Here is a 144,179-nt window from a genome sequence, read left to right on the forward strand (position 1 = left end):
CATTACTTCTTCAACTATAGTCATTTTTCTTTCGATTGCAAACGTAACCAGTTTTTCAATGGTGTAATGGTTTAACATAGAAAACTTACCGTTGGCTCTAGATTCTAATCTATCACTCCGATTTGCAAACGGATTTCACTGAAGCTGTAACTTTCATCCCAGAACATAGTTTAGGGGCCATTACTTCTTCAACTATAGTCATTTTTCTTTCGACTGCAAACGTAACCAGTTTTTCAATGGTGTAATGGTTTAACATAGAAAACTTACCGTTGGCTCTAGATTCTAATCTATCACTCCGATTTGCAAACGGATTTCACTGAAGCTGTAACTTTCATCCCAGAACATAGTTTAGGGGCCATTACTTCTTCAACTATAGTCATTTTTTCTTTCGATTGCAAACGTAACCAGTTTTTCAATGGTGTAATGGTTTAACATAGAAAACTTACCGTTGGCTCTAGATTCTAATCTATCACTCCGATTTGCAAACGGATTTCACTGAAGCTGTAACTTTCATCCCAGAACATAGTTTAGGGGCCATTACTTCTTCAACTATAGTCATTTTTCTTTCGATTGCAAACGTAACCAGTTTTTCAATGGTGTAATGGTTTAACATAGAAAACTTACCGTTGGCTCTAGATTCTAATCTATCACTCCGATTTGCAAACGGATTTCACTGAAGCTGTAACTTTCATCCCAGAACATAGTTTAGGGGCCATTACTTCTTCAACTATAGTCATTTTTCTTTCGATTGCAAACGTAACCAGTTTTTCAATGGTGTAATGGTTTAACATAGAAAACTTTACCGTTGGCTCTAGATTCTAATCTAGCACTCCGATTTGCAAACGGATTTCACTGAAGCTGTAACTTTCATCCCAGAACATAGTTTAGGGGCCATTACTTCTTCAACTATAGTCATTTTTCTTTCGATTGCAAACGTAACCAGTTTTTCAATGGTGTAATGGTTTAACATAGAAAACTTACCGTTGGCTCTAGATTCTAATCTATCACTCCGATTTGCAAACGGATTTCACTGAAGCTGTAACTTTCATCCCAGAACATAGTTTAGGGGGCCATTACTTCTTCAACTATAGTCATTTTTCTTTCGATTGCAAACGTAACCAGTTTTTCAATGGTGTAATGGTTTAACATAGAAAACTTACCGTTGGCTCTAGATTCTAATCTATCACTCCGATTTGCAAACGGATTTCACTGAAGCTGTAACTTTCATCCCAGAACATAGTTTAGGGGCCATTACTTCTTCAACTATAGTCATTTTTCTTTCGATTGCAAACGTAACCAGTTTTTCAATGGTGTAATGGTTTAACATAGAAAACTTACCGTTGGCTCTAGATTCTAATCTATCACTCCGATTTGCAAACGGATTTCACTGAAGCTGTAACTTTCATCCCAGAACATAGTTTAGGGGCCATTACTTCTTCAACTATAGTCATTTTTCTTTCGATTGCAAACGTAACCAGTTTTTCAATGGTGTAATGGTTTAACATAGAAAACTTACCGTTGGCTCTAGATTCTAATCTATCACTCCGATTTGCAAACGGATTTCACTGAAGCTGTAACTTTCATCCCAGAACATAGTTTAGGGGCCATTACTTCTTCAACTATAGTCATTTTTTCTTTCGATTGCAAACGTAACCAGTTTTTCAATGGTGTAATGGTTTAACTTACCGTTGGCTCTAGATTCTAATCTATCACTCCGATTTGCAAACGGATTTCACTGAAGCTGTAACTTTCATCCCAGAACATAGTTTAGGGGCCATTACTTCTTCAACTATAGTCATTTTTCTTTCGATTGCAAACGTAACCAGTTTTTCAATGGTGTAATGGTTTAACATAGAAAACTTACCGTTGGCTCTAGATTCTAATCTATCACTCCGATTTGCAAACGGATTTCACTGAAGCTGTAACTTTCATCCCAGAACATAGTTTAGGGGCCATTACTTCTTCAACTATAGTCATTTTTCTTTCGATTGCAAACGTAACCAGTTTTTCAATGGTGTAATGGTTTAACATAGAAAACTTACCGTTGGCTCTAGATTCTAATCTATCACTCCGATTTGCAAACGGATTTCACTGAAGCTGTAACTTTCATCCCAGAACATAGTTTAGGGGCCATTACTTCTTCAACTATAGTCATTTTTCTTTCGATTGCAAACGTAACCAGTTTTTCAATGGTGTAATGGTTTAACATAGAAAACTTACCGTTGGCTCTAGATTCTAATATATCACTCCAATTTGCAAACGGATTTCACTGAAGCTGTAACTTTCATCCCAGAACATAGTTTAGGGGCCATTACTTCTTCAACTATAGTCATTTTTCTTTCGATTGCAAACGTAACCAGTTTTTCAATGGTGTAATGGTTTAACATAGAAAACTTACCGTTGGCTCTAGATTCTAATATATCACTCCGATTTGCAAACGGATTTCACTGAAGCTGTAACTTTCATCCCAGAACATAGTTTAGGGGCCATTACTTCTTCAACTATAGTCATTTTTCTTTCGATTGCAAACGTAACCAGTTTTTCAATGGTGTAATGGTTTAACATAGAAAACTTACCGTTGGCTCTAGATTCTAATCTATCACTCCGATTTGCAAACGGATTTCACTGAAGCTGTAACTTTCATCCCAGAACATAGTTTAGGGGCCATTACTTCTTCAACTATAGTCATTTTTCTTTCGATTGCAAACGTAACCAGTTTTTCAATGGTGTAATGGTTTAACATAGAAAACTTACCGTTGGCTCTAGATTCTAATCTATCACTCCGATTTGCAAACGGATTTCACTGAAGCTGTAACTTTCATCCCAGAACATAGTTTAGGGGCCATTACTTCTTCAACTATAGTCATTTTTCTTTCGACTGCAAACGTAACCAGTTTTTCAATGGTGTAATGGTTTAACATAGAAAACTTACCGTTGGCTCTAGATTCTAATCTATCACTCCGATTTGCAAACGGATTTCACTGAAGCTGTAACTTTCATCCCAGAACATAGTTTAGGGGCCATTACTTCTTCAACTATAGTCATTTTTCTTTCGATTGCAAACGTAACCAGTTTTTCAATGGTGTAATGGTTTAACATAGAAAACTTACCGTTGGCTCTAGATTCTAATCTATCACTCCGATTTGCAAACGGATTTCACTGAAGCTGTAACTTTCATCCCAGAACATAGTTTAGGGGCCATTACTTCTTCAACTATAGTCATTTTTCTTTCGATTGCAAACGTAACCAGTTTTTCAATGGTGTAATGGTTTAACATAGAAACTTACCGTTGGCTCTAGATTCTAATCTATCACTCCGATTTTCAAACGGATTTCACTGAAGCTGTAACTTTCATCCCAGAACATAGTTTAGGGGCCATTACTTCTTCAACTATAGTCATTTTTCTTTCGATTGCAAACGTAACCAGTTTTTCAATGGTGTAATGGTTTAACATAGAAAACTTACCGTTGGCTCTAGATTCTAATCTATCACTCCGATTTGCAAACGGATTTCACTGAAGCTGTAACTTTCATCCCAGAACATAGTTTAGGGGCCATTACTTCTTTAATTAACTATAGTCATTTTTCTTTCGATTGCAAACGTAACCAGTTTTTCAATGGTGTAATGGTTTAACATAGAAAACTTACCGTTGGCTCTAGATTCTAATCTATCACTCCGATTTGCAAACGGATTTCACTGAAGCTGTAACTTTCATCCCAGAACATAGTTTAGGGGCCATTACTTCTTCAACTATAGTCATTTTTCTTTCGATTGCAAACGTAACCAGTTTTTCAATGGTGTAATGGTTTAACATAGAAAACTTACCGTTGGCTCTAGATTCTAATCTATCACTCCGATTTGCAAACGGATTTCACTGAAGCTGTAACTTTCATCCCAGAACATAGTTTAGGGGCCATTACTTCTTCAACTATAGTCATTTTTCTTTCGATTGCAAACGTAACCAGTTTTTCAATGGTGTAATGGTTTAACATAGAAAACTTACCGTTGGCTCTAGATTCTAATCTATCACTCCGATTTGCAAACGGATTTCACTGAAGCTGTAACTTTCATCCCAGAACATAGTTTAGGGGCCATTACTTCTTCAACTATAGTCATTTTTCTTTCGATTGCAAACGTAACCAGTTTTTCAATGGTGTAATGGTTTAACATAGAAAACTTACCGTTGGCTCTAGATTCTAATCTATCACTCCGATTTGCAAACGGATTTCACTGAAGCTGTAACTTTCATCCCAGAACATAGTTTAGGGGCCATTACTTCTTCAACTATAGTCATTTTTCTTTCGATTGCAAACGTAACCAGTTTTTCAATGGTGTAATGGTTTAACTTACCGTTGGCTCTAGATTCTAATCTATCACTCCGATTTGCAAACGGATTTCACTGAAGCTGTAACTTTCATCCCAGAACATAGTTTAGGGGCCATTACTTCTTCAACTATAGTCATTTTTCTTTCGATTGCAAACGTAACCAGTTTTTCAATGGTGTAATGGTTTAACATAGAAAACTTACCGTTGGCTCTAGATTCTAATCTATCACTCCGATTTGCAAACGGATTTCACTGAAGCTGTAACTTTCATCCCAGAACATAGTTTAGGGGCCATTACTTCTTCAACTATAGTCATTTTTCTTTCAATTGCAAACGTAACCAGTTTTTCAATGGTGTAATGGTTTAACATAGAAAACTTACCGTTGGCTCTAGATTCTAATCTATCACTCCGATTTGCAAACGGATTTCACTGAAGCTGTAACTTTCATCCCAGAACATAGTTTAGGGGCCATTACTTCTTCAACTATAGTCATTTTTCTTTCGATTGCAAACGTAACCAGTTTTTCAATGGTGTAATGGTTTAACATAGAAAACTTACCGTTGGCTCTAGATTCTAATATATCACTCCGATTTGCAAACGGATTTCACTGAAGCTGTAACTTTCATCCCAGAACATAGTTTAGGGGCCATTACTTCTTCAACTATAGTCATTTTTCTTTCGATTGCAAACGTAACCAGTTTTTCAATGGTGTAATGGTTTAACATAGAAAACTTACCGTTGGCTCTAGATTCTAATCTATCACTCCGATTTGCAAACGGATTTCACTGAAGCTGTAACTTTCATCCCAGAACATAGTTTAGGGGCCATTACTTCTACAACTATAGTCATTTTTCTTTCGATTGCAAACGTAACCAGTTTTTCAATGGTGTAATGGTTTAACATAGAAAACTTACCGTTGGCTCTAGATTCTAATCTATCACTCCGATTTGCAAACGGATTTCACTGAAGCTGTAACTTTCATCCCAGAACATAGTTTAGGGGCCATTACTTCTTCAACTATAGTCATTTTTCTTTCGACTGCAAACGTAACCAGTTTTTCAATGGTGTAATGGTTTAACATAGAAAACTTACCGTTGGCTCTAGATTCTAATCTATCACTCCGATTTGCAAACGCATTTCACTGAAGCTGTAACTTTCATCCCAGAACATAGTTTAGGGGCCATTACTTCTTCAACTATAGTCATTTTTCTTTCGATTGCAAACGTAACCAGTTTTTCAATGGTGTAATGGTTTAACATAGAAAACTTACCGTTGGCTCTAGATTCTAATCTATCACTCCGATTTGCAAACGGATTTCACTGAAGCTGTAACTTTCATCCCAGAACATATTTTAGGGGCCATTACTTCTTCAACTATAGTCATTTTTCTTTCGATTGCAAACGTAACCAGTTTTTCAATGGTGTAATGGTTTAACATAGAAAACTTACCGTTGGCTCTAGATTCTAATCTATCACTCCGATTTGCAAACGGATTTCACTGAAGCTGTAACTTTCATCCCAGAACATAGTTTAGGGGCCATTACTTCTTCAACTATAGTCATTTTTCTTTCGATTGCAAACGTAACCAGTTTTTCAATGGTGTAATGGTTTAACATAGAAAACTTACCGTTGGCTCTAGATTCTAATCTAGCACTCCGATTTGCAAACGGATTTCACTGAAGCTGTAACTTTCATCCCAGAACATAGTTTAGGGGCCATTACTTCTTCAACTATAGTCATTTTTCTTTCGATTGCAAACGTAACCAGTTTTTCAATGGTGTAATGGTTTAACATAGAAAACTTACCGTTGGCTCTAGATTCTAATCTATCACTCCGATTTGCAAACGGATTTCACTGAAGCTGTAACTTTCATCCCAGAACATAGTTTAGGGGCCATTACTTCTTCAACTATAGTCATTTTTCTTTCAATTGCAAACGTAACCAGTTTTTCAATGGTGTAATGGTTTAACATAGAAAACTTACCGTTGGCTCTAGATTCTAATCTATCACTCCGATTTGCAAACGGATTTCACTGAAGCTGTAACTTTCATCCCAGAACATAGTTTAGGGGCCATTACTTCTTCAACTATAGTCATTTTTCTTTCGATTGCAAACGTAACCAGTTTTTCAATGGTGTAATGGTTTAACATAGAAAACTTACCGTTGGCTCTAGATTCTAATATATCACTCCGATTTGCAAACGGATTTCACTGAAGCTGTAACTTTCATCCCAGAACATAGTTTAGGGGCCATTACTTCTTCAACTATAGTCATTTTTTCTTTCGATTGCAAACGTAACCAGTTTTTCAATGGTGTAATGGTTTAACATAGAAAACTTACCGTTGGCTCTAGATTCTAATCTATCACTCCGATTTGCAAACGGATTTCACTGAAGCTGTAACTTTCATCCCAGAACATAGTTTAGGGGCCATTACTTCTACAACTATAGTCATTTTTCTTTCGATTGCAAACGTAACCAGTTTTTCAATGGTGTAATGGTTTAACATAGAAAACTTACCGTTGGCTCTAGATTCTAATCTATCACTCCGATTTGCAAACGGATTTCACTGAAGCTGTAACTTTCATCCCAGAACATAGTTTAGGGGCCATTACTTCTTCAACTATAGTCATTTTTCTTTCGACTGCAAACGTAACCAGTTTTTCAATGGTGTAATGGTTTAACATAGAAAACTTACCGTTGGCTCTAGATTCTAATCTATCACTCCGATTTGCAAACGCATTTCACTGAAGCTGTAACTTTCATCTCAGAACATAGTTTAGGGGCCATTACTTCTTCAACTATAGTCATTTTTCTTTCGATTGCAAACGTAACCAGTTTTTCAATGGTGTAATGGTTTAACATAGAAAACTTACCGTTGGCTCTAGATTCTAATCTATCACTCCGATTTGCAAACGGATTTCACTGAAGCTGTAACTTTCATCCCAGAACATATTTTAGGGGCCATTACTTCTTCAACTATAGTCATTTTTCTTTCGATTGCAAACGTAACCAGTTTTTCAATGGTGTAATGGTTTAACATAGAAAACTTACCGTTGGCTCTAGATTCTAATCTATCACTCCGATTTGCAAACGGATTTCACTGAAGCTGTAACTTTCATCCCAGAACATAGTTTAGGGGCCATTACTTCTTCAACTATAGTCATTTTTCTTTCGATTGCAAACGTAACCAGTTTTTCAATGGTGTAATGGTTTAACATAGAAAACTTACCGTTGGCTCTAGATTCTAATCTAGCACTCCGATTTGCAAACGGATTTCACTGAAGCTGTAACTTTCATCCCAGAACATAGTTTAGGGGCCATTACTTCTTCAACTATAGTCATTTTTCTTTCGATTGCAAACGTAACCAGTTTTTCAATGGTGTAATGGTTTAACATAGAAAACTTACCGTTGGCTCTAGATTCTAATCTATCACTCCGATTTGCAAACGGATTTCACTGAAGCTGTAACTTTCATCCCAGAACATAGTTTAGGGGCCATTACTTCTTCAACTATAGTCATTTTTCTTTCGATTGCAAACGTAACCAGTTTTTCAATGGTGTAATGGTTTAACATAGAAAACTTACCGTTGGCTCTAGATTCTAATATATCACTCCGATTTGCAAACGGATTTCACTGAAGCTGTAACTTTCATCCCAGAACATAGTTTAGGGGCCATTACTTCTTCAACTATAGTCATTTTTCTTTCGATTGCAAACGTAACCAGTTTTTCAATGGTGTAATGGTTTAACATAGAAAACTTACCGTTGGCTCTAGATTCTAATCTATCACTCCGATTTGCAAACGGATTTCACTGAAGCTGTAACTTTCATCCCAGAACATAGTTTAGGGGCCATTACTTCTTCAACTATAGTCATTTTTCTTTCGATTGCAAACGTAACCAGTTTTTCAATGGTGTAATGGTTTAACATAGAAAACTTACCGTTGGCTCTAGATTCTAATATATCACTCCGATTTGCAAACGGATTTCACTGAAGCTGTAACTTTCATCCCAGAACATAGTTTAGGGGCCATTACTTCTTCAACTATAGTCATTTTTCTTTCGATTGCAAACGTAACCAGTTTTTCAATGGTGTAATGGTTTAACTTACCGTTGGCTCTAGATTCTAATCTATCACTCCGATTTGCAAACGGATTTCACTGAAGCTGTAACTTTCATCCCAGAACATAGTTTAGGGGCCATTACTTCTTCAACTATAGTCATTTTTCTTTCGATTGCAAACGTAACCAGTTTTTCAATGGTGTAATGGTTTAACATAGAAAACTTACCGTTGGCTCTAGATTCTAATCTATCACTCCGATTTGCAAACGGATTTCACTGAAGCTGTAACTTTCATCCCAGAACATAGTTTAGGGGCCATTACTTCTTCAACTATAGTCATTTTTCTTTCAATTGCAAACGTAACCAGTTTTTCAATGGTGTAATGGTTTAACATAGAAAACTTACCGTTGGCTCTAGATTCTAATCTATCACTCCGATTTGCAAACGGATTTCACTGAAGCTGTAACTTTCATCCCAGAACATAGTTTAGGGGCCATTACTTCTTCAACTATAGTCATTTTTCTTTCGATTGCAAACGTAACCAGTTTTTCAATGGTGTAATGGTTTAACATAGAAAACTTACCGTTGGCTCTAGATTCTAATCTATCACTCCGATTTGCAAACGGATTTCACTGAAGCTGTAACTTTCATCCCAGAACATAGTTTAGGGGCCATTACTTCTTCAACTATAGTCATTTTTCTTTCGATTGCAAACGTAACCAGTTTTTCAATGGTGTAATGGTTTAACATAGAAAACTTACCGTTGGCTCTAGATTCTAATCTATCACTCCGATTTGCAAACGGATTTCACTGAAGCTGTAACTTTCATCCCAGAACATAGTTTAGGGGCCATTACTTCTACAACTATAGTCATTTTTCTTTCGATTGCAAACGTAACCAGTTTTTCAATGGTGTAATGGTTTAACATAGAAAACTTACCGTTGGCTCTAGATTCTAATCTATCACTCCGATTTGCAAACGGATTTCACTGAAGCTGTAACTTTCATCCCAGAACATAGTTTAGGGGCCATTACTTCTTCAACTATAGTCATTTTTCTTTCGATTGCAAACGTAACCAGTTTTTCAATGGTGTAATGGTTTAACATAGAAAACTTACCGTTGGCTCTAGATTCTAATCTATCACTCCGATTTGCAAACGGATTTCACTGAAGCTGTAACTTTCATCCCAGAACATAGTTTAGGGGCCATTACTTCTTCAACTATAGTCATTTTTCTTTCGATTGCAAACGTAACCAGTTTTTCAATAGTGTAATGGTTTAACATAGAAAACTTACCGTTGGCTCTAGATTCTAATATATCACTCCGATTTGCAAACGGATTTCACTGAAGCTGTAACTTTCATCCCAGAACATAGTTTAGGGGCCATTACTTCTTCAACTATAGTCATTTTTCTTTCGATTGCAAACGTAACCAGTTTTTCAATGGTGTAATGGTTTAACATAGAAAACTTACCGTTGGCTCTAGATTCTAATCTATCACTCCGATTTGCAAACGGATTTCACTGAAGCTGTAACTTTCATCCCAGAACATAGTTTAGGGGCCATTACTTCTTCAACTATAGTCATTTTTCTTTCGATTGCAAACGTAACCAGTTTTTCAATGGTGTAATGGTTCAACATAGAAAACTTACCGTTGGCTCTAGATTCTAATCTATCACTCCGATTTGCAAACGGATTTCACTGAAGCTGTAACTTTCATCCCAGAACATAGTTTAGGGGCCATTACTTCTTCAACTATAGTCATTTTTCTTTCAATTGCAAACGTAACCAGTTTTTCAATGGTGTAATGGTTTAACATAGAAAACTTACCGTTGGCTCTAGATTCTAATCTATCACTCCGATTTGCAAACGGATTTCACTGAAGCTGTAACTTTCATCCCAGAACATAGTTTAGGGGCCATTACTTCTTCAACTATAGTCATTTTTCTTTTGATTGCAAACGTAACCAGTTTTTCAATGGTGTAATGGTCTAACATAGAAAACTTACCGTTGGCTCTAGATTCTAATCTATCACTCCGATTTGCAAACGGATTTCACTGAAGCTGTAACTTTCATCCCAGAACATAGTTTAGGGGCCATTACTTCTACAACTATAGTCATTTTTCTTTCGATTGCAAACGTAACCAGTTTTTCAATGGTGTAATGGTTTAACATAGAAAACTTACCGTTGGCTCTAGATTCTAATCTATCACTCCGATTTGCAAACGGATTTCACTGAAGCTGTAACTTTCATCCCAGAACATAGTTTAGGGGCCATTACTTCTTCAACTATAGTCATTTTTCTTTCGATTGCAAACGTAACCAGTTTTTCAATGGTGTAATGGTTTAACATAGAAAACTTACCGTTGGCTCTAGATTCTAATCTATCACTCCGATTTGCAAACGGATTTCACTGAAGCTGTACCTTTCATCCCAGAACATAGTTTAGGGGCCATTACTTCTTCAACTATAGTCATTTTTCTTTCGATTGCAAACGTAACCAGTTTTTCAATGGTGTAATGGTTTAACATAGAAAACTTACCGTTGGCTCTAGATTCTAATCTATCACTCCGATTTGCAAACGGATTTCACTGAAGCTGTAACTTTCATCCCAGAACATAGTTTAGGGGCCATTACTTCTTCAGCTATAGTCATTTTTCTTTCGATTGCAAACGTAACCAGTTTTTCAATGGTGTAATGGTTTAACATAGAAAACTTACCGTTGGCTCTAGATTCTAATCTATCACTCCGATTTGCAAACGGATTTCACTGAAGCTGTAACTTTCATCCCAGAACATAGTTTAGGGGCCATTACTTCTTCAACTATAGTCATTTTTCTTTCGGTTGCAAACGTAACCAGTTTTTCAATGGTGTAATGGTTTAACATAGAAAACTTACCGTTGGCTCTAGATTCTAATCTATCACTCCGATTTGCAAACGGATTTCACTGAAGCTGTAACTTTCATCCCAGAACATAGTTTAGGGGCCATTACTTCTTCAACTATAGTCATTTTTCTTTCGATTGCAAACGTAACCAGTTTTTCAATGGTGTAATGGTTTAACATAGAAAACTTACCGTTGGCTCTAGATTCTAATCTATCACTCCGAATTTGCAAACGGATTTCACTGAAGCTGTAACTTTCATCCCAGAACATAGTTTAGGGGCCATTACCTCTTCAACTATAGTCATTTTTCTTTCGATTGCAAACGTAATCAGTTTTTCAATGGTGTAATGGTTTAACATAGAAAACTTACCGTTGGCTCTAGATTCTAATCTATCACTCCGATTTGCAAACGGATTTCACTGAAGCTGTAACTTTCATCCCAGAACATAGTTTAGGGGCCATTACTTCTTCAATTATAGTCATTTTTCTTTCGATTGCAAACGTAACCAGTTTTTCAATGATGTAATGGTTTAACATAGAAAACTTACCGTTGGCTCTAGATTCTAATCTAGCACTCCGATTTGCAAACGGATTTCACTGAAGCTGTAACTTTCATCCCAGAACATAGTTTAGGGGCCATTACTTCTTCAACTATAGTCATTTTTCTTTCGATTGCAAACGTAACCAGTTTTTCAATGATGTAATGGTTTAACATAGAAAACTTACCGTTGGCTCTAGATTCTAATCTAGCACTCCGATTTGCAAACGGATTTCACTGAAGCTGTAACTTTCATCCCAGAACATAGTTTAGGGGCCATTACTTCTTCAACTATAGTCATTTTTCTTTCGATTGCAAACGTAACCAGTTTTTCAATGGTGTAATGGTTTAACATAGAAAACTTACCGTTGGCTCTAGATTCTAATCTATCACTCCGATTTGCAAACGGATTTCACTGAAGCTGTAACTTTCATCCCAGAACATAGTTTAGGGGCCATTACTTCTTCAACTATAGTCATTTTTCTTTCGATTGCAAACGTAACCAGTTTTTCAATGGTGTAATGGTTTAACATAAAAAACTTACCGTTGGCTCTAGATTCTAATCTATCACTCCGATTTGCAAATGGATTTCACTGAAGCTGTAACTTTCATCCCAGAACATAGTTTAGGGGCCATTACTTCTTCAACTATAGTCATTTTTCTTTCGTTCCAAGGGTGTTTATTAATGAATGAAATCAATTAACAATATAAGTAAATGCAAATGTTCTCCACATGTGGAGAGTATCAATTAGAAAACTAGGATTTAAAACAAAAGATATACGGTCACTATACAAACTTAAACCATAAAGACAATCGAAAGTAACCATACGTGTCTAGTGTTTCATACATTTCTATCTGGGCCAAGGGAGGCCCTTGAGGGAAAAGGGGAATGGGGATAGAGAGGGATAGACTTAGGTGGGAGGTGTAGGTGGGATGAAAGGATTCACCATGGGTGGGGGAACCACATCATGCCTATGGTGAAATCCAGTGGATAAGAGAGGATTGGGTAGGAAAGGGAGAAGGGTAAAGTCAGTGGCCGAGGAAAGGAAAAGCAGGATCAAAAGGAAATTACTACATTTGTTGGATCAAAGCACACACATGCCCAAAGATATGAATAAATCATAAAGAGGAAGGTGCCCCGCGGGACTCAGTAGCAAACGCCGGTGCCTCCAAATCCATAGAGTTACACCCCGTCAGGGAGGATTGTCCCTAAAAGGAGTGCAAAACATAGGAGAGGCCCATATTTCCCTGCCAGTCGATCCACGGATCCCATACCTTAAAGAAATTCTCCAAGTTATCATATATTTTAGCCCTGATATGTTCTGCGGACATGGTGGAGTTAAGGCCCTTAAATACCTCGTCAACTATAAGTGAATCTTTCCTCCATCGAGACGCCAAATATCTCCGAGCCTGTGATGCAATGTATTGGATTAATTTGTGGGTGGCATATTTCAGCGACTGAGGTCGATTGCCCAGCAAAAGGACCGAGGGATCCATATCACTTTGTAGGCTGAGTATCAATTTAATTCTATTCCATACGCCTTTCCAAAAAGTCTGGGCCTTAGGGCACGCCCACCAAGTATGCCACAGATCACCTCGCTGGGCACAGCCCCTAAAGCAGTCAGGTGAATTCGAAGGATTATATAAATGCAGTTTGGCAGGGGTCTGATATGTTCTATGTAAAAGTTTTAGGGACGTCTCGATGGAAGAGAAGAAAAGTGAACCTCTAGTCAGGGAGGTACAGCAGTGAGCCCACTTGCTATCAGAGAGTTCAAAAGCACAGTCTTTTTCCCAGTCTAGCTGAGCCTTGATCTTGCTATCAATAGTGGGGTGAGAGAGAAGGGTATATAAGTCTGAGATGAAGCCACTGTCCATTGAACCGTTTTTGCATCTAATCTCAAAAGGGGAGTAGGTGTGGACATCATTATTAGAGTCTAATGAAGATAAAAATTTAAATATAACGTCCATTCTTCCCCACTCTTCTCTGGGAACATCATGTTTTTTTAAAACAAAAAAGCTTTTTGGATTTTGAAGGCAGATAAAAATTTGCCTAAAGTGGTTAATCCCTTTTGAATCCACCATTTAAATTGGTGTATTTTACACCCCTCTGGAAAATCAGGATTGCGAAAGAGCCTTGTCATACAAGACATGGGAGACTGGAATGCATACATGAACCTTGTCTTAGACCAAAGGCTTAGTGAATGGGCAGAGACCGGGGAAAGTTTTCTAATCTTAGTCACAGGAATGCGTTTAGCCCACACTACTCCATCTAGCGAGAGGGGAGCCATCAATAGCGACTCCGCCTCAACCCAGAGTGGAACCATATTAGAGCCAGCATTCGAGGCGGCTAATTGAGAAATCTGGGCCGCCCTATAATAGTTAAAAAGTATGGGAGCGTTTAGGCCACCAAGGTCCCTAGGTCTGGCGAGTGTTACATATTTAATCCGGGCTTTTCGTTTTCTCCAGATAAATTTCTGGATGAGAGATTGTAGGTGCTGTATCGGGCCTTTCTTTACAACTATTGGTAGAGATCTAAAAAGGTATAACAACCGTGGAAGTAAGGTCATCCTTACTGCAGATATTCTGCCCAGCATGGAGAGAGGGAAGTCATTCCAACTTTCCAGGTCTCGAATAAGCCTAGTATAGAGGGGGGGATAATTGAACTCATACAATTTTGATGGATCGACCGTGAGTTTGACTCCCAGGTATTGTATAAATTTGGTCTGGTGTTGGAGGCCATATGACTCTGCTAGATGGCGGGCTTGAGCCTTAGGCATGTCTGAGACCATCAACTCTGACTTCTCCAAATTAAGCCTGAATCCAGAGAAAGGAGAGAATTTAGTAATTTCATCTAATAATTTGGGAATAGAGGTACGAGGGGAGGTGAGGGTTAGCAAAATATCATCTGCAAAGAGAGATAGTTTATATTCTTTTGAGGCAATTTTCACACCTGTAATCTCTGGTGTATTGCGGATCCGCTCTGCTAGGGGCTCCATAATAAGAGCAAAAATTGCCGGTGACAGAGGGCACCCCTGCCTCGTACCTCTTTGTATTGTAAATGATTTTCTTATGGATGCAGGCATCTTCAGAGAAGCAGATGGATGTGAATATAATGCTGATATGGCTTTAACAAAATTTCCTTTGAATCCATATTTATGCAGAACCGCCTCCATGTATGGCCATTTAATAAGGTCAAAGGCCTTTTCCATGTCAAGTGACAGGATGGCCATACATGTGGCGGCTCGCCTACAATAATGTTGAAGATTCAAAATTTTCTGTACATTATCTGGGGCCTGTCTTTTTGGGACAAAACCCACTTGGTCTCGGTGAATCAAGGCTGGTAAGATCCCGTTCAGTCTGTTCGCCAGTATCGAAGTGAAGAGCTTATAATCGACCCCCAAAAGAGAGATTGGTCAGTAATTTTTTGTAAGCAGGGGGTCTCTTTGGGGCTTGGGGATTACTACTAGTGATGAGGATAAAAACTCCTCCGGGGGTACATTCCCTTTTAGTAAGTGATTGTAAAATTTGATCAGGTGTGAGGTTAAGTGGGATTCGTATTTCTTGTAATAAAGAGCCGTAAAGCCATCCGGTCCTGGGGCCTTGGATCTTTTAAGTCTCTTAATTGCCTCATGTACCTCCTCCTGTGTAACATCAGCATTGAGCGATTTCACCGTGTCCTCTGTCAAGGTCTTTCTCACCGTACCCTCCAAGAAATCCCTTCTCTGAGTGGAATATAGGTTAGGTTCAGGGTCGCTATACAGAGTTTTATAATACTCCGAAAAGATATCATAGATCCTATCGGGGTCTGAGATTACCTTCCCATTTTTGTCCTTGATCCTAAGGACCCTATTAACTGTTTGCTGTGCCCTCAATTTTGCGGCTAACCATCGTTTAGGTTTATTGATTTGATCATATGTTATGGCGGCTGTCCACCTCAGTGCTTTTTCTATTTCAAAATTGAGAATCGTATCTATTTGTATTTGAAGGTCCTGGATCTGTTTAAGGAGAAATCTAGATGGGTATTGTTGGTTGGCAAGGTGGAGTTTTTGCAGCTTATATTCTAGGTCTGTGAGGATTCTGTTTCTATCTCTTTTGTGTTTAGCAGCTAGTTGTATAAATTTTCCTCTGACCACTGTTTTATGTGCCATCCAGAGTACAGCCGGTGAAGTATCTTCAGTATCATTAAGGCTAAAGAATTCCGTCAGTTGGGATTCTATTTTGTTGTATATTTCTGGGTTGTGTAGTAGGGACTCATTTAGCCGCCATGGGGCTCTTTGTGTTTTAGGGATCAGGGAGTTCAAAGAGACAAGGAGAGGGTCGTGGTCCGACCAAGGGCACAGCAAGTTCCTAGCATAAATCAAGGAGGAGGCACAGGACAATGAGATCAAGATGAGATCAATCCTAGAGTAGGAGTTGTGAGGGGCAGACATATAAGTGTATCCCCGTTTATTACCATTATAAACTCTCCATGTATCAACCAGCGAATGTGTCCTGAACAGGTCTTCAAAGAGTTGCCTTGATTTCTTCGCAACCGAGGGTCTTTGAGGGTGCGTCCTATCAACATTGTCGTTGGGTGTTAAATTAAAGTCTCCCGCCCAGATAAGCATGTCGTATGTCAGCGTAAGGAGAACTTCAGATAGTTTAGTAATGACACAAAAGTTCTGGTATGGAGGGGCATACAGATTAACAATGCATATAGTTTTTCCCAAAAAATGACCCAAGAGTATACCTGTAATGATGATCGCTGCTGCAGCAGCTATTGCTGGAAGTAGTAGTGCTGCAGCTCAGGCAGTTCTGATCTATTTCCATGCAAGCTGCATAGCTTTGTCTGTCTTTCCCTGCTGTCAGCTTGTGACTGATTATCATTCACCTGTGTGGGAATCTGCATGTCTGCTCCCATTGGATGACCTCAGTATAAAGATCTGCTTCCTGCAGGGTTTCCTTGGGTTTTCATAGCTTCAGCTTAAGCCTGCCTTGCTGTCGCTTTAGCCCCCGATCGTGTTTCTTGTTATAAAGATACTTTGCTGGTCTTTGCATCATATATTGGTTCATTGCCAATATATATGCATACCAGCACGTTTATTATTTTCCTTGTATTCGTGTTACGTTGATACATCAGTGTCGCTGATATATACGTACACGAACTGTTTATTTCCTGTGTTCAGTTAGTCAGCCTTCCAGCACGTTTTGGTAGTTTGCGCGTACCGTGAGCACCCGTGCTGAGCTAGTTATCCTGTTCCTGGTCCTGTTTGTGGATTGCGTTCATCTCTGCGAAGAGATAACGAATCCTTCTGAATCCTGTTCTGTTACCGGTTGTGGATTGCGTTCATCTCTGCGAAGAGATAGCGAATCCTTCTGAGTCCTGTTCCCTGTATTACTCCAGTCCTAGTCAGCGTTCCTGCTTATGTCATATATCGGTTCATTGCCGATATATACATATGTTAGTCAGACGTTACAAACAGTTTCATTGATAGCTGTAATTGTAATACGCTAGGAAAACATACTTATTGTATATTTATCTGTGTTACGTTCATCTATCTTAATCCTGCTATTTTCTGACTATCCTGTCCTGTCTTTGTGAGGCACGCCATCGCCGCATCGCATTGGCTGCCTCATTCCAGTCTGTCTGGTTTTGGACGCTTGCTGTCGCTAAGTAGCCGCTAGCTAGCAAGCGTTCATTCTGTCTACCTGTCCTGATCTCCTCTGTTCTGGTTTGTGCGCTCAGCGCTACTTTGCGCTGAGACGTTATAACGAAAGCATTGTTTGTGGCTGTCAGATCTGCACCGGCTCTGTGCGCCACAATCTCCTATTGGAGTCAGTCCTCCCCTCCACTATACTAGGGATAGCCTGTTTCCTGGTGCTAGTGTGTGTACCTCCTCCACGCCAGCTCATGCGTTGCATGCTGACTGTGGAGAATACACCACCAAGCCTTACATTATGAAAACCCCATTACCAATCCCCATTGTGGGGGGGATTCCCAGAAAGTATGACACAGTTAATTATGGTTCCTGTTCCTTTAAGAAATTTGAAGAACTTAACCCTGAAACAGAAAATGAGTTTTTCTCTGAATGTGCCAGGTTCCTGGCCAATCCCGATCTCCAAGCGACTCCTGTTTCAACCTGGGCACTCCAGCTAGTTTATATTTTGTTTAAAGGGCAATTGCTTCAGTGGGCATGTGATGTTCTCAATCATTCCGATTTGAATGAGAGACCGCTGGAATTTCTAGCGTTTGTGATCCATAACTGGTTGCGCATAGATCCATTGCCTTTTCCTCTAAATGAACTCCTGGCAGCAGGCCAATCAGCTGCTCCTTCAATTGTTTGCAAAAATGATCAGCAAGCAGAGAGTGTTCCTGATAATTTTCCTGCAGCCTTGAATAAATCACCAAAAACAGCAGGGAAAACAGCAAGGTCAAAGGCAAAACGCAAACGTTCTAAGAAACGTGTCCAATCTGCAGAATCGTTATCCTTAGCGACTGAGACCTATAATGAGATTCTGCCATTAACAGATAATGAAATGCAATTGTCTTTCAGGGGAGTTAAATGGACTTATGAAACTACTAATGAACTTTCCTCCCTGGCTAGGGAAAATAAAGATTTTTGTTTAAAAGAATTATCTGAGTATGATTATGAGGAGATATTACAGAGTATTGAACAAATCAACTTATTTGTGAAGCAAGGAAAGTTTGCATACACTACAGTTCAACACTTGCTACAGGTATTAGAGATTCTTAAGAATAAGGAATCTGCCAATCACCTGCTAATTAACCCAATATATGTCCCTGCCACAATTATATCTGCAAACTGTGATCTGCCTGTTAAGTATGCTTGGAATCCTCCATTTGAGAAAGGAGAGATGGAAGCTCTGGTCAATGAATGGAAGAATGATTCAAGTTCATTTTGTCAATTTTACAGTGCAAAAAGTGAATTAGTATTGAATGCATGCATTAAGTCTGCCTATAACCTAATAAAAACTGGTGTGTGTGGGTATGACTTTGTGGCTCCATTGATCGATGTGTGGAAAATGATTTTGGATGATTTTTATGCGATTCAATCAGTTGATACCAGGGAAGACACACTGTCAATTGGAGACTGTCCCACTTCTCCAGTTACTGAGTCCCTGCCATGTCTTCTGAATGTTCCTGTAACTCCACCCTGTACCATGGATAACTCAGAGTTACTTCCCAGTAAAACAGAAGCCACTGATACTTTCTTAACCTTGCCCTGCACAAATTTCTCAGCAGAGAATCCAGAGGTCCTGCTGACTTCTGAGTCCAGCCTAGCCAGTACTCATGAGTCTTTGTTCAGTGAAACAGACACCAGAAAAATCTTGCCTGTCTCTGCAAACACTTCTGCAGAAATTACCCGTGTTAATAAAGTTCAACTCCTGTCTGATCCAGCAGATGCCAATAGATGCACTACATCAGTTTCCGAGTCCCAGCAATCCTGTCCAGAAACCTCAGAACCCCAGCATCTGAATTTTCCAATTTTACAATTGAATGGTGATTCAGATGCGCAAACATTGTGTCTTGATTTTCCTGTTTCTACACCTCGCTCTAGGTTCGTGAATAGCGCAGAGCATCTGCTCTGTGAACCTGAAATCGCAGAATTATTACCTTGTTCAGAAAATGTTCCAATAAATTTGCCCTGTACCATGAATTGTGCAGTAGATCTCTCCAATGAAACTCAGGTCACAGAATCATTATGCTGTCCAGCAGGTGCTTCCATGGTTTTGCCCTGCAATATGGACTGTTCAGTGATCCTGTCCAGTGAAGCTGTGGTCGCAGAGTCTTATGCTTCACCCAGTACTTTGGATATTTCAAACCCTCTAGCAGAAGGGTCTGAGGCACTGCTTACCTCAGTTGGTGTTGCAGTAATATTCACTTGTCTAGCAGCTGTTTTGGAATTACAGTGTGCTCTAATAAAACTTGGTGAATTTCTGCCCAGCAAAGCAGAAGCCATTGAAATATTGTCCTCGTCAGCAATTGTGTTAGATACCTTGCCCTGTACACAGTCTGATTTAACCAATGTTGAGTCCCTCTCCAGTGTTGTAACAGCCGAGGAACTCCAGCCCTGTCCTCTGAATGTTTCAGAAGTCTTGCCCTGTAACATGGATAATTCTGATTCTCTGGTCAAAATAATAGAAATCTCAGAATTTCAGTCCGGTCTGATGAGTGTTCCTGAAACCCAGCCCTGTATCCTGAAAGATTCTGGTTCTCTGGCCACTGTGGCAGAGGTTCCAGAGTCCCCTTCCTGTCCAGGGAATTCCTCAGTTTTGCCTAGTCCAGTGGGGGCTGCTGCAATACTGACTTGTTCTGCAGCGCCTCATGAGCTCCAATTCAGTGTATTAAATGAGTCTCTGTCCAGTCCAGAGGTAGTTGTGGAGTCCCTATCTGGTTCAGTGCATACATCAGAAGATTTGTCCTGTCTTGTTAGTGCCCCTGAATCTGATTTGTTACTGACTTTGCTGGAATCAGCGACATCTAAGTCTGATCCTGCATTCTCGTGTAAAAATCCAGTAGTTGCGAAGTCTAGTCATGATGATTTTTTTTTGGCCGGTCCTGGTTTTGGTCCCGTCTTGGCTGACCCTGAGGCTCACAGTTCCTTGACGTGCCCAGAGGTTTCTCTTGTGCCAGTGTGCCCAGATGTTCTTTGTGTGCCAGAATGCCCAAGTGTGTCTAAGGTGTTAGCGTGCTCTGATGCCTCCTTAGTGGGAACATGTTCTGATGTTGCCAATCTGCCTGCATGTCCAGAGATGGTTCTGGTCCCTGAAAGCCCTGATATTGATGTTTGTCCTTGTGGCCCTGACTCGGGAATTGCCCTAGGTTCCATAGGGGTTCTTGATAGTTCTCCATGTGAGCCTAAGGGGCATTCTGACCTATGGGGATCTCTTTGGAGCTTCAAGGTGTTCTGGGAGGTCTCTGAGAAAACTTGTCCTGGTGCCTTGGACTGGTTCAACAGTGGGTTTTGTGTTGGTAAAGACAGTACCGGTGGGTATTGCAAAGGCTTTGGCGTTTCTGAACGGTTCCTGGAAGGCGGTGGGTATCGCTCAGGGAATTTCGGAGGGCTTTCTTCTGGAAATCATGGTTCTGATGGGTGTCACACTGGGGCTTGTAGTACTGATGGGCATGGTTCTGTAGGTTCTGGTTCTGATGGGTCCAGTCTTGTGGGGACTGATTCTGGAATTCGGTCTTGCCGGGCTGTCCCGGTCATCATGAATTATCAGTCAGACTGTTTTGTTGGGAATTTCAGTTTTGAAAAGCGTCTGGAATCCGCTTTTAAAGGCGGGGGTACTGTAATGATCGCTGCTGCAGCAGCTATTGCTGGAAGTAGTAGTGCTGCAGCTCAGGCAGTTCTGATCTATTTCCCTGCAAGCTGCATAGCTTTGTCTGTCTTTCCCTGCTGTCAGCTTGTGACTGATTATCATTCACCTGTGTGGGAATCTGCATGTCTGCTCCCATTGGATGACCTCAGTATAAAGATCTGCTTCCTGCAGGGTTTCCTTGGGTTTTCATAGCTTCAGCTTAAGCCTGCCTTGCTGTCGCTTTAGCCCCCGATTGTGTTTCTTGTTATAAAGATACTTTGCTGGTCTTTGCATCATATATTGGTTCATTGCCAATATATATGCATACCAGCACGTTTATTATTTTCCTTGTATTCGTGTTACGTTGATACATCAGCGTCGCTGATATATACGTACACGAACTGTTTATTTCCTGTGTTCAGTTAGTCAGCCTTCCAGCACGTTTTGGTAGTTTGCGCGTACCGTGAGCACCCGTGCTGAGCTAGTTATCCTGTTCCTGGTCCTGTTTGTGGATTGCGTTCATCTCTGCGAAGAGATAACGAATCCTTCTGAATCCTGTTCTGTTACCGGTTGTGGATTGCGTTCATCTCTGCGAAGAGATAGCGAATCCTTCTGAGTCCTGTTCCCTGTATTACTCCAGTCCTAGTCAGCGTTCCTGCTTATGTCATATATCGGTTCATTGCCGATATATACATATGTTAGTCAGACGTTACAAATAGTTTCATTGATAGCTGTAATTGTAATACGCTAGGAAAACATACTTATTGTATATTTATCTGTGTTACGTTCATCTATCTTAATCCTGCTATTTTCTGACTATCCTGTCCTGTCTTTGTGAGGCACGCCATCGCCGCATCGCATTGGCTGTCTCATTCCAGTCTGTCTGGTTTTGGACGCTTGCTGTCGCTAAGTAGCCGCTAGCTAGCAAGCGTTCATTCTGTCTACCTGTCCTGATCTCCTCTGTTCTGGTTTGTGCGCTCAGCGCTACTTTGCGCTGAGACGTTATAACGAAAGCATTGTTTGTGGCTGTCAGATCTGCACCGGCTCTGTGCGCCACAATCTCCTATTGGAGTCAGTCCTCCCCTCCACTATACTAGGGATAGCCTGTTTCCTGGTGCTAGTGTGTGTACCTCCTCCACGCCAGCTCATGCGTTGCATGCTGACTGTGGAGAATACACCACCAAGCCTTACAATACCATATGTCCCATCGTCATCCTTAGTAAAGGAGGTGGGTTCTAGAGGAAAGGAATCTGCAAGGAGAATTGCAACACCTCTCTGTTTTTTGCTATAGTTTGAGCAATAAACCCTCTTATATCTCTGATGGAAAAATTTAGGATGGAACTTGTTGGTAAAGTGCGTTTCTTGAAGACAAATAATGTCGGGGGAAGACCGGATCAGTTCCGTAATAGCCTTCTTCCTCTTCTGGGGGGAATTCAGACCTCTCACATTGTGAGATACGATATTGAAGGGTTTATTACTCATGGTGGGTGGTAGTTAGAGGCAAGCTCGAGAACCTTAGTAATAGAGAGAGCCACGGGGCAGACAAAGCTCAATAAGTACAATGAGGGCAGGAGGTGCCCGACCAACTTGTTGGTAATGTATTCCTCAACTCGGCTATAGGGGGATAGGAAAGAAGAAGCTTTATAAGCTGAAAGGGAGGGGAAAGCACAATAGTGCGTTGATAGCGATTGGAGCAAGGCCACCACTAACAGTGCGGGCCTGGCCCCAAGTACCATCTTGGGTAGGGGGACAGCAATAGTGCACCACACCTGAGCCGCCAGTTAACCTTTAAACATGGGGCTAGATCAAATTTCACTAGACTAGGAGTCCCATTAAGCTGTTTTTCATTATAAACTATGAATAACCATTAATAAACCTCATCACACCAACCTGGGTATGGAAATTAAAGCTAAAACAAAAAAGCTTAACATAGAATAACATCTATAACAGAATACTCAGGAGCAAGGGTTGTCCATGTCATGTTGTTTTCTTGAGCCAGGAGTTGGCCTTCCAAAGAGGCCGGTCCATGCTCTTACTAGCATAATAGCCATGGTGAAGGGAGTTCCAAGTTCTCCAAAGAGTTTTTTCATGAGCGGAGACAGCCAAAACTTCATTGTCCCTACATCATAAAGGGGACAATCAGGCTTTAACAAAAATCTAGATATCGGATGAGGCAGTCTCAATTGTAGCTCTGAAAGAATGGCGGACGTATCCCCCACATCATAAAGGGGGGAGCCATCCACCCATCACCAGACCATGTAAATGCAGAGGGAGATCCTCCAGCAGAGGGCATTTACCCACAAAGGTTTCAAGGGGTGCCCATATCGAGCGCTCGTGGCCCGAAGGAGGATCCTCTTACTGTTGACCAGTTTGTTGCCATTCGACCAGTGCGTTGTTCCTTAGGAGGTTGCTGAGGCACAGTCGGGATGGTAAAAGGGATAGCCGCCTCCCTGAGTGCCCTTGCCGCTTCTTCTGGACGTTTGCAGATATACAGTTTGTTGTTAATTTTAAAGGACAACATGAAGGGGAATCCCCACCTGTATCAAATCGCCTTTTGTTGCAATGCCAGCGTGTAGGGTCTCATTTCCCTCCTCCTGATGATCGTGATGGGTGCTAAGTCAGCAAAAATCTGGACAGACGTGGGGACCCCCGGAAGAGCGGTTAGATCTCGTGCTGCCAGGAGAAGCTTGTCTCTTGCGTCTTCTGATGCTAATTTTGCAATGATATCTCTTGGCAATTCTGGGTTGCGTGGCTTAGCTAAAGAGCGGTGGATACGAACCACCCTAAGCAGGGAGGGATCCACCTGTGAAAGCAATGAACCAAAAAGGTTGTTGGCAACAGACTCCAAATTGGTGAAAGATTCGGGGAGGCCCCTAATGTGCACGTTGGCCCTCCTGCTCCTGTTCTCCAGGTCTTCTAACTTCGCCTCAGCCTGTTCCAGTCTATCGTCGTGTTCATCTAGCTGTGCCCTGTCCTCGTTGATCGCCTCTACGATCTTATCGGACTGCTGCTCCAGGACGTCCACTCTCTGCCCAATGTCCTGCATCTGTTGAGATAGCTCATGAACAGCTTGACGTAATTCCTCTTTAAACACATTGCGCATCATTGCCATTAGTTCAGCTGAAGATAAGGCTTGTGGCAATATTGCCGCTTGGCCGCTTGCTGCATGCGTACTATCATGGTGGTATTGCAGACTTTCATGCCTGGAACGCGTACCATTCATGTGAGCCATGCGTATTTTTGGCTGCATTGTTTCCATTAGCTCCATGCGTACATTCATGTGAGCCATGCATATTTTTGGACGCATTGTTTCCATTAGCTCTATGCATACAATCATGTGTGCCATGCGGATTTTTGAAAGCAATGTTTCCATTAGCTCCATGCGTACATTCATGCTGGCTATGCGTATTTTTGGCCGCATTGTCCGCGGCGGAGGTCTGGCGTGACTTGGGGTCTCCTGGGGTCCCCAACGCTCGTTTCGGGGTCTGAGTGGCTGGCGGGGCCTGGGCACCCTCTTGTGAACGCCCTAGGGCAGTTGGGCTGAGGGATTGGGCAGGGGCACCGCTTACTGAGGAGCATGCTTCTTCCTCAAGCAGGGCCTTGTCGGCCATCTTGGAGAATCTTCTCTTGAACTGAAGAGGAGAAAGAAGGGGTCTGGAGGGAGAACGGCTTTGTATGGGATAGTGTTTGGGGGATCCAAGCATACCTGAGGTATTCAGCCTTCAGATGGTGCAAGTCCAGCCTCGGTATTCGCTCTTGATAGGCGGTAATCAGGTGTGGAAGAAGGAGCTCAGTGGAGATGCATCCTTCTCAGCAGAGCCTCACTAGCGCCCCCGTCATTTTTCTTTCGATTGCAAACGTAACCAGTTTTTCAATGGTGTAATGGTTTAACATAGAAAACTTACCGTTGGCTCTAGATTCTAATCTATCACTCCGATTTGCAAACGGATTTCACTGAAGCTGTAACTTTCATCCCAGAACATAGTTTAGGGGCCATTACTTCTTCAACTATAGTCATTTTTCTTTCGATTGCAAACGTAACCAGTTTTTCAATGGTGTAATGGTTTAACATAGAAAACTTACCGTTGGCTCTAGATTCTAATCTATCACTCCGATTTGCAAACGGATTTCACTGAAGCTGTAACTTTCATCCCAGAACATAGTTTAGGGGCCATTACTTCTTCAACTATAGTCATTTTTCTTTCGATTGCAAACGTAACCAGTTTTTCAATGGTGTAATGGTTTAACATAGAAAACTTACCGTTGGCTCTAGATTCTAATCTATCACTCCGATTTGCAAACGGATTTCACTGAAGCTGTAACTTTCATCCCAGAACATAGTTTAGGGGCCATTACTTCTTCAACTATAGTCATTTTTCTTTTGATTGCAAACGTAACCAGTTTTTCAATGGTGTAATGGTTTAACATAGAAAACTTACCGTTGGCTCTAGATTCTAATCTATCACTCCGATTTGCAAACGGATTTCACTGAAGCTGTAACTTTCATCCCAGAACATAGTTTAGGGGCCATTACTTCTTCAACTATAGTCATTTTTCTTTCGATTGCAAACGTAACCAGTTTTTCAATGGTGTAATGGTTTAACATAGAAAACTTACCGTTGGCTCTAGATTCTAATCTATCACTCCGATTTGCAAACGGATTTCACTGAAGCTGTAACTTTCATCCCAGAACATAGCTTAGGGGCCATTACTTCTTCAACTATAGTCATTTTTCTTTTGATTGCAAACGTAACCAGTTTTTCAATGGTGTAATGGTTTAACATAGAAAACTTACCGTTGGCTCTAGATTCTAATCTATCACTCCGATTTGCAAACGGATTTCACTGAAGCTGTAACTTTCATCCCAGAACATAGTTTAGGGGCCATTACTTCTTCAACTATAGTCATTTTTCTTTCGATTGCAAACGTAACCAGTTTTTCAATGGTGTAATGGTTTAACATAGAAAGGGGGCGTGGCTTGACGCTGGAGCTGGATGGAGGTTTGAACTGAGAGCTCCCAGCTAAAGGCCTTCACTACAGCGACCTAAAGCACCCAAAGAGGAATCTGTTTCGGCGAAAACGTGGGGGAACATCCCTAGAACACAATGGAATACCAGAAAGCAACTTACAGGAAGAAATACCAATCTCCCAAGCCGAGAAAGCTGCTAGATTTCTTCCAGGAAGAGAGCCAAGATGGCCGCCGGGCCCAGCAAGACAACCAGGAAGCAAGCCTGCAGCACACACCGCTCTCACAGAGGAACCGTTTCACTCCTCTCTACACCCCACACCGCAAGGCTGACCCAGCAGATGAGGTCGAGGAAAGCGAGGAAGACTCCCCTGACGATCAGCGCTCACGGAGCCCCCTGAAACCGGTAAAGTGCGCACCGCCGATTACGCATGGCAGCATCCGCGATACGCATCAGCGGGACACGCATGGCCGCGACACGCGTCAAAATTTTACGCATGAAGAGGAATCAACGCGTAAAAATGTACGCAATAAACAGACTACTTTCAGCCCTCAAGTTCCTTTTCCTGCTCCTTTAGAACAGGCTTCATCAGGATCAACAATCCCAGATCCAATACTAGACTTTCCGGTAACTAACGAGCCTATATCACAACAGTTCTTTAAGGACTTCATGTTGTCTTTCAAGGGAGCAATGCAAGAAACCATGCAAGCAAATATGACTGAACTCAAAACTGACATGAGACTCCTTGCTGGTCACGTGTCAATCTTTGCTAAAGAAACCGACCAACGTATCACTAAACTTGAAAATAAAATGGCAGAAATGGTGACAGCTTACAATGAGTTGGTGGTAGCCCACGAAGGAGTAGTGGGGGAGGTCAAATGGACCAAAGAAAAACAGGCGGATGCGGAAGATAGGAACCGCAGAAATAATGTCAAGATCAGGGGAGTTCCTGAATCCATTAATACTGACTCTCTTAAGGACTATGTTAAAGATGTCATAAAGAAGACCTTACCCTCAATACCAGAGAGTGAGCTGATCATAGACCGTGCACACAGACTCCCCAAACCAGCATTCATCCCTGACAGGCTACCCAGAGACGTCATCACCAGAGTTCATTTTTTTCACGTCAAGGAACAGTTTCTGGCCTCAACAAGAAGAGGTAATAAACTTCCGGACCCATATAAAGATCTAACACTCTTCACAGACCTTTCCCAGGCTACTTTATCAGCAAGGAAGAAATTTGCTCAGATAACTGCATCATTAAGAAATAAGAAAATCCCGTACACCTGGGGTTTCCCCACAAAATTGCTCATCATGGACCAGGGAACAACACATGTGATAAAGGATGAGCAGGAAGGCATGGACCTACTTAAAAGGTGGAACATTCCTATCTACATATCTAGAGATGGTAGACCCTTCTCCAGAGAAGCTCCTCAAAAGCAACAACCTATGGACTGCTCTCAACCTCCACCTCAACTTTTACCTGACCCTGGAGTAGAAAAACCTGCAGAGTCCTCTGCAGAGACCTGAAAGTACTAGGGCCTTTACCACATACTTTTACCCCCAAGAGACTTTTCTCCTGTGAGTTACGTAGTTTCTCACACTTCTGAGGAGAACAGTCATGCCTAGTTCCACTTTAGTGGTTTTAGGCCAACTGGCCACACTGAAGATCGCCTTAATGTTACTGCGTATCTTCTTTACTACTGACCAGTATTCTGATATACTACCTAACGTTTTTCCTTACAGACCCAATGTCATACTAACATTATCACAGAGGTCTGTATGGATTGTCTTTTCACTTCTGTTTATGTTTTTGTCTTTGCTTAGGTTAAGATACTCACTGTTGTTAATGTTACTGTTGTCCCAAATGTATCTGTCTAATAGAATTAATATCTTCTCACAATGTACCCAAAGGGTTAAAAGAGGGCCTACTGCCAGGGCTGAGTTAATTGTCGGAATAGAACATATATGGTTACTGATAGATATGTTTAGAATTATAAAATGACCAAGGATTTTAAGCTTCTCTCATTGAATACTAGAGGGTTAAATTCTCACAGGAAAAGGTACCTACTTCATAATTTGGCTAGGAAAGAGAAAGTGGATATAATTTTTCTTCAAGAAACCCACTTGAATGAGTCTGGAGCAAAGAAATTCAAACTCCAAAATTACAGCAATATATACCACTCTAATCTCCTACACAAGAAAAAATCAGGAACAAGCATAGCTATTAAAGACACATTAGGATTCATAGTAGAGGATTCATATAGCAGTACAGATGGAAGAATGGTAATGATCAAGGGTACACTAAACTCACAATATTACACATTCGTGAACATATACGCCCCAAACCTTCATCAAATCAGGTTTCTAAATAAAAAGATGAAGAGGATCTCTGACTTCAAGAAGGGATACCTAATTATCTCAGGAGACTTTAACTCCGTAGTAGACCCCAATATGGACACAACAGCCAAATCTAGAAGATTTCAATCAACACTTCACCCTTTATTATTGAACTCAGAATTATTTGACACGTGGAGGTGTTTTCACCCTAAGGAACGACAATTCACGTACTTCTCCCCGATTCACAAATCGTTCACGAGAATAGACCTATGGTTAACAGACACATTCTCCCTACCGTTAGTTTCAGAAGTAGAAATCGGATCAAGGACATGGTCAGACCATGCCCCAATCACTTTAAAAATAAATACCCAAAACTCATATCAGGGCCCCAGAACATGGAAATTAAATAAGCGTACCTTACATTCAGAACAGGCTTTTCCGGTGATTAAAAGAGATCTTTTGGAATTCTTTAAAATTAATGATAATGGGGAAGTTTCAAGGACAACCCTATGGAATGCTCATAAAGAATACATAAGGGGGGTCTTTATGAAACAGACAGCAATACAGAAGAAAAAAAGCAAAGAAAGGACAGATCAACTACTCAAAGAAATTAGGTCCCTGGAACACGATATATTTTCCAATAATAAAACCAACCTTATCCCAATATTAGAAAAAACAAGACAGAACCTGGCGGACTACTTGTATCAAAGCTATGATAAATGGCTCACGATATTGAAAGAAACCTGGTACCACCAAAGTAATAGAGCAGGGAAAATGATGGCCAACAAAATAAAGGGGAAAAGAATCCACCAACGTATTACCAAAATTAAACACCCCCAACTTAAATCTGAGGTACACCACCCCAAAGACATTCTAGAAGCACTAGCCTCATACTACGAAGGATTATATAACCTAGATAGAGACCCTGAAGTTCATATACCTTCATCAATAGAAATTGACGAATATCTAAAAAACGTAAATCTTCCTTCCCTGGGCGAATTTGAGAAAAAACAACTAAGCGTTCCCTTCCGTCAGCAGGAAATAGAGACGGTTATCAATTCCTTGAAAAGAGATAAAGCACCTGGCTCTGATGGGTTTATAAACGACTACTATAAAAAATTTATTAGCATTTTAGCAAAACCTTTAACGGAAATGTGTAATGAAACTGCAAATTTAGGATCTTTTCCAAGGGAATCATTATTAGCTACTATCATTACTATACCTAAAGAAGGGAAAGACCCATCAGAGCCAGGAAGCTATAGACCTATCTCTCTACTCAACACTGATGTGAAAATTTTTGCCAAGGTTATAGCTAATAGAATAGCACCCCTCATGAATGATCTCATACATCCAGACCAAGTGGGTTTCATCAGAGGTAGAGCAGCTAACGATGGTACACGCAAGGTTCTTGCTCTGCTGCACCAGTTAAGGCTCTGTCGGACGCCTTCACTGCTGATATCTCTTGATGCGGAGAAGGCGTTCGACAGAGTCAATTGGTTGTATTTGTCCAGGGTCTTATCAAAATTTGGCTTTACAGGATTCATACATAGTGCAATAATGGCACTCTATTCTCAACCATCTGCAAGAGTCCAGTCCTCAGGTATGCTTTCCTCAGATTTTAACATAAAAAACGGAACAAGACAAGGCTGCCCATTGTCCCCACTTATCTTTAATCTCTCTATTGAACCTTTGGCCCAAAAAATTAGGGATAACGACTTAATCCATGGTATAAAATTGGAAAAGGGTTCAACCAAACTGGGACTATATGCGGATGATGTCCTATTATATGTACAGAAGCCCTTAATATCACTTCCCAACATAAATTCAGAATTAAACAACTTTTCTAAGGTATCCTTTTACAAATTAAATCAAAATAAATCCGTAATCCTCCCCTGCTATGTCCCTAAAACAGTCATTACTAAACTAAAACAATCAAGCCAATATACTTGGAGTGATAGGAGCATAAAGTACCTGGGTATATCTTTAACAACTACAATAGCCCAACTCTACAGAGAGAACTTCGCACCTTGGTTAAGTAAAATTAAAACACACTTGGATTCACTGGCAAAGCTTGAATTCTCGTGGTTAGGCCGCGCAGCGGCGTTCAAAATGATGGTCCTTCCTCAACTCCTGTACCTTTTTAGATGTTTACCCATAAGGATACCCCAAGTCTTCTTTAATAATATCCAAAAAGACCTTAATAAATTTATATTAATAAATAAAAAATCAAGATTCTCAAAAAAAATATTAACCTCACATACATCAAATTTAGGTCTAGGGGTCCCAAATTTAGAACTCTACTATAAAGCCGCAATACTAGATCAATCAAGAGCCATATGGACCAATGACAGGTCAAAACAGTGGCTGCTAATTGAAGAAACACAGCTCCCCTATCATTCTTATAGAGCCGTCTTAGAATCAAGATTGATTTGGAAGGTGGTCCCGAATATAAAAAACCCAATAACATCCAATACACTCAGAATATGGAGAGAACTGACCAAACTCTGTATCAAAGACCCAATCAATATAAAGCCTCCTTTATCTATAAACAACCTACAAGCTTCCCTGAAATATTTTGATCTAAGTAACTGGATAGATAAGGGAATGGAACTCATAGAAGATTTGTATTCAGGATCAGAGGTGAAAACATGGGAAGAACTTTCTTCACAATACAACATACCTCCAAATGATAAACCCCTGTACAATAAAGTACATACGTTCTTAGTCAGACACCCATTAAACCCCATCTCCTTACTACCAAAGATTAATAACTTACTCAAACCAGAAAACTCACGACTTAAAGGCATAGCAACCTTTTATAAATCGCTCCTAATCCTGAAAGAAGAGCCACCAAAATGGCAAATCAATAAATGGCAGGAACTCTTGCAGATGGATTTTAATATAGAAGACTGGGAACTAGCACTGAGTTCACTGAAAAAGTCTTCTCACTGTGTAACTCATCAGGAAAATTTACTGAAAATTATATGGCAATGGTACTATTCACCACAAAAAATAGCAACTTTCGATAACTCCACATCACCATTATGTTGGAGAGGTTGTAATGAGGTTGGTTCCACCTTACATATTTTCTGGTCCTGTCCCAATATCAGACCTTTATGGGAATCTGTTGAGAGGTTTTTGAAAAATCTACCAATGTTTTTGACCACATTACCCCCAAGTATGGCACTTTTTCATTTAGGTACTAAAGACATTCCCCCACAAGAAAGATTGATTATCAATCATATATTGGTAACCACTCGAATCCTAATAGCAGCCAATTGGAAGACCCCAATTATCCCAAAATTGGAAGAGATACTGAGATCAGTGGAATCTAACCTACTGGCGGAGAAAGCCTGGTCCATCAAGTGTGGAAATGTGAATTCGTTCATGAATAAATCCCAACTATGGCCAAATATCTATAAAGACTCTAAATTATTAGATATCTGATTCTAGTTGACCCCCTTGTTCAATGAATTTATGAGATATCCACATCCATAATATGCCCAGCCCGGCACATGCCCTCTAGTTATAGCTCTCAACTCCAGTCAAGTAAAGACAGATCCTGTCACATCTGGGACGTATAGATTAGTGTAGAGTAGTGCTAGTAGTAGTTTGTTAGGAATTATCAGTAAATACCGATATTCCAATAGTTCATATCTTCCAAGGGAACTTTGTTAACAAAGATATATTCTATAATCAAAACGAGAGTAACCTGAGCTCTCCTCAGTAGTTAGTTGACCATATAGATTGTTATTCATATGGTATCAGTTAAGATACATTCCCACTCCTCGGAATCTCTGTAGGGAGGTTTGGAGCCCCCATTTTCCGGGTAGAGAGGGTATGTATAAGGTGACAGTTATATATAGACCATTTCCGAGTAACATAGTTGAAAGGTTGCCAGGATATGACAGTATACAACGATACTTCAATCGTTTATAATTTTTGGAAAGTAACTTTATTAACAAAGATTTACTCTTTAATCAAAACCTGAGTAATCTGAGCTTTCCCCATCAGTTAGATAAGTACATAGATTGTTATTCATATGGTATCAGTTAAGATATACTCCCACTCCTCGGAATCTCTGTAGGGAGGTTTGAAGCCCCCATTTTCCGGGTAGAGAGGGAATATATAAGGTGACAGGTATATATAGACCATCTATGAGTAACATAGATGAAGGACGACAAGATACTTACTGAATTCATACCCCCATACATATGGAATTAAAGGTTAAATCTAATAGATGTTTAAGCTGAATGCAGTAACATATAATAATCTATATCTGTTCATGTTGTTAATGTCTAATGTACTAAACTACTGTTAAGAATGTGTCAAAGTTTTGTTTGACTATGTTAATTACTTTGAAAAAATTCAATAAAAACTATTGAAACCGGTTTAACATAGAAAACTTACCGTTGGCTCTAGATTCTAATCTATCACTCCGATTTGCAAAAACGGATTTCACTGAAGCTGTAACTTTCATCCCAGAACATAGTTTAGGGGCCATTACTTCTTCAACTATAGTCATTTTTCTTTCGATTGCAAACGTAACCAGTTTTTCAATGGTGTAATGGTTTAACATAGAAAACTTACCGTTGGCTCTAGATTCTAATCTATCACTCCGATTTGCAAACGGATTTCACTGAAGCTGTACCTTTCATCCCAGAACATAGTTTAGGGGCCATTACTTCTTCAACTATAGTCATTTTTCTTTCGATTGCAAACGTAACCAGTTTTTCAATGGTGTAATGGTTTAACATAGAAAACTTACCGTTGGCTCTAGATTCTAATCTATCACTCCGATTTGCAAACGGATTTCACTGAAGCTGTAACTTTCATCCCAGAACATAGTTTAGGGGCCATTACTTCTTCAACTATAGTCATTTTTCTTTCGTTTCAAGGGTGTTTATTATTATATAATAGATAAGTTCACATTGACATCTTATACAAGTCACATATCAAGTCCCCCTTGGGGGAATGTCAAAACTTGAAACAGTAATAATATAGGCATTCCAACCGAGGTTGGCATATCATACAAAAAAGAAAAAAATTTTTAACTCAAAATCTTACCTATTTTACAATAGTAACATTATAGTCAAATATATTTAAACATCCAAATTTTTCTAATGTTTTATTAGGGAAGGGGGGAGGGGGGATGAAGGGGAGAGGGGGGTGGAAAGGGGTAAGTCTATCCCATGAGTGGGGGTGCCACATCATGCCAATGGGACAGAGATAGGGAGAAAAGAGGGGGGGGGAGAAGGGAAACAGAGATGGGGGGGGGGGGGTTGGGACAAGGGAGATGTGTAGAGGGTACAAGGGGAGGGAGAGGGGATGGGTACTGGGGGGGGGGGAAAGGTCTCCCTTGAGGGAGGGAGAGCCCCTAATAGATAATAGCTATTTGAACAAATAAAATCTATAACAAAGATGTCCTTTCTCTCCTCAACCCAACATATCTTTAGCAACTATTATTTAAAGATTTGACGCATCAACACCAGGAAGGGTCTAAGTGGTCAATACACATGAAGAGTATAGTTTAGTCCTTCATTGTCCTGGAACTCAATCCATGGGGCCCAAGTAGCGAAGAAAGAATGAATTCTATCATGAACTTTTGCTAAGATGTGCTCTGAGAGCATGGCCTCATTAAGTTTTGTGAATACCGATTGGGCATTGAGTGTTGGGGACTTCCAGCTATGGGCGATTTGTCTCCTTGCTAGGGCCATTATATGGTGTAGTAATTTATTAGAGGTCTGGGTAATTTTATAAGGTTTATTTCCTAGTAGGGCAACCGTAGGATCAAAAGGGATATTGGCGTTAAGTATAAGAGAAGTCCGTCTCCAGACGGTATTCCAAAACGATCTTACCACTGGGCATTGCCACCACATGTGCCACATGGTACCTTTCTGTCCACATCTCCTGGGGCACATCTCACTCTGATCTGGACAAAATGCATGTACTCTCGCTGGAGTGAAATATGTGCGATGTAACAATTTTAATGACGTTTCCACGGAGGAGTAAAACAAACTATTTTTTAACATGGTGGTGCAACAATGGCCCCACTTGCTTGCCGACATTTCCTTGCCAGTTTCCCGTTCCCAGTCCAACTGGTACTTATATTTCTCCTCGGGATCGTCTCTAGATAGCATAAAGTAAAAGTCAGATATGAGACCCTTGTTCAATGGTCCATTTCTGCATCTTGTCTCAAAGAGTGAATATAGGCATATTTCTTTGGTTGTTTGGAGTTTGTCAATATAATCAAATATTTGATATGCCCTAGGGAGTTCGTGGCGCGGTATTTCTTTTTCACTCAAGAATTGTCTGAGTGAGGTTAGGTGAAAGGCCGAAGTAAATTTACCTAATCTGGTGAGACCCTTTGATGACCACCAGGAGAAAAGTGAAGCGTTCCAACCTGGTGGAAAATCTGGGTTTCCGATAATAGTGGACATAAGAGTGGGCTGGGATTGAAGCTTATAGACAAATCTGAGGTTTAGCCATAGTTTGATGGCCGAACCAAACACTGGAGATAGTTCATAAATCTTTTTCATTGGAATTTTTGTTGCCCACATTACGCCCTGTGTAGTAAGTGGGTGTATAAGCCGGGATTCGATGTCAACCCAGAGGGGTGCCATGCTCCCCGAGTTTACTAAGACTAATTGGGAAAGTCTGGCAGCTTTAAAATATGTCATAAGGACGGGTAGTTTGAGGCCTCCTCTATCCTTTGTCCTTGCTAGTGTGGAGTAGTGTTGGGCGAACATCTAGATGTTCGGGTTCGGGCCGAACAGGCCGAACATGGCCGCGATGTTCGGGTGTTCGACCCGAACTCCGAACATAATGGAAGTCAATGGGGACCCGAACTTTTGTGCTTTGTAAAGCCTCCTTATATGCTACATACCCCAAATTTACAGGGTATGTGCACCTTGGGAGTGGGTACAAGAGGAAAAAAAAATTTAGCAAAAAGAGCTTATAGTTTTTGAGAAAATCGATTTTAAAGTTTCAAAGGGAAAACTGTCTTTTAAATGCGGGAAATGTCTGTTTTCTTTGCACAGGTAACATGCTTTTTGTCGGCATGCAGTCATAAATGTAATACATATAAGAGGTTCCAGGAAAAGGGACCGGTAATGCTAACCCAGCAGCAGCACACGTGATGGAACAGGAGGAGGGTGGCGCAGGAGGAGAAGGCCACGCTTTGAGACACAACAACCCAGGCCTTGCATGAGGACAAGAAGCGTGCGGATAGCATGCTTTGTACCACCATGCAGTCATAAATGTAATAAAGATAAGTGGTTCAATAAACAGGGACCACGCGGCAACGCTAACCCAGCAGCAGCACACGTGATGGAACAGGAGGAGGCGCAGGAGGAGAAGGCCACGCTTTGTGAGACACAACAACCCAGGCCTTGCATGAGGACAAAAAGCGTGCGGATAGCATGCTTTGTACCGCCATGTAGTCATAAATGTAATAAAGATAAGAGGTTCAATAAACAGGGACCACGCGGCAACGCTAACCCAGCAGCAGCAGCAGCAGCAGCACACGTGATGGAACAGGAGGAGGCGCAGGAGGAGAAGGCCACGCTTTGTGAGACACAACAACCCAGGCCTTGCATGAGGACAAAAAGCGTGCGGATATAGCAGCAATGCTTTTTGCCGCCATGCAGTCATAAATGTAATACAGATGAGAGGTTCAATAAACAGGGACCGGAAACGCTAAACCATCCCAGATGTTCATCGGTCATGTTACTTGGTTGGGGTCCAGGAGTGTTGCGTAGTCGTTTCCAATCCAGGATTGATTCATTTTAATTTGAGTCAGACGGTCTGCATTTTCTGTGGAGAGGCGGATACGCCGATCTGTGATGATGCCTCCGGCAGCACTGAAACAGCGTTCCGACATAACGCTGGCTGCCGGGCAAGCCAGCACCTCTATTGCGTACATTGCCAGTTCGTGCCAGGTGTCTAGCTTCATGCCCGGTTTCAGGTCCAGCGGTGCCAGCCACAAATCCGTCTGTTCCTTTATTCCCCTCCAAATTTCCTCCCCTGTGTGCTGCTTATCCCCAAGGCAGATCAGCTTCAGCAACGCTTGCTGACGCATGCCAACAGCTGTGCTGCACTGCTTCCACGATCCTACTGCTGCTGGTGCTGGGTTAGCATTTCCGGATGAGGTACAGCTTTGAGATGCGTTGGAGGAGAAGGAGTCAGAGAGGTAGGTGCTGCTGTTGTTATCCAGCTGTTTGCGGCGTGGGCAACACCCGCGCCGTAGCAGGTGAGGAATCGCTGCCAGGCTCCACAAGGTTCACCCAGTGCGCGGTAAGGGAGATGTATCGACCCTGGCCGAACGCACTCGTCCAGGTGTCAGTGGTGAGGTGAACCTTGCAGGCAACGGCATTCTTCAAGCTTCGGGTTATTTAGCTGACCACGTGCTCATGCAACTCAGGCACTGCAGAGCGCGCAAAGTGGTAGCGGCTGGGAACCACGTAACGTGGGATGGCCACTGACATCATGCCCTTGAAGCTGTTTGTCTCCACCACTCGATATGGCAGCATTTCGCAGGCCAGAAGCTTGGCTATGCTGGCTGGCTGTTACTGCCACGGCCCGGGGGTCATTTGCTGGCAATTTCCTCTTGTGCTCAAACATCTCAGAAACAGACAACTCAACCGTAGCGCTGCACACCGAAGGGCTGTTGGTTGTTGTGTTTGATGAACACTGGGAGACCTCAAGAGCACTAGTCCGGAAAGTGACAGTGTCAGCATCGTCTGATGTTTGTGAATGTTGTGAACCACGCAATGGCTGGGCTACTGCTGCTGCTGAGGCGGGTCTGGTGGTGAGTCTGGTGAACCCAAGGGAGGCAGTGTTGCTGGTGGTACCCTGTCCTGCCGCGTTTGCCCACAGAGTGGGATGTTTGGATAGAATGTGGCGGCTCATGCTGGTGGTGGAGAGGTTGTTAATACTTTTCCCCCTGCTCAGGCGGGTCTTGCACACCTTGCAAATCGCCATGGTAACATCCTCAGTGCAGTCTTCAAAGAAAGCCCAGACTTTAACTGGCTGAGGACTCGGACCTCGTGCGTGATGTGCTGGTGCTGCTTAACCCACTGCTGGACGCTTGAGAGGTCATCCAAGTAATTATCTGGTCCTGTTCTTTTGGATCTGTGAGGGTTGTTGTCCTGGACAACATGGGCAGTATTGAGTGGGTTTTCTTGGGTGCTCCCCTGTGGCCTGTACGTGAACCGTCAGGGGAAACACCTCTTCCCTTGCCCCTCCCTCTTTCACCGGATTTCTTCCTCATTTCACTTATCCTTAAAGTACACGCTGACTGGCAGCAGTACAGTGGCAGTACAGAAATGCTATACAGTGGTGGGTGAGCGGTGTACCACTATTGTCAGCAGTGACACAGAGCACAATGCTATACAGTGGCGGGTGAGCGGTGTACTACTGTTCCCAGCAGACACAGAGTGGAAGTAAACACAATGCTATATAGTGTGGCTGAGCCGTGTACACAGAGTGGCATTAAACACAATGCTATATAGTCTGCTATATAGTCACCCCGAACAGGGTGATGTTCTGCAGAACCCGAACAGTGGCAAACACTGTTCGCCCAACACTACTGGGAGGGAACGCAGATTTTAGTACCTAAACACACGATACAACATGTTTTCCGGGGTCGGACTCTGAGGCACATACAGATGGTCCCGATCATCATCCTCATCATACAACTCTTCTCCTGAGTCTGACCCACCCACCACCTCTGCCACCCCAACATCCCCAGACACAGACCCCTCATCGTCCTCAACATTAACTTGGGATGCTGGCCTGAGCCAGACCTCCTCCTCCACATCAGGCCCCATCATCTCCTCAATGGCAGCCCTCATTAATCGCTCTGGCGACGGACTGATGGACACAACGTTCTCCTCCGGGGAGGGCTGCTGCTGACCACTGGCTGCTGGGGTGGATGTTATAGCTTGCGTGGGGCGTTGGCTGTTGCTGTTGTTGGGAGTGCTGCTCACAGCGGAGGTCTCTGGGGAACTCATGTTGAGCTCATATAGTGGTTGACGGTGAGTGGAGTATTACTGATCCCAGCAATATACACACTGACTGGCAGAGTACGCAATGCTATATAGTGTGGCTGAGCGAGGTACACAGAGTGGCAGTAAACAGAATGCTATATAGTGTGGCTGAGCGAGCGGTGTACCACTATTCCCAGCAGACACAGAACAGTGAACAGAATGCTATATAGTGTGGCTGAGCGAGCGGTGTACCACTATTCCCAGCAGACACAGAACAGTGAACAGAATGCTATATAGTGTGGATGAGCGAGCGGTGTACCACTATTCCCAGCAGACACAGAACAGTAAACAGAATGCTATATAGTGTGGCTGAGCGAGCGGTGTACCACTATTCCCAGCAGACACAGAACAGTGAACAGAATGCTATATAGTGTGGCTGAGCGAGCGGTGTACCACTATTCCCAGCAGACACAGAACAGTGAACAGAATGCTATATAGTGTGGCTGAGCGAGCGGTGTACTACTGTTCCCAGCAGACACAGAACAGTACACAGAATGCTATATAGTGTGGCTGAACGAGCGGTGTACTACTGTTCCCAGCAGACACAGAACAGTACACAGAATGCTATATAGTGTGGCTGAACGAGCGGTGTACCACTATTCCAAGCAGACACAGAACAGTGAACAGAATGCTATATAGTGTGGCTGAGCGAGCGGTGTACCACTATTCCCAGCAGACACAGAGTGGCAGTAAACAGAATGCTATATAGTGTGGCTGAGCGAGGTACACAGAGTGGCAGTAAACAGAATGCTATATAGTGTGGCTGTGCAAGCGGTGTACTACTATTCCCAGCAGACACAGAGTGGCAGTAAACAGAATGCTATATAGTGTGGCTGAGCGAGGTACACAGAGTGGCAGTAAACAGAATGCTGAGCGAGCGGTGTACTACTATTCCCAGCAGCGACACACAATGACTGGGGGGGACCCTGGCTAGCGTGGCTGGAGCGCGAACTACCCTGCCTGCCTACCCAAAGCTAAACCCACAGACAAATGGCGGAGATATGACGTGGTTCGGGTATTTATTTACCCGAACCACGTGACAGTTCGGCCAATCAGAGCGCGTTCGGGTCCGAACCACGTGACCCGTTCGGCCAATCACAGCGCTAGCCGAACGTTCGGGGAACGTTCGGCCATGCGCTCTTAGTTCGGCCATATGGCCGAACGGTTTGGCCGAGCACCGTCAGGTGTTCGGCCGAACTCGAACATCACCCGAACAGGGTGATGTTCTGCAGAACCCGAACAGTGGCGAACACTGTTCGCCCAACACTAGTGTGGAGTAGCTTATCCTAGCTTTTTTGTTGGCCCATATGAACTTATGGATCCTTTTTTGCAAGTCTAGTACATGGGAGCGTTTAATTGTAATAGGAAGAACTCTAAAAAGATATAAAAGTCTCGGGAAGAGGGTCATCTTGACTGAGTGGGCTTTACCAATCAAAGACAAGGGCAGTTTCGACCAGGAATCCAGATCCGCTGAAAGCTTTCTATATAATGGGGGGTAATTAACATCATATAAGTGATTGGGGTTTAGAGATAAGTTTATTCCAAGGTATTTTATATATTTGGATTGATGTTGTAGACCTAAAGAGTCTGCTAGGTTCTTAGCAGTCCTAGTTGACATATTGGAAATCATGATCTCAGACTTGTCCTTATTAAGCTGAAACCCAGAAAAGATAGAAAAGTCCTGGATAACTTTAAACAGATTTGGGATGGGGGTATGTGGTGATGAGAGGGTCAATAATATATCGTCAGCAAATAAATTTAGTTTGCATTGTCGTTTACCTATTTGAATTCCAAGAATCTCAGGTGATGTTCGTATTTTGGTAGCCAATGGCTCAATAACCAATGCGAAAATACCTGGGGATAAAGGGCATCCCTGTCTCGTGCCCCTACAGATGGGGAATCTTGTTTGAGAATGGGATGGTAATTTTAAGTATGCGTAAGGGGAGGAGTATAAAATTTTTATTGCGTTAATGTATTCACCAAAAAACCCGAATCTCTGGAGGACAGACATCATGTATGGCCATTTAATTTTATCGAAGGCTTTTTCCATGTCTAATGATAAAAGTGTTAGGCTTTGGGAAGATTTTAAACAATGATGTTGGATATCCAGGACTTTTCGAATGTTATCCGGGGCCTGCCTTTGAGGTATAAATCCCACCTGGTCTTTGTGTATCAACGCAGGTAGGACTGAATTTAGCCGAACAGCAAGAATAGAGGTGAAAAGTTTGTAATCTATACCGAGGAGAGAAATAGGCCTGTAATTTTTCGGGGATAGGGGGTCTCTGGGTGGTTTATGGATAATACAAATAGCCGAAGCTAAGAATTCTTGCGGGGGGGTCTTACCTTTTAATAGGGAATTAAAGAATTTTAATAAGTGGGGGGAGAGTACATCCTCAAATTTTTTATAATACATAGATGGAAACCCATCTGGGCCGGGGGCCTTAGCCCTCTTGAGCCTTTTTATAGCCTCATGCAGTTCTTCTCCAGTTATTGAAGTGTTGAGGGTTTTTGATGTATCTTGGGTAAGCTTAATGCCTATGTTTTCTTTTAAAAATTTCTCTTTTTGTTCGGAAGCTATGTTTGGGTTGTCGTCCTTATATAGGTTTTGGTAAAAATCTAAAAATGTTTCGTATATCCTATCTGGATTCGAGGTCGTCTTACCCGTCTTATCCCTAATTTTAATAATTTTGTTAGAGACTTGCTTATTCCTTAGCCTCCTAGCCAACCAACGGTTCGGCTTGTTGAGTTGCTCGTAGGCCAAGGCTCCTGTCCATCTTATGGCCTTTTCTATGTCCTGGCCCAGTATAGTGTCTAGTTGGGTTTGAAAATCATATATCTGCCTTTGTAAGTATCTGGAGGGGTTAGTTTGGTTCAAATTGTGTAGGACATTGATCTTCCTTTCCAGCTCTGTAATTCTTGCACCTTTCTCTTTTCTAGATTTAGCTGAAATTCTCATTAATTCACCTCTCACTACTGGTTTGTGTGCCATCCCTAGGGTTCCCTCCCCTATGTCATCCGTGGCATTCTCCTGGAAGTAATTGTTTAGGGTGTTTTCTATATTTGAACAAATGTCAGGATTAGTTAATAGAGATTCATTAAGCCTCCATTGAGTTCTGATTGGCTTGGGGAATGGAGAGTCCATAACCGTTAATACGATCTCGTGGTCTGACCACGGGCACAAAATATGTCTGGAGTATGCCAGGGACGAAGCACAGAGGGATGGAATAAGTATTAAGTCTATCCGGGAGTAGGTGTTGTGAGGGGCAGAGAAGTAAGAGTATCCTCTCTTATTTTGATTGTGTTCTCTCCAGGAATCTATAAGAGAATGGACTTTAAATATGTCATTAAACAGCGCCTGGGTCTTTTTGACTATTGATGGCTTTGAAGGATGAGTCCTGTCAATTTTGTCATTCGGGGCTAGGTTAAAATCCCCTGCCCAGATTAGACTGTCAAATTGGAGAGTGAGAAGGATTTCAGATATCCCAGAGAGAACAGAATGCGCATTTTCTGGGGGAGCATAGACATTAACAATACACAATTGTTTATTTTCATGGGTGCCTAGAAGGATAACATATGTTCCATTATCTGCTTCTAGATGTGTTGTTATATCAAATGGAAAATTATCTGAAATGAGTGTAATAACTCCTCTGCTACGTTTTTTGTATGAGGACAGGAACACCCTAGAATACCTTCTATGGAAATGTTTCGGGGAATTTTTATCAGAGAAGTGAGACTCCTGTACACATATAACATCAGGAGAATGTTTGGTGTACGCTTTGAAGGCCTTACTCCTCTTGGCAGGTGAGTTGAGACCCCTGGCATTGTGCGTCAAGACATTAATAGGAGTGAATGAACAATTGGCTAACACTATGATAACTACAGAGAGGGAGATTGGACATCTGAATCAAAAAAATAATGTATGAGTAGTTGTTGTAAGAGATGGGGCAGGTACTCGCGAACTGTTTGCAATGTGACTCAGTGAACACGGAAAGTGTCACTTTGTCAAGCAAGTGGGTGACAGTCAATATATAGGTGACAAGCCACCGAACTTTGCTCATTGGGGGTGCAGTGTAGTATGCAAGCTGACTGCCGTAAATAAGCTTACTAAATCTATTATAGATAGTACACTATCAAGGCCTATAAATATTATATGGCAAGATCTAAACATATTTAACATCTGACATTTTGTAGGTCATAAAGAAATGGCAGGCATGTAGTCCGTATATGCAAAGGAAAAAGGAAAGGTTAACCAGGCATAAAGCGAAAAGCATTAATTTCGTTACCAATATTTATCAGGCATAATGGAGTAATAGTCCTGACGATCCAGTGTATCTCAAGAAGGGGAAGGATTGGTCTTCCAAGTATGGGTAGATTATAACCATAAAATCCTGAGGTAATCATTCTTGAGCTGATCCTCTTTCAGGGGAGTTCCGGTTCAGTGCAAGGTTCCTGGAGGAGGCCCATGCCCTGTTCTGCCGCAACTCTCTCCTTGGTTTTGGGGATTGATGCTCCTGTTGTGGCTTTGGGTCCAGAATTGTGAATGATATTCCAGCTTCTGTGAGGGCTTCAGCTGCCCCGTCCGGGGTCTTACAGACGAATTGTTTATTGTTCTTGCGAAAAATGAGGGCGAAAGGGAACCCCCACTTATATCTAATGGAAGCTTGTTGAAGGGCTGTGGTATAGGGCTTCATGTTCCTCCTCTTTTGAATCGTTATTGGTGCAAGGTCTGCAAAGAGTTGGACAGACTGAGGAACACCCGGGAGGCTTTGTAGGTCTCTGGCGGCCAAAAGGATATTGTCTCTTATATCTTCGCTAGTAAGTTTCGCGATTATATCTCTTGGTAAGGCAGAGTTCCTTGGGCGTACCAGGGCTCTGTGAATACGAACCGGTTGGAGCCTGATTGGGTCTATTTGTGGAAGTAAGGCATGGAACAAGTTGGCCGCCATGGCTGGTAGGTCCTCTACGGACTCCGGGACCCCTCGAATCCTAACGTTGCCTCTCCTGCTCCTGTTCTCGAGGTCTTCTAATTTATCCTCAACGAAATCAAGCCTTTCGTCGTGCTTTTCGATGGTTGCTGTGTTAGCATTGGTAACTAGTACCAGGTCGTCAGCTTGATTTTCTAGAGCTGTTACTCTTTCTCCAATTTCGTCAATGTGAACTGTTAGCTCAGTGACCGCCAATTTCAGCTCAGCCTTTAGTTCCGCCCGAAAAATGTTAGTGATGGTTGTAAGCATCTGTTCTGCTGTCATTCCACCAATTTGTACTCCAGAGATATCAGCTGGGTTTGAGCGGGGCGTATTGGGGAGTGTGTTTGAATTATATTGGGCCATAGGTGCTGAAGCGTCCAGATATACGCTTGTTCCATAGGCTGAAGTTAGTGCTGTTGCGGCTGAAAATACGCATGGTCCCATTGGTAGTGATGGTGTGGATGCGACCAAACCGTCGCCTGTGGTGTTGATTGAAGTCGCGTTCGACGCATCCAAAAGTACGCATGGTGTATTGGTTTTAGTCTGGGATGCGTCCGTTTGTACGCATGGGCTAGTGTTCCATGCGGCCGTCTGTTCGCGTCCCCCCGTGATGACGTCACACACCTCCGCGGTAGGCACAGCGGTAGCTCGGCCAGGGGAAGGAGCCCGATTTTGAGGGTCAGACGTACCTTGGCCAGGTGGGCAGGAGGCTGTGAGCACTGGGGAAGGTGGCGCTCTCTGTCCAGGTGCCTTAGTTGTGGTGTGTGATGAGCTGAGGCCTGCTGCTGGAGCTGGAGCGGCGGCCATCTTGGAAAATCGTCTGTTGAATCTCAGTGGAGAAAGAGGAGGTAAAGAGCTGGTTCTGCTTCTAATAGGATAAATCCGAGGAGATCGCTGCATTGCCTGGATCATCAGCTTTCAGATGAGATATTAGGTGCCTTGATCGGTGCGTTCTGTCGGCAGTTCTTATGCTTGCATTGCAGAGCTCACAGAACCTGCATCTGGTCTGTGGCACTGCTCAACAGCGCCCCAGTCAGTCATTTTTCTTTCGATTGCAAACGTAACCAGTTTTGGCTCTAGATTCTAATCTATCACTCCGATTTGCAAACGGATTTCACTGAAGCTGTAACTTTCATCCCAGAACATAGTTTAGGGGCCATTACTTCTTCAACTATAGTCATTTTTCTTTCGATTGCAAACGTAACCAGTTTTTCAATGGTGTAATGGTTTAACATAGAAAGGGGCGTGGCTTGATGCTGGAGCTGGATGGTTGCCTGAGCCTGTAGCTCCTGCTGTCTTCACCCTGAAAAGCAACTTCACAGCGCACTAAGAAGCCTCATTCTACACTGAAAGATGGGTGAACATGCAGAGGACCCACAGGAGTGGATTACAGCGAGACCCAAGCGGAATTACAGGTCCCCGCAGCCCCGCAAACTCTCTGACTTTTTCCAGGAAGAAAACCAAGATGGCCCCCGGCATTACAGGCCCAGCTCAAGGCAGGAGGCAGACTACAGGACACCGCCGCCTGTGGCGCAAAGAAATCGTTTTGCAGCTTTCCAGACCCCTTACCAAAGGGGGGACAGAGCGGACTATCTGGGGGACCTCAGTGAAGAAGATGACACCACTAACGCTGCTGCCGATAACAGGGACAGAAGCCCCAGGCAGGCCTCCTTTTCCCGCAGGGGGAACGCGGATCCGAATCTGAATACGGAAATTCGTAGTTCCAATCCGGAATTTCGTAATACCAATCCGGAGTTCCGGAAAATGAATCCGGAATCCAGGAAAGACGATCCAACAAGGTCCCAGGTAGGACAGATCCCCCTATCATCCCCTCACACACCTGCTCAAGCTCCTGATCAGCTCCTTCATCCACCCTTCCACCCATCCCCACAGATGGCATTTACAGACCCCCTGATGTCATTCACCGCTACAGACCAGCCTATGACACAAAGTTTTTTTAAAGATTTCATGATATCATTCAGCAGCATTCTAAGGAAAGACTCTATGGAAATAAGGGCTGATATGCATGCTTTGGTGGGTCACCTGACGGTATACACTAAAGAAACAGACCATAGACTTGCTAGGCTGGAACACAGAATTGTGGAGATGACAGCAGCACACAATTCACTGGTGGATGCTCATAAAGAACTGGTAAATGAGAACAGACTGATGAAGGAGAAAATAGCTGACGGGGAGGATAGGAATAGGAGAAACAACCTGAAGATTAGAGGGATCCCAGAAACAATATCAAATGATGACTTAAAGGATTATGTTATGGACATCATCAAAGTCACCTGTCCCAACATACCCAAAAATGAGCTCGTAGTGGATAGAGCCCATAGGCTACCCAAGCCATCCCACATCGCCAAACATCTACCTAGAGATGTCATCACTAGGATCCACTTTTTCCACGTAAAGGAAATGCTGCTGGGAGCCACTAGGAAAGGACAAAAGCTTCCTGACCCGTACCAGAACTTGGCATTATATCAGGACCTGTCACAGGCTACTCTCTCAACTAGACGTGGATTCTCCCAGATCACTGCCTCCTTGAGAAACAAAAAGATTGATTACTCATGGGGATTCCCCCCAAAGCTGATCATAAGAGACGGAGGGGAAACACACGTGATCAGGAATCCAACAGAAGGGCAGGATCTCTTATCTAGATGGAACATCCCAATATCTGTACCTAGAGACTCAGGTAAAGACAAACCTTATCGCCCACCTCTAATGCCTAAGCCCTCTGCTACAGACACCTCTCTTCCTATCACACCGGACAAGGCAGCAACAAGTGAGGCTTCGACAAAAGAATGAAGCTGGGTGATCAGCCAGAAACTTTGTCCCCCTCACACTTGTTCTTTCCCCAGGGACTGATTTTCTCTCCCTACAGGTGGAAAGACCATTCGAAGTCCACATCGGTGGACCCCGTTGAATTGGTCACCTGAACTGAACTGTGATCTGACCAATCTGTTTTGTTTTGTTCATACTATTAGTGTTCTTACTATTCTTTCACCTACTTTCTCTTTCTCCCTTCTTTCAGTAGTGCCATTGAGAGGTAGAACCGGATGCCTTTCACTGCACTATCACTATTGTTATTACTATTGCTATATAGGTCGATGTCCCGACTAATCTTGTTTCCTTTCACCAGAGCAGAGATAAAAGGTTTCATCAGAGATGCTTCAGAGCCTGCCTGCAGGATTCCCAAACGGTGGTATGATATAATTGTGATGCAATATACATGGTATAATGGCTGAGGAATGTAATCTCCTCTCGGTTAATGTGAGAGGCCTCAATTCTTTTAGGAAGAGATACCTCTTGCAGAAACTGATAAAGGAGCAAAAGGCAGACATAGTATGTGTTCAAGAATCCCACCTGAACAAAAATGCAGCAAAAAAATACAAACTATTTCAGTTTACTAATATATTTCATTCCACACTACAGAGCAATAAGAAAAAAGCTGGGGCTTTCATAGCAGTTAGGGACTCTCTGGGACTGGTGGTAAAAGATACATATGCGAGTGAGGATGGCAGAATGGTAATGATAACTGGACAAATGAACTCCAAGGATTACACTTTTGTGAATCTCTATGCTCCCAACCAACATCAGACTAAATTTATTAACTCAAAACTCAAAAAAAATAACAACTTTTCAGAAAGGATATCTTTTTATTTCTGGAGACCTGAACTCAATAACAGACCCACAGTTAGATTGCACTTCCAAATCAAGAACAAAACACTCTACTCTACAACCAATTTTGACCAAGAACGAGCTGTTTGACACTTGGAGATGCATTCACCCCAAGGAGAAACAGTTTACATTTTACTCAACCATTCATAAATCCTTCACTCGCATTGATTACTGCCTAACAGACCAATTTTCTTTGCCACTAGTCTCAGAGATAGAAATTGGTACTAGAGTGTGGTCAGACCACTCACCTCTGTCAGTAAAATTTCATATTCAAAATTCAGTTAAACAACAGTATGTATGGAGACTCAACAAGTATATCCTACACTCCGAACACACCTTCCCTCTAATCAAAAAAGAACTAACAGAATACTTCAAACTCAATGACACGGGAGATATTCCCAACTCTACTCTTTGGAATGCTCATAAAGCATTTATCAGAGGAACCTTTATTAAGCTGAGTGCCATTCACAACAAAGAAATTAGGGAACAAACCAATACTTTACTAGAAAAAATTAAATCACTAGAGAAAGAAATATATAACAATCACAAGGCAGAACTTATACCCCAACTAGAAGAAACTAGACAGACCCTAGCAGACAAAATGTACTATCAGTACGACAAATGGCAAACCACATTAAAGCAAAATTGGTACTACGATAATAATAGAGCAGGGAAGGCCATGGCCCAAAAAATTAAGGGGAAAAGAATTCATCAGAGAATTATTAAAATCACACACCCCAAAACAAAAGTAGAAGTTCACCACCCCAAAGACATTGTAAACGCCTTAGCAGAGTACTATGAAGCCCTCTATAACCTTGAAAAGGACCCAAATACCCACACCCCATTATTACAGGAAATAGATCTATACCTTAATAAAGTAAATCTCCCCTCTCTTACAGAATTCGAGCAAAAATACCTAGCGACCCCCTTCACAGAACAAGAAACGATAGCAGCAATAGGATCCCTTAAAAAAGATAAGGCCCCAGGACCAGATGGTTTTATTAATGATTATTTTAAAAAATTAATCTCAATATTAGCAACCCCCCTAACAAACATGTTTAACGAAGCAGCTACTAAAGGTAACTTCCCTAGAGAAAATCTCTCTGCCCTAATAACCACAATCCCCAAAGAAGGTAAGGACCCTTCTGACCCCAGTAACTATAGGCCCATCTCCCTACTGAACACTGATATAAAAATATATGCCCGAATAATAGCTAATAGGTTATCTCCCCTTATGCCCCAAATTATCCATCCAGATCAGGTAGGATTTACAAAGAATAGGTCAACTAGTGATGGCACTCGCAAGGTTTTGTCTCTGGTTCATAGGATTGGGCTCTGTCGGACGCCTACTCTCCTTGTCTCTTTGGACGCGGAGAAGGCGTTCGACAGAGTCAATTGTCTGTATCTATCCAAGATGCTCACTAAATTTGGTATCCCTGGCTTTCTGCACAAGGCCATACTAGCCTTATACACTCACCCATCTGCAAGAGTCCTATCCTCGGGCACACTATCTCTCCCCTTCGATATAAAGAATGGTACCCATCAGGGTTGCCCCCTCTCACCCTTAATATTCAACCTGACGATTGAGCCGCTTGCTCAAAGAATCAGAGACAACTCACAAATTTTTGGCATTAAAAACAAACAATCCACACATAAAATGGGTTTATACGCAGATGATGTGATCCTTCTCCTCCAGAAACCACTTGTATCACTGCCAAATGCTCAACTGGAACTAGAAGATTTCTCCAAAATTTCATATTACAAGCTAAACAAGAAAAAGACAGTTATTCTTCCATGTTTTATCTCACAAAAAGATAGGGATATCTTAAAAGATTCTTGTGAATTCTTATGGAATGATACTGCCATAAAATACCTAGGAATATACATAACCCCCACACTAAATAAGATTTATAAAGAAAATTATACCCCATGGTTAAAAAAATTCAAAGAGAAACTGGAAGATCTTGCAAAGGTAGAATACTCTTGGTTGGGAAGGAATGCAGCCTTTAAAATGTTTATTCTTCCCCAACTTTTATATCTATTTAGAAATTTGCCCATAAAAGTCCCCCAAACCTTTTTCAACACCCTACAAAAAGCTCTCAATCAATTTATATTATTAAACAAAAAACCCAGATTCTCCAACAAAATACTAATGATGGATACTGCTAAGTTAGGCCTGGGAGTTCCTAACCTGGAATTTTATTATAAGGCCACAATAATGGACCATTCCAGGGCGGTCTGGCTTGGGGATAACACAAAACAGTGGTTTTCGATAGAAGAAGATCAGCTCAGCTATGGAGATTACAAACTGTTTCTTGGAGCCAGACTGGCCTGGAAGGTTAGACAGACCATCCAGAACCCAGTAACAATTAACACACTCAGAATCTGGAAGGAACTAACTGCCCTATGCAAAAAAGATATTCTGTCCATAGAATCTAACACACCTTTAATCACCCTACAAACCTTAATAAATAATCTAAATCTACAAACTTGGACAGACTCTGGCATTAACTCCGTAGAAGATCTCCTTGACAACTCGGACTTGAGACCGTTCGAATTCCTTACTCAGACCTATGGGCTCCCACCAACAGAACTCCCCACATATAAGAAAATTAGCAAATTCTACAAATATCACCCATACAGCCCGGTATCCCTGACCCCACAAATCAGTAAAATTATCCATCCTCAGGGTTCACATTATAAAGGAACATCTATTTTCTATAAAACACTGTTAAAAATGAAAGACTCCACCCCGCAATGGCAATTGGACAGTTGGCAGGAATATCTTCAAACTGAGATTGACATGGAAGAATGGGAAAAGATCTTGAGATCAGTAAAAAAAGTCTTCACATTGTGTAAGACACCATGAAGGCTTACTGAAGAGCATTTGGCAGTGGTATATGACACCTGAGAGGATTTCTAAATTTGATATGAAGGCATCCCCCTTTGTGTTGGAGGGGTTGCAACCTGACGGGTACCATAGGGCATATCTTATGGGACTGTCCCAAACTGAAGAAACTTAGAACAGATATAGGTGTCTTCTTGGGACAACTACCCATGTCTATACATCCTATTCCCTCTGGTATGGCACTGTTGCAAATAGGAACCATAGATCTGCCACCCCAGGAGAGACTGATCTATAATCACATCTTTATAACCATTAGGAACCAATTAGCTTTCAACTGGAAATCAAAAGTTATTCCAACAGTTGGAGAAATTCTGCGAATTGTTGACTCAAATCTTATTGCAGAGAAATCCTGGGTGATTAGATGTGGAAACCTGGGTGCTTTCCTGGAGGTGGCTGCTCTGTGGCCTGTTGCATACAAGGAATCCAAACTAATGGAATTTTAGATCTGTGGTCTCTTTGGTAGAGGTACTCTCATGTGAAACTCTCATGTATGACTTTAATGTGTTAATGGGATCCTCGCAGGTAAGGCTCTGTTGCTCACTTATCTTAATATAGGTAGATGTCTCTTGCTCTGGAAACACAATCGGGACATTCTAATTGTACATAGTTTGATGTGTAGTTTAGTTTTAGATGTAGTATATACAATAAAAATAACTGATATGACAGCTACTCATCCACAATTGGAGTCATAACAACTATTAGTTAGTTAGGAATCTCCTTTTTTCCCTTTTTCTTACCTGGATGATATACTGCAGCTCTGGTAGACTTATGAGGTTCCTTAGTTGAGGATCCGCTCCCTGGAATCTCAGAAGGGTGGTTAACTCCCCCATTTTCCAGGTCGAGAGGATCCTTGACGGATCTGTTAGACAGCTTTCTTTACTGCTGGAGCTGTGGTTGAACTACAGTATCCTAGGGAATATAGAATTCCAGCCTTAATAACTATGGACGTACTTTAAAGCATCATCTAGACAAAACAGAGATGTGTCATTTAAACGTGGTTACGTCAAAAATTTGAATATTCTTTTTGACAAAATTAGGAATTATTAAACTCTCAGCATAATAGGTTTTGATATCTTAAAGAAACGAATACAGATCCAAGAGATCTTTCTGTTATTCCTATCTGTAGGTTAAACATAGTTTCAATTACTTTAAACAATATATAGGTTATTTGATAAGTTAACCTCACATCAGACTTCTCACCAGCTTTATTTCTCTCTAACCAAACTCGGTTAGAATACATTTACCATCTGGTTAGGTACCCTCAACCTCAGGTACTTTGCTTATTCCCTCACTGGGATGTAACCACACTCAGGTGGGGAACTTGTAAAATCAGACATATTTCTAAAAACGGAAATGCAGTTTCAGAGACTGTATGTGGACTCTTGCGCTGGAAGCGGATTTTCACATATAGTGGCCCACTCAACTTTACACCTTACAATCTGCATCCAAACCTCCTTCTACCACCTCATATCAGCCTCACACCAATAAGCTACACCTGTATAACTCCTATTTACCCTCTAACCAGACTATTCTTCTTATCTTATCTGTTATATAAATCTCTGTAATACAGATATGTTGTTAACTGTTATACTGTATTCATGTATATAGCTATACAAATACGAATACATAAACACTAATACCTGTAATGTAATAATTTGTTATGTAAAACTTCAATAAAAATTAGTGTACTTGGTTTAACATAGAAAACTTACCGTTGGCTCTAGATTCTAATCTATCACTCCGATTTGCAAACGGATTTCACTGAAGCTGTAACTTTCATCCCAGAACATAGTTTAGGGGCCATTACTTCTTCAACTATAGTCATTTTTCTTTCGATTGCAAACGTAACCAGTTTTTCAATGGTGTAATGGTTTAACATAGAAAACTTACCGTTGGCTCTAGATTCTAATCTATCACTCCGATTTGCAAACGGATTTCACTGAAGCTGTAACTTTCATCCCAGAACATAGTTTAGGGGCCATTACTTCTTCAACTATAGTCATTTTTCTTTCGATTGCAAACGTAACCAGTTTTTCAATGGTGTAATGGTTTAACATAGAAAACTTACCGTTGGCTCTAGATTCTAATCTATCACTCCGATTTGCAAACGGATTTCACTGAACTTTCATCCCAAAACATAGTTTAGGGGCCATTACTTCTTCAACTATAGTCATTTTTCTTTCGATCATCCCAAAACATAGTTTAGGGGCCATTACTTCTTCAACTATAGTCATTTTTCTTTCGATTGCAAACGTAACCAGTTTTTCAATGGTGTATTGGTTTAACATAGAAAACTTACCGTTGGCTCTAGATTCTAATCTATCACTCCGATTTGCAAATGGATTTCACTGAAGCTGTAACTTTCATCCCAGAACATAGTTTAGGGGCCATTACTTCTTCAACTATAGTCATTTTTCTTTCGATTGCAAACGTAACCAGTTTTTCAATGGTGTAATGGTTTAACATAGAAAACTTACTGTTGGCTCTAGATTCTAATCTATCACTCCGATTTGCAAACGGATTTCACTGAAGCTGTAACTTTCATCCCAGAACATAGTTTAGGGGCCATTACTTCTTCAACTATAGTCATTTTTCTTTCGATTGCAAACGTAACCAGTTTTTCAATGGTGTAATGGTTTAACATAGAAAACTTACCGTTGGCTCTAGATTCTAATCTATCACTCCGATTTGCAAACGGATTTCACTGAAGCTGTAACTTTCATCCCAGAACATAGTTTAGGGGCCATTACTTCTTCAACTATAGTCATTTTTCTTTCGATTGCAAACGTAACCAGTTTTTCAATGGTGTAATGGTTTAACATAGAAAGGGGCGTGGCTTGACGCTGGAGCTGGATGGTTGCCTGAGCCTGTAGCTCCTGCTGTCTTCACCCTGAAAAGCAACTTCACAGCACACTAAGAAGCCTCATTCTACACTGAAAGATGGGTGAACATGCAGAGGACCCACAGGAGTGGATTACAGCGAGACCCAAGCGGAATTACAGGTCCCCGCAGCCCCGCAAACTCTCTGACTTTTTCCAGGAAGAAAACCAAGATGGCCCCCGGCATTACAGGCCCAGCTCAAGGCAGGAGGCAGACTACAGGACACCGCCGCCTGTGGCGCAAAGAAATCGTTTTGCAGCTTTCCAGACCCCTTACCAAAGGGGGGACAGAGCGGACTATCTGGGGGACCTCAGTGAAGAAGATGACACCACTAACGCTGCTGCCGATAACAGGGACAGAAGCCCCAGGCAGGCCTCCTTTTCCCGCAGGGGGAACGCGGATCCGAATCTGAATACGGAAATTCGTAGTTCCAATCCGGAATTTCGTAATACCAATCCGGAGTTCCGGAAAATGAATCCGGAATCCAGGAAAGACGATCCAACAAGGTCCCAGGTAGGACAGATCCCCCTATCATCCCCTCACACACCTGCTCAAGCTCCTGATCAGCTCCTTCATCCACCCTTCCACCCATCCCCACAGATGGCATTTACAGACCCCCTGATGTCATTCACCGCTACAGACCAGCCTATGACACAAAGTTTTTTTAAAGATTTCATGATATCATTCAGCAGCAGTCTAAGGAAAGACTCTATGGAAATAAGGGCTGATATGCATGCTTTGGTGGGTCACCTGACGGTATACACTAAAGAAACAGACCATAGACTTGCTAGGCTGGAACACAGAATTGTGGAGATGACAGCAGCACACAATTCACTGGTGGATGCTCATAAAGAACTGGTAAATGAGAACAGACTGATGAAGGAGAAAATAGCTGACGGGGAGGATAGGAATAGGAGAAACAACCTGAAGATTAGAGGGATCCCAGAAACAATATCAAATGATGACTTAAAGGATTATGTTATGGACATCATCAAAGTCACCTGTCCCAACAAACCCAAAAATGAGCTCGTAGTGGATAGAGCCCATAGGCTACCCAAGCCATCCCACATCGCCAAACATCTACCTAGAGATGTCATCACTAGTAGGATCCACTTTTTCCACGTAAAGGAAATGCTGCTGGGAGCCACTAGGAAAGGACAAAAGCTTCCTGACCCGTACCAGAACTTGGCATTATATCAGGACCTGTCACAGGCTACTCTCTCAACTAGACGTGGATTCTCCCAGATCACTGCCTCCTTGAGAAACAAAAAGATTGATTACTCATGGGGATTCCCCCCAAAGCTGATCATAAGAGACGGAGGGGAAACACACGTGATCAGGAATCCAACAGAAGGGCAGGATCTCTTATCTAGATGGAACATCCCAATATCTGTACCTAGAGACTCAGGTAAAGACAAACCTTATCGCCCACCTCTAATGCCTAAGCCCTCTGCTACAGACACCTCTCTTCCTATCACACCGGACAAGGCAGCAACAAGTGAGGCTTCGACAAAAGAATGAAGCTGGGTGATCAGCCAGAAACTTTGTCCCCCTCACACTTGTTCTTTCCCCAGGGACTGATTTTCTCTCCCTACAGGTGGAAAGACCATTCGAAGTCCACATCGGTGGACCCCGTTGAATTGGTCACCTGAACTGAACTGTGATCTGACCAATCTGTTTTGTTTTGTTCATACTATTAGTGTTCTTACTATTCTTTCACCTACTTTCTCTTTCTCCCTTCTTTCAGTAGTGCCATTGAGAGGTAGAACCGGATGCCTTTCACTGCACTATCACTATTGTTATCACTATTGTTATATAAACCAGGTCGATGTCCCGACTAATCTTGTTTCCTTTCACCAGAGCAGAGATAAAAGGTTTCATCAGAGATGCTTCAGAGCCTGCCTGCAGGATTCCCAAACGGTGGTATGATATAATTGTGATGCAATATACATGGTATAATGGCTGAGGAATGTAATCTCCTCTCGGTTAATGTGAGAGGCCTCAATTCTTTTAGGAAGAGATACCTCTTGCAGAAACTGATAAAGGAGCAAAAGGCAGACATAGTATGTGTTCAAGAATCCCACCTGAACAAAAATGCAGCAAAAAAATACAAACTATTTCAGTTTACTAATATATTTCATTCCACACTACAGAGCAATAAGAAAAAAGCTGGGGCTTTCATAGCAGTTAGGGACTCTCTGGGACTGGTGGTAAAAGATACATATGCGAGTGAGGATGGCAGAATGGTAATGATAACTGGACAAATGAACTCCAAGGATTACACTTTTGTGAATCTCTATGCTCCCAACCAACATCAGACTAAATTTATTAACTCAAAACTCAAAAAAAATAACAACTTTTCAGAAAGGATATCTTTTTATTTCTGGAGACCTGAACTCAATAACAGACCCACAGTTAGATTGCACTTCCAAATCAAGAACAAAACACTCTACTCTACAACCAATTTTGACCAAGAACGAGCTGTTTGACACTTGGAGATGCATTCACCCCAAGGAGAAACAGTTTACATTTTACTCAACCATTCATAAATCCTTTGATTACTGCCTAACAGACCAATTTTCTTTGCCACTAGTCTCAGAGATAGAAATTGGTACTAGAGTGTGGTCAGACCACTCACCTCTGTCAGTAAAATTTCATATTAAAAATTCAGTTAAACAACAGTATGTATGGAGACTCAACAAGTATATCCTACACTCCGAACACACCTTCCCTCTAATCAAAAAAGAACTAACAGAATACTTCAAACTCAATGACACGGGAGATATTCCCAACTCTACTCTTTGGAATGCTCATAAAGCATTTATCAGAGGAACCTTTATTAAGCTGAGTGCCATTCACAACAAAAAAATTAGGGAACAAACCAATACTTTACTAGAAAAAATTAAATCACTAGAGAAAGAAATATATAACAATCACAAGGCAGAACTTATACCCCAACTAGAAGAAACTAGACAGACCCTAGCAGACAAAATGTACTATCAGTACGACAAATGGCAAACCACATTAAAGCAAAATTGGTACTACGATAATAATAGAGCAGGGAAGGCCATGGCCCAAAAAATTAAGGGGAAAAGAATTCATCAGAGAATTATTAAAATCACACACCCCAAAACAAAAGTAGAAGTTCACCACCCCAAAGACATTGTAAACGCCTTAGCAGAGTACTATGAAGCCCTCTATAACCTTGAAAAGGACCCAAATACCCACACCCCATTATCACAGGAAATAGATCTATACCTTAATAAAGTAAATCTCCCCTCTCTTACAGAATTCGAGCAAAAATACCTAGCGACCCCCTTCACAGAACAAGAAACGATAGCAGCAATAGGATCCCTTAAAAAAGATAAGGCCCCAGGACCAGATGGTTTTATTAATGATTATTTTAAAAAATTAATCTCAATATTAGCAACCCCCCTAACAAACATGTTTAACGAAGCAGCTACTAAAGGTAACTTCCCTAGAGAAAATCTCTCTGCCCTAATAACCACAATCCCCAAAGAAGGTAAGGACCCTTCTGACCCCAGTAACTATAGGCCCATCTCCCTACTGAACACTGATATAAAAATATATGCCCGAATAATAGCTAATAGGTTATCTCCCCTTATGCCCCAAATTATCCATCCAGATCAGGTAGGATTTACAAAGAATAGGTCAACTAGTGATGGCACTCGCAAGGTTTTGTCTCTGGTTCATAGGATTGGGCTCTGTCGGACGCCTACTCTCCTTGTCTCTTTGGACGCGGAGAAGGCGTTCGACAGAGTCAATTGTCTGTACCTATCCAAGATGCTCACTAAATTTGGTATCCCTGGCTTTCTGCACAAGGCCATACTAGCCTTATACACTCACCCATCTGCAAGAGTCCTATCCTCGGGCACACTATCTCTCCCCTTCGATATAAAGAATGGTACCCGTCAGGGTTGCCCCCTCTCACCCTTAATATTCAACCTGACGATTGAGCCGCTTGCTCAAAGAATCAGAGACAACTCACAAATTTTTGGCATTAAAAACAAACAATCCACACATAAAATGGGTTTATACGCAGATGATGTGATCCTTCTCCTCCAGAAACCACTTGTATCACTGCCAAATGCTCAACTGGAACTAGAAGATTTCTCCAAAATTTCATATTACAAGCTAAACAAGAAAAAGACAGTTATTCTTCCATGTTTTATCTCACAAAAAGATAGGGATATCTTAAAAGATTCTTGTGAATTCTTATGGAATGATACTGCCATAAAATACCTAGGAATATACATAACCCCCACACTAAATAAGATTTATAAAGAAAATTATACCCCATGGTTAAAAAAATTCAAAGAGAAACTGGAAGATCTTGCAAAGGTAGAATACTCTTGGTTGGGAAGGAATGCAGCCTTTAAAATGTTTATTCTTCCCCAACTTTTATATCTATTTAGAAATTTGCCCATAAAAGTCCCCCAAACCTTTTTCAACACCCTACAAAAAGCTCTCAATCAATTTATATTATTAAACAAAAAACCCAGATTCTCCAACAAAATACTAATGATGGATACTGCTAAGTTAGGCCTGGGAGTTCCTAACCTGGAATTTTATTATAAGGCCACAATAATGGACCATTCCAGGGCGGTCTGGCTTGGGGATAACACAAAACAGTGGTTTTCGATAGAAGAAGATCAGCTCAGCTATGGAGATTACAAACTGTTTCTTGGAGCCAGACTGGCCTGGAAGGTTAGACAGACCATCCAGAACCCAGTAACAATTAACACACTCAGAATCTGGAAGGAACTAACTGCCCTATGCAAAAAAGATATTCTGTCCATAGAATCTAACACACCTTTAATCACCCTACAAACCTTAATAAATAATCTAAATCTACAAACTTGGACAGACTCTGGCATTAACTCCGTAGAAGATCTCCTTGACAACTCGGACTTGAGACCGTTCGAATTCCTTACTCAGACCTATGGGCTCCCACCAACAGAACTCCCCACATATAAGAAAATTAGCAAATTCTACAAATATCACCCATACAGCCCGGTATCCCTGACCCCACAAATCAGTAAAATTATCCATCCTCAGGGTTCACATTATAAAGGAACATCTATTTTCTATAAAACACTGTTAAAAATGAAAGACTCCACCCCGCAATGGCAATTGGACAGTTGGCAGGAATATCTTCAAACTGAGATTGACATGGAAGAATGGGAAAAGATCTTGAGATCAGTAAAAAAGTCTTCACATTGTGTAAGACACCATGAAGGCTTACTGAAGAGCATTTGGCAGTGGTATATGACACCTGAGAGGATTTCTAAATTTGATATGAAGGCATCCCCCTTTGTGTTGGAGGGGTTGCAACCTGACGGGTACCATAGGGCATATCTTATGGGACTGTCCCAAACTGAAGAAACTTAGAACAGATATAGGTGTCTTCTTGGGACAACTACCCATGTCTATACATCCTATTCCCTCTGGTATGGCACTGTTGCAAATAGGAACCATAGATCTGCCACCCCAGGAGAGACTGATCTATAATCACATCTTTATAACCATTAGGAACCAATTAGCTTTCAACTGGAAATCAAAAGTTATTCCAACAGTTGGAGAAATTCTGCGAATTGTTGACTCAAATCTTATTGCAGAGAAATCCTGGGTGATTAGATGTGGAAACCTGGGTGCTTTCCTGGAGGTGGCTGCTCTGTGGCCTGTTGCATACAAGGAATCCAAACTAATGGAATTTTAGATCTGTGGTCTCTTTGGTAGAGGTACTCTCATGTGAAACTCTCATGTATGACTTTAATGTGTTAATGGGATCCTCGCAGGTAAGGCTCTGTTGCTCACTTATCTTAATATAGGTAGATGTCTCTTGCTCTGGAAACACAATCGGGACATTCTAATTGTACATAGTTTGATGTGTAGTTTAGTTTTAGATGTAGTATATACAATAAAAATAACTGATATGACAGCTACTCATCCACAATTGGAGTCATAACAACTATTAGTTAGTTAGGAATCTCCTTTTTTCCCTTTTTCTTACCTGGATGATATACTGCAGCTCTGGTAGACTTATGAGGTTCCTTAGTTGAGGATCCGCTCCCTGGAATCTCAGAAGGGTGGTTAACTCCCCCATTTTCCAGGTCGAGAGGATCCTTGACGGATCTGTTAGACAGCTTTCTTTACTGCTGGAGCTGTGGTTGAACTACAGTATCCTAGGGAATATAGAATTCCAGCCTTAATAACTATGGACGTACTTTAAAGCATCATCTAGACAAAACAGAGATGTGTCATTTAAACGTGGTTACGTCAAAAATTTGAATATTCTTTTTGACAAAATTAGGAATTATTAAACTCTCAGCATAATAGGTTTTGATATCTTAAAGAAACGAATACAGATCCAAGAGATCTTTCTGTTATTCCTATCTGTAAGTTAAACATAGTTTCAATTACTTTAAACAATATATAGGTTATTTGATAAGTTAACCTCACATCAGACTTCTCACCAGCTTTATTTCTCTCTAACCAAACTCGGTTAGAATACATTTACCATCTGGTTAGGTACCCTCAACCTCAGGTACTTTGCTTATTCCCTCACTGGGATGTAACCACACTCAGGTGGGGAACTTGTAAAATCAGACATATTTCTAAAAACGGAAATGCAGTTTCAGAGACTGTATGTGGACTCTTGCGCTGGAAGCGGATTTTCACATATAGTGGCCCACTCAACTTTACACCTTACAATCTGCATCCAAACCTCCTTCTACCACCTCATATCAGCCTCACACCAATAAGCTACACCTGTATAACTCCTATTTACCCTCTAACCAGACTATTCTTCTTATCTTATCTGATATATAAATCTCTGTAATACAGATATGTTGTTAACTGTTATACTGTATTCATGTATATAGCTATACAAATACGAATACATAAACACTAATACCTGTAATGTAATAATTTGTTATGTAAAACTTCAATAAAAATTAGTGTACTTGGTTTAACATAGAAAACTTACCGTTGGCTCTAGATTCTAATCTATCACTCCGATTTGCAAACGGATTTCACTGAAGCTGTAACTTTCATCCCAGAACATAGTTTAGGGGCCATTACTTCTTCAACTATAGTCATTTTTCTTTCGATTGCAAACGTAACCAGTTTTTCAATGGTGTAATGGTTTAACATAGAAAACTTACCGTTGGCTCTAGATTCTAATCTATCACTCCGATTTGCAAACGGATTTCACTGAAGCTGTAACTTTCATCCCAGAACATAGTTTAGGGGCCATTACTTCTTCAACTATAGTCATTTTTCTTTCGATTGCAAACGTAACCAGTTTTTCAATGGTGTAATGGTTTAACATAGAAAACTTACCGTTGGCTCTAGATTCTAATCTATCACTCCGATTTGCAAACGGATTTCACTGAAGCTGTAACTTTCATCCCAGAACATAGTTTAGGGGCCATTACTTCTTCAACTATAGTCATTTTTCTTTCGATTGCAAACGTAACCAGTTTTTCAATGGTGTAATGGTTTAACATAGAAAACTTACTGTTGGCTCTAGATTCTAATCTATCACTCCGATTTGCAAACGGATTTCACTGAAGCTGTAACTTTCATCCCAGAACATAGTTTAGGGGCCATTACTTCTTCAACTATAGTCATTTTTCTTTCGATTGCAAACGTAACCAGTTTTTCAATGGTGTAATGGTTTAACATAGAAAACTTACCGTTGGCTCTAGATTCTAATCTATCACTCCGATTTGCAAACGGATTTCACTGAAGCTGTAACTTTCATCCCAGAACATAGTTTAGGGGCCATTACTTCTTCAACTATAGTCATTTTTCTTTCGATTGCAAACGTAACCAGTTTTTCAATGGTGTAATGGTTTAACATAGAAAGGGGCGTGGCTTGACGCTGGAGCTGGATGGTTGCCTGAGCCTGTAGCTCCTGCTGTCTTCACCCTGAAAAGCAACTTCACAGCGCACTAAGAAGCCTCATTCTACACTGAAAGATGGGTGAACATGCAGAGGACCCACAGGAGTGGATTACAGCGAGACCCAAGCGGAATTACAGGTCCCCGCAGCCCCGCAAACTCTCTGACTTTTTCCAGGAAGAAAACCAAGATGGCCCCCGGCATTACAGGCCCAGCTCAAGGCAGGAGGCAGACTACAGGACACCGCCGCCTGTGGCGCAAAGAAATCGTTTTGCAGCTTTCCAGACCCCTTACCAAAGGGGGGACAGAGCGGACTATCTGGGGGACCTCAGTGAAGAAGATGACACCACTAACGCTGCTGCCGATAACAGGGACAGAAGCCCCAGGCAGGCCTCCTTTTCCCGCAGGGGGAACGCGGATCCGAATCTGAATACGGAAATTCGTAGTTCCAATCCGGAATTTCGTAATACCAATCCGGAGTTCCGGAAAATGAATCCGGAATCCAGGAAAGACGATCCAACAAGGTCCCAGGTAGGACAGATCCCCCTATCATCCCCTCACACACCTGCTCAAGCTCCTGATCAGCTCCTTCATCCACCCTTCCACCCATCCCCACAGATGGCATTTACAGACCCCCTGATGTCATTCACCGCTACAGACCAGCCTATGACACAAAGTTTTTTTAAAGATTTCATGATATCATTCAGCAGCATTCTAAGGAAAGACTCTATGGAAATAAGGGCTGATATGCATGCTTTGGTGGGTCACCTGACGGTATACACTAAAGAAACAGACCATAGACTTGCTAGGCTGGAACACAGAATTGTGGAGATGACGGCAGCACACAATTCACTGGTGGATGCTCATAAAGAACTGGTAAATGAGAACAGACTGATGAAGGAGAAAATAGCTGACGGGGAGGATAGGAATAGGAGAAACAACCTGAAGATTAGAGGGATCCCAGAAACAATATCAAATGATGACTTAAAGGATTATGTTATGGACATCATCAAAGTCACCTGTCCCAACATACCCAAAAATGAGCTCGTAGTGGATAGAGCCCATAGGCTACCCAAGCCATCCCACATCGCCAAACATCTACCTAGAGATGTCATCACTAGGATCCACTTTTTCCACGTAAAGGAAATGCTGCTGGGAGCCACTAGGAAAGGACAAAAGCTTCCTGACCCGTACCAGAACTTGGCATTATATCAAGACCTGTCACAGGCTACTCTCTCAACTAGACGTGGATTCTCCCAGATCACTGCCTCCTTGAGAAACAAAAAGATTGATTACTCATGGGGATTCCCCCCAAAGCTGATCATAAGAGATGGAGGGGAAACACACGTGATCAGGAATCCAACAGAAGGGCAGGATCTCTTATCTAGATGGAACATCCCAATATCTGTACCTAGAGACTCAGGTAAAGACAAACCTTATCGCCCACCTCTAATGCCTAAGCCCTCTGCTACAGACACCTCTCTTCCTATCACACCGGACAAGGCAGCAACAAGTGAGGCTTCGACAAAAGAATGAAGCTGGGTGATCAGCCAGAAACTTTGTCCCCCTCACACTTGTTCTTTCCCCAGGGACTGATTTTCTCTCCCTACAGGTGGAAAGACCATTCGAAGTCCACATCGGTGGACCCCGTTGAATTGGTCACCTGAACTGAACTGTGATCTGACCAATCTGTTTTGTTTTGTTCATACTATTAGTGTTCTTACTATTCTTTCACCTTCTTTCTCTTTCTCCCTTCTTTCAGTAGTGCCATTGAGAGGTAGAACCGGATGCCTTTCACTGCACTATCACTATTGTTATTACTATTGCTATATAGGTCGATGTCCCGACTAATCTTGTTTCCTTTCACCAGAGCAGAGATAAAAGGTTTCATCAGAGATGCTTCAGAGCCTGCCTGCAGGATTCCCAAATGGTGGTATGATATAATTGTGATGCAATATACATGGTATAATGGCTGAGGAATGTAATCTCCTCTCGGTTAATGTGAGAGGCCTCAATTCTTTTAGGAAGAGATACCTCTTGCAGAAACTGATAAAGGAGCAAAAGGCAGACATAGTATGTGTTCAAGAATCCCACCTGAACAAAAATGCAGCAAAAAAAACTACAAACTATTTCAGTTTACTAATATATTTCATTCCACACTACAGAGCAATAAGAAAAAAGCTGGGGCTTTCATAGCAGTTAGGGACTCTCTGGGACTGGTGGTAAAAGATACATATGCGAGTGAGGATGGCAGAATGGTAATGATAACTGGACAAATGAACTCCAAGGATTACACTTTTGTGAATCTCTATGCTCCCAACCAACATCAGACTAAATTTATTAACTCAAAACTCAAAAAAATAACAACTTTTAAGAAAGGGTATCTTTTTATTTCTGGAGACCTGAACTCAATAACAGACCCACAGTTAGATTGCACTTCCAAATCAAGAACAAAACACTCTACTCTACAACCAATTTTGACCAAGAACGAGCTGTTTGACACTTGGAGATGCATTCACCCCAAGGAGAAACAGTTTACATTTTACTCAACCATTCATAAATCCTTCACTCGCATTGATCACTGCCTAACAGACCAATTTTCTTTGCCACTAGTCTCAGAGATAGAAATTGGTACTAGAGTGTGGTCAGACCACTCACCTCTGTCAGTAAAATTTCATATTCAAAATTCAGTTAAACAACAGTATGTATGGAGACTCAACAAGTATATCCTACACTCCGAACACACCTTCCCTCTAATCAAAAAAGAACTAACAGAATACTTCAAACTCAATGACACGGGAGATATTCCCAACTCTACTCTTTGGAATGCTCATAAAGCATTTATCAGAGGAACCTTTATTAAGCTGAGTGCCATTCACAACAAAAAAATTAGGGAACAAACCAATACTTTACTAGAAAAAATTAAATCACTAGAGAAAGAAATATATAACAATCACAAGGCAGAACTTATACCCCAACTAGAAGAAACTAGACAGACCCTAGCAGACAAAATGTACTATCAGTACGACAAATGGCAAACCACATTAAAGCAAAATTGGTACTACGATAATAATAGAGCAGGGAAGGCCATGGCCCAAACAATTAAGGGGAAAAGAATTCATCAGAGAATTATTAAAATCACACACCCCAAAACAAAAGTAGAAGTTCACCACCCCAAAGACATTGTAAACGCCTTAGCAGAGTACTATGAAGCCCTCTATAACCTTGAAAAGGACCCAAATACCCACACCCCATTATCACAGAAAATAGATCTATACCTTAATAAAGTAAATCTCCCCTCTCTTACAGAATTCGAGCAAAAATACCTAGCGACCCCCTTCACAGAACAAGAAACGATAGCAGCAATAGGATCCCTAAAAAAAGATAAGGCCCCAGGACCAGATGGTTTTATTAATGATTATTTTAAAAAATTCATCTCAATATTAGCAACCCCCCTAACAAACATGTTTAACGAAGCAGCTACTAAAGGTAACTTCCCTAGAGAAAATCTCTCTGCCCTAATAACCACAATCCCCAAAGAAGGTAAGGACCCTTCTGACCCCAGTAACTATAGGCCCATCTCCCTACTGAACACTGATATAAAAATATATGCCCGAATAATAGCTAATAGGTTTTCTCCCCTTATGCCCTAAATTATCCATCCAGATCAGGTAGGATTTACAAAGAATAGGTCAACTAGTGATGGCACTCGCAAGGTTTTGTCTCTGGTTCATAGGATTGGGCTCTGTCGGACGCCTACTCTCCTTGTCTTTTTGGACGCGGAGAAGGCGTTCGACAGAGTCAATTGGCTGTACCTATCCAAGGTGCTCACTAAATTTGGTATCCCTGGCTTTCTGCACAAGGCCATACTAGCCTTATACACTTACCCATCTGCAAGAGTCCTATCCTCGGGCACACTATCTCTCCCCTTCGATATAAAGAATGGTACCCGTCAGGGTTGCCCCCTCTCACCCTTAATATTCAACCTGACGATTGAGCCGCTTGCTCAAAGAATCAGAGACAACTCACAAATTTTTGGCATTAAAAACAAACTATCCACACATAAAATGGGTTTATACGCAGATGATGTGATCCTTCTCCTCCAGAAACCACTTGTATCACTGCCAAATGCTCAACTGGAACTAGAAGATTTCTCCAAAATTTCATATTACAAGCTAAACAAGAAAAATACAGTTATTCTTCCATGTTTTATCTCACAAAAAGATAGGGATATCTTAAAAGATTCTTGTGAATTCTTATGGAATGACACTGCCATAAAATACCTAGGAATATACATAACCCCCACACTAAATAAGATTTATAAAGAAAATTATACCCCATGGTTAAAAAAATTCAAAGAGAAACTGGAAGATCTTGCAAAGGTAGACTACTCTTGGTTGGGAAGGAATGCAGCCTTTAAAATGTTTATTCTTCCCCAACTTTTATATCTATTTAGAAATTTGCCCATAAAAGTCCCCCAAACCTTTTTCAACACCCTACAAAAAGCTCTCAATCAATTTATATTATTAAACAAAAAACCCAGATTCTCCAACAAAATACTAATGATGGATACTGCTAAGTTAGGCCTGGGAGTTCCTAACCTGGAATTTTATTATAAGGCCACAATAATGGACCATTCCAGGGCGGTCTGGCTTGGGGATAACACAAAACAGTGGTTTTCGATAGAAGAAGATCAGCTCAGCTATGGAGATTACAAACTGTTTCTTGGAGCCAGACTGGCCTGGAAGGTTAGACAGACCATCCAGAACCCAGTAACAATTAACACACTCAGAATCTGGAAGGAACTAACTGCCCTATGCAAAAAAGATATTCTGTCCATAGAATCTAACACACCTTTAATCACCCTACAAACCTTAATAAATAATCTAAATATACAAACTTGGACAGACTCTGGCATTAACTCCGTAGAAGATCTCCTTGACAACTCGGACTTGAGACCGTTTGAATTCCTTACTCAGACCTATGGGCTCCCACCAACAGAACTCCCCACATATAAGAAAATTAGCAAATTCTACAAATATCACCCATACAGCCCGGTATCCCTGACCCCACAAATCAGTAAAATTATCCATCCTCAGGGTTCACATTATAAAGGAACATCTATTTTCTATAAAACACTGTTAAAAATGAAAGACTCCACCCCGCAATGGCAATTGGACAGTTGGCAGGAATATCTTCAAACTGAGATTGACATGGAAGAATGGGAAAAGATCTTGAGATCAGTAAAAAAAGTCTTCACATTGTCACCATGAAGGCTTACTGAAGAGCATTTGGCAGTGGTATATGACACCTGAGAGGATTTCTAAATTTGATATGAAGGCATCCCCTTTGTGTTGGAGGGGTTGCAACCTGACGGGTACCATAGGGCATATCTTATGGGACTGTCCCAAACTGAAGAAACTTAGAACAGATATAGGTGTCTTCTTGGGACAACTACCCATGTCTATACATCCTATTCCCTCTGGTATGGCACTGTTGCAAATAGGAACCATAGATCTGCCACCCCAGGAGAGACTGATCTATAATCACATCTTTATAACCATTAGGAACCAATTAGCTTTCAACTGGAAATCAAAAGTTATTCCAACAGTTGGAGAAATTCTGCGAATTGTTGACTCAAATCTTATTGCAGAGAAATCCTGGGTGATTAGATGTGGAAACCTGGGTGCTTTCCTGGAGGTGGCTGCTCTGTGGCCTGTTGCATACAAGGAATCCAAACTAATGGAATTTTAGATCTGTGGTCTCTTTGGTAGAGGTACTCTCATGTGAAACTCTCATGTATGACTTTAATGTGTTAATGGGATCCTCGCAGGTAAGGCTCTGTTGCTCACTTATCTTAATATAGGTAGATGTCTCTTGCTCTGGAAACACAATCGGGACATTCTAATTGTACATAGTTTGATGTGTAGTTTAGTTTTAGATGTAGAGAGCAGAAAACACAGCAAGCGCTCACCAATATGGGCTGCAACTGAATGACTCATCACCTCATATGCACCGCTTAAATAGCTCAAATACACACTCAGCAATCAGACAGATGCAAAACATATGCAAAACTAAACTAAATACTTACCATGCAAAACAGGATAGCACAATGGGTGCTGCTAGCCTGGTAGTTACAGAACTGTGGAAACAAAATATAGGTAGAAGGCTGCGCATCCCTGACCCAATACTGTACAATTGAATGGTTAATCGCTGTGGCGCACACCGCCCCCCCTGGACTAAAATGTACGCCCGCATCCAAACAATGCAATACTGGTTTTTGGAGAAATTTTAGCTTCCATCATAGTTTTGCATGCAAAAATATAATATACTGGACATCTGCACCAACGTTGAGGTAAATCTCCAGAGCAGATGTCCTAACACTAAACTGACCTAAGTTAAAAGCAAATGTCTTTACCCTGGCAGCAGCTATGCTAAAATGTGTAACTTACATTCAATACAGACAGCAGAAAACAAAGCAAGCGCTCACCAATATGGGCTGCAACTGAATGACTCATCACCTCATATGCACCGCTTAAATAGCTCAAATACACACTCAGCAATCAGACAGATGCAAAACATATGCAAAACTAAACTAAATACTTACCATGCAAAACAGGATAGCACAATGGGTGCTGCTAGCCTGGTAGTTACAGAACTGTGGAAACAAAATATAGGTAGAAGGCTGCGCATCCCTGACCCAATACTGTACAATTGAATGGTTAATCGCTGTGGCGCACACCGCCCCCCCCTGGACTAAAATGTACGCCCGCATCCAAACAATGCAATACTGGTTTATGGAGAAATTTTAGCTTCCATCATAGTTTTGCATGCAAAAATATAATATACTGGACATCTGCACCAACGTTGAGGTAAATCTCCAGAGCAGATGTCCTAACACTAAACTGACCTAAGTTAAAAGCAAATGTCTTTACCCTGGCAGCAGCTATGCTAAAATGTGTAACTTACATTCAATACAGACAGCAGAAAACAAAGCAAGCGCTCACCAATATGGGCTGCAACTGAATGACTCATCACCTCATTTACACCGCTTAACTAGCTCAAATACACACTCAGCAATCAGACAGATGCAAAACATATGCAAAACGAAACTAAATACTTACCATGCAAAACAGGATAGCACAATGGGTGCTGCTAGCCTGGTAGTTACAGAACTGTGGAAACAAAATATAGGTAGAAGGCTGCGCATCCCTGACCCAATACTGTACAATTGAATGGTTAATCGCTGTGGCGCACACCGCCCCCCCTGGACTAAAATGTACGCCCGCATCCAAACAATGCAATACTGGTTTATGGAGAAATTTTAGCTTCCATCATAGTTTTGCATGCAAAAATATAATATACTGGACATCTGCACCAACGTTGAGGTAAATCTCCAGAGCAGATGTCCTAACACTAAACTGACCTAAGTTAAAAGCAAATGTCTTTACCCTGGCAGCAGCTATGCTAAAATGTGTAACTTACATTCAATACAGACAGCAGAAAACAAAGCAAGCGCTCACCAATATGGGCTGCAACTGAATGACTCATCACCTCATATGCACCGCTTAAATAGCTCAAATACACACTCAGCAATCAGACAGATGCAAAACATATGCAAAACTAAACTAAATACTTACCATGCAAAACAGGATAGCACAATGGGTGCTGCTAGCCTGGTAGTTACAGAACTGTGGAAACAAAATATAGGTAGAAGGCTGCGCATCCCTGACCCAATACTGTACAATTGAATGGTTAATCGCTGTGGCGCACACCACCCCCCCTGGACTAAAATGTACGCCCGCATCCAAACAATGCAATACTGGTTTATGGAGAAATTTTAGCTTCCATCATAGTTTTGCATGCAAAAATATAATATACTGGACATCTGCACCAACGTTGAGGTAAATCTCCAGAGCAGATGTCCTAACACTAAACTGACCTAAGTTAAAAGCAAATGTCTTTACCCTGGCAGCAGCTATGCTAAAATGTGTAACTTACATTCAATACAGACAGCAGAAAACAAAGCAAGCGCTCACCAATATGGGCTGCAACTGAATGACTCATCACCTCATATGCACCGCTTAAATAGCTCAAATACACACTCAGCAATCAGACAAATGCAAAACATATGCAAAACTAAACTAAATACTTACCATGCAAAACAGGATAGCACAATGGGTGCTGATAGCCTGGTAGTTACAGAACTGTGGAAACAAAATATAGGTAGAAGGCTGCGCATCCCTGACCCAATACTGTACAATTGAATGGTTAATCGCTGTGGCGCACACCGCCCCCCCTGGACTAAAATGTACGCCCGCATCCAAACAATGCAATACTGTTTTATGGAGAAATTTTAGCTTCCATCATAGTTTTGCATGCAAAAATATAATATACTGGACATCTGCACCAACGTTGAGGTAAATCTCCAGAGCAGATGTCCTAACACTAAACTGACCTAAGTTAAAAGCAAATGTCTTTACCCTGGCAGCAGCTATGCTAAAATGTGTAACTTACATTCAATACAGACAGCAGAAAACAAAGCAAGTGCTCACCAATATGGGCTGCAACTGAATGACTCATCACCTCATATGCACCGCTTAAATAGCTCAAATACACACTCAGCAATCAGACAGATGCAAAACATATGCAAAACGAAACTAAATACTTACCATGCAAAACAGGATAGCACAATGGGTGCTGCTAGCCTGGTAGTTACAGAACTGTGGAAACAAAATATAGGTAGAAGGCTGCGCATCCCTGACCCAATACTGTACAATTGAATGGTTAATCGCTGTGGCGCACACCGCCCCCCCTGGACTAAAATGTACGCCCGCATCCAAACAATGCAATACTGGTTTATGGAGAAATTTTAGCTTCCATCATAGTTTTGCATGCAAAAATATAATATACTGGACATCTGCACCAACGTTGAGGTAAATCTCCAGAGCAGATGTCCTAACACTAAACTGACCTAAGTTAAAAGCAAATGTCTTTACCCTGGCAGCAGCTATGCTAAAATGTGTAACTTACATTCAATACAGACAGCAGAAAACAAAGCAAGCGCTCACCAATATGGGCTGCAACTGAATGACTCATCACCTCATATGCACCGCTTAAATAGCTCAAATACACACTCAGCAATCAGACAGATGCAAAACATATGCAAAACTAAACTAAATACTTACCATGCAAAACAGGATAGCACAATGGGTGCTGCTAGCCTGGTAGTTACAGAACTGTGGAAACAAAATATAGGTAGAAGGCTGCGCATCCCTGACCCAATACTGTACAATTGAATGGTTAATCGCTGTGGCGCACACCGCCCCCCCTGGACTAAAATGTACGCCCGCATCCAAACAATGCAATACTGCTTTATGGAGAAATTTTAGCTTCCATCATAGTTTTGCATGCAAAAATATAATATACTGGACATCTGCACCAACGTTGAGGTAAATTTCCAGAGCAGATATCCTAACACTAAACTGACCTAAGTTAAAAGCAAATGTCTTTACCCTGGCAGCAGCTATGCTAAAATGTGTAACTTACATTCAATACAGACAGCAGAAAACAAAGCAAGCGCTCACCAATATGGGCTGCAACTGAATGACTCATCACCTCATATGCACCGCTTAAATAGCTCAAATACACACTCAGCAATCAGACAGATGCAAAACATATGCAAAACTAAACTAAATACTTACCATGCAAAACAGGATAGCACAATGGGTGCTGCTAGCCTGGTAGTTACAGAACTGTGGAAACAAAATATAGGTAGAAGGCTGCGCATCCCTGACCCAATACTGTACAATTGAATGGTTAATCGCTGTGGCGCACACCGCCCCCCCTGGACTAAAATGTACGCCCGCATCCAAACAATGCAATACTGGTTTATGGAGAAATTTTAGCTTCCATCATAGTTTTGCATGCAAAAATATAATATACTGGACATCTGCACCAACGTTGAGGTAAATCTCCAGAGCAGATGTCCTAACACTAAACTGACCTAAGTTAAAAGCAAATGTCTTTACCCTGGCAGCAGCTATGCTAAAATGTGTAACTTACATTCAATACAGACAGCAGAAAACAAAGCAAGCGCTCACCAATATGGGCTGCAACTGAATGACTCATCACCTCATATGCACCGCTTAAATAGCTCAAATACACACTCAGCAATCAGACAGATGCAAAACATATGCAAAACTAAACTAAATACTTACCATGCAAAACAGGATAGCACAATGGGTGCTGCTAGCCTGGTAGTTACAGAACTGTGGAAACAAAATATAGGTAGAAGGCTGTGCATCCCTGACCCAATACTGTACAATTGAATGGTTAATCGCTGTGGCGCACACCGCCCCCCCTGGACTAAAATGTACGCCCGCATCCAAACAATGCAATACTGGTTTATGGAGAAATTTTAGCTTCCATCATAGTTTTGCATGCAAAAATATAATATACTGGACATCTGCACCAACGTTGAGGTAAATCTCCAGAGCAGATGTCCTAACACTAAACTGACCTAAGTTAAAAGCAAATGTCTTTACCCTGGCAGCAGCTATGCTAAAATGTGTAACTTACATTCAATACAGACAGCAGAAAACAAAGCAAGCGCTCACCAATATGGGCTGCAACTGAATGACTCATCACCTCATATGCACCGCTTAAATAGCTCAAATACACACTCAGCAATCAGACAGATGCAAAACATATGCAAAACTAAACTAAATACTTACCATGCAAAACAGGATAGCACAATGGGTGCTGCTAGCCTGGTAGTTACAGAACTGTGGAAACAAAATATAGGTAGAAGGCTGCGCATCCCTGACCCAATACTGTACAATTGAATGGTTAATCGCTGTGGCGCACACCGCCCCCCCTGGACTAAAATGTACGCCCGCATCCAAACAATGCAATACTGGTTTATGGAGAAATTTTAGCTTCCATCATAGTTTTGCATGCAAAAATATAATATACTGGACATCTGCACCAACGTTGAGGTAAATCTCTAGAGCAGATGTCCTAACACTAAACTGACCTAAGTTAAAAGCAAATGTCTTTACCCTGGCAGCAGCTATGCTAAAATGTGTAACTTACATTCAATACAGACAGCAGAAAACAAAGCAAGCGCTCACCAATATGGGCTGCAACTGAATGACTCATCACCTCATATGCACCGCTTAAATAGCTCAAATACACACTCAGCAATCAGACAGATGCAAAACATATGCAAAACTAAACTAAATACTTACCGTGCAAAACAGGATAGCACAATGGGTGCTGCTAGCCTGGTAGTTACAGAACTGTGGAAACAAAATATAGGTAGAAGGCTGTGCATCCCTGACCCAATACTGTACAATTGAATGGTTAATCGCTGTGGCGCACACCGCCCCCCCTGGACTAAAATGTACGCCCGCATCCAAACAATGCAATACTGGTTTATGGAGAAATTTTAGCTTCCATCATAGTTTTGCATGCAAAAATATAATATACTGGACATCTGCACCAACGTTGAGGTAAATCTCCAGAGCAGATGTCCTAACACTAAACTGACCTAAGTTAAAAGCAAATGTCTTTACCCTGGCAGCAGCTATGCTAAAATGTGTAACTTACATTCAATACAGACAGCAGAAAACAAAGCAAGCGCTCACCAATATGGGCTGCAACTGAATGACTCATCACCTCATATGCACCGCTTAAATAGCTCAAATACACACTCAGCAATCAGACAGATGCAAAACATATGCAAAACTAAACTAAATACTTACCATGCAAAACAGGATAGCACAATGGGTGCTGCTAGCCTGGTAGTTACAGAACTGTGGAAACAAAATATAGGTAGAAGGCTGCGCATCCCTGACCCAATACTGTACAATTGAATGGTTAATCGCTGTGGCGCACACCGCCCCCCCTGGACTAAAATGTACGCCCGCATCCAAACAATGCAATACTGGTTTATGGAGAAATTTTAGCTTCCATCATAGTTTTGCATGCAAAAATATAATATACTGGACATCTGCACCAACGTTGAGGTAAATCTCCAGAGCAGATGTCCTAACACTAAACTGACCTAAGTTAAAAGCAAATGTCTTTACCCTGGCAGCAGCTATGCTAAAATGTGTAACTTACATTCAATACAGACAGCAGAAAACAAAGCAAGCGCTCACCAATATGGGCTGCAACTGAATGACTCATCACCTCATATGCACCGCTTAAATAGCTCAAATACACACTCAGCAATCAGACAGATGCAAAACATATGCAAAACTAAACTAAATACTTACCATGCAAAACAGGATAGCACAATGGGTGCTGCTAGCCTGGTAGTTACAGAACTGTGGAAACAAAATATAGGTAGAAGGCTGCGCATCCCTGACCCAATACTGTACAATTGAATGGTTAATCGCTGTGGCGCACACCGCCCCCCTGGACTAAAATGTACGCCCGCATCCAAACAATGCAATACTGGTTTATGGAGAAATTTTAGCTTCCATCATAGTTTTGCATGCAAAAATATAATATACTGGACATCTGCACCAACGTTGAGGTAAATCTCCAGAGCAGATGTCCTAACACTAAACTGACCTAAGTTAAAAGCAAATGTCTTTACCCTGGCAGCAGCTATGCTAAAATGTGTAACTTACATTCAATACAGACAGCAGAAAACAAAGCAAGCGCTCACCAATATGGGCTGCAACTGAATGACTCATCACCTCATATGCACCGCTTAAATAGCTCAAATACACACTCAGCAATCAGACAGATGCAAAACATATGCAAAACTAAACTAAATACTTACCATGCAAAACAAGATAGCACAATGGGTGCTGCTAGCCTGGTAGTTACAGAACTGTGGAAACAAAATATAGGTAGAAGGCTGCGCATCCCTGACCCAATACTTTACAATTGAATGGTTAATCGCTGTGGCGCACACCGCCCCCCTGGACTAAAATGTACGCCCGCATCCAAACAATGCAATACTGGTTTATGGAGAAATTTTAGCTTCCATCATAGTTTTGCATGCAAAAATATAATATACTGGACATCTGCACCAACGTTGAGGTAAATCTCCAGAGCAGATGTCCTAACACTAAACTGACCTAAGTTAAAAGCAAATGTCTTTACCCTGGCAGCAGCTATGCTAAAATGTGTAACTTACATTCAATACAGACAGCAGAAAACAAAGCAAGCGCTCACCAATATGGGCTGCAACTGAATGACTCATCACCTCATATGCACCGCTTAAATAGCTCAAATACACACTCAGCAATCAGACAGATGCAAAACATATGCAAAACTAAACTAAATACTTACCATGCAAAACAGGATAGCACAATGGGTGCTGCTAGCCTGGTAGTTACAGAACTGTGGAAACAAAATATAGGTAGAAGGCTGCGCATCCCTGACCCAATACTGTACAATTGAATGGTTAATCGCTGTGGCGCACACCGCCCCCCCCTGGACTAAAATGTACGCCCGCATCCAAACAATGCAATACTGGTTTATGGAGAAATTTTAGCTTCCATCATAGTTTTGCATGCAAAAATATAATATACTGGACATCTGCACCAACGTTGAGGTAAATCTCCAGAGCAGATGTCCTAACACTAAACTGACCTAAGTTAAAAGCAAATGTCTTTACCCTGGCAGCAGCTATGCTAAAATGTGTAACTTACATTCAATACAGACAGCAGAAAACAAAGCAAGCGCTCACCAATATGGGCTGCAACTGAATGACTCATCACCTCATATGCACCGCTTAAATAGCTCAAATACACACTCAGCAATCAGACAGATGCAAAACATATGCAAAACTAAACTAAATACTTACCATGCAAAACAGGATAGCACAATGGGTGCTGCTAGCCTGGTAGTTACAGAACTGTGGAAACAAAATATAGGTAGAAGGCTGCGCATCCCTGACCCAATACTGTACAATTGAATGGTTAATCGCTGTGGCGCACACCGCCCCCCCTGGACTAAAATGTACGCCCGCATCCAAACAATGCAATACTGGTTTATGGAGAAATTTTAGCTTCCATCATAGTTTTGCATGCAAAAATATAATATACTGGACATCTGCACCAATGTTGAGGTAAATCTCCAGAGCAGATGTCCTAACACTAAACTGACCTAAGTTAAAAGCAAATGTCTTTACCCTGGCAGCAGCTATGCTAAAATGTGTAACTTACATTCAATACAGACAGCAGAAAACAAAACAAGCGCTCACCAATATGGGCTGCAACTGAATGACTCATCACCTCATATGCACCGCTTAAATAGCTCAAATACACACTCAGCAATCAGACAGATGCAAAACATATGCAAAACTAAACTAAATACTTACCATGCAAAACAGGATAGCACAATGGGTGCTGCTAGCCTGGTAGTTACAGAACTGTGGAAACAAAATATAGGTAGAAGGCTGTGCATCCCTGACCCAATACTGTACAATTGAATGGTTAATCGCTGTGGCGCACACCGCCCCCCCTGGACTAAAATGTACGCCCGCATCCAAACAATGCAATACTGGTTTATGGAGAAATTTTAGCTTCCATCATAGTTTTGCATGCAAAAATATAATATACTGGACATCTGCACCAACGTTGAGGTAAATCTCCAGAGCAGATGTCCTAACACTAAACTGACCTAAGTTAAAAGCAAATGTCTTTACCCTGGCAGCAGCTATGCTAAAATGTGTAACTTACATTCAATACAGACAGCAGAAAACAAAGCAAGCGCTCACCAATATGGGCTGCAACTGAATGACTCATCACCTCATATGCACCGCTTAAATAGCTCAAATACACACTCAGCAATCAGACAGATGCAAAACATATGCAAAACTAAACTAAATACTTACCATGCAAAACAGGATAGCACAATGGGTGCTGCTAGCCTGGTAGTTACAGAACTGTGGAAACAAAATATAGGTAGAAGGCTGCGCATCCCTGACCCAATACTGTACAATTGAATGGTTAATCGCTGTGGCGCACACCGCCCCCCCCCCCCCTGGACTAAAATGTACGCCCGCATCCAAACAATGCAATACTGGTTTATGGAGAAATTTTAGCTTCCATCATAGTTTTGCATGCAAAAATATAATATACTGGACATCTGCACCAACGTTGAGGTAAATCTCCAGAGCAGATGTCCTAACACTAAACTGACCTAAGTTAAAAGCAAATGTCTTTACCCTGGCAGCAGCTATGCTAAAATGTGTAACTTACATTAAATACAGACAGCAGAAAACAAAGCAAGCGCTCACCAATATGGGCTGCAACTGAATGACTCATCACCTCATATGCACCGCTTAAATAGCTCAAATACACACTCAGCAATCAGACAGATGCAAAACATATGCAAAACTAAACTAAATACTTACCATGCAAAACAGGATAGCACAATGGGTGCTGCTAGCCTGGTAGTTACAGAACTGTGGAAACAAAATATAGGTAGAAGGCTGCGCATCCCTGACCCAATACTGTACAATTGAATGGTTAATCGCTGTGGCGCACACCGCCCCCCTGGACTAAAATGTACGCCCGCATCCAAACAATGCAATACTGGTTTATGGAGAAATTTTAGCTTCCATCATAGTTTTGCATGCAAAAATATAATATACTGGACATCTGCACCAACGTTGAGGTAAATCTCCAGAGCAGATGTCCTAACACTAAACTGACCTAAGTTAAAAGCAAATGTCTTTACCCTGGCAGCAGCTATGCTAAAATGTGTAACTTACATTCAATACAGACAGCAGAAAACAAAGCAAGCGCTCACCAATATGGGCTGCAACTGAATGACTCATCACCTCATATGCACCGCTTAAATAGCTCAAATACACACTCAGCAATCAGACAGATGCAAAACATATGCAAAACTAAACTAAATACTTACCATGCAAAACAAGATAGCACAATGGGTGCTGCTAGCCTGGTAGTTACAGAACTGTGGAAACAAAATATAGGTAGAAGGCTGCGCATCCCTGACCCAATACTGTACAATTGAATGGTTAATCGCTGTGGCGCACACCGCCCCCCTGGACTAAAATGTACGCCCGCATCCAAACAATGCAATACTGGTTTATGGAGAAATTTTAGCTTCCATCATAGTTTTGCATGCAAAAATATAATATACTGGACATCTGCACCAACGTTGAGGTAAATCTCCAGAGCAGATGTCCTAACACTAAACTGACCTAAGTTAAAAGCAAATGTCTTTACCCTGGCAGCAGCTATGCTAAAATGTGTAACTTACATTCAATACAGACAGCAGAAAACAAAGCAAGCGCTCACCAATATGGGCTGCAACTGAATGACTCATCACCTCATATGCACCGCTTAAATAGCTCAAATACACACTCAGCAATCAGACAGATGCAAAACATATGCAAAACTAAACTAAATACTTACCATGCAAAACAGGATAGCACAATGGGTGCTGCTAGCCTGGTAGTTACAGAACTGTGGAAACAAAATATAGGTAGAAGGCTGCGCATCCCTGACCCAATACTGTACAATTGAATGGTTAATCGCTGTGGCGCACACCGCCCCCCCCTGGACTAAAATGTACGCCCGCATCCAAACAATGCAATACTGGTTTATGGAGAAATTTTAGCTTCCATCATAGTTTTGCATGCAAAAATATAATATACTGGACATCTGCACCAACGTTGAGGTAAATCTCCAGAGCAGATGTCCTAACACTAAACTGACCTAAGTTAAAAGCAAATGTCTTTACCCTGGCAGCAGCTATGCTAAAATGTGTAACTTACATTCAATACAGACAGCAGAAAACAAAGCAAGCGCTCACCAATATGGGCTGCAACTGAATGACTCATCACCTCATATGCACCGCTTAAATAGCTCAAATACACACTCAGCAATCAGACAGATGCAAAACATATGCAAAACTAAACTAAATACTTACCATGCAAAACAGGATAGCACAATGGGTGCTGCTAGCCTGGTAGTTACAGAACTGTGGAAACAAAATATAGGTAGAAGGCTGCGCATCCCTGACCCAATACTGTACAATTGAATGGTTAATCGCTGTGGCGCACACCGCCCCCCCTGGACTAAAATGTACGCCCGCATCCAAACAATTCAATACTGGTTTATGGAGAAATTTTAGCTTCCATCATAGTTTTGCATGCAAAAATATAATATACTGGACATCTGCACCAACGTTGAGGTAAATCTACAGAGCAGATGTCCTAACACTAAACTGACCTAAGTTAAAAGCAAATGTCTTTACCCTGGCAGCAGCTATGCTAAAATGTGTAACTTACATTCAATACAGACAGCAGAAAACAAAGCAAGCGCTCACCAATATGGGCTGCAACTGAATGACTCATCACCTCATATGCACCGCTTAAATAGCTCAAATACACACTCAGCAATCAGACAGATGCAAAACATATGCAAAACTAAACTAAATACTTACCATGCAAAACAGGATAGCACAATGGGTGCTGCTAGCCTGGTAGTTACAGAACTGTGGAAACAAAATATAGGTAGAAGGCTGCGCATCCCTGACCCAATACTGTACAATTGAATGGTTAATCGCTGTGGCGCACACCGCCCCCCCTGGACTAAAATGTACGCCCGCATCCAAACAATGCAATACTGGTTTATGGAGAAATTTTAGCTTCCATCATAGTTTTGCATGCAAAAATATAATATACTGGACATCTGCACCAATGTTGAGGTAAATCTCCAGAGCAGATGTCCTAACACTAAACTGACCTAAGTTAAAAGCAAATGTCTTTACCCTGGCAGCAGCTATGCTAAAATGTGTAACTTACATTCAATACAGACAGCAGAAAACAAAACAAGCGCTCACCAATATGGGCTGCAACTGAATGACTCATCACCTCATATGCACCGCTTAAATAGCTCAAATACACACTCAGCAATCAGACAGATGCAAAACATATGCAAAACTAAACTAAATACTTACCATGCAAAACAGGATAGCACAATGGGTGCTGCTAGCCTGGTAGTTACAGAACTGTGGAAACAAAATATAGGTAGAAGGCTGCGCATCCCTGACCCAATACTGTACAATTGAATGGTTAATCGCTGTGGCGCACACCGCCCCCCCTGGACTAAAATGTACGCCCGCATCCAAACAATGCAATACTGGTTTATGGAGAAATTTTAGCTTCCATCATAGTTTTGCATGCAAAAATATAATATACTGGACATCTGCACCAACGTTGAGGTAAATCTCCAGAGCAGATGTCCTAACACTAAACTGACCTAAGTTAAAAGCAAATGTCTTTACCCTGGCAGCAGCTATGCTAAAATGTGTAACTTACATTCAATACAGACAGCAGAAAACAAAGCAAGCGCTCACCAATATGGGCTGCAACTGAATGACTCATCACCTCATATGCACCGCTTAAATAGCTCAAATACACACTCAGCAATCAGACAGATGCAAAACATATGCAAAACTAAACTAAATACTTACCATGCAAAACAAGATAGCACAATGGGTGCTGCTAGCCTGGTAGTTACAGAACTGTGGAAACAAAATATAGGTAGAAGGCTGCGCATCCCTGACCCAATACTGTACAATTGAATGGTTAATCGCTGTGGCGCACACCGCCCCCCTGGACTAAAATGTACGCCCGCATCCAAACAATGCAATACTGGTTTATGGAGAAATTTTAGCTTCCATCATAGTTTTGCATGCAAAAATATAATATACTGGACATCTGCACCAACGTTGAGGTAAATCTCCAGAGCAGATGTCCTAACACTAAACTGACCTAAGTTAAAAGCAAATGTCTTTACCCTGGCAGCAGCTATGCTAAAATGTGTAACTTACATTCAATACAGACAGCAGAAAACAAAGCAAGCGCTCACCAATATGGGCTGCAACTGAATGACTCATCACCTCATATGCACCGCTTAAATAGCTCAAATACACACTCAGCAATCAGACAGATGCAAAACATATGCAAAACTAAACTAAATACTTACCATGCAAAACAGGATAGCACAATGGGTGCTGCTAGCCTGGTAGTTACAGAACTGTGGAAACAAAATATAGGTAGAAGGCTGCGCATCCCTGACCCAATACTGTACAATTGAATGGTTAATCGCTGTGGCGCACACCGCCCCCCCCTGGACTAAAATGTACGCCCGCATCCAAACAATGCAATACTGGTTTATGGAGAAATTTTAGCTTCCATCATAGTTTTGCATGCAAAAATATAATATACTGGACATCTGCACCAACGTTGAGGTAAATCTCCAGAGCAGATGTCCTAACACTAAACTGACCTAAGTTAAAAGCAAATGTCTTTACCCTGGCAGCAGCTATGCTAAAATGTGTAACTTACATTCAATACAGACAGCAGAAAACAAAGCAAGCGCTCACCAATATGGGCTGCAACTGAATGACTCATCACCTCATATGCACCGCTTAAATAGCTCAAATACACACTCAGCAATCAGACAGATGCAAAACATATGCAAAACTAAACTAAATACTTACCATGCAAAACAGGATAGCACAATGGGTGCTGCTAGCCTGGTAGTTACAGAACTGTGGAAACAAAATATAGGTAGAAGGCTGCGCATCCCTGACCCAATACTGTACAATTGAATGGTTAATCGCTGTGGCGCACACCGCCCCCCCTGGACTAAAATGTACGCCCGCATCCAAACAAATCAATACTGGTTTATGGAGAAATTTTAGCTTCCATCATAGTTTTGCATGCAAAAATATAATATACTGGACATCTGCACCAACGTTGAGGTAAATCTACAGAGCAGATGTCCTAACACTAAACTGACCTAAGTTAAAAGCAAATGTCTTTACCCTGGCAGCAGCTATGCTAAAATGTGTAACTTACATTCAATACAGACAGCAGAAAACAAAGCAAGCGCTCACCAATATGGGCTGCAACTGAATGACTCATCACCTCATATGCACCGCTTAAATAGCTCAAATACACACTCAGCAATCAGACAGATGCAAAACATATGCAAAACTAAACTAAATACTTACCATGCAAAACAGGATAGCACAATGGGTGCTGCTAGCCTGGTAGTTACAGAACTGTGGAAACAAAATATAGGTAGAAGGCTGCGCATCCCTGACCCAATACTGTACAATTGAATGGTTAATCGCTGTGGCGCACACCGCCCCCCCTGGACTAAAATGTACGCCCGCATCCAAACAATGCAATACTGGTTTATGGAGAAATTTTAGCTTCCATCATAGTTTTGCATGCAAAAATATAATATACTGGACATCTGCACCAATGTTGAGGTAAATCTCCAGAGCAGATGTCCTAACACTAAACTGACCTAAGTTAAAAGCAAATGTCTTTACCCTGGCAGCAGCTATGCTAAAATGTGTAACTTACATTCAATACAGACAGCAGAAAACAAAACAAGCGCTCACCAATATGGGCTGCAACTGAATGACTCATCACCTCATATGCACCGCTTAAATAGCTCAAATACACACTCAGCAATCAGACAGATGCAAAACATATGCAAAACTAAACTAAATACTTACCATGCAAAACAGGATAGCACAATGGGTGCTGCTAGCCTGGTAGTTACAGAACTGTGGAAACAAAATATAGGTAGAAGGCTGCGCATCCCTGACCCAATACTGTACAATTGAATGGTTAATCGCTGTGGCGCACACCGCCCCCCCTGGACTAAAATGTACGCCCGCATCCAAACAATGCAATACTGGTTTATGGAGAAATTTTAGCTTCCATCATAGTTTTGCATGCAAAAATATAATATACTGGACATCTGCACCAACGTTGAGGTAAATCTCCAGAGCAGATGTCCTAACACTAAACTGACCTAAGTTAAAAGCAAATGTCTTTACCCTGGCAGCAGCTATGCTAAAATGTGTAACTTACATTCAATACAGACAGCAGAAAACAAAGCAAGCGCTCACCAATATGGGCTGCAACTGAATGACTCATCACCTCATATGCACCGCTTAAATAGCTCAAATACACACTCAGCAATCAGACAGATGCAAAACATATGCAAAACTAAACTAAATACTTACCATGCAAAACAGGATAGCACAATGGGTGCTGCTAGCCTGGTAGTTACAGAACTGTGGAAACAAAATATAGGTAGAAGGCTGCGCATCCCTGACCCAATACTGTACAATTGAATGGTTAATCGCTGTGGCGCACACCGCCCCCCCCCCCTGGACTAAAATGTACGCCCGCATCCAAACAATGCAATACTGGTTTATGGAGAAATTTTAGCTTCCATCATAGTTTTGCATGCAAAAATATAATATACTGGACATCTGCACCAACGTTGAGGTAAATCTCCAGAGCAGATGTCCTAACACTAAACTGACCTAAGTTAAAAGCAAATGTCTTTACCCTGGCAGCAGCTATGCTAAAATGTGTAACTTACATTCAATACAGACAGCAGAAAACAAAGCAAGCGCTCACCAATATGGGCTGCAACTGAATGACTCATCACCTCATATGCACCGCTTAAATAGCTCAAATACACACTCAGCAATCAGACAGATGCAAAACATATGCAAAACTAAACTAAATACTTACCATGCAAAACAGGATAGCACAATGGGTGCTGCTAGCCTGGTAGTTACAGAACTGTGGAAACAAAATATAGGTAGAAGGCTGCGCATCCCTGACCCAATACTGTACAATTGAATGGTTAATCGCTGTGGCGCACACCGCCCCCCCTGGACTAAAATGTACGCCCGCATCCAAACAATGCAATACTGGTTTATGGAGAAATTTTAGCTTCCATCATAGTTTTGCATGCAAAAATATAATATACTGGACATCTGCACCAACGTTGAGGTAAATCTCCAGAGCAGATGTCCTAACACTAAACTGACCTAAGTTAAAAGCAAATGTCTTTACCCTGGCAGCAGCTATGCTAAAATGTGTAACTTACATTCAATACAGACAGCAGAAAACAAAGCAAGCGCTCACCAATATGGGCTGCAACTGAATGACTCATCACCTCATATGCACCGCTTAAATAGCTCAAATACACACTCAGCAATCAGACAGATGCAAAACATATGCAAAACTAAACTAAATACTTACCATGCAAAACAGGATAGCACAATGGGTGCTGCTAGCCTGGTAGTTACAGAACTGTGGAAACAAAATATAGGTAGAAGGCTGCGCATCCCTGACCCAATACTGTACAATTGAATGGTTAATCGCTGTGGCGCACACCGCCCCCCCTGGACTAAAATGTACGCCCGCATCCAAACAATGCAATACTGGTTTATGGAGAAATTTTAGCTTCCATCATAGTTTTGCATGCAAAAATATAATATACTGGACATCTGCACCAACGTTGAGGTAAATCTCCAGAGCAGATGTCCTAACACTAAACTGACCTAAGTTAAAAGCAAATGTCTTTACCCCGGCAGCAGCTATGCTAAAATGTGTAACTTACATTCAATACAGACAGCAGAAAACAAAGCAAGCGCTCACCAATATGGGCTGCAACTGAATGACTCATCACCTCATATGCACCGCTTAAATAGCTCAAATACACACTCAGCAATCAGACAGATGCAAAACATATGCAAAACTAAACTAAATACTTACCATGCAAAACAGGATAGCACAATGGGTGCTGCTAGCCTGGTAGTTACAGAACTGTGGAAACAAAATATAGGTAGAAGGCTGCGCATCCCTGACCCAATACTGTACAATTGAATGGTTAATCGCTGTGGCGCACACCGCCCCCCCCCTGGACTAAAATGTACGCCCGCATCCAAACAATGCAATACTGGTTTATGGAGAAATTTTAGCTTCCATCATAGTTTTGCATGCAAAAATATAATATACTGGACATCTGCACCAACGTTGAGGTAAATCTCCAGAGCAGATGTCCTAACACTAAACTGACCTAAGTTAAAAGCAAATGTCTTTACCCTGGCAGCAGCTATGCTAAAATGTGTAACTTACATTCAATACAGACAGCAGAAAACAAAGCAAGCGCTCACCAATATGGGCTGCAACTGAATGACTCATCACCTCATATGCACCGCTTAAATAGCTCAAATACACACTCAGCAATCAGACAGATGCAAAACATATGCAAAACTAAACTAAATACTTACCATGCAAAACAGGATAGCACAATGAGTGCTGCTAGCCTGGTAGTTACAGAACTGTGGAAACAAAATATAGGTAGAAGGCTGCGCATCCCTGACCCAATACTGTACAATTGAATGGTTAATCGCTGTGGCGCACACCGCCCCCCCTGGACTAAAATGTACGCCCGCATCCAAACAATGCAATACTGGTTTATGGAGAAATTTTAGCTTCCATCATAGTTTTGCATGCAAAAATATAATATACTGGACATCTGCACCAACGTTGAGGTAAATCTCCAGAGCAGATGTCCTAACACTAAACTGACCTAAGTTAAAAGCAAATGTCTTTACCCTGGCAGCAGCTATGCTAAAATGTGTAACTTACATTCAATACAGACAGCAGAAAACAAAGCAAGCGCTCACCAATATGGGCTGCAACTGAATGACTCATCACCTCATATGCACCGCTTAAATAGCTCAAATACACACTCAGCAATCAGACAGATGCAAAACATATGCAAAACTAAACTAAATACTTACCATGCAAAACAGGATAGCACAATGGGTGCTGCTAGCCTGGTAGTTACAGAACTGTGGAAACAAAATATAGGTAGAAGGCTGCGCATCCCTGACCCAATACTGTACAATTGAATGGTTAATCGCTGTGGCGCACACCGCCCCCCCCTGGACTAAAATGTACGCCCGCATCCAAACAATGCAATACTGGTTTATGGAGAAATTTTAGCTTCCATCATAGTTTTGCATGCAAAAATATAATATACTGGACATCTGCACCAACGTTGAGGTAAATCTCCAGAGCAGATGTCCTAACACTAAACTGACCTAAGTTAAAAGCAAATGTCTTTACCCTGGCAGCAGCTATGCTAAAATGTGTAACTTACATTCAATACAGACAGCAGAAAACAAAGCAAGCGCTCACCAATATGGGCTGCAACTGAATGACTCATCACCTCATATGCACCGCTTAAATAGCTCAAATACACACTCAGCAATCAGACAGATGCAAAACATATGCAAAACTAAACTAAATACTTACCATGCAAAACAGGATAGCACAATGGGTGCTGCTAGCCTGGTAGTTACAGAACTGTGGAAACAAAATATAGGTAGAAGGCTGTGCATCCCTGACCCAATACTGTACAATTGAATGGTTAATCGCTGTGGCGCACACCGCCCCCCCTGGACTAAAATGTACGCCCGCATCCAAACAATGCAATACTGGTTTATGGAGAAATTTTAGCTTCCATCATAGTTTTGCATGCAAAAATATAATATACTGGACATCTGCACCAACGTTGAGGTAAATCTCCAGAGCAGATGTCCTAACACTAAACTGACCTAAGTTAAAAGCAAATGTCTTTACCCTGGCAGCAGCTATGCTAAAATGTGTAACTTACATTCAATACAGACAGCAGAAAGCAAAACAAGCGCTCACCAATATGGGCTGCAACTGAATGACTCATCACCTCATATGCACCGCTTAAATAGCTCAAATACACACTCAGCAATCAGACAGATGCAAAACATATGCAAAACTAAACTAAATACTTACCATGCAAAACAGGATAGCACAATGGGTGCTGCTAGCCTGGTAGTTACAGAACTGTGGAAACAAAATATAGGTAGAAGGCTGCGCATCCCTGACCCAATACTGTACAATTGAATGGTTAATCGCTGTGGCGCACACCGCCCCCCCTGGACTAAAATGTACGCCCGCATCCAAACAATGCAATACTGGTTTATGGAGAAATTTTAGCTTCCATCATAGTTTTGCATGCAAAAATATAATATACTGGACATCTGCACCAACGTTGAGGTAAATCTCCAGAGCAGATGTCCTAACACTAAACTGACCTAAGTTAAAAGCAAATGTCTTTACCCTGGCAGCAGCTATGCTAAAATGTGTAACTTACATTCAATACAGACAGCAGAAAACAAAGCAAGCGCTCACCAATATGGGCTGCAACTGAATGACTCATCACCTCATATGCACCGCTTAAATAGCTCAAATACACACTCAGCAATCAGACAGATGCAAAACATATGCAAAACTAAACTAAATACTTACCATGCAAAACAGGATAGCACAATGGGTGCTGCTAGCCTGGTAGTTACAGAACTGTGGAAACAAAATATAGGTAGAAGGCTGCGCATCCCTGACCCAATACTGTACAATTGAATGGTTAATCGCTGTGGCGCACACCGCCCCCCCTGGACTAAAATGTACGCCCACATCCAAACAATGCAATACTGGTTTATGGAGAAATTTTAGCTTCCATCATAGTTTTGCATGCAAAAATATAATATACTGGACATCTGCACCAACGTTGAGGTAAATCTCCAGAGCAGATGTCCTAACACTAAACTGACCTAAGTTAAAAGCAAATGTCTTTACCCTGGCAGCAGCTATGCTAAAATGTGTAACTTACATTCAATACAGACAGCAGAAAACAAAGCAAGCGCTCACCAATATGGGCTGCAACTGAATGACTCATCACCTCATATGCACCGCTTAAATAGCTCAAATACACACTCAGCAATCAGACAGATGCAAAACATATGCAAAACTAAACTAAATACTTACCATGCAAAACAGGATAGCACAATGGGTGCTGCTAGCCTGGTAGTTACAGAACTGTGGAAACAAAATATAGGTAGAAGGCTGCGCATCCCTGACCCAATACTGTACAATTGAATGGTTAATCGCTGTGGCGCACACCGCCCCCCCCCCTGGACTAAAATGTACGCCCGCATCCAAACAATGCAATACTGGTTTATGGAGAAATTTTAGCTTCCATCATAGTTTTGCATGCAAAAATATAATATACTGGACATCTGCACCAACGTTGAGGTAAATCTCCAGAGCAGATGTCCTAACACTAAACTGACCTAAGTTAAAAGCAAATGTCTTTACCCTGGCAGCAGCTATGCTAAAATGTGTAACTTACATTCAATACAGACAGCAGAAAACAAAGCAAGCGCTCACCAATATGGGCTGCAACTGAATGACTCATCACCTCATATGCACCGCTTAAATAGCTCAAATACACACTCAGCAATCAGACAGATGCAAAACATATGCAAAACTAAACTAAATACTTACCATGCAAAACAGGATAGCACAATGGGTGCTGCTAGCCTGGTAGTTACAGAACTGTGGAAACAAAATATAGGTAGAAGGCTGCGCATCCCTGACCCAATACTGTACAATTGAATGGTTAATCGCTGTGGCGCACACCGCCCCCCCTGGACTAAAATGTACGCCCGCATCCAAACAATGCAATACTGGTTTATGGAGAAATTTTAGCTTCCATCATAGTTTTGCATGCAAAAATATAATATACTGGACATCTGCACCAACGTTGAGGTAAATCTCCAGAGCAGATGTCCTAACACTAAACTGACCTAAGTTAAAAGCAAATGTCTTTACCCTGGCAGCAGCTATGCTAAAATGTGTAACTTACATTCAATACAGACAGCAGAAAACAAAGCAAGCGCTCACCAATATGGGCTGCAACTGAATGACTCATCACCTCATATGCAAAGCTTAAATAGCTCAAATACACACTCAGCAATCAGACAGATGCAAAACATATGCAAAACTAAACTAAATACTTACCATGCAAAACAGGATAGCACAATGGGTGCTGCTAGCCTGGTAGTTACAGAACTGTGGAAACAAAATATAGGTAGAAGGCTGCGCATCCCTGACCCAATACTGTACAATTGAATGGTTAATCGCTGTGGCGCACACCGCCCCCCCTGGACTAAAATGTACGCCCGCATCCAAACAATGCAATACTGGTTTATGGAGAAATTTTAGCTTCCATCATAGTTTTGCATGCAAAAATATAATATACTGGACATCTGCACCAACGTTGAGGTAAATCTCCAGAGCAGATGTCCTAACACTAAACTGACCTAAGTTAAAAGCAAATGTCTTTACCCTGGCAGCAGCTATGCTAAAATGTGTAACTTACATTCAATACAGACAGCAGAAAACAAAGCAAGCGCTCACCAATATGGGCTGCAACTGAATGACTCATCACCTCATATGCACCGCTTAAATAGCTCAAATACACACTTAGCAATCAGACAGATGCAAAACATATGCAAAACTAAACTAAATACTTACCATGCAAAACAGGATAGCACAATGGGTGCTGCTAGCCTGGTAGTTACAGAACTGTGGAAACAAAATATAGGTAGAAGGCTGCGCGTCCCTGACCCAATACTGTACAATTGAATGGTTAATCGCTGTGGCGCACACCGCCCCCCCTGGACTAAAATGTACGCCCGCATCCAAACAATGCAATACTGGTTTATGGAGAAATTGTAGCTTCCATCATAGTTTTGCATGCAAAAATATAATATACTGGACATCTGCACCAATGTTGAGGTAAATCTCCAGAGCAGATGTCCTAACACTAAACTGACCTAAGTTAAAAGCAAATGTCTTTACCCTGGCAGCAGCTATGCTAAAATGTGTAACTTACATTCAATACAGACAGCAGAAAACAAAGCAAGCGCTCACCAATATGGGCTGCAACTGAATGACTCATCACCTCATATGCACCGCTTAAATAGCTTAAATACACACTCAGCAATCAGACAGATGCAAAACATATGCAAAACTAAACTAAATACTTACCATGCAAAACAGGATAGCACAATGGGTGCTGCTAGCCTGGTAGTTACAGAACTGTGGAAACAAAATATAGGTAGAAGGCTGCGCATCCCTGACCCAATACTGTACAATTGAATGGTTAATCGCTGTGGCGCACACCGCCCCCCCTGGACTAAAATGTACGCCCGCATCCAAACAATGCAATACTGGTTTATGGAGAAATTTTAGCTTCCATCATAGTTTTGCATGCAAAAATATAATATACTGGACATCTGCACCAACGTTGAGGTAAATCTCCAGAGCAGATGTCCTAACACTAAACTGACCTAAGTTAAAAGCAAATGTCTTTACCCTGGCAGCAGCTATGCTAAAATGTGTAACTTACATTCAATACAGACAGCAGAAAACAAAGCAAGCGCTCACCAATATGGGCTGCAACTGAATGACTCATCACCTCATATGCACCGCTTAAATAGCTCAAATACACACTCAGCAATCAGACAGATGCAAAACATATGCAAAACTAAACTAAATACTTACCATGCAAAACAGGATAGCACAATGGGTGCTGCTAGCCTGGTAGTTACAGAACTGTGGAAACAAAATATAGGTAGAAGGCTGCGCATCCCTGACCCAATACTGTACAATTGAATGGTTAATCGCTGTGGCGCACACCGCCCCCCCTGGACTAAAATGTACGCCCGCATCCAAACAATGCAATACTGGTTTATGGAGAAATTTTAGCTTCCATCATAGTTTTGCATGCAAAAATATAATATACTGGACATCTGCACCAACGTTGAGGTAAATCTCCAGAGCAGATGTCCTAACACTAAACTGACCTAAGTTAAAAGCAAATGTCTTTACCCTGGCAGCAGCTATGCTAAAATGTGTAACTTACATTCAATACAGACAGCAGAAAACAAAGCAAGCGCTCACCAATATGGGCTGCAACTGAATGACTCATCACCTCATATGCACCGCTTAAATAGCTCAAATACACACTCAGCAATCAGACAGATGCAAAACATATGCAAAACTAAACTAAATACTTACCATGCAAAACAGGATAGCACAATGGGTGCTGCTAGCCTGGTAGTTACAGAACTGTGGAAACAAAATATAGGTAGAAGGCTGCGCATCCCTGACCCAATACTGTACAATTGAATGGTTAATCGCTGTGGCGCACACCGCCCCCCCTGGACTAAAATGTACGCCCGCATCCAAACAATGCAATACTGGTTTATGGAGAAATTTTAGCTTCCATCATAGTTTTGCATGCAAAAATATAATATACTGGACATCTGCACCAACGTTGAGGTAAATCTCCAGAGCAGATGTCCTAACACTAAACTGACCTAAGTTAAAAGCAAATGTCTTTACCCTGGCAGCAGCTATGCTAAAATGTGTAACTTACATTCAATACAGACAGCAGAAAACAAAGCAAGCGCTCACCAATATGGGCTGCAACTGAATGACTCATCACCTCATATGCACCGCTTAAATAGCTCAAATACACACTCAGCAATCAGACAGATGCAAAACATATGCAAAACTAAACTAAATACTTACCATGCAAAACAGGATAGCACAATGGGTGCTGCTAGCCTGGTAGTTACAGAACTGTGGAAACAAAATATAGGTAGAAGGCTGCGCATCCCTGACCCAATACTGTACAATTGAATGGTTAATCGCTGTGGCGCACACCGCCCCCCTGGACTAAAATGTACGCCCGCATCCAAACAATGCAATACTGGTTTATGGAGAAATTTTAGCTTCCATCATAGTTTTGCATGCAAAAATATAATATACTGGACATCTGCACCAACGTTGAGGTAAATCTCCAGAGCAGATGTCCTAACACTAAACTGACCTAAGTTAAAAGCAAATGTCTTTACCCTGGCAGCAGCTATGCTAAAATGTGTAACTTACATTCAATACAGACAGCAGAAAACAAAGCAAGCGCTCACCAATATGGGCTGCAACTGAATGACTCATCACCTCATATGCACCGCTTAAATAGCTCAAATACACACTCAGCAATCAGACAGATGCAAAACATATGCAAAACTAAACTAAATACTTACCATGCAAAACAGGATAGCACAATGGGTGCTGCTAGCCTGGTAGTTACAGAACTGTGGAAACAAAATATAGGTAGAAGGCTGCGCATCCCTGACCCAATACTGTACAATTGAATGGTTAATCGCTGTGGCGCACACCGCCCCCCCCTGGACTAAAATGTACGCCCGCATCCAAACAATGCAATACTGGTTTATGGAGAAATTTTAGCTTCCATCATAGTTTTGCATGCAAAAATATAATATACTGGACATCTGCACCAACGTTGAGGTAAATCTCCAGAGCAGATGTCCTAACACTAAACTGACCTAAGTTAAAAGCAAATGTCTTTACCCTGGCAGCAGCTATGCTAAAATGTGTAACTTACATTCAATACAGACAGCAGAAAACAAAGCAAGCGCTCACCAATATGGGCTGCAACTGAATGACTCATCACCTCATATGCACCGCTTAAATAGCTCAAATACACACTCAGCAATCAGACAGATGCAAACATATGCAAAACTAAACTAAATACTTACCATGCAAAACAGGATAGCACAATGGGTGCTGCTAGCCTGGTAGTTACAGAACTGTGGAAACAAAATATAGGTAGAAGGCTGCGCATCCCTGACCCAATACTGTACAATTGAATGGTTAATCGCTGTGGCGCACACCGCCCCCCCTGGACTAAAATGTACGCCCGCATCCAAACAATGCAATACTGGTTTATGGAGAAATTTTAGCTTCCATCATAGTTTTGCATGCAAAAATATAATATACTGGACATCTGCACCAACGTTGAGGTAAATCTCCAGAGCAGATGTCCTAACACTAAACTGACCTAAGTTAAAAGCAAATGTCTTTACCCTGGCAGCAGCTATGCTAAAATGTGTAACTTACATTCAATACAGACAGCAGAAAACAAAGCAAGCGCTCACCAATATGGGCTGCAACTGAATGACTCATCACCTCATATGCACCGCTTAAATAGCTCAAATACACACTCAGCAATCAGACAGATGCAAAACATATGCAAAACTAAACTAAATACTTACCATGCAAAACAGGATAGCACAATGGGTGCTGCTAGCCTGGTAGTTACAGAACTGTGGAAACAAAATATAGGTAGAAGGCTGCGCGTCCCTGACCCAATACTGTACAATTGAATGGTTAATCGCTGTGGCGCACACCGCCCCCCCTGGACTAAAATGTACACCCGCATCCAAACAATGCAATACTGGTTTATGGAGAAATTTTAGCTTCCATCATAGTTTTGCATGCAAAAATATAATATACTGGACATCTGCACCAACGTTGAGGTAAATCTCCAGAGCAGATGTCCTAACACTAAACTGACCTAAGTTAAAAGCAAATGTCTTTACCCTGGCAGCAGCTATGCTAAAATGTGTAACTTACATTCAATACAGACAGCAGAAAACAAAGCAAGCGCTCACCAATATGGGCTGCAACTGAATGACTCATCACCTCATATGCACCGCTTAAATAGCTCAAATACACACTCAGCAATCAGACAGATGCAAAACATATGCAAAACTAAACTAAATACTTACCATGCAAAACAGGATAGCACAATGGGTGCTGCTAGCCTGGTAGTTACAGAACTGTGGAAACAAAATATAGGTAGAAGGCTGCGCATCCCTGACCCAATACTGTACAATTGAATGGTTAATCGCTGTGGCGCACACCGCCCCCCCTGGACTAAAATGTACGCCCGCATCCAAACAATGCAATACTGGTTTATGGAGAAATTTTAGCTTCCATCATAGTTTTGCATGCAAAAATATAATATACTGGACATCTGCACGAACGTTGAGGTAAATCTCCAGAGCAGATGTCCTAACACTAAACTGACCTAAGTTAAAAGCAAATGTCTTTACCCTGGCAGCAGCTATGCTAAAATGTGTAACTTACATTCAATACAGACAGCAGAAAACAAAGCAAGCGCTCACCAATATGGGCTGCAACTGAATGACTCATCACCTCATATGCACCGCTTAAATAGCTCAAATACACACTCAGCAATCAGACAGATGCAAAACATATGCAAAACTAAACTAAATACTTACCATGCAAAACAGGATAGCACAATGGGTGCTGCTAGCCTGGTAGTTACAGAACTGTGGAAACAAAATATAGGTAGAAGGCTGCGCATCCCTGACCCAATACTGTACAATTGAATGGTTAATCGCTGTGGCGCACACCGCCCCCCCTGGTCTAAAATGTACGCCCGCATCCAAACAATGCAATACTGGTTTATGGAGAAATTTTAGCTTCCATCATAGTTTTGCATGCAAAAATATAATATACTGGACATCTGCACCAACGTTGAGGTAAATCTCCAGAGCAGATGTCCTAACACTAAACTGACCTAAGTTAAAAGCAAATGTCTTTACCCTGGCAGCAGCTATGCTAAAATGTGTAACTTACATTCAATACAGACAGCAGAAAACAAAGCAAGCGCTCACCAATATGGGCTGCAACTGAATGACTCATCACCTCATATGCTCCGCTTAAATAGCTCAAATACACACTCAGCAATCAGACAGATGCAAAACATATGCAAAACTAAACTAAATACTTACCATGCAAAACAGGATAGCACAATGGGTGCTGCTAGCCTGGTAGTTACAGAACTGTGGAAACAAAATATAGGTAGAAGGCTGCGCATCCCTGACCCAATACTGTACAATTGAATGGTTAATCGCTGTGGCGCACACCGCCCCCCCTGGACTAAAATGTACGCCCGCATCCAAACAATGCAATACTGGTTTATGGAGAAATTTTAGCTTCCATCATAGTTTTGCATGCAAAAATATAATATACTGGACATCTGCACCAACGTTGAGGTAAATCTCCAGAGCAGATGTCCTAACACTAAACTGACCTAAGTTAAAAGCAAATGTCTTTACCCTGGCAGCAGCTATGCTAAAATGTGTAACTTACATTCAATACAGACAGCAGAAAACAAAGCAAGCGCTCACCAATTTGGGCTGCAACTGAATGACTCATCACCTCATATGCACCGCTTAAATAGCTCAAATACACACTCAGCAATCAGACAGATGCAAAACATATGCAAAACTAAACTAAATACTTACCATGCAAAACAGGATAGCAAAATGGGTGCTGCTAGCCTGGTAGTTACAGAACCCATTGTGCTATCCTGTTTTGCATGGTAAGTATTTAGTTTAGTTTTGCATATGTTTTGCATCTGTCTGATTGCTGAGTGTGTATTTGAGCTATTTAAGCGGTGCATATGAGGTGATGAGTCATTCAGTTGCAGCCCATATTGGTGAGCGCTTGCTTTGTTTTCTGCTGTCTGTATTGAATGTAAGTTACACATTTTAGCATAGCTGCTGCCAGGGTAAAGACATTTGCTTTTAACTTAGGTCAGTTTAGTGTTAGGACATCTGCTCTGGAGATATACCTCAACGTTGGTGCAGATGTCCAGTATATTATATTTTTGCATGCAAAACTATGATGGAAGCTAAAATTTCTCCATAAACCAGTATTGCATTGTTTGGATGCGGGCGTACATTTTAGTCCAGGGGGGGCGGTGTGCGCCACAGCGATTAACCATTCAATTGTACAGTATTGGGTCAGGGATGCGCAGCCTTCTACCTATATTTTGTTTCCACAGTTCTGTAACTACCAGGCTAGCAGCACCCATTGTGCTATCCTGTTTTGCATGGTAAGTATTTAGTTTAGTTTTGCATATGTTTTGCATCTGTCTGATTGCTGAGTGTGTATTTGAGCTATTTAAGTGGTGCATATGAGGTGATGAGTCATTCAGTTGCAGCCCATATTGGTGAGCGCTTGCTTTGTTTTCTGCTGTCTGTATTTAATGTAAGTTACACATTTTAGCATAGCTGCTGCCAGGGTAAAGACATTTGCTTTTAACTTAGGTCAGTTTAGTGTTAGGACATCTGCTCTGGAGATTTACCTCAACGTTGGTGCAGATGTCCAGTATATTATATTTTTGCATGCAAAACTATGATGGAAGCTAAAATTTCTCCATAAACCAGTATTGCATTGTTTGGATGCGGGCGTACATTTTAGTCCAGGGGGGGCGGTGTGCGCCACAGCGATTAACCATTCAATTGTACAGTATTGGGTCAGGGATGCGCAGCCTTCTACCTATATTTTGTTTCCACAGTTCTGTAACTACCAGGCTAGCAGCACCCATTGTGCTATCCTGTTTTGCATGGTAAGTATTTAGTTTAGTTTTGCATATGTTTTGCATCTGTCTGATTGCTGAGTGTGTATTTGAGCTATTTAAGCGGTGCATATGAGGTGATGAGTCATTCAGTTGCAGCCCATATTGGTGAGCGCTTGCTTTGTTTTCTGCTGTCTGTATTGAATGTAAGTTACACATTTTAGCATAGCTGCTGCCAGGGTAAAGACATTTGCTTTTAACTTAGGTCAGTTTAGTGTTAGGACATCTGCTCTGGAGATTTACCTCAACGTTGGTGCAGATGTCCAGTATATTATATTTTTGCATGCAAAACTATGATGGAAGCTAAAATTTCTCCATAAACCAGTATTGCATTGTTTGGATGCGGGCGTACATTTTAGTCCAGGGGGGGCGGTGTGCGCCACAGCGATTAACCATTCAATTGTACAGTATTGGGTCAGGGATGCGCAGCCTTCTACCTATATTTTGTTTCCACAGTTCTGTAACTACCAGGCTAGCAGCACCCATTGTGCTATCCTGTTTTGCATGGTAAGTATTTAGTTTAGTTTTGCATATGTTTTGCATCTGTCTGATTGCTGAGTGTGTATTTGAGCTATTTAAGCGGTGCATATGAGGTGATGAGTCATTCAGTTGCAGCCCATATTGGTGAGCGCTTGCTTTGTTTTCTGCTGTCTGTAATGAATGTAAGTTACACATTTTAGCATAGCTGCTGCCAGGGTAAAGACATTTGCTTTTAACTTAGGTCAGTTTAGTGTTAGGACATCTGCTCTGGAGATTTACCTCAACGTTGGTGCAGATGTCCAGTATATTATATTTTTGCATGCAAAACTATGATGGAAGCTAAAATTTCTCCATAAACCAGTATTGCATTGTTTGGATGCGGGGGTACATTTTAGTCCAGGGGGGGCGGTGTGCGCCACAGCGATTAACCATTCAATTGTACAGTATTGGGTCAGGGATGCGCAGCCTTCTACCTATATTTAGTTTTAGATGTAGTATATACAATAAAAATAACTGATATGACAGCTACTCATCCACAATTGGAGTCATAACAACTATTAGTTAGTTAGGAATCTCCTTTTTTCCCTTTTTCTTACCTGGATGATATGCTGCAGCTCTGGTAGACTTATGAGGTTCCTTAGTTGAGGATCCGCTCCCTGGAATCTCAGAAGGGTGGTTAACTCACCCATTTTCCAGGTCGAGAGGATCCTTGACGGATCTGTTAGACAGCTTTCTTTACTGCTGGAGCTGTGGTTGAACTACAGTATCCTAGGGAATATAGAATTCCAGCCTTAATAACTATGGAAGTACTTTAAAGCATCATCTAGTCAAAACAGAGATGTGTCATTTAAACGTGGTTACGTCAAAAATTTGAATATTCTTTTTGACAAAATTAGGAATTATTAAACTCTCAGCATAATAGGTTTTGATATCTTAAAGAAACGAATACAGATCCAAGAGATCTTTCTGTTATTCCTATCTGTAGGTTAAACATAGTTTCAATTACTTTAAACAATATATAGGTTATTTGATAAGTTAACCTCACATCAGACTTCTCACCAGCTTTATTTCTCTCTAACCAAACTCGGTTAGAATACATTTACCATCTGGTTAGGTACCCTCAACCTCAGGTACTTTGCTTATTCCCTCACTGGGATTTAACCACACTCAGGTGGGGAACTTGTAAAATCAGACATATTTCTAAAAACGGAAATGCAGTTTCAGAGACTGTATGTGGACTCTTGCGCTGGAAGCGGATTTCCACATATAGTGGCCCACTCAACTTTACACCTTACAATCTGCATCCAAACCTCCTTCTACCACCTCATATCAGCCTCACACCAATAAGCTACACCTGTATAACTCCTATTTACCCTCTAACCAGACTATTCTTCTTATCTTATCTGTTATATAAATCTCTGTAATACAGATATGTTGTTAACTGTTATACTGTATTCATTTATATAGCTATACAAATACGAATACATAAACACTAATACCTGTAATGTAATAATTTGTTATGTAAAACTTCAATAAAAATTAGTGTACTTGGTTTAACATAGAAAACTTACCGTTGGCTCTAGATTCTAATCTATCACTCCTATTAGCAAAAGGATTTCACTGAAGCTGTAAATTGCATCCCAGAACATAGTTTAGGGGCCATTACCTCTTCAACTATAGTCATTTTTCTTTCGATTGCAAACGTAACCAGTTTTTCAATGGTGTAATGGTTTAACATAGAAAACTTACCGTTGGCTCTAGATTCTAATCTATCACTCCGATTTGCAAACGGATTTCACTGAAGCTGTAACTTTCATCCCAGAACATAGTTTAGGGGCCATTACTTCTTCAACTATAGTCATTTTTCTTTCGATTGCAAACGTAACCAGTTTTTCAATGGTGTAATGGTTTAACATAGAAAACTTACCGTTGGCTCTAGATTCTAATCTATCACTCCGATTTGCAAACGGATTTCACTGAAGCTGTAACTTTCATCCCAGAACATAGTTTAGGGGCCATTACTTCTTCAACTATAGTCATTTTTCTTTCGATTGCAAACGTAACCAGTTTTTCAATGGTGTAATGGTTTAACATAGAAAACTTACCGTTGGCTCTAGATTCTAATCTATCACTCCGATTTGCAAACGGATTTCACTGAAGCTGTAACTTTTATCCCAGAACATAGTTTAAGGGCCATTACTTCTTCAACTATAGTCATTTTTCTTTCGATTGCAAACGTAACCAGTTTTTCAATGGTGTAATGGTTTAACATAGAAAACTTACCGTTGGCTCTAGATTCTAATCTATCACTCCGATTTGCATTCGGATTTCACTGAAGCTGTAACTTTCATCCCAAAACATAGTTTAGGGGCCATTACTTCTTCAACTATAGTCATTTTTCTTTTGATTGCAAACGTAACCAGTTTTTCAATGGTGTAATGGTTTAACATAGAAAACTTACGGTTGGCTCTAGATTCTAATCTATCACTCCGATTTGCAAACGGATTTCACTGAAGCTGTAACTTTCATCCCAGAACATAGTTTAGGGGCCATTACTTCTTCAACTATAGTCATTTTTCTTTCGATTGCAAACGTAACCAGTTTTTCAATGGTGTAATGGTTTAACATAGAAAACTTACCGTTGGCTCTAGATTCTAATCTATCACTCCGATTTGCAAACGGATTTCACTGAAGCTGTAACTTTCATCCCAGAACATAGTTTAGGGGCCATTACTTCTTCAACTATAGTCATTTTTCTTTCGATTGCAAACGTAACCAGTTTTTCAATGGTGTAATGGTTTAACATAGAAAACTTACCGTTGGCTCTAGATTCTAATCTATCACTCCGATTTGCAAACGGATTTCACTGAAGCTGTAACTTTCATCCCAGAACATAGTTTAGGGGCCATTACTTCTTCAACTATAGTCATTTTTCTTTCGATTGCAAACGTAACCAGTTTTTCAATGGTGTAATGGTTTAACATAGAAAACTTACCGTTGGCTCTAGATTCTAATCTATCACTCCGATTTGCAAACGGATTTCACTGAAGCTGTAACTTTCAACCCAGAGCATAGTTTAGGGGCCATTACCTCTTCAACTATAGTCATTTTTCTTTCGATTGCAAACGTAACCAGTTTTTCAATGGTGTAATGGTTTAACATAGAAAACTTACCGTTGGCTCTAGATTCTAATCTATCACTCCGATTTGCAAACGGATTTCACTGAAGCTGTAACTTTCATCCCAGAACATAGTTTAGGGGCCATTACTTCTTCAACTATAGTCATTTTTCTTTCGATTGCAAACGTAACCAGTTTTTCAATGGTGTAATGGTTTAACATAGAAAACTTACCGTTGGCTCTAGATTCTAATCTATCACTCCGATTTGCAAACGGATTTCACTGAAGCTGTAACTTTCATCCCAGAACATAGTTTAGGGGCCATTACTTCTTCAACTATAGTCATTTTTCTTTCGATTGCAAACGTAACCAGTTTTTCAATGGTGTAATGGTTTAACATAGAAAACTTACCGTTGGCTCTAGATTCTAATCTATCACTCCGATTTGCAAACGGATTTCACTGAAGCTGTAACTTTCATCCCAGAACATAGTTTAGGGGCCATTACTTCTTCAACTATAGTCATTTTTCTTTCGATTGCAAACGTAACCAGTTTTTCAATGGTGTAATGGTTTAACATAGAAAACTTACCGTTGGCTCTAGATTCTAATCTATCACTCCGATTTGCAAACGGATTTCACTGAAGCTGTAACTTTCATCCCAGAACATAGTTTAGGGGCCATTACTTCTTCAACTATAGTCATTTTTCTTTCGATTGCAAACGTAACCAGTTTTTCAATGGTGTAATGGTTTAACATAGAAAACTTACCGTTGGCTCTAGATTCTAATCTATCACTCCGATTTGCAAACGGATTTCACTAAAGCTGTAACTTTCATCCCAGAACATAGTTTAGGGGCCATTACTTCTTCAACTATAGTCATTTTTCTTTCGATTGCAAACGTAACCAGTTTTTCAATGGTGTAATGGTTTAACATAGAAAACTTACCGTTGGCTCTAGATTCTAATCTATCACTCCGATTTGCAAACGGATTTCACTGAAGCTGTAACTTTCATCCCAAAACATAGTTTAGGGGCCATTACTTCTTCAACTATAGTCATTTTTCTTTCGATTGCAAACGTAACCAGTTTTTCAATGGTGTAATGGTTTAACATAGAAAACTTACCGTTGGCTCTAGATTCTAATCTATCACTCCGATTTGCAAACGGATTTCACTGAAGCTGTAACTTTCATCCCAGAACATAGTTTAGGGGCCATTACTTCTTCAACTATAGTCATTTTTCTTTCGATTGCAAACGAAACCAGTTTTTCAATGGTGTAATGGTTTAACATAGAAAACTTACCGTTGGCTCTAGATTCTAATTTATCACTCCGATTTGCAAACGGATTTCACTGAAGCTGTAACTTTCATCCCAGAACATAGTTTAGGGGCCATTACTTCTTCAACTATAGTCATTTTTCTTTCGATTGCAAACGTAACCAGTTTTTCAATGGTGTAATGGTTTAACATAGAAAACTTACCGTTGGCTCTAGATTCTAATCTATCACTCCGATTTGCAAACGGATTTCACTGAAGCTGTAACTTTCATCCCAGAACATAGTTTAGGGGCCATTACTTCTTCAACTATAGTCATTTTTCTTTCGATTGCAAACGTAACCAGTTTTTCAATGGTGTAATGGTTTAACATAGAAAACTTACCGTTGGCTCTAGATTCTAATCTATCACTCCGATTTGCAAACGGATTTCACTGAAGCTGTAACTTTCATCCCAGAACATAGTTTAGGGGCCATTACTTCTTCAACTATAGTCATTTTTCTTTCGATTGCAAACGTAACCAGTTTTTCAATGGTGTAATGGTTTAACATAGAAAACTTACCGTTGGCTCTAGATTCTAATCTATCACTCCGATTTGCAAACGGATTTCACTGAAGCTGTAACTTTCATCCCAGAACATAGTTTAGGGGCCATTACTTCTTCAACTATAGTCATTTTTCTTTCGATTGCAAACGTAACCAGTTTTTCAATGGTGTAATGGTTTAACATAGAAAACTTACCGTTGGCTCTAGATTCTAATCTATCACTCCGATTTGCAAACGGATTTCACTGAAGCTGTAACTTTCATCCCAGAACATAGTTTAGGGGCCATTACTTCTTCAACTATAGTCATTTTTCTTTCGATTGCAAACGTAACCAGTTTTTCAATGGTGTAATGGTTTAACATAGAAAACTTACCGTTGGCTCTAGATTCTAATCTATCACTCCGATTTGCAAACGGATTTCACTGAAGCTGTAACTTTCAACCCAGAGCATAGTTTAGGGGCCATTACCTCTTCAACTATAGTCATTTTTCTTTCGATTGCAAACGTAACCAGTTTTTCAATGGTGTAATGGTTTAACATAGAAAACTTACCGTTGGCTCTAGATTCTAATCTATCACTCCGATTTGCAAACGGATTTCACTGAAGCTGTAACTTTCATCCCAGAACATAGTTTAGGGGCCATTACTTCTTCAACTATAGTCATTTTTCTTTCGATTGCAAACGTAACCAGTTTTTCAATGGTGTAATGGTTTAACATAGAAAACTTACCGTTGGCTCTAGATTCTAATCTATCACTCCGATTTGCAAACGGATTTCACTGAAGCTGTAACTTTCATCCCAGAACATAGTTTAGGGGCCATTACTTCTTCAACTATAGTCATTTTTCTTTCGATTGCAAACGTAACCAGTTTTTCAATGGTGTAATGGTTTAACATAGAAAACTTACCGTTGGCTCTAGATTCTAATCTATCACTCCGATTTGCAAACGGATTTCACTGAAGCTGTAACTTTCATCCCAGAACATAGTTTAGGGGCCATTACTTCTTCAACTATAGTCATTTTTCTTTCGATTGCAAACGTAACCAGTTTTTCAATGGTGTAATGGTTTAACATAGAAAACTTACCGTTGGCTCTAGATTCTAATCTATCACTCCGATTTGCAAACGGATTTCACTGAAGCTGTAACTTTCATCCCAGAACATAGTTTAGGGGCCATTACTTCTTCAACTATAGTCATTTTTCTTTCGATTGCAAACGTAACCAGTTTTTCAATGGTGTAATGGTTTAACATAGAAAACTTACCGTTGGCTCTAGATTCTAATCTATCACTCCGATTTGCAAACGGATTTCACTGAAGCTGTAACTTTCATCCCAGAACATAGTTTAGGGGCCATTACTTCTTCAACTATAGTCATTTTTCTTTCGATTGCAAACGTAACTAGTTTTTCAATGGTGTAATGGTTTAATATAGAAAACTTACCGTTGGCTCTAGATTCTAATCTATCACTCCGATTTGCAAACGGATTTCACTGAAGCTGTAACTTTCATCCCAGAACATAGTTTAGGGGCCATTACTTCTTCAACTATAGTCATTTTTCTTTCGATTGCAAACGTAACCAGTTTTTCAATGGTGTAATGGTTTAACATAGAAAACTTACCGTTGGCTCTAGATTCTAATCTATCACTCCGATTTGCAAACGGATTTCACTGAAGCTGTAACTTTCATCCCAGAACATAGTTTAGGGGCCATTACTTCTTCAACTATAGTCATTTTTCTTTCGATTGCAAACGTAACCAGTTTTTCAATGGTGTAATGGTTTAACATAGAAAACTTACCGTTGGCTCTAGATTCTAATCTATCACTCCGATTTGCAAACGGATTTCACTGAAGCTGTAACTTTCATCCCAAAACATAGTTTAGGGGCCATTACTTCTTCAACTATTGTCATTTTTCTTTTGATTGCAAACGTAACCAGTTTTTCAATGGTGTAATGGTTTAACATAGAAAACTTACGGTTGGCTCTAGATTCTAATCTATCACTCCGATTTGCAAACGGATTTCACTGAAGCTGTAACTTTCATCCCAGAACATAGTTTAGGGGCCATTACTTCTTCAACTATAGTCATTTTTCTTTCGATTGCAAACGTAACCAGTTTTTCAATGGTGTAATGGTTTAACATAGAAAACTTACCGTTGGCTCTAGATTCTAATTTATCACTCCGATTTGCAAACGGATTTCACTGAAGCTGTAACTTTCATCCCAGAACATAGTTTAGGGGCCATTACTTCTTCAACTATAGTCATTTTTCTTTCGATTGCAAACGTAACCAGTTTTTCAATGGTGTAATGGTTTAACATAGAAAACTTACCGTTGGCTCTAGATTCTAATCTATCACTCCGATTTGCAAACGGATTTCACTGAAGCTGTAACTTTCATCCCAGAACATAGTTTAGGGGCCATTACTTCTTCAACTATAGTCATTTTTCTTTCGATTGCAAACGTAACCAGTTTTTCAATGGTGTAATGGTTTAACATAGAAAACTTACCGTTGGCTCTAGATTCTAATCTATCACTCCGATTTGCAAACGGATTTCACTAAAGCTGTAACTTTCATCCCAGAACATAGTTTAGGGGCCATTACTTCTTCAACTATAGTCATTTTTCTTTCGATTGCAAACGTAACCAGTTTTTCAATGGTGTAATGGTTTAACATAGAAAACTTACCGTTGGCTCTAGATTCTAATCTATCACTCCGATTTGCAAACGGATTTCACTGAAGCTGTAACTTTCATCCCAAAACATAGTTTAGGGGCCATTACTTCTTCAACTATAGTCATTTTTCTTTCGATTGCAAACGTAACCAGTTTTTCAATGGTGTAATGGTTTAACATAGAAAACTTACCGTTGGCTCTAGATTCTAATTTATCACTCCGATTTGCAAACGGATTTCACTGAAGCTGTAACTTTCATCCCAGAACATAGTTTAGGGGCCATTACTTCTTCAACTATAGTCATTTTTCTTTCGATTGCAAACGTAACCAGTTTTTCAATGGTGTAATGGTTTAACATAGAAAACTTACCGTTGGCTCTAGATTCTAATCTATCACTCCGATTTGCAAACGGATTTCACTGAAGCTGTAACTTTCATCCCAGAACATAGTTTAGGGGCCATTACTTCTTCAACTATAGTCAATTTTCTTTCGATTGCAAACGTAACCAGTTTTTCAATGGTGTAATGGTTTAACATAGAAAACTTACCGTTGGCTCTAGATTCTAATCTATCACTCCGATTTGCAAACGGATTTCACTGAAGCTGTAACTTTCATCCCAGAACATAGTTTAGGGGCCATTACTTCTTCAACTATAGTCATTTTTCTTTCGATTGCAAACGTAACCAGTTTTTCAATGGTGTAATGGTTTAACATAGAAAACTTACCGTTGGCTCTAGATTCTAATCTATCACTCCGATTTGCAAACGGATTTCACTGAAGCTGTAACTTTCATCCCAGAACATAGTTTAGGGGCCATTACTTCTTCAACTATAGTCATTTTTCTTTCGATTGCAAACGTAACCAGTTTTTCAATGGTGTAATGGTTTAACATAGAAAACTTACCGTTGGCTCTAGATTCTAATCTATCACTCCGATTTGCAAACGGATTTCACTGAAGCTGTAACTTTCATCCCAGAACATAGTTTAGGGGCCATTACTTCTTCAACTATAGTCATTTTTCTTTCGATTGCAAACGTAACCAGTTTTTCAATGGTGTAATGGTTTAACATAGAAAACTTACCGTTGGCTCTAGATTCTAATCTATCACTCCGATTTGCAAACGGATTTCACTGAAGCTGTAACTTTCATCCCAGAACATAGTTTAGGGGCCATTACTTCTTCAACTATAGTCATTTTTCTTTCGATTGCAAACGTAACCAGTTTTTCAATGGTGTAATGGTTTAACATAGAAAACTTACCGTTGGCTCTAGATTCTAATCTATCACTCCGATTTGCAAACGGATTTCACTGAAGCTGTAACTTTCATCCCAGAACATAGTTTAGGGGCCATTACTTCTTCAACTATAGTCATTTTTCTTTCGATTGCAAACGTAACCAGTTTTTCAATGGTGTAATGGTTTAACACAGAAAACTTACCGTTGGCTCTAGATTCTAATCTATCACTCCGATTTGCAAACGGATTTCACTGGAGCTGTAACTTTCATCCCAGAACATAGTTTAGGGGCCATTACTTCTTCAACTATAGTAATTTTTCTTTCGTTCCAAGGGTGTTTATTTAGAAATAAAATCATTTAACAATAGGAGTAAAGACAAATTTTCTCCACATGTGGAGAGTATCAATTTGAAAACTGATAATTAAGACAAAAAGTACACGGTCACCCTACAAACTTTAAGCAGAGAAAAGAAAGAGAGCATAAAAACAATCGAGGGTGACCATGCATACCTAGTGTTTTATACATTTCTACTTGAGCCAAGAGAGGCCCATAGGGAAAGAGGGGTATGGGGTGAAAAAAGGGTAGGCTTAGGTAGAAAGGGTAAGTGGGATGAAAGGATTCACCATGGGTGGAATTACCACATCATGCCTACAGTGAATTCCAGTGGATAAAAGAGGTGTGGGTAGGGAGGAAAGAAGGGTAAAGTCAGTAGCCGAGGAAAGGAAAAGCAGAATCACAAGAAAACTATTACAGTTGTTGGGTCAAGGGCACATACACGCCCAGAGGTGTAGACATATCATAAGGGTGATGCCCCGTGGCACTCAATGACAGAAACCGATGCTTATGAATTTATAGAGTTACGCTCCACCCGAGAGGATTGTCCCTAGAAGGAGTGCAACAGATAGGAAAGGCCCACATTTCCCTGCCAATCGATCCATGGATCCCATACCTTAAAGAAGTTCTCCAAGTTGTCAAATATTTTAGCCCTGATGTGTTCTGAGGACATGGTGGAGTTAAGGCCCCTAAACACCTCCTCGACCATAAGCGAGTCTTTCCTCCAGCGAGACGCCAAGTGTCTCCGTGCCTGTACCATTATATATTGAATTAATTTATGAGTAGCATACTTCATCGATTGAGGTCTATTGCCCAGTAAGAGGACTGAAGGGTCCATATCACTTTGTAAACTAAGCATCAATTTTGTTCTGTTCCAGACATCTTTCCAGAAGGTTTGGGCCTTTGGGCACGACCACCAAACATGCCATAGATCACCCCGCTGAGCACAGCCCCTAAAACAGTCAGATGAATATATAGGGTTGTATAGATGTAGTCTGGCGGGTGTCTGATATGTTCTATGCAGGAGTTTTAGAGATGTCTCGATGGAGGAAAAAAAGAGTGACCCCCTGGTCAAGGAGGTGCAGCAGTGAGCCCACTTACTATCAGAGAGTTCTTGGGCACAATCTCTTTCCCAGTCCAGCTGGGCCTTAATTTTGCCATCAATGGTGGGATGGGAAAGAAAGGTGTACAAGTCGGAGATGAAACCTCCATCCATTGGGCTATTTTTACAGCGGACTTCGAAAGGGGAGTAGGTGTGGACATCTTCATTAGGGTCTAATGAGGATAGAAATTTAAATATTAAGTCCATTCTTCCCCACTCTTCCCTGGGAACATCATGCTTTTTTATAAAGTGAATGGATTTCTGGAGTTTAAATGCAGATAAAAATCTGCTTAAAGTTGTGAACCCCTTTTGAATCCACCATCTAAATTGAGTAACTTTATGTCCCTCTGGGAAGTCAGGGTTGCGAAAGATCCTAGTCATACAGGACGTGGGGGATTGGAAGGCATATATAAATCTTGTCCTAGACCATAGACTTAGGGATTGAGCCGAGACCGGAGATAGTTTTCTGATCTTGGCTATAGGAATGTGTTTAGCCCACATTGCCCCATCCAGGGATAGAGGGGCCATCAAAAGTGACTCCAGCTCAACCCAAAGTGGGACAACACTGGGGGTGGCGTTTGATGCCGCTAGTTGGGAAATCTGGGCCGCCTTATAATAGTTAAAGAGTATGGGAGCGTTTAGGCCCCCCAGGTCCCTAGATCTGGCTAATGTTAAATATTTAATCCGGGCTTTTCTTTTTCTCCAAATAAATTTCTGGATAAGGGATTGCAGGTGCTGTATTGGGCCTTTTCTAAGGAGTATCGGCAGGGTTCTAAAAAGATATAGTAGCCTTGGAAGTAAGGTCATTCGTACTGCTGATATTCTGCCCAGCATAGAGATAGGGAACTCATTCCAGCTCTCCAAATCTCGAGCCAGCCTATTGTAAAGGGGGGGATAGTTAAACTCATATAGTTTTAATGGATCAGCCGTGAGCTTAATCCCTAGGTACTGTATAAATTTGGTCTGATGTTGGAGGCCATATGATTCGGCCAGTTGTTGGGCTTGCGCCTTAGACATATCTGAGACCATCAATTCCGATTTCTCCAAATTAAGCCTAAATCCAGAGAAAGGGGAGAATTTCGAAATTTCATCAAGTAGTTTTGGTATAGAGGTGCGAGGAGAGGTAAGGGTTAGCAGAATATCGTCCGCAAAGAGAGAAAGCTTATATTCTTTTGAGGCAATTTTCACGCCTGTAATCTCCGGTGTGTTGAGGATCTGCTCTGCCAGCGGCTCAATAATGAGAGCAAAAATTGCTGGTGACAGAGGGCATCCCTGCCTCGTACCCCTCTGTATTGCGAATGACTTTCTCGTGGATGCAGGCATTTTCAGAGTGGCTGATGGATGTGAGTATAGTGCTGAAATGGCATTGACGAAATTACCTTTGAATCCATATTTATGTAGGACCGCCTCCATGTATGGCCACTTAATGAGGTCAAATGCCTTCTCCATATCAAGGGATAGGATGGCCATACATGTGGCGGTTCTCTTACAATAATGTTGGAGATTCAATATCTTCCGAATATTATCTGGGGCCTGTCTTTTTGGGACAAAACCCACTTGGTCCCGGTGAAGCAAGGCTGGTAAGATCCCGTTCAGTCTGCTCGCCAGTATCGAAGTGAAGAGTTTATAATCGACCCCCAACAGAGAGATTGGTCTATAGTTTTTTGTGAGGAGTGTATCTCTTTGGGGCTTGGGAATTACCACTAGTGATGAGGATAAAAATTCCTCTGGGGGTATATTCCCTTTCAATAGGTGGTTATAGAATTTAATCAAATATGGGGTTAAGTGGGATTCATATTTCTTATAATATAGAGCCGAAAAGCCATCCGGCCCGGGGGCCTTGGATCTCTTGAGTCTTTTAATTGCCTCATGTACCTCCTCCTGTGTAACATCGGCATTAAGCGACTTCACTGTGTCCTCTGTTAAGGTCTTTCTTACTGTTCCCTCCAAGAAATCCCTTCTCTGGGTGGAGTGTAGGTTAGGTTCAGGGTCGCTATACAAAGTTTTATAATATTCAGAGAAAATGTCGTAGATCTTATCAGGGTCAGATGTCACCTTTCCTTTCTTATCTTTGATCCTAAGGACCCTATTAACCGTTTGCTGTGCCCTCAGTTTCGCGGCCAACCATCTCTTTGGCTTATTTATTTGATCGTATACTGTGGCGGCCGTCCACCTTAGTGCTTTTTCTGTTTCAGAGTTAAGAATCGTGTCTATTTGTGTCTGGATATCCTGGATCTGTTTATAAAGAAATCTAGACGGATGCTGTTGGTTGGCAAGATGGAGTTTTTGTAGTTTATATTCTAAGTCTGCAAGAATTCTATTTCTATCTCTTTTATGTCTAGCAGCTAATTGTATGAATGTTCCTCTTACCACCGATTTATGTGCCAGCCAAACAACAGCCGGGGAGGTATCATCATTATCGTTAAGGCTAAAGTATTCTGTCAGCTGGGAATCTATTTTGTCGTAGATTTCTGGGTTATGTAATAAGGACTCATTTAACCGCCAAGGGGCTCTTTGTGTTCTAGGGATCAGGGAGTTCAAAGAGACAAGAAGAGGGTCGTGATCCGACCAAGGGCACAGCAAATTCCTAGCATAGACCAAGGAAGAGGCACAGGACAAAGAAATCAGGATCAAGTCTATCCTAGAATAAGAGTTGTGAGGGGTAGACATATGAGTATATATCCCCGTTTGTTACCATTATAGACTCTCCACGTGTCAACCAGCGAGTGTGTCCTGAACAGGTCTTCAAAAAGTTGCCTTGATTTCTTAGCAATTGAGGGTCTTTGAGGGTGTGTCCTATCCACCTTGTCATTAGGTGTCAGATTGAAGTCTCCAGCCCAGATAAGCATATCGTATGTCAGAGTAAGAAGAACTTCAGACAATTTGTTAATGACACAAAAGTTCTGGTCTGGAGGAGCATACAAATTAACAATACATATAGTTTTTCCTAAAAGGTGTCCTAGAAGTATACCATATGTCCCCTCATCATCTCTAGTATAAGAGGAGGGTTCTAAAGGAAAGGAGTCTGCAAGAAGAATTGCAACCCCTCTCTGTTTTTTGTTATAGTTTGAGCAATAAACCCTTTTATATCTATGATGGAAAAATTTAGGGTGGGACTTATTGGTAAAGTGAGTCTCTTGGAGACAAATAATGTCGGGAGATGACCGGATCAGTTCCGTAAGGGCCTTTTTCCTCTTCTGGGGGGAGTTCAGACCTCTCACATTGTGAGATACAATGTTAAAGGGCTTATTACTCATGGTGGGCGATAATTAGAGGTACGCTCAAGAACCTTAGTAATAAAGAGAGCCACGGGGCAGACAAAGCAAAGTAAACACATCGAGGGCAGCATGCGCCCGACCAACTTGTTCGTATTGTATTCCTCAATTCGGCTATAAGGGGGTTGGAAAGAAGAAGCTTTAAAAGCTGCAAGGGAAGGGAAAGCACAATCGTGCGTTGATAACGATTGGAGCAGGGCCACCACTAACAGTGCCGACCTAGCCCCAAGCGCCATCTTGGGTAGGGGGACAGCAATAGTGAACTACACCTGGGCTGCCAGTTAACCTTTAAACTTTAGGCCAAAACCAGTTTTTCAAGACCGGAAGTCCCAGAAAACCATTATTCCTTATAAACCATAGATAACCCAAAAGTGAACTTCTTTACACCAAACTGAGCATGGAAATCAAGACAGCAACATAAATGCTTAACATAGCATAACATTTTTAACAAATTACCTAAGAGCAAAAGGTGTCCATGTCAGGGTGTGATCATAAGGCAGGGGTTGGCCCACCAAAGAGGCAGGTCCACACTCCCGCAATCATTATACCCTTAGTAAAGAGGGTTTCAATTTTTCCCAGGAAAACTTTTCATGAGCTGAGACGTATCTTCATTATCCCTACATCATAAAGGGGACAACCAGATTGTAATGTCCATCTAAGTGTCGACTGAAGTAGTCTCCATTATAACTCCAAAAAGAAGGGATGCGAACGGATCCCCCACATCATAAAGGAGGGAGCCGTCCACACATCGTCAGACCATAGAAATGCAGAAGGAAATCCTCCAGTAGGCAAAATATGCACAGAAGATTCAAGAAGCGCCTGTATCGGGCTCATGTGCCCTGAAGGAGGATCCTCTCACTGTCGACCAGTTTCCTGCCACTTGACCGGTACGTTGTTGGTTGGGAGACCGTTGAGGCACAGTCGGGATGGTAAAAGGGATGGCCGCCTGTCTGAGTGCCTTTGCCGCCTCTTCTGGGCGTTTGCAATTATATGTTTTGCTATTCATTTTGAAAGACAACATGAAGGGAAATCCCCATTTGTAGCGAATTGCCTTTTGCTGCAATGCAAGTGTATAGGGCCTCATTTGCCTCCTCTTAAGAATGGTAATGGGTGCCAGGTCGGCAAAGATCTGGACGGATGTGGGGACCCCTGGAAGGGTGGTCAAATCTCGTGCTGCTAGAAGAAGCTTGTCTCTTGCGTCCTCCGATGCCAGTTTTGCAATGATGTCTCTTGGCAGTTCTGGATTGCGTGGCTTAGCCAGAGAGCGGTGGATATGGACCACCCTCAATATGGAGAAGTCCACCTGTGGAAGCAATGAGCCAAAGAGGTTGTTGGCCACAGGCTCCAAGTCGAGGAAAGATTCAGGGAGACCCCGTATCCGCACATTGGCCCTCCTGCTCCGGTTCTCCAGGTCCTCCAGTTTAGCCTCGGCCTGGTCTAGTCTATCGTCATGTTCATCCAATTGAGCTCTGTCCTCATTGATCGCCTCTACTAGCTTGTCAGACTGTTGTTCCAAGACATCCACTCTCTGGCCAATGTCTGTTATCTGTTGCGACAGCTCGTGAACGGCTTCACGTAGTTCTTCTTTAAACACATTGCGCATCATAGCCATTAGATCGGCCGAGGATAATGTTTGTAAAAGCATTAACGCCTGGCCGCTTGCCGCATGCGGACTTTCCTGATGGTATTGCGGACTTCCATGCTGTGAACGCGTATTTTCTTTGCCTCCTCCATGCGTACGTTCATGTGAGCCATGCGTATTTTTGGTCGCATGGTTCCCATTGCGGCCATGCGTATCTTCATGCGGGCTATGCGACCTATCAGAGTCAGTTCCATGCGTACAGTCATGTCCGCCATGCGTATTTTTGTACGCGTTGTCCGCGGTGGCGTCATGGCGGGATTCACAACGCTCGTTTCGGGGTCTGAGTGGTTGGCGGGGCCTGGGAACCCTCTCGTGATGGGCCTGGGGCAGTTGGGCTGGAGGATTGGGCTGGGGCACTGTCTGATGGTGAGCATGCTTCTTGCTCAGGCTGGGCCTTGGCAGCCATCTTTGAGAATCTCCTCTTGAATCGGAGGGGAGAAAGAAGGGGTCTGGAGGCAGTATGGCTACGTATAGCGTACTGTTTAGGGGATCCAAGCATACCTGGGGTATTCAGCCTTCAGATGGTACCAGTTTGGCCTCGGTATTCGCTCTTGATAGGCAGCAATCAGGTGTAGAAGAAGGAGCTCAGCAGAGATGCATCCTTCTCAGCAGAGCCTCACTAGCGCCCCCATCATTTTTCTTTCGATTGCAAACGTAACCAGTTTTTAAATGGTGTAATGGTTTAACATAGAAAACTTACCGTTGGCTCTAGATTCTAATCTATCACTCCGATTTGCAAACGGATTTCACTGAAGCTGTAACTTTCATCCCAGAACATAGTTTAGGGGCCATATTGAAATATGATAACAGAGGCGCCAAGCAGAATAAAATTAGTTAAAATTGTTAAAAAGGGGGAAGTGGGTGGACTCACCTCCCTTCTGAAAAAAATGGCCGGACAATGGACAGGTTACTGTCAGACAGAGGCGCTCTACCTGGTTCATGACCTGATTTTGCACCCTCCAAATAATCGTTTGCCTGAAGAAGCGGGACTGTTACCCGTGAAACGCGTTGCACTTTTGGAGTTACTAATAAATGTTACTTTAGACTGTAAGTAACCTGTCCATTGTCCGGCCATTTTTTTCAGAAGGGAGGTGAGTCCACCCACTTCCCCCTTTTTAACAATTTTAACTAATTTTATTCTGCTTGGCGCCTCTGTTATCATATTTCAATATCATCTAGTCCACCCTTGGTGGAGGGGTGTATCCCCATTTTCTCCTATCTACAGAGAGCGACTTTTTAACCTGAGCGGGGTCAGGTTACAATTCTCCCCGCCGGCCTTTCCAGTGGTTGCCTTTGTGGCGACCCACCCTTGTGAGTATAATCATCTCATTTATTCACAACAGACCTCTCCATATTAACATACTGCACCATATTGGGCTCTCGGTTTCTCCCCCATTTTCAAGCTATAGTTTAGGGGCCATTACTTCTTCAACTATAGTCATTTTTCTTTCGATTGCAAACGTAACCAGTTTTTCAATGGTGTAATGGTTTAACATAGAAAACTTACCGTTGGCTCTAGATTCTAATCTATCACTCCGATTTGCAAACGGATTTCACTGAAGCTGTAACTTTCATCCCAGAACATAGTTTAGGGGCCATTACTTCTTCAACTATAGTCATTTTTCTTTTGATTGCAAACGTAACCAGTTTTTCAATGGTGTAATGGTTTAACATAGAAAACTTACCGTTGGCTCTAGATTCTAATCTATCACTCCGATTTGCAAACGGATTTCACTGAAGCTGTAACTTTCATCCCAGAACATAGTTTAGGGGCCATTACTTCTTCATCTATAGTCATTTTTCTTTCGATTGCAAACGTAACCAGTTTTTCAACGGTGTAATGGTTTAACATAGAAAACTTACCGTTGGCTCTAGATTCTAATCTATCACTCCGATTTGCAAACGGATTTCACTGAAGCTGTAACTTTCATCCCAGAACATAGTTTAGGGGCCATTACTTCTTCAGCTATAGTCATTTTTCTTTCGATTGCAAACGTAACCAGTTTTTCAATGGTGTAATGGTTTAACATAGAAAACTTACCGTTGGCTCTAGATTCTAATCTATCACTCCGATTTGCAAACGGATTTCACTGAAGCTGTAACTTTCATCCCAGAACATAGTTTAGGGGCCATTACTTCTTCAACTATAGTCATTTTTCTTTCGATTGCAAACGTAACCAGTTTTTCAATGGTGTAATGGTTTAACATAGAAAACGTACCGTTGGCTCTAGATTCTAATCTATCACTCCGATTTACAAACGGATTTCACTGAAGCTGTAACTTTCATCCCAGAACATAGTTTAGGGGCCATTACTTCTTCAACTATAGTCATTTTTCTTTCGATTGCAAACGTAACCAGTTTTTCAATGGTGTAATGGTTTAACATAGAAAACTTACCGTTGGCTCTAGATTCTAATCTATCACTCCGATTTGCAAACGGATTTCACTGAAGCTGTAACTTTCATCCCAGAACATAGTTTAGGGGCCATTACTTCTTCAACTATAGTCAATTTTCTTTCGATTGCAAACGTAACCAGTTTTTCAATGGTGTAATGGTTTAACATAGAAAACTTACCGTTGGCTCTAGATTCTAATCTATCACTCCGATTTGCAAACGGATTTCACTGAAGCTGTAACTTTCATCCCAGAACATAGTTTAGGGGCCATTACTTCTTCAACTATAGTCATTTTTCTTTCGATTGCAAACGTAACCAGTTTTTCAATGGTGTAATGGTTTAACATAGAAAACTTACCGTTGGCTCTAGATTCTAATCTATCACTCCGATTTGCAAACGGATTTCACTGAAGCTGTAACTTTCATCCCAGAACATAGTTTAGGGGCCATTACTTCTTCAACTATAGTCATTTTTCTTTCGATTGCAAACGTAACCAGTTTTTCAATGGTGTAATGGTGTAACATAGAAAACTTACCGTTGGCTCTAGATTCTAATCTATCACTCCGATTTGCAAACGGATTTCACTGAAGCTGTAACTTTCATCCCAGAACATAGTTTAGGGGCCATTACTTCTTCAACTATAGTCATTTTTCTTTCGATTGCAAACGTAACCAGTTTTTCAATGGTGTAATGGTTTAACATAGAAAACTTACCGTTGGCTCTAGATTCTAATCTATCACTCCGATTTGCAAACGGATTTCACTGAAGCTGTAACTTTCATCCCAGAACATAGTTTAGGGGCCATTACTTCTTCAACTATAGTCATTTTTCTTTCGATTGCAAACGTAACCAGTTTTTCAATGGTGTAATGGTTTAACATAGAAAACTTACCGTTGGCTCTAGATTCTAATCTATCACTCCGATTTGCAAACGGATTTCACTGAAGCTGTAACTTTCATCCCAGAACATAGTTTAGGGGCCATTACTTCTTCAACTATAGTCATTTTTCTTTCGATTGCAAACGTAACCAGTTTTTCAATGGTGTAATGGTTTAACATAGAAAACTTACCGTTGGCTCTAGATTCTAATCTATCACTCCGATTTGCAAACGGATTTCACTGGAGCTGTAACTTTCATCCCAGAACATAGTTTAGGGGCCATTACTTCTTCAACTATAGTCATTTTTCTTTCGATTGCAAACGTAACCAGTTTTTCAATGGTGTAATGGTTTAACATAGAAAACTTACCGTTGGCTCTAGATTCTAATCTATCACTCCGATTTGCAAACGGATTTCACTGAAGCTGTAACTTTCATCCCAGAACATAGTTTAGGGGCCATTACTTCTTCAACTATAGTCATTTTTCTTTCGATTGCAAACGTAACCAGTTTTTCAATGGTGTAATGGTTTAACATAGAAAACTTACCGTTGGCTCTAGATTCTAATCTATCACTCCGATTTGCAAACGGATTTCACTGAAGCTGTAACTTTCATCCCAGAACATAGTTTAGGGGCCATTACTTCTTCAACTATAGTCATTTTTCTTTTGATTGCAAACGTAACCAGTTTTTCAATGGTGTAATGGTTTAACATAGAAAACTTACCGTTGGCTCTAGATTCTAATCTATCACTCCGATTTGCAAACGGATTTCACTGAAGCTGTAACTTTCATCCCAGAACATAGTTTAGGGGCCATTACTTCTTCAACTATAGTCATTTTTCTTTAGATTGCAAACGTAACCAGTTTTTCAATGGTGTAATGGTTTAACATAGAAAACTTACCGTTGGCTCTAGATTCTAATCTATCACTCCGATTTGCAAACGGATTTCACTGAAGCTGTAACTTTCATCCCAGAACATAGTTTAGGGGCCATTACTTCTTCAGCTATAGTCATTTTTCTTTCGATTGCAAACGTAACCAGTTTTTCAATGGTGTAATGGTTTACCATAGAAAACTTACCGTTGGCTCTAGATTCTAATCTATCACTCCGATTTGCAAACGGATTTCAATGAAGCTGTAACTTTCATCCCAGAACATAGTTTAGGGGCCATTACTTCTTCAACTATAGTCATTTTTCTTTCGATTGCAAACGTAACCAGTTTTTCAATGGTGTAATGGTTTAACATAGAAAACTTACCGTTGGCTCTAGATTCTAATCTATCACTCCGATTTGCAAACGGATTTCACTGAAGCTGTAACTTTCATCCCAGAACATAGTTTAGGGGCCATTACTTCTTCAACTATAGTCATTTTTCTTTCGATTGCAAACGTAACCAGTTTTTCAATGGTGTAATGGTTTACCATAGAAAACTTACCGTTGGCTCTAGATTCTAATCTATCACTCCGATTTGCAAACGGATTTCACTGAAGCTGTAACTTTCATCCCAGAACATAGTTTAGGGGCCATTACTTCTTCAACTATAGTCATTTTTCTTTCGATTGCAAACGTAACCAGTTTTTCAATGGTGTAATGGTTTAACATAGAAAACTTACCGTTGGCTCTAGATTCTAATCTATCACTCCGATTTGCAAACGGATTTCACTGAAGCTGTAACTTTCATCCCAGAACATAGTTTAGGGGCCATTACTTCTTCAACTATAGTCATTTTTCTTTCGATTGCAAACGTAACCAGTTTTTCAATGGTGTAATGGTTTAACATAGAAAACTTACCGTTGGCTCTAGATTCTAATCTATCACTCCGATTTGCAAACGGATTTCACTGAAGCTGTAACTTTCATCCCAGAACATAGTTTAGGGGCCATTACTTCTTCAACTATAGTCATTTTTCTTTCGATTGCAAACGTAACCAGTTTTTCAATGGTGTAATGGTTTAACATAGAAAACTTACCGTTGGCTCTAGATTCTAATCTATCACTCCGATTTGCAAACGGATTTCACTGAAGCTGTAACTTTCATCCCAGAACATAGTTTAGGGGCCATTACTTCTTCAACTATAGTCATTTTTCTTTCAATTGCAAACGTAACCAGTTTTTCAATGGTGTAATGGTTTAACATAGAAAACTTACCGTTGGCTCTAGATTCTAATCTATCACTCCGATTTGCAAACGGATTTCACTGAAGCTGTAACTTTCATCCCAGAACATAGTTTAGGGGCCATTACTTCTTCAACTATAGTCATTTTTCTTTCGATTGCAAACGTAACCAGTTTTTCAATGGTGTAATGGTTTAACATAGAAAACTTACCGTTGGCTCTAGATTCTAATCTATCACTCCGATTTGCAAACGAATTTCACTGAAGCTGTAACTTTCATCCCAGAACATAGTTTAGGGGCCATTACTTCTTCAACTATAGTCATTTTTCTTTCGATTGCAAACGTAACCAGTTTTTCAATGGTGTAATGGTTTAACATAGAAAACTTACCGTTGGCTCTAGATTCTAATCTATCACTCCGATTTGCAAACGGATTTCACTGAAGCTGTAACTTTCATCCCAGAACATAGTTTAGGGGCCATTACCTCTTCAACTATAGTCATTTTTCTTTCGATTGCAAACGTAACCAGTTTTTCAATGGTGTAATGGTTTAACATAGAAAACTTACCGTTGGCTCTAGATTCTAATCTATCACTCCGATTTGCAAACGGATTTCACTGAAGCTGTAACTTTCATCCCAGAACATAGTTTAGGGGCCATTACTTCTTCAACTATAGTCATTTTTCTTTCGATTGCAAACGTAACTAGTTTTTCAATGGTGTAATGGTTTAACATAGAAAACTTACCGTTGGCTCTAGATTCTAATCTATCACTCCGATTTGCAAACGGATTTCACTGAAGCTGTAACTTTCATCCCAGAACATAGTTTAGGGGCCATTACTTCTTCAACTATAGTCATTTTTCTTTCGATTGCAAACGTAACCAGTTTTTCAATGGTGTAATGGTTTAACATAGAAAACTTACCGTTGGCTCTAGATTCTAATCTATCACTCCGATTTGCAAACGGATTTCACTGAAGCTGTAACTTTCATCCCAGAACATAGTTTAGGGGCCATTACTTCTTCAACTATAGTCATTTTTCTTTCGTTTCAAGGGTGTTTATTGTGTGTAAGAAACAGGTTCACAATAATTGCATACAAACATTATCAATAGTTCCCCCTTAGGGGAGTGCCAAACAGAAATCTAACATAAAAGGTGTTACATAGACATAATAATCTGATACAAAGTAGAACTCATGTTCTTACCTCCTGAGTAATACTGAAACTTCAGTTAAATGAAACCAATAAACCAAGGTGTATTTTCAAATGTTTATCAAAGAGAAAGAAGAAGAGGAGAGAAAGTAGAAGGGAAGGAGAAGAAGGGTAAGGGATGGGGAGAAGAGGATACAAGAAAGGACCCATGAGTGGGGGTGCCATGACATGCCGATGGGACCCTTCAGGGGATAGAGTGGGGAAGGGAGAAAGAAAAGAAAGAAAGAAGGAAAGGGATGTCTATAGCCATGGAGAAAGCTCCCCAGAGGCCAGAGACATCCTAAGTGCTAATGAAACATCATCCGGTCCACCAAAATCGGCCTCCCCACAATTTATATCTAACTATATTTGTAACTACCCTTCTTATCTATATAACAAAACACAGACCCAATACCAAAGGAATGCATTCAAAATATCCGTCAGAAAGAGTGCAGAGTATATTCTAATCCCAGATTGTCCTGAAGTTCGATCCAGGGAGACCAAGTTGCCATGAAATAATCCAATTTATCGTGAACTTTGGCTAGTATGTGTTCAGAGAGCATTACTTTATTAAGCATGTCAAACACTTGATTGGCATTAAGGGACCTGGCCTTCCAGTTGTACGCAATGTGTCGTCTCGTTAGAGCCATAATATGATGCAGAAGCTTATTGTCCGTGGAGGAAGCCTGTCTAGGTCTGTTACCTAATAATGCGACTAATAAATCCAGAGAAGTTTGTATTTTAAACATGAGAGAGATGCGACCCCGTCATTTTTCTTTCGATTGCAAACGTAACCAGTTTTTCAATGGTGTAATGGTTTAACATAGAAAACTTACCGTTGGCTCTAGATTCTAATCTATCACTCCGATTTGCAAACGGATTTCACTGAAGCTGTAACTTTCATCCCAGAACATAGTTTAGGGGCCATTACTTCTTCAACTATAGTCATTTTTCTTTCGATTGCAAACGTAACCAGTTTTTCAATGGTGTAATGGTTTAACATAGAAAATTTACCGTTGGCTCTAGATTCTAATCTATCACTCCGATTTGCAAACGGATTTCACTGAAGCTGTAACTTTCATCCCAGAACATAGTTTAGGGGCCATTACTTCTTCAACTATAGTCATTTTTCTTTCGATTGCAAACGTAACCAGTTTTTCAATGGTGTAATGGTTTAACATAGAAAACTTACCGTTGGCTCTAGATTCTAATCTATCACTCCGATTTGCAAACGGATTTCACTGGAGCTGTAACTTTCATCCCAGAACATAGTTTAGGGGCCATTACTTCTTCAACTATAGTCATTTTTGTTTCGATTGCAAACGTAACCAGTTTTTCAATGGTGTAATGGTTTAACATAGAAAACTTACCGTTGGCTCTAGATTCTAATCTATCACTCCGATTTGCAAACGGATTTCACTGAAGCTGTAACTTTCATCCCAGAACATAGTTTAGGGGCCATTACTTCTTCAACTATAGTCATTTTTCTTTCGATTGCAAACGTAACCAGTTTTTCAATGGTGTAATGGTTTAACATAGAAAACTTACCGTTGGCTCTAGATTCTAATCTATCACTCCGATTTGCAAACGGATTTCACTGAAGCTGTAACTTTCATCCCAGAACATAGTTTAGGGGCCATTACTTCTTCAACTATAGTCATTTTTCTTTCGATTGCAAACGTAACCAGTTTTTCAATGGTGTAATGGTTTAACATAGAAAACTTACCGTTGGCTCTAGATTCTAATCTATCACTCCGATTTGCAAACGGATTTCACTGAAGCTGTAACTTTCATCCCAGAACATAGTTTAGGGGCCATTACTTCTTCAACTATAGTCATTTTTCTTTCGATTGCAAACGTAACCAGTTTTTCAATGGTGTAATGGTTTAACATAGAAAACTTACCGTTGGCTCTAGATTCTAATCTATCACTCCGATTTGCAAACGGATTTCACTGAAGCTGTAAATTTCATCCCAGAACATAGTTTAGGGGCCATTACTTCTTCAGCTATAGTCATTTTTCTTTCGATTGCAAACGTAACCAGTTTTTCAATGGTGTAATGGTTTAACATAGAAAACTTACCGTTGGCTCTAGATTCTAATCTATCACTCCGATTTGCAAACGGATTTCACTGAAGCTGTAACTTTCATCCCAGAACATAGTTTAGGGGCCATTACTTCTTCAACTATAGTCATTTTTCTTTCGATTGCAAACGTAACCAGTTTTTCAATGGTGTAATGGTTTAACATAGAAAACTTACCGTTGGCTCTAGATTCTAATCTATCACTCCGATTTGCAAACGGATTTCACTGAAGCTGTAACTTTCATCCCAGAACATAGTTTAGGGGCCATTACTTCTTCAACTATAGTCATTTTCTTTCGATTGCAAACGTAACCAGTTTTTCAATGGTGTAATGGTTTAACATAGAAAACTTACCGTTGGCTCTATATTCTAATCTATCACTCCGATTTGCAAACGGATTTCACTGAAGCTGTAACTTTCATCCCAGAACATAGTTTAGGGGCCATTACTTCTTCAACTATAGTCATTTTTCTTTCGTTTCAAGGGTGTTTATTAAGAAAAATCACATGACAAAACAGATGAGATCAAATATTCCCCACATGCGGGAAGTTTCAGATATTAGCTTATCACGTGAACAGACCAAATGCCAATCAACACATTTAACTTGAGAAGAAATAAATATATAAATTCTAGACACTGATTTCTAAATTCTAGATTTTTCAACATTTTAAACATATGGGGCGGTGAGGGAGGGTAGGGATAGGGTAGGAAAGATTAAGGATGGGGGAGTGGGATACAGGGAAGCACCTAGGGTGGAATACCACATCATGCCGTAGGTGACATCCATGGGTATGGAAGGGTGAAGGGGGGGGGGGGAAACGAGTTGAGAAAACATATTATTCTAACTGCGATCTCACAGCCATTAGACCACCTCCCATTACCTCAGCGGAAAGCAACGCCCTCATTTTTTGTCAGAGATATAAAATTGTAAAGAACCCCAAAACCCCAAGAGGAGGCACATATGTCCAAGCACTAGAATGAATGGAGAACGTATGAAAGGCCTAGGTTCTCCTGCCAGTCAATCCATGGGTCCCATACCTTATAGAAGTTGTCTAAAGTATCAAATAATTTAGCCCGTATATGCTCCGATGCCATGGTATTATTGAGCTCCCCGAAGACTGCTTCAACCGATAACCCCTCCTTCCTCCAATTCCGTGCTAAGTGTCTCTTGGCCTGTGCCGCGACATATTGGATAAATTTATGTGTGGCGTACTTTAGTGCGGCAGGTCTATTCCCGAGCAACAACACGGAGGGGTCTAAATCTGTTTGGATTTTAGTAATCATTTTAATTTTAAACCAGACACCCTTCCAGAATATTTGTGCTTTTGGGCAGGCCCACCAGATGTGCCACATATCCCCAATTTGGTTGCATTTACGGTAGCATAAATCTGTGGAAGAAGGATTAAAAAGATTTAATTTGTACGGAGTGAGGTAAACTCGGTGGAGCAACTTCAGGGATGTCTCGATTGACGAGTAGAATAGAGATCCGGGTGTCAGCGAAGTGCAACAGTGGGCCCATCTGGCATCAGTAAGTTCAAACCCACCCTCCCTCTCCCAGTCAAGCTGAGGCTTAATTTTGCCGTCCAAGGCCGGGCTAGAGAGTATGGCGTACACATCGGATATAAAACCCCTGTCTATAGGTCGATTTTTACATCTGATTTCGAAGGGGGAGTAGGTTAATATTGTCCTATCAGGATCTAACGCATCTAAATACCGAAAGATCTCGTCAAGCCTACCTAATTCCTCTCTGGGCACTCTATACTTTTCGCAAAATTGTCTCGGTGTGCATATTTTAAAGGCTAGTAGAAACTTTCCCACCCTTGTCAGCCCATTCTGAATCCACCATTTGTATTGAGCTGGTTTTAAACCTGGGGGGAAATTGGGATTTCGTATTATGCTAGTCATACAGGATACCTGTGATTGTAAAGTATAGATGTGTCTAGATTTAGACCATAAGCTCAGGGCATACGCCGAGATAGGGGAGGCTTTTGCGATCTTGTGTATGGGTATAGTATGGGCCCACATAAGTCCGGCCATGGACGAAGGGGCCACTAGGAGTGATTCTATTTCGACCCATAGAGGAGCCATTTCTGTAGGAACATTGACACTCGCTAACTGGGTTAATCTGGCAGCTTTGTAATAGTTGAAAAGTAGTGGGGCATTGAGACCTCCAAGATCCCTGGATCTAGCAAGAGTTAGATATTTGATCCTGGCCTTTCGATTTCTCCATATAAAGCGTTGGATCAATGTCTGTAAGTGTTGTATTGGTCCCTTCGTTAAAGAGATCGGTATCGTCCTGAAGAGATATAAGAGTCTAGGTAATAGTGTCATTCTGACCGCAGCCACTCTACCTAACATCGACAGGGGGTAGTCCATCCAGATCTCTAAATCCTTGGCCAGTTTGGCGTACATGGGTGGGAAGTTAGTCGAATATAATTTTTGTGGATCTGCTGTTAGCTTAATGCCCAGGTAGTTGATATATTTGGCTCGATATTTAAGCCCTAAGGAACTTGCTAATGCTACAGCCTGGGTCTGGGGCGTGTGGGACATCATGATTTCAGATTTGTCCAGATTTAGTTTGAATCCAGAAAATGTTGAGAAATGCCCTATCTCGTCTAAAAGTTTACGGACTGAAGTGTGCGGGGATGTCAGGGTCAGAAGTATGTCGTCAGCAAATAAGGATAATTTGTACTCTTTTGATTTTAATTGAAACCCCCGAGATCTCAGGTGTTCTTCTTATTCTCTCAGCCAGGGGTTCTATGACCAAAGCAAAGATCCCCGGTGAGAGGGGGCATCCTCTTGTGCCTCTCTGGATCGGGAATGTAGTTCTCAAAGAGGCGGGCATTTTAAGGGCAGCCGAGGGGGAAGAATATAGGGCTTTTATTGCATTTAGATAGTTTCCCCTAATTCCATATTGTTGCAGTACCGCCAACATGTATGGCCATTTGATGAGGTCAAAGGCCTTTTCCATATCTAAAGATAGGGTGGCCATACATGTGGCGGTCCGCTTGCAAAAATATTGTAAGTTAACTATTTTCCTTATATTGTCGGGGGCTTGTCTCGACGGGATGAAGCCTACCTGATCCCTGTTAATCAGAGCTGGGAGAATTTTATTTATTCTTTCTGCTAGGATGGAGGTGAAAATTTTGTAATCCACTCCGAGAAGAGAGATGGGGCGATAATTTTTGGGAAGAAGTGGATCCCTTTGAGGCTTTGGGATGACGACAATTGCGGAGGACAAAAATTCAGGAGGGGGAGTATTGCCTTTCATGATGTGATTATAAAATTTAAGCATGTGGGGTAATAGAGTTGTCTCAAATCTTTTGTAGTATAGGGCTGTCAGGCCATCAGGTCCAGGAGCTTTTGAGCGTTTGGTCTTTTTGATTGCCTGGTGTAATTCTTCTTGGGAGATGTCTGCGTTAAGCATGGTTAGTGTGTTTTCAGTTAGTCTTTTTCTGACAGTATCGTCCAGGTAGTTTTGTCTCTGTTGGGAATGGGCATTTGGGGAGTCGTCTGAGTATAAGGTTCTATAATATTCAGAGAAAGTTTCATATATTTTATCTGGACTTGAGGTGATCTTCCCATTCTTGTCCCTAATTTTAATCACTCTGTTTATGGATTGTTGGGCTCTTAGTTTAGATGCTAACCATCTCTTGGGTTTATTGATCTGGTCATATGCAGTTGCTGCTGACCAACGTAGGGCTTTCTCTACCTCAGAGTTCAGAATGACATCCAGTTGGAGTTGGAGGTCTTGTATCTGTTTAAGTAAATATCTGGATGGCTGAATCTGATTGGCCAGATGTAATTTCTGGATTTTGTGTTCTAAATTGGATAGTACTTCCTTCCTTTCTCTCTTAAATTTAGAGGCAATCTGAATGAGGTTGCCCCTAACCACAGCTTTATGGGCTAACCACACCATAGCTGGTGAGATCTCATCCAAAGTGTTATGGAGAAAGTAGTCGTCTAAAGAGGATTCTACTTTCTCATAGATTTCTGTATTATATAGGAGTGACTCATTCAGACGCCAGGGTGATTTCTGGGTCGTAGGAGTCAGAGATTGGAATGATGCTAATACAGGATCATGATCCGACCATGGGCACAGCAGTATTCTAGAGAAGATTAGGGAAGAGACTGAGTGGGACGATACCAAAATCAGATCAATCCTTGCGTAAGAATTATGTGGTGCTGACATGTGTGTGTATCCCTTTTTGTTACCATTAAACTCTCTCCACACGTCCGTGAGGGAATGGAGCTTTAGCAGTCTGTCAAAGAATTGGGTATTTTTTTTGGCATCTGAGGGCCTGACAGGGTGTGTTCTATCTAATATATTATTAGGAGCGATGTTGAAATCGCCAGCCCAAATGAGAGAGTCGTAGTTTAACGTTACCAAAATATCAGAGACCCTGGAGGCCGTGGAGAGAGACTTATCTGGTGGAGCGTACATATTGACAATGCACAAGTTTTTGTCTTGATGTTGACCTAACAAAATGCTATAAGTGCCTTCATCATCTTTGTGGTGTGTTGTTAATTCGAATGGAAAGGAATTTGCTAACATGGTCAGGACACCTCTCTGTTTTTTACGATGATTAGACAGAAAGGTTCTCTGGTAGTGGGCATGGAAGAATTTTGGGTGGGACGTATCGGTAAAGTGAGTCTCTTGGATACAAATCACATCAGGGGAGGATCTTACTAGTTCTGTGATTGCCTTTTTCCGTTTTTGGGGGGAATTAAGGTCTCTGACATTGTGACTAATCACATTATATGGTTTGGTGCTCATCATGGGTAATGATATATCCACGTGGTAGTATTACGAGCACATGTACCAGAGGATATAAGGGCCCTGCAAATCACCGAGCCCCGGGAGGGGAAAGACTGGCCGCGAAAATAGGGTGAAAGTAGGTTCTCAACTCTAAGGGGGTAAGGGTAAGCTATAAATGCATGCTTACAACCTGGGGGGAAGAACAAGCACAAGTGTGCAAAAGCAATGACTGGAAAAGAGTCCACACAAACAGCGCGGGCCCTGATCCAGACATCACCCTAAGATTGGGGGACAGCAACAGTGGTCCCAGCCTGAACTGCCTCAAAACCTATATGTAACATCTGAAATCTATACACCAGACATCGGGGCATATATAATAACCATAACTCGTTTAAAGATTACACATAACAAGATACATAAACAAAAGATAGTGTGTATCATTCCAAAGGGCAATGTTCCACCCGAGTCTAGTGTTTTCATCCGACCCGATTCAAGGGTGGCAACCCATATTGAAGCGATAATGAAAGTATCGTGCCCAACATCATAAAGGGGCGTCTTCCGACTATAAAGAAGTCGAAGGAAACAATATAGTCTTAGTTGCTACAAGGGGAGAAGTCATCTGATGAGGATGTTGGAGTGACTTAACCCGCATCATAAAGGGGTTTTGTCATCCGAATTCTCATAGAAATCTTATGAGAAGAGGAGATTCCTGAGATGGTGTAGAGGTGGATCAAGCTGCGTCCATGTCCAAAGCTCTTGGACGGATGGATGATGACCTGCGTGCTGTGGACCAGGACTGGGTAGGTCTTCCCGTTCGTCTAGGTTTAGGTTGTTGAGTCGGAGGGGTAGGAATGGTGAAGGGTATATCCGCCTCCGTGAGTATTTTGGCGACCTCCTCTGGCCTCTTACAAACGTGTGTTTTGTTATGAATTTTGAAAGTGATCATGAAGGGAAATCCCCATCTGTAGCGAATGTCTCGCTGCTGCAAGGCTAATGTATACGGCCTCATCTCTCGTCTCTTGAGTATTGTTATCGGAGCCAGATCTGCAAAGATCTGGACAGAGGCCGGAACATCCGGAAGAGATGTCAGACCCCTAGCAGCTAGTAGAATTTTGTCACGGATATCCTCCGAGTAGAATTTTGCAATGACGTCTCTGGGCAGTTCTGGATTTCGCATTTTTACCAGGGACCTATGTATGCGAACTACCCGGAGTAGTGATGGGTCGAGTTGCGGGAGGAGAGCTCCAAAGAGATTAGCCGCCACTGCTTCTAGATCCAAGAATGATTCCGGTAATCCACGCAGACGCACATTGGAGCGTCTGCTTCTATTCTCTAGGTCCTCCAATTTAGCTTCCGCCTCGTCCAGTCGTTCGTCGTGTTCATCTAGCTGGAGCCTATCCTCATTGATGGCTTTAACGAGCTCATCGGACTGGTGTTCTAAAATGTCGACTTGTTGCCCCACATCAGCGATCTGTTGTGACAGCTCATTTACAGCCCCGCGGAGTTCCTCTTTAAACACGGTCCGCATCATTGCCATCAATTGTTCTGTGGACATTCCTGCTGGCAAGTTTTCAGCTTGTGGAGAAAGGGCTAGAGACTGCTGAGGATGCGTATTTTCATGGCCCTCATGCGTACGTTCCTGTTGATAATGCGTACTTTTAGCTTTGCTGGGACGCGTACTTTCATGCCCACCATGCGTACTTTCATTGCGTACATGCGTACTTTCAAGATCAGCGGCATGCGGACTTCCGTCGCCGGAACGCGTACTACCATGTGTAGCATGCGTACTTTTAGTATTGGCATGCGTATTTTTTGATGCGGAAGGCGTATTTTTCGGGAGCGCGGCGGCCCGTGAGGCTTGGGTAGTCACTGCCTTTGGGAAGATTTGGGGTGCTCGTTTTGGGGTCTCAAGGGGTGCAGGGGCCTGCGGGGACCTCTTAGAGGGTCCTGAGGTGGTTGGGCTGGCAGGATGGCTCATACCTTCTAGTGGAGGACTTCCAGCCTCTCCCTCTGTGTGGGCCTTGGCGGCCATCTTGGAGAATCTTCTCTTGAACTTGAGCGGCGAAAGAAGTGGCCTGGAGGATAAACGACTTCTAATAGGATATTGCTGGGGAGATCCAAGCATTCCTGGGATCCTTAGGTATCCAGGGATATATGTCTTGCCCCGATCGGTGCAGTATTGCTGTGGCAATCAAGCTGGGAAGCAGGAGCTCACTGAAGGTGCATCCACTCCAGTAAGCGCCTCACTAGCGCCCCCCCCCGTCATTTTTCTTTCGATTGCAAACGTAACCAGTTTTTCAATGGTGTAATGGTTTAACATAGAAAACTTACCGTTGGCTCTAGATTCTAATCTATCACTCCGATTTGCAAACAGATTTCACTGAAGCTGTAACTTTCATCCCAGAACACAGTTTAGGGGCCATTACCTCTTCAATTATAGTCATTTTTCTTTCGATTGCAAACGTAACCAGTTTTTCAATGGTGTAATGGTTTAACATAGAAAACTTTCCGTTGGCTCTAGATTCTAATCTATCACTCCGATTTGCAAACGGATTTCACTGAAGCTGTAACTTTCATCCCAGAACATAGTTTAGGGGCCATTACCTCTTCAACTATAGTCATTTTTCTTTCGATTGCAAACGTAACCAGTTTTTCAATGGTGTAATGGTTTAACATAGAAAACTTACCGTTGGCTCTAAATTCTAATCTATCACTCCGATTTGCAAACGGATTTCACTTAAGCTGTATATTGCATCCCAGAACATAGTTTAGGGGCCATTACCTCTTCTACTATAGTCATTTTTCTTTCGATTGCAAACGTAACCAGTTTTTCAATGGTGTAATGGTTTACCATAGAAAACTTACCGTTGGCTCTAAATTCGAATCTATCACTCCGATTTGGAAACGGATTTCACTGAAGCTGTATTTTTCATCCCAGAACATAGTTTAGGGGCCATTACCTCTTCAACTATAGTCATTTTTCTTTCGCTTGCAAACGTAACCAGTTTTTCAATGGTGTAATGGTTTAACATAGAAAACTTACCGTTGGCTCTAGATTCTAATCTATCACTCCGATTTGCAAACGGATTTCACTGAAGCTGTAACTTTCATCCCAGAACATAGTTTAGGGGCCATTACCTCTTCAATTATAGTCATTTTTCTTTCAATTGCAAACGTAACCAGTTTTTCAATGGTGTAATGGTTTAACATAGAAAACTTACCGTTGGCTCTAGATTCTAATCTATCACTCCGATTTGCAAACAGATTTCACTGAAGCTGTAACTTTCATCCCAGAACATAGTTTAGGGGCCATTACCTCTTCAACTATAGTCATTTTTCTTTCGATTGCAAACGTAACCAGTTTTTCAATGGTGTAATGGTTTAACATAGAAAACTTACCGTTGGCTCTAAGTTCTAATCTATCACTCCTATTTGCAAACGGATTTCACTGAAGCTGTAACTTTCATCCCAGAACATAGTTTAGGGGCCATTACCTCTTCAACTATAGTCATTTTTCTTTCGATTGCAAACGTAACCAGTTTTTCAATGGTGTAATGGTTTAACATAGAAAACTTACCGTTGGCTCTAGATTCTAATCTATCACTCCTATTTGCAAAAGGATTTCACTGAAGCTGTAAATTACATCCCAGAACATAGTTTAGTGGCCATTACCTCTTCAACTATAGTTATTTTTCTTTCGATTGCAAACGTAACCAGTTTTTCAATGGTGTAATGGTTTAACATAGAAAACTTACCGTTGGCTCTAGATTCTAATCTATCACTCCGATTTGCAAACGGATTTCACTGAAGCTGTAAATTGCATCCCAGAACATAGTTTAGGGGCCATTACCTCTTCAACTATAGTCATTTTTCTTTCGATTGCAAACGTAACCAGTTTTTCAATGGTGTAATGGTTTAACATAGAAAACTTCCCGTTGGCTCTAGATTCTAATCTATCACTCCGATTTGCAAACGGATTTCACTGAAGCTGTAACTTTCATCCCAGAACATAGTTTAGGGGCCATTACCTCTTCAACTATAGTCATTTTCTTTCAATTGCAAACGTAACCAGTTTTTCAATGGTGTAATGGTTTAACATAGAAAACTTACCGTTGGCTCTAAATTCTAATCTATCACTCCGATTTGCAAACGGATTTCACTGAAGCTGTAACTTTCATCCCAGAACATAGTTTAGGGGCCATTACCTCTTCAACTATAGTCATTTTTCTTTCGATTGCAAACGTACCCAGTTTTTCAATGGTGTAATGGTTTAACATAGAAAACTTACCGTTGGCTCTAGATTCTAATCTATCACTCCTATTAGCAAAAGTATTTCACTGAAGCTGTAAATTGCATCCCAGAACATAGTTTAGGGGCCATTACCTCTTCAACTATAGTCATTTTTCTTTCGTTTCAAGGGTGTTTATTGAAAGGAAAATGCACAGTACAAAAAGTAATAACAGCTACCAACAATAGGTACCCCACTTGGGGGAAACATCAAGGTAGCTAGCATACATGACACAAGCACTTGTGATACTTAAGTAAAAAGCATAAAACGGCAAACTTCTTCTGGAAAAGTTTTGTGGAGCTTCCTTATTATAAAAAGTGAGGGGGAAGGGGATATAGGAGAAAAGGGAGGAAAGGAATGTCAGGACAGTCAGAGCCATGGGTGGGGGTGCCACATCATTCCGAATGGCCCCAGACTGAACCAACACATGGGGGCTGTTAGGGAAGGTTGGGGAAGGGAGGGGGAGTTAGGATGGGGTAACAGGGGGAAAACCTATATAAGCATAAAAAAACACAGTTGGGTTTCTTGTCCTAACACTGTGTACCCTGGTGACCATTGAAGAACGTAGGAGAATGTTGTCTACACCCTGAGGCCTAAAATGAATGTAAAGTGTAAGATAGGCCTTGATTATCTTGCCATGATATCCATCGATCCCAAATCTTAAAGAAATTTTCCATCCGGTCATATAGCTTAGCAAGGATATGCTCAGATTGCATTGTATCGTTCAATGACTGAAACACAGCGTTTACCTGTAGAGTCGGGGATCTCCATTTCGAGGCCAGATGTCTTTTGGCCTGGGCCATGATAAATTGCATGAATTTGTGGGTAGAATAGGGTAAACCAGTGGGCTTATTGCCTAGGAGCGCTATTGAGGGGTCAAATGGTATAGATTTACCTATTATTAACTCTAGTTTGTCCCAGATTCTCCTCCAATATATGTGAGCTTTCGGGCAGTCCCATATATTCCCTTTCTCAGAACAGCCTCTAAAGCACGTATCAGGTTCTGAAGCTGAAAATAAATGAACCCTAGTGGGGGTATAGTACACCCTATGTAGTAATTTAAAGGAGGTCTCTATTGAGGAATAAAAGAGACTGTTTTTAGTTATCTGGGTAAAGCAATGTGACCATTTTGCGTCTGATATGTCCTTATTGCAGTCTCTTTCCCAGTCGCTCTGACATTTTAATTTGGGGGTCATATCTTGATGTAGTAGAATTGAATAAACTTCGGAAATAAATCCGCGGTCCAGTGAGCGACCTCTACACCTGACTTCAAAGGGGGTGTACACTAAGGTTTCATTTGCTTTGTCTAGTGATTTGAGAAAATGAAAAATTTGGTTAGTTCTAAAGTTCTCGGTTGGTGGGACTACATAGTTTTCGTGGAAGGTTGATAGGGACATTATCTTAAACGCTCTCAGGAATTTGCCCAAAAAGACCAGACCATTATTATACCACCATTTAAATGAGCTCGTAGTATGTCCCTGGGGGAAGTCTGGATTTCTAAGTATATGTGTCATACATGATACCGAGGCTTGTAGGCCGTAATCATATCTGTGTTTCTGCCATAGTTTAAAAGAATGTGCCGAGGTTGGAGACACCTTGTTTATGGCTTGATAGGGGATTTTGGTTGCCCACATAATGGCTGGCATAGATAATGGTAATAGTAATTGTGTTTCAAGGTCTACCCATAATGGTGCGGCTGTTCCAGCATTAACTACTGCTAGTTGGGTAATATGAGCAGCGATGTAATAGAGCCAAAGAGCCGGTGCTCCTAGTCCACCTTTGTCTTTGGGCCTTGTTAACGTGTCATATTTGATTCTTTGGTTTACGCTGTTTCTATATACATTTCTGGATTTGTTTCTGGAGATTGTGGATCGCAAATTTCTTAATTGGGATTGGAAGAACTCTAAATAGGTATAGAAGACGAGGGAGGAGCGTCATTTTTACCGAGGTAATTCTACCTGATATTGAAATAGGGAGGTCATTCCAGGTTTGTAGGTCCGATTGGAGTTTTCTATAGAGAGATGGATAATTATTATCGTATAAAAGGGCAGGGTCGCGGGTGAGATTTATGCCGAGATATTTAATCAGTTTGGGTTGGGGTTGGATACCTAATTTTGCGGCTAAATTGACTGTTTCAGAGAATGAGGATCTAGTGAGCATAAGATCCGATTTGTCTAAATTGAGTTTTAGCCCAGAGAATGATGAAAAATGGCTAATAATGTCCAGGGTATTAGGGATGGAGGTATGGGGGGATATAAGTGTCAGTAAGATGTCGTCCGCGAAGAGGCTAATTTTGTGTTCCCTGTTACCTATTCGGACTCCTTGCACGTCACGAGACTGTCTAATGGCATTGGCCAATGGTTCCATCATAAGTGCGAAGATGGCTGGAGATAGAGGGCATCCCTGCCTTGTGCCGCGTTGAATGGGAAAGGAACTTTTGTTGGGTGATGGCATTTTCAGTGACATTGTGGGCGTGGAGTACAGGGCATTGATTGCATTTAGAAATCTACCTGAGAAACCAAATTTTCTAATGACTGCTTTCATGTAGGGCCATTTCACAAGGTCGAAGGCCTTCTCCATGTCCAGTGCTAACAATGCTAGATTGATCTTCGACCGTTTACAGAAATATTGGATATCAATTATTTTCCTGATATTATCTGATGCCTGGCGGAGGGGAATAAACCCTACTTGATCTTTATTTATCAGAGAGGGGAAGGCCAGATTTAGTCTAGTGGCTAGGATGGATGTGAGAAGCTTGTAGTCTATCCCTAAAAGGGAGATGGGGCGATAGTTTTTAACTTGGAGGGGGTCCCTATTCGGTTTTGGGATGACTATAAGTGAAGAGGTTAAGAATTCTGGGGGGAGGGACGGTCCCTTTTAATATTGTGTTGAAAAATTTTAGCATATGTGGGGCCAGTTGTTGTTCAAATTTTTTATAGTATGATGCCGTAAGGCCATCTGGGCCTGGTGCTTTTGGTCTTTTAAGTTTTTTGATGGCTTCGTGCAGTTCTTCTGATGAAATCTCGCCATTCAAAACAGTGGATACTGCCGGGGGTACTGTGGAGTGCATATTATTTTCTAGGAAATCCATTTGTGCTTTAGGGTTGATTGGAGGGGGCTGATCCGCGTACAGTTTTTTGTAGAATTCCAAAAAAGTATTGTATATTCTATCGGGGTTCGATGTAACCAAACCTCTGGGGTCACGAATTCTTAATACCTTGTTAAGGGTCTGTTGGTTTCTTAATCTTTTTGCCAACCATCGGTTCGGTTTTTTTAACTGCTCGTATGAGATGGCTTTACACCATCTGAGGGCTTTTTCAGCTTCTGCATTTAGTATGCCTCAAATGGTAACTGAACCAACTAGGGGGAATACGTTACTGGATCTGATCATTTCTAATAGACCAGATAATGTATCAAATGTGCAGGTTCAAGAACATTTGGGAAATAGTGATCACAACATGATAACGTTTGAGCTGGTGACTGATAGGCCACGGGGCAGCGGGACCACTAAAACTATGAACTTTAGAAAAGCAAAGTTCACTCAAATTAGGCAGGCACTAAGTTTGGTGAACTGGGATAATGTACTACAAGGGGAAGACACTGAAGGGAAATGGCAAGCTTTTAAACTTATACTCAATCAATACTGTAGTATGTATATCCCATATGGAAACAAAATGTCTAGGAATAAAAAAAAGGCCTCTATGGATGAATAGAAAGGTTAAAGATAAAATGAAGAGGAAAAAGAATGCCTATAAGGTCTTAAAACAGGAGGGGACAGAGGCTGCACTAAGCAATTATAAGGAGTGCAATAAAAATTGTAAAAAAGAAATTAGGCAGGCAAAGATTGAAGCTGAAAAACAAATCGCTAAGGATATCAAATCTAACCCAAAAAAGTTTTACAAGTACATTAACTCTAAAAAAAGAAAGGTTGACTGTATAGGACTCCTAAAGGATGAGGATGGGAACTCAATGGTGGATGACCAAGGTAAGGCAGAGTTATTAAATGCTTTCTTTGCTTCTGTCTTCACAAAAGAAACAGCACTGTTGCAAACTACAGAGGCGGAAGAGTCTCAATCTTCTAACTGTAATATTAAATACTTAACGCAGGAAGAAGTGAAGGCAAGACTAAATAAATTAAAAATAGACAAGGCACCTGGCCCGGATGGCATGCATCCTCGGGTCCTAAGGGAATTAAGTTCAGTTATAGATAAACCCCTTTATCTTATCTTTTGTGACTCTCTTGCAACTGGCAGAGTCCCAGTGGATTGGCGTACAGCCCACGTTTTCCCATTATTTAAGAAGGGCAAAAAATCTGATCCAGGAAATTATAGACCTGTAAGTTTAACATCAGTTGTATGCAAACTATTTGAGGGGTTACTAAGAGATACTATACATGACTTCATAGTAGAAAATAATCTTATTTCTCAGCATCAACATGGGTTTACTAAAGACAGGTCCTGTTTGACTAACATGCTCAGCTTTTATGAGGTAGTGAATGCTAATATGGATATTGGGAATGCTGTAGATGTGATATACTTGGACTTTGCAAAGGCCTTCGACACTGTTCCCCACAAAAGTCTGGTGCAAAAGTTGAGGATGCAAGGACTGGGGAAGAGTCTGTGTTCATGGATAGGGAACTGGCTAATGGACAGAAAACAAAGAGTTGTGGTCAATGGATCATACTCAAAATGGGAGACTGTTAGCAGTGGGGTCCCACAGGGGTCTGTTCTGGGTCCAGTGCTCTTCAATTTATTTATTAATGACCTAGTAGATGCAGTAGTGAGCAATGTTGCTATTTTTGCAGATGATACAAAATTGTGCAGAATCATTAACTCTCAGGAAGATAGTGTCATATTGCAACAGGATCTGGATAGGATGGCTATATGGGCACATACATGGCAGATGAAATTCAATGTTGACAAATGTAAGGTCATGCATTTTGGACGTACTAATGGTCTAGCACCATACAAAATAAATGGGATACAGTTGGGGACATCAAACTTGGAGAAGGACTTAGGAGTACTCATTGACAACAAGTTAAATAATCGTACTCAATGCCAAGCAGCTGCAGCTAAAGCTAACAAAATTTTGGGATGCATTAAAAGGGAAATAAAAACTCGAGATGCTAGCATAATATTGCCCCTGTTTAACTCTCTAGTAAGGCCACATCTGGAATATGGAATTCAGTTCTGGGCACCACATTACAAAAAAGATATTGCAGTTTTAGAGCAGGTGCAGAGACGAGCAACAAAATTGATGAGTGGGATGGAAGGTCTCACTTATCGAGAAAGGTTAGATAAACTGGGTTTATTTAGTCTAGAGAAAAGACGCCTTAGAGGGGATCTAATTAACATGTATAAATACATCAGAGGGCAATATAATACCTTGGCGGATGAGCTTTTTGTCCCTAGGCCTTCTCAAAGGACTAGAGGACATGATCTGCGCATGGAGGAAAAATGTTTTAGCCATTTATTTAGGAAAGGGTTCTTTACAGTAAGAGTGATTAAGATGTGGAATGCATTGCCACAGGAAGTCGTTATGGCAAACTCTATACCTGCATTTAAAGGGGGCTTAGATGCTTTCCTTGCGTTGAAAGACATCCATGGCTACAATTACTAGGTAATGCCTAATGATGTTGATCCAGGGATTTTATCTGATTGCCATCTGGAGTCGGGAAGGAATTTTTCCCTTTAGGGGCTAATTGGACCATGCCTTGTAAGGGTTTTTTTGCCTTCCTCTGGATCAACAGGGATATGTGAGGGAGCAGGCTGGTGTTGTACTTTATACTGGTTGAACTCGATGGACGTATGTCTTTTTTCAACCAAAATAACTATGTAACTATGTATGATATTAAGCTGTAATTGTAAATCTCGTATTTGTTTTAAGAGATACCTAGAGGGGTTAGATTGATTAGTAAGGGATAGGGTCCGTATTTTATGTTCAATGTTAGCTTGGATGATGTTTTTGGATTTTTTATAAGCCGAGGAAAGTTTAATGAATTCCCCTCTTACCACTGTTTTGTGTGCTAACCAGCAGATGCCTGGAGAAACATCAGGTGTGGCGTTATCTGTGAAATAGTTAGTTATGCACGTGTCTATTTTGTCATGTATCTCCGTGTTGAGCAGCAGAGAATCATTCAGTCTCCATGGTGATAATTGGGATCGTGGAATAGGTGATGTTAGAGCAGTGAGGACTGGATTGTGATCTGACCATGTGGTAAGCAGATGTCTCGAGTAGGCCATGAGGGGAGCACACGAGGCCGATAAAAGGATTAAATCAATTCTCGAGTACGAGTTGTGAGGCGCTGAGAGATAAGTGTATCCTCGTTTATTTCCGTTGTGCTCGCGCCATGAGTCCACCAAAGACAGCTGTCTAAATAGGCTGTCGAAAAAGATTTTATTCTTTTTCGCCTCAGAGGGGCGTGCCGGGGTAGTGCGATCTAAATAATCATTGGGGGCTGCATTAAAATCCCCAGCCCAGATCAAGGAATCATATTTCACATTAATTAATTTATCGGAGACCTTGGAGATTGTGGCTAAGGCTTTCTCAGGGGGAGCATAAACATTTGCAATGCACAACACTTTTCCCTGAAATACACTAATTAGTATAATGTAGGTTCCTTCCGTATCAGTAATGTTAGATGTTACTTCTATGGGGAAGCTATCGGATAAAAAGACTGCCACCCCTCTACGCTTAACCGAGAAATTGGATAGATAAAATCTTTGATATTTTCTGTGGAAAAATTTGGGATGGGATTTTTGGGTAAAGTGTGTCTCCTGAAGGCAGAGAATATCGGGAGTATGTTTATGGTATTCTCTAAAGGCCTTATTACGTTTTGAGGGAGAGTTTAAGCCTCTAGGATTGTGAGACAACACTATGATTGGTTTGTTAGCCATAGTCCAGGGTGGAAGTCTTTTGAAGAGTAAATGAGGTCACCAGGGTAGTATGGATTAGTATTACAATAAAGGTAAAGATGATACAATATTGAGATAAAAGGACAAGAAAAGTAAAAAAAAATTGGGCAAAATGCCACAAACCTGCCCGGTACGGCAGGGAAAGTGTCTGGTACATGGCCCATAATAATACCGAGCCACGACCTGGACAACATAATGGGGGGAACAATAAACTCCAGGGCTAACCACCTGGTTCCAAAATGCTAAGCTAAGGTTAGGCCTATCTGGGCCTGGTAACTGCGGTAACTATTAACACACTATAAATTGCGATAACCTATTAAAGAAGGCACATGAAATTAGAGAACCATATGAAACAGTTAGTTCCCAAACAGAAAGGCATTCTTAGAACAGTCTTGTAGGGTTATTTCCCATGAGCTTCAAGTGTCTTTGACCCCCTCATCATAAAGGAGGGTCATGTAATCTCGAGGGTGCGTACAATGTAGCATATACACATAGCATATCGCACAGAGTTAGATTAAGTCCGGGGAACGGGTTAATCTGTATGCCATGTGGTACTTTGACTCTACGTCATAAAGAGGGGACCATAGCAGAACCAAACCATAGGGCCCAGTATAGTTCCGGGGTTAAGGCTGAGCAAATTGACACATGGATCCATCCCACATCATAAAGGGGACTTTTCCAACATCCTGTAGCATTAGGAAGAGAGCAAGAGTGTTCAAATGAGCAAGACCTGCCCGGACTTATCCGTCTTCTTGTGAGGGGCCATGGGGACGGTAATCTAGGGCCCGCGGTTGAAAACGTGAACGGGTAACCGTGTCCCAATTTCTCCGTCCTCTGGTGGGTCTCTGCCGTCCCGCCTGTTGATTATTAGGTGGAGGCAGTGTATACGGTATGTTAGCTTCATTCAAGGCTGTGGCCATTTCCTCGGGGGTCTTGCAGTTGTACTGTTTACTATTTATAGAGAATGAGATCAAAAACGGGAATCTCCAGCGGTACCTTATCTGAGCCTTCTGGAGGGCTAGCGTATAAGGTCTTAGTGCTCGTCTCTTGGTAATGGTGGTAGGCGCCAGATCGGCGAAAATCTGTACTGCTTGTGGGACCCCGGGTAGATGGTCCAGGTCACGTGCTGCCAACAGAATCCTGTCCCTGGCATCTTCGGAAGCTATTTTGGCTATACTATCCCTAGGCAGTTCTGGATTTCGGGGGCGAGCGAATGCCCTGTGTATTCTCACTATGCGCCTAAGGGACGGGTCTATGTTTGGAAGAAGCTCAGAGAACATGTTGGAAGCAATCTGTTCGAGGTCATCGTAGGTTTCTGGGAGGCCTCTAATTCTAACATTGGCACATCGACATCGGATCTCAAGGTCCTCCATTTTTTCTTCGACTGTAGTGATTCGGACATCTTGAGAATCAATTTGGGCTTTGTCGATTTGGACGGCCGATAATAGGTCATCAGACTGACCCTCCAGGAGGTGAACTCGTTCTCCCAGATCGTCAATTTTAAAATTAAGTTCGTTTACTGCCTCTCGAAGCTCTGAGCGAAAGATTCACGTGATTGCCCTGAGTAGCTCTTCGTTGGTCATAGCTCCCGTTGCATGGGGTTGGGTAGTCGCTTGGGTACTTCTGTGGGATGCGTCTTGCGTATTTCTAAGCGGGCTCCCGTGTCCCTGTGGATTCCCCTGCAGTCCAGCATGTTGATTGCCATGCGAATCTCTAGGCGACTCTTCATGCGTATTTTTGTACGCATTGGCAGAGGTAGATGCGTAATGTGAGGGTGGGGAAGGCGAACTTCTATGCGGAGCGGAGCGCTTTGGGTCATGCGTATTAATGTTCGCGTGAGCCGCCGCCGTACGCGTATCCCTATGCGGTGCAGGGGGAGATCCCGTTCCGACCTCTGGCGTGGTTGTTTGGGGTGGGGGGTAGGCGCCTACCTGCTGTGGGTGGTGTGTGAAGGTCCCGGCGGCGGCCAGCGGCGGAGATGTTGCTGGGCGATGCGTAGGTGAGCCTGTCATTTTTCCGGCTGCCCCTTTTGGTGCCTGGTTAGTGGCCTGAGCTCTTGAGGAAACACCGCTGCTCCTGGAGGCTTGTGCTTGGGCCTGGTCGGCCATCTTTGAGAATTTTCTCCTGAATTTCAGCGGAGAAAGAAGGGGTCTCTTGTCTGTTCTGCTTCTCAGGGGATATCCAGTTGTCGCTCTTCTCATAGCTTGCTAGTAGGGCTATCTAGCGGTGCATTTCAGTCCCAGATTTGGCCAGTAGAAAAGCGGTGGTAGCCCTTGGAATGCAGAGCTCACAGAGCACACATCCACACTCTGTGGCACTGCACATGCGCCCCCGTCATTTTTCTTTTGATTGCAAACGTACCCAGTTTTTCAATGGTGTAATGGTTTAACATAGAAAACTTACCGTTGGCTCTAGATTCTAATCTATCACTCCTATTTGCAAACGGATTTCACTGAAGCTGTACATTGCATCCCAGAACATAGTTTAGGGGCCATTACCTCTTCAGCTATAGTCATTTTTCTTTCGATTGCAAACGTAACCAGTTTTTCAATGGTGTAATGGTTTAACATAGAAAACTTACCGTTGGCTCTAAATTCGAATCTATCACTCCGATTTGCAAACGGATTTCACTGAAGCTGTAACTTTCATCCCAGAACATAGTTTAGGGGCCATTACCTCTTCAACTATAGTCATTTATCTTTCGATTGCAAACGTAACCAGTTTTTCAATGGTGTAATGGTTTAAAATAGAAAACGTACCGTTGGCTCTAGATTCTAATCTATCACTCCGATTAGCAAACGGATTTCACTGAAGCTGTAAATTGCATCCCAGAACATAGTTTAGGGGCCATTACCTCTTCAACTATAGTCATTTTACTTTCGATTGCAAACGTAACCAGTTTTTCAATGGTGTAATGGTTTAACATAGAAAACTTACCGTTGGCTCTAGATTCTAATCTATCACTCCGATTTGCAAACGGATTTCACTGAAGCTGTAACTTTCATCCCAGAACATAGTTTAGGGGCCATTACCTCTTCAACTATAGTCATTTTTCTTTTGATTGCAAACGTAACCAGTTTTTCAATGGTGTAATGGTTTAACATAGAAAACTTACCGTTGGCTCTAGATTCTAATCTATCACTCCGATTTGCAAACGGATTTCACTGAAGCTGTAACTTTCATCCCAGAACATAGTTTAGGGGCCATTACCTCTTCAACTATAGTCATTTTTCTTTCGATTGCAAACGTAACCAGTTTTTCAATGGTGTAATGGTTTAACATAGAAAACTTACCGTTGGCTCTAGATTCTAATCTATCACTCCGATTTGCAAACGGATTTCACTGAAGCTGTAACTTTCATCCCAGAACATAGTTTAGGGGCCATTACCTCTTCAACTATAGTCATTTTTCTTTCGATTGCAAACGTAACCAGTTTTTCAATGGTGTAATGGTTTAACATAGAAAACTTACCGTTGGCTCTAGATTCTAATCTATCACTCCGATTTGCAAACGGATTTCACTGAAGCTGTAACTTTCATCCCAGAACATAGTTTAGGGGCCATTACCTCTTCAACTATAGTCATTTTTCTTTCGATTGCAAACGTAACCAGTTTTTCAATGGTGTAATGGTTTAACCACTTTACCCCCGCGCGTACGTATTTCTCCGCCCCTTTTTCCATCCTTTAAAAACCAGGGACGGAGAAACACGTTTTTTACACGTTCCCGACGCTGCCCGCGCTCCCGCTCGTAAACACGCCGCCCGCCGCTAGTAAACACGCCGCCGCCCGCTCGCCCAGAGATCAATGAACGGGAAAATCCATTCCCGTTCGTTGATCTAAGCCCCGCAATGATCAGCTGCTCTCCTATGGGCAGCGCGATCATTGTGAGAAAAAACTCACGTGTCCAGCCTCCTTATTCTTCCTCCAAGCTTCCGGAAGGAAGCTTGGAGGTCGCATTAAAACAAAAAGTTACTGTGGCCATCTTGTGGCCAAATAGTAAACTACACCCTACACATTTTTCACATACAAATAAATGACTTTTACACATAAAATTAACTCATTACCTCCCACACTCCCCATTTATTTTTTTTTTGTAATTAAAAAAAATTAAAAAGTTTACAATTAAAAAAAATACATAAATAGTTACCTTAGGGACTGAACTTTTTAAATATTTATGTCAAGAGGGTATAACACTGTTACTTTATTAACTATGGGCTTGTAATTAGGGATGGACGCAAAACTGAAAAAAATGCACCTTTATTTCCAAATAAAATATTGGCGCCAAACATTGTGATAGGGACATAATTTAAATGGTTTTATAACCGGGACAAAAGGGCAAATGCGTTTTATGGGTTTTAATTACAGTAGCATGCATTATTTAAAAACCATAATGGCCGAAAACTGAAAAATAATTATTTTTTTCCCCACATTTTTCCTATTTTCCCATTAAAACACATTTAGAAAAAAATAATTCTTGGCATAATGTCCCACCTAAAGAAAGCCTAATTGGTGGCGAAAAAAACAAGATATAGTTCATTTCATTGCGATAAGTAATAATAAAGTTATAGACGAATGAATGGAAGGAGCGCTGAAAGGTGAAAATTGCTCGGGTGCTCAGGGGGTAAAACCCCTCAGTGGTGAAGTGGTTAACATAGAAAACTTACCGTTGGCTCTAGATTCTAATCTATCACTCCGATTTGCAAACGGATTTCACTGAAGCTGTAACTTTCATCCCAGAACATAGTTTAGGGGCCATTACCTCTTCAACTATAGTCATTTTTCTTTCGATTGCAAACGTACCCAGTTTTTCAATGGTGTAATGGTTTAACATAGAAAACTTACCGTTGGCTCTAGATTCTAATCTATCACTCCTATTAGCAAAAGGATTTCACTGAAGCTGTAAATTGCATCCCAGAACATAGTTTAGGGGCCATTACCTCTTCAACTATAGTCATTTTTCTTTCGATTGCAAACGTAACCAGTTTTTCAATGGTGTAATGGTTTAACATAGAAAACTTACCGTTGGCTCTAGATTCTAATCTATCACTCCGATTTGCAAACGGATTTCACTGAAGCTGTAACTTTCATCCCAGAACATAGTTTAGGGGCCATTACCTCTTCAACTATAGTCATTTTTCTTTCGATTGCAAACGTAACCAGTTTTTCAATGGTGTAATGGTTTAACATAGAAAACTTACCGTTGGCTCTAGATTCTAATCTATCACTCCGATTTGCAAACGAATTTCACTGAAGCTGTAACTTTCATCCCAGAACATAGTTTAGGGGCCATTACCTCTTCAACTATAGTCATTTTTCTTTCAATTGCAAACGTAACCAGTTTTTCAATGGTGTAATGGTTTAACATAGAAAACGTACCGTTGGCTCTAAATTCTAATCTATCACTCCGATTTGCAAACGGATTTCACTGAAGCTGTAACTTTCATCCCAGAACATAGTTTAGGGGCCATTACCTCTTCAACTATAGTCATTTTTCTTTCAATTGCAAACGTAACCAGTTTTTCAATGGTGTAATGGTTTAACATAGAAAACTTACCGTTGGCTCTAGATTCTAATCTATCACTCCGATTTGCAAACAGATTTCACTGAAGCTGTAACTTTCATCCCAGAACATAGTTTAGGGGCCATTACTTCTTCAACTATAGTCATTTTTCTTTCGATTGCAAACGTACCCAGTTTTTCAATGGTGTAATGGTTTAACATAGAAAACTTACCGTTGGCTCTAGATTCTAATCTATCACTCCGATTTGCAAACGGATTTCACTGAAGCTGTAACTTTCATCCCAGAACATAGTTTAGGGGCCATTACCTCTTCAACTATAGTCATTTTTCTTTCAATTGCAAACGTAACCAGTTTTTCAATGGTGTAAGTAGGAAGTAGGTAAGGACTAAAAAAAAAACAAAAACAAAAAAAAAAAAACTTCAATCAATATTGCGTTTTTTTGTTTTGCATTGGTTAGAATGTGCTAGGCACGTTGTGGTGTAGTCTTTAAATTTTGAGGACTCCACCCCAACTTCACTCACTCCACCTCCACTCCTCCACCCCTCACGCCCCTCCTCCTCCTCTCCTCCCCCCTCCCCCCTCCCGCCCCCTCCCCCCCTTCTCCTCCCCTCACTCCCCACACTCCCCAACTTTACTTACTCTCCCTTTCCTCCTCCCCAGCTACACTCAATCTCCCGTTTCATCTTTTACCGCCACAGTTTACTTTATATAATTTTTCCCCACACAAAAGTCATCATGTTGGACTATGCTGTACAGTGTACATCCTGCAACATGTATGCATGCCTTGATCAGCGGATTGAGGGTGTTTACTGTTGCCCTGGGTGTGTGCGTGTTGCTCAGTTAGAGGCGGAAGTTGCAGAGCTAAATAAGCATCTCGCAACACTGAGAAGCATACACAACATGGAGAAGAGCTTGGATCTCACGATCCAGACACTGGATGGAACCGTTGAAGATGAGGAGGGTGGAGTACAGCCGGACCAAGAAGCAGAGGCAGCCGCTAGTTGGGTCACAGTTAGAAGGGGTAGGGGAAAAAGTGGCAGGGAGGCTAGTCCCGAGTTGTCCCTCACTAATAAGTATGCTTGTTTGCGTAATATTGGGGAGGATGATTCAGGAGTAGCAATGCTGCAGCAGGATGTGCTCCTTAGCAACCAAGGGGCAGACTGCTGTAACGAGAAAGGGAATAGGAGTGCAGCTAAGGCTAGACAGGTACTGGTGGTAGGGGATTTAATTATTAGGCGCACAGATAGGGTAATCTGTCGAAGAAACCGCGAATGCCGTACAGTCTGTTGCCTCCCGGGTGCTCGGGTTCGGCATGTAGCGGAAAGAATTGACAGATTACTGGGTGGGGCTGGGGAAGACCCGGCTGTCATGGTACACATTGGCACCAATGACAAAGTTAGTGGGAGATGGAAGTTCCTCAAAAATGATTTTCAGGTACTTGGAGATAAACTTAAAGCAAGGACCTCCAAGGTGGTGTTTTCTGAAATACTGCCAGTGCCACGTGCTACATCTGAGAGACAGAGGGAGCTTAGGGAGTTAAATAAGTGGCTGAGAAATTGGTGTAGGAAGGAAGGGTTTGGGTTCCTGGAGAACTGGGCAGACTTTGCAGTCGGCTACAGGTTCTACAGCAGGGATGGGCTGCACCTTAATGGGGAGGGTGCAGCTGCATTGGGGGAGAAGATGGCTAAACGGTTGGAGGAGATTTTACACTAGGATCTGGGGGGAGGCGGGAGGATAAAGTCTCAATACATAGACACGATGAGGTAAAAAGACAGTGGGAACCTATCATTATGGAGGGTGGAGAGGGGGGTGGGGACAGTGTAAAGATTAAGGAGGTTGGTAAAAATTCAAGTAGCCCATTTCATGTAAACAAAATTGGTAAATGTGGTGGTAAAAATATAAAGTGCATGGTAACCAATGCTCGGAGCCTTGCAAATAAAATAGACAAACTAGAGTTCATTCTGAATGACAAAGGCTATGACATTGTGGGAATAACCGAGACATGGATGGATAAAAGCCATGACTGGATAGCTAATTTAAAAGGATACAATGTGTTTAGGAGGGATAGGACAGGGAAAAAAGGTGGAGGGGTTTGTCTCTTTGTTAAGAATTCTCTTACAGCTGTCCTCAACGATGAGATGGAGGAAGATTGCGAAGATGTGGAGTCCGTTTGGGTAAATATTCATGGTGGAAATAAAAGTTGCCAATTGCTTATTGGGGTATGCTACAGGCCACCTCTTATTAATGAAGCTGCAGAACTGCGATTACTACAGCAGATTGAAAAAGCTGCAGGTAAAAATGAGGTCATAATTATGGGCGACTTCAACTTTCCAGACATTGACTGGAGTATTGAGGCTACCCATTCTGGTAAAAGCAGCAGATTTCTGGCAGCACTACAGGACAATTACTTGACTCAAATGGTAACTGAACCAACTAGGGGGAATACGTTACTGGATCTGATCATTTCTAATAGACCACATAATGTATCAAATGTGCAGGTTCAAGAACATTTGGGAAATAGTGATCACAACATGATAACGTTTGAGCTGGTGACTGATAGGCCACGGGGCAGCGGGACCACTAAAACTATGAATTTTAGAAAAGCAAAGTTCACTCAAATTAGGCAGGCACTAAGTTTGGTGAACTGGGATAATGTACTACAAGGGGAAGACACTGAAGGGAAATGGCAAGCTTTTAAACTTATACTCAATCAATACTGTAGTATGTATATCCCATATGGAAACAAAATGTCTAGGAATAAAAAAAGGCCTCAATGGATGAATAGAAAGGTTAAAGATAAAATGAAGAGGAAAAAGAATGCCTATAAGGTCTTAAAACAGGAGGGGACCGAGGCTGCACTAAGCAATTATAAGGAGTGCAATAAAAATTGTAAAAAAGAAATTAGGCAGGCAAAGATTGAAGCTGAAAAACAAATCGCTAAGGATATCAAATCTAACCCAAAAAAGTTTTACAAGTACATTAACTCTAAAAAAAGAAAGGTTGACTGTATAGGACTCCTAAAGGATGAGGATGGGAACTCAATGGTAGATGACCAAGGTAAGGCAGAGTTATTAGATGCTTTCTTTGCTTCTGTCTTCACAAAAGAAACAGCACTGTTGCAAACTACAGAGGCGGAAGAGTCTCAATCTTATAACTGTAATATTAAATACTTAACGCAGGAAGAAGTGAAGGCAAGACTAAATAAATTAAAAATAGACAAGGCACCTGGCCCGGATGGCATGCATCCTCGGGTCCTAAGGGAATTAAGTTCAGTTATAGATAAACCCCTTTATCTTATCTTTTGTGACTCTCTTGCAACTGGCAGAGTCCCAGTGGATTGGCGTACAGCCCACGTTTTCCCATTATTTAAGAAGGGCAAAAAATCTGATCCAGGAAATTATAGACCTGTAAGTTTAACATCAGTTGTATGCAAACTATTTGAGGGGTTACTAAGAGGTACTATACATGA

Source organism: Hyperolius riggenbachi, chromosome 7 (genome assembly GCF_040937935.1).
Source record: "Hyperolius riggenbachi isolate aHypRig1 chromosome 7, aHypRig1.pri, whole genome shotgun sequence".
NCBI lineage: Eukaryota > Metazoa > Chordata > Amphibia > Anura > Hyperoliidae > Hyperolius > Hyperolius riggenbachi.